The following is a 144179-nucleotide window of genomic DNA, read 5'->3' as shown; positions in this document are numbered from 1 at the left end:
CTTCTACATAACGATCATCAATTCTTTAATCTATGCTTTCAATTTGGGAAAAGGCTTGTTAAAGTCTAAAGTCCAGAGGATTTTAAAGACCATTTTGCAAATTTCTTCAAATGAGGCCCAAGATCACTTTAACATTAACGACTTTGCGGCATCACGTGACGATGTTAAAAACGTAGAGATTGTGAGCTTGAAAAATCTATTTCTAATGATGGAGCTAAAAGACTTACATTGAACCCGTTGTAAAAGTTCGTTCTGATTTTAAAAATATTGCTACTGCCTTTTTATAGAATGAAGCCATTTTATATCACAAATTGTGCAACTAATATTCAATTTCCGTAGTTTTGAGAATAAACCAGGCATGGGACATAACAACCATATTTCCTGTATTTATATTACGCAATAACTGTAATTTGAATTCATTCTTAATCAAAGTTACGTTCCTTTTAAAAAAAGATATCTAGATGCTTTCGAATTCTAAATGATTTTATTCTTATTTTTAGCTAATGTACGGTGGTATGTTTAGGACATGCATTTATTGTTTTTAAGATTAAATTATCTCGTGCGCACAACATCTTTTCTTGTTCGCACGACATCTTATCGGGCGTGCTCGGCATCTTATCTCGTGCGCAGGTCATCTTATCTCGTGAGCACAACATTTTATCTCGTGCGCACGACATATTTGCTATTTAGAGGGTGGCGAAGTATATGGGGCATCCGTGTCATATGACACAATTCTAGTGTTGTTATTGTTTTTTTTTTCACAAACAATGCATTCAACCATCAACTACTACTTGAAAAAAAAACAACCTGCAGGCAGTCGTACGCAATCGCATTGATATCATCATCTGTTCTGTAATCAGTATATATCCGGGCAACCGTACACAATTACCAGAAACTTCCACGTGTCTACTTTTAGTCGAGGATTGAAACAATTCAATGTTATATCTTTTTATTTTAGTGTACACGAGATAGATATATCATGACTGAGATTCTTTATATAGCAATTTGTATAGTTGCAAGTGCTGTAATTATTTAAGATATTACATTCCAGGATATTTTTGCCAAGTTGAAAGCATGTTATCAAGAAAACTTATAAATAAAGAACGATAATGCTATAATTACTGGTAAAAGTGCACTACAGGAAATCAATTAAGACGAAACATTAATCAATTTATTTATTTATTTTTCTGTTATTTTTTCTGAATTCATTAAAATATAAACAAAAATTGAAGTCAGAATATGTTGGTTAAAAATGATAAACGTTACAATAGCTCCGTCAGGGAGTTTTATTCAGCTCGAATGGATTTTGCCTTACTAGGATCACATGAGCTGCATAAACCTTGTAAATACAACAGTGTCATATATATCCCGAATAAAGCTAAAGTGATTATGACCTTTTAGTTATATAAAAGTTTTAATGTGGACCAAAAATGAATAATATCATATATTCTAATCCGAATTACTGAACTACTTCTTTACCGTGTCACGAATATTTCTATGTAAACTTTTAAGAATAGTTTATTGTATGGGGCAACACAAACAAGAAAACGAAAAACTTTAAGTATTGTATGGGGCAACACACACAAAAAAATGAAAAAGTTTGAAAACAACGCGCTCGCGTACTATGAAAAATGTACGTTTTGTATTGGGCAACACACCAAAAAATGAAAAACTTAAGTATTGTATGGGGCGAATAGCACTGGAAAACTTTTAAGTATTGTGTGGGGCAACACACCAAAAAAATTAGATAGTTTGAAAATAACGCTCATTCGTACCATGGAAAACTTTACGTTTTGTATTTGGCAACACACAAAATAATTTCGTATTGTTCTCGTTAAAACTGAATGAAAATGTTCATCATTTATTAACCCGTTTTGCTTAATATGTTTCCTAACTGCGAATGATCTCTGCTAACAGATTGAGTCTGCTGATTTTTGCTTCTAAAGGACATTTTATATCTAGATATTTTATCACACGTCTTTATTTAGAATTCAATTTGTATTAGCAGTATGTGTGTATATGGAATGACTAGGCGTATATAAAGCTTTAGTATACACTACCAAAAATAATTATTGCATTCAGTCTGTGACATTACATTGAAAACTTCAAATTTACCTACATAACTATGTACGTAACAGTAGAAGAAAAAAGATATTTTGCAGTCTAAAATTTAAAACAAAAAAAAAATTCGTATAATGAATGAGTATCCAAAAATAAAAAATAAATCATAATAGATAAGATATCGAATTTTATTGTAATTACATTGTTTGCATTTGATATAAAGGAATAAAATACAAATTTCACGCCAAATTACTTCGTCTATACAAATGTACTAATAGCTTATTAATTTACTTTATTTAAACAAATCTCATGGCTAAATACATGTACTGGTTTCATAACCACGTTTTGTACAGTTTATGGATTTCAGAATAAAGTAGGACAAGTGTTTGATTAAGTTTATATGATTCAAACTGTTCGCTTATTTCATAAATTTTTAATAATAAATTCGTTCAGCATGACTAGATGTAAGTGCATAAAGTCTTAAAAAGTATACATCATTGTCAACTATCTATGAATTACTGATCTTAACATGATAAAAGTTCAAACTCGGATGAATTGAATTGAATACCTCCAGACAAAAAGTATGTCAAAAAATCTTTATTTATTAACAATTCCTGGATGGAAAGTAAATTCACTGTAAGTAGCTTTTTTTAAATTTAAAGAAATATCATATATTTATATTTTATGAAAATGATGTTTTATATAGTTGCTTTTAAGACACCAAAATGTCATGAAGGCATAAAAGTTTAATACACGTAAAAACGGAATTTTAATTTATGCATAAGTTCGGCTCATTAATGCAACTGATATAGATATAAAGGTTGCAATACTTAGACAATATACTTATTCTGAAAAGTTTGGTCTACATTTATGAAAAACTAAAGCCTATGTGCTGTAAAACATTAAGCAAAAATCACCCGATGGGCAGTTTCAAAACACTTTACACGAACCTTAAGCAAATAGATGAAGTGAACTTTCAGCAGCGATTACTTTCACAAATACTACGTGACCATGACGTGACCAATACTTATTAAAGTAATTCTTTTTTTTTCTTACTTTCAGTTTCTGATTTCTTTATATCACCCTTCCCATCACCTGTATTGCCCGGTATTTCCTTTAAGTATTGTTGCCTGTGAAAGACACTCAATAAAAACTTTGATCCGTAAATCTTTGATTGCCCGGCATTTCCTAAAATGTTCCTCCAGATCGTCAGACCACAACAACAGCATTTAAAAAAAATAGATATCAGGAAATCATTGCTATACTTCTTAAGACGGATTTAAAACTAAGTTACTGACAGATTATGTTATGGCAACACATGAAAATTAGTCGTTTTTTCCAATTCTTTCATTCAAAATTGAAAAGCGCTTGAACGTTAAAACCGCCTTTTTATAAAGCCTTTAAGTTATATTTAACGGCCGTTAAGTACGTATTCCTCCGTTGCGTACTGGTCAAATCGCGGTAATTACATAGTGTTTGTTTTGGGAAATGTTAAACAATTAAAGATTTATTGCTTGATCAATTAATTTATTGAGTGTGTGTCACAGGCAACAAAATTTAGAAAAGCTTCAAAGCTTTAACACATGTGTAGGAAATACTGAACAATTAAAGATTTTCTGAACAATTGATTTAACTGAGTGTTTCACTGGCAACAAATATAGCTTTATATCAGTAACATATTCCACATTTGTAGGAAATGCTGGGCAATTAAATATGTAGCAGTTAAATGACACCATCCCGTGTCTCACATACAACAGACATAACTTCAAAGCTACAGTAAGTTTAGCAGGAAATGCCGGGTCATCAAAGATTCAGGTGGCTTTTCTTTGAAGACTTCCTTAAGGAATATCGGTGCATCTTTTACAGGAATGAACAGACAGACATAGTTCTGAATATTTAAAACAGTGGATGTTAAACTTTATTGACAACTTGCATGGATAGTTTCATACATGTGTGGTAATTGATATAACGGAGATTTGTTTCCATGCACCTTTAATTAATCTATAAGACATTGAGTGAAAACTTCGTAAATGGTAAGATATTTTAATGCAATTTTTTAAAAAGGTCAGTATCACCGCCACTGTTTATTATTTTTTTAAAACGTTTACGCTTATCAAAGTTTGTTTTTGAACTATTTGATTTTGATAACAAGTTAGCACAGCTAAAATGACACAAGCATAAAATGGAAAAAAAAAACTGAAAAATATATAAGATTTAGACAAGAAAATGTTCTCCGAATTTCGGATATTGCAAAAGTTGATATTATCATACAAATAACCTCTTAGATACCTAAATGAAAAAAAAAAATGTCTTAAGAATCTTATTTAGTTTTGTACTTTAAAAATATTTTCTGAGTCATTAAATGTAAATTAAATAAATTTCACACTCAAAATTTCTTTTCAGTAGGGCCTTCCTCATAAAATTCTTAGATTTTTAAAAAATATATATATAGATTATGAAGATTGAAACGTTATTTGAGGTGTTTTAATACAAAATGGCGGAATCTGTCATCACTCCTGCACTTGTGGTCATTCAGAAAATATCTGTATAATATCTGAAACCAAAACATGCATGTTTTATTTGAACTTTTTTATCAGATTATACATTTAATTTAGTGTAATAAAGGCAAGTCATCTACCTTTCCATTAACTTTTTAAATTTCTGAAAAGAAAATTAAGGACCATTTTCTTACAAAAATCCTTCGTACCCCTTTCCGGAGATATCTTAATATACTTCCACAGTATTTAAGAGTATCAATCAAAAACTACCAGTCGCATGTATGCCTGTAAATAAACTGGTGTGTTGCTTATACCGTTTAAGCTGTATTTCAAATTTTCCTTTTCCTTGAAATTTTCAGTGAAATACAATCTGTATAACAAATTCTTCCACGTAATTACAATTTAGGTTAATACAGGTGTGAGACAAGCAGTTTAATAATTTTCTTAAATCGAGGTTAATTGTAAAATCTTAGCTTGACTGAATAACTGATTTTACAACAGACATTAATCTGACTGACATCAATTTTTATTATGGTTGCTTCCATCAACATTACAGGTGTACTGAAATGAAAACCATATGTTTCTTAACAATCCGGTTGACAGTTCAATAAACCTGCTAACCTTTCAAACAAGCGTTCAGAAAACTATTAGTTGCAAAGACATTATGTGTTATGATCGTCAAGCATTTCGTGACAAACTCTCCGTTGCCAAGAAAAAGCAATGACAGCCAATTTAAATAATTTGTATTAGATCATTATGGCGCAATGCAACATCGAACGGCGGGATGATCAAAGACACCTTAACAAAACAAACACAAATCTCCATGCAACATAAGTTAACTATTTGTTTATTTAGACAATGGTTTCAAAACAAATGTTTCTTGTAAAACTTTGAACGTGCAAAATACAATTTCATTTACTTGATTATGTGTGTGACTGCCATATTACACAACTATCGGTGCAAAGGTTTTATGTCCTATTTGAATAGATTCTACATTGAAAATCCCATTATAATTGTGCAGGTAATACTGTGATATTATGTAAGTTATACAGCCTAGAATCTCGTATCTCTTATGCAAAAAACATAGATATAATGAGGAATACTCGACGGGTACGCTTTTGAATGGTTCAGTACCTATTTCTGAAATGTCCTCGTTCGTACTAAGCGTGTCCTGTTTAAAAACGTACCGGTGCTGCTCACTTTCATCAAATGTGGCCGTCAAACTTTTTTTCTAGTTGCCACTTTATGCAAAGAGTGTGGTTCGTACGATACAGTTATTAATGTATAAAAATCATTTTGTTTCGTGTCATCACATCTGCAGAATCCTTACCGATCCGTCAATACCCGAACTATTCTGACATTTTACGTACACTAGTTGATTCCTGATCGCTTTACAAACACACACATCTTTTCTTAGTCAATCATTTCGAATAAGTTTAGACTATTTTCTGTCATTTTTTTTTAAACATTGTACTATTACATAACGACATGTTTACAAGAAATCCGAACATCATGATTATAAAACATGTGTATATTGCAACTTCTGTTATGTATGCCTTCAATTTCGGGAAAAAAAACTACAAAAGAGGCCAGACTTTCTGACAGTTAAACGTCTTTAAAAACTCACCATTTTCAAAGAACTATTCCATATCTCCATTTAGATGATTTGCAAAAATGTGACAGTCCTGAAAGATCCCATAAATATGTTTGTATTTAATAGTTTTCAGCATTTGACTTTTATTTCTTTAAAAATGATAATTTTTACACATTAAGTGGACGGTAAAATTTTTGGTAGAAATGTTGCACCAGTGAGAAATTCACTGTTCATTCGCTTTTTGAATGAATGAATCACAGTCATATATTCAATTCTTTGTAATAAATGTTTCCATTCACAACGGCAATATGTCAAAAATTGCAAATGGTGGACTAATTGAAAAAATGAGAAAATCAACGAAACCCTTAGCTATTTGTTTTAATTTTAGGGCTCGGACATTATTTAAAACACATTCGAACTTCATTAACTCGAGCTCGTCGGGACCGACAGAATGTTTTCGAGTTATAGGTAGTTCGAATTATCGAACAATACAGGATACACAGGAATTTTGCCGGGACCTGACGATGAATTCGAGTGAAAGTAGGTTTGAATTATCCGAGTTCGAGCGAACGAAGTTTGACTGTACATAAAATTGTACACATTTTACAATTCTAAGACTATTGTATTTTTATTTTGAACTATTCAGAAGTGTAATCTTTGCCTTTCGAATATGTTTTATCTTTGAAGTTCGAATATGTTTAAAGGCAAAGTAAATGCAAATAGAGTGACAATTCCTTTGTAGTGTATTGAAATATATTTATTATAACAGTAGCTTGATCTAGGATGTTGTATTCAGCTCGAGTGTAGTTTGCAAAGCTTGATCATACCTTACGAATATTATTACAACAAAAATATAGCGATAATTGCATTCATAAGGAAGTAAACGGAGTGCAAATCATATTTAACTTTAAAAAAACGCATCTGTAACCATGACATACTCTTAACTACATAAGAATAACATCTCAATATTGTTAGATATTTGGAAAGTAGACATGTTATATTATATAGTTTTCCTATCATTGAAATGCTTGAAAGTACAGAAAATGATATTTGTATTCGAAAATGTGTTTAAAAATTCTATCTTAACACTATTTATTGACTCATTCATTTTTTTCGTATGAATTGCATCCCTAAAAATGTGATATGCTTAGTCGATATGGCCAGTACTTACTTCGTATTTACTGTGTATTGACATTATCTTTTATCTGACCTTATAGTTTATTTAACTTTACTTACTGTTTTGTTTACTTTGGGTTTAACGCCGTTTTTCAACAGTATTTCATTTATGTAACGGCGAGCAGTTAACCTAACAAGTCTCAAAGGTGACTGTCAAAGTACAAACCTAATCTCAGCAAGTAACTGCCAACTTCCCTACATGAATCAGAGGTGGAGGACGAATGATGTCAACTTACTTATTGAACAACATAAACAAATGTATATCAAATAATAATCAAAATATTGAAGAACTGATATCATGCTTTTTATACCCATTTTCGTAATATTAGCAAAGGATATCATGAATATATACATTTATACTTCAAAAACACCGAAAATAAGGACAGCTTCCAGTCGCTGCGTTACATCGCCTTAAAGAACTTAGCTCATATAGCCCATAGCTATGAAGAAAATGTACATGTTACCTTCTTTAATTTATTCTTACATGCATTTTTATTGAAAAAGACTACACTAAAGCAACCTTTGTCATAACTTCACACACGTTTTTATTATTATTATTATTATTATGATTATTATTATTATTATTATTTGTTTATCAATATTCAAATATTTATGTCGCTTGGATGGAAGCGCTCCTAGTTTGTTACTATAATATGGCTCAGTTTGTTTCGCAGTTAATAGACAAAGATGGAAATCAAACCTGTTTTTTTCTGCTATAAAGAACGAGAGACTCGCGGTCCGATGAGAGAGCGTTTTATGACGTCACTTATGACGTCATATATCTGTTCATTACTTCTCAAATAAGTAAAGTTAAGCATAATTGTTATGATTACATTTCAATGACCATTTTAGAATAAAAATTAACAAAGCTCTCTTTTTGTGCTCTCTGCGTTACCATGGTTCATCATTTAGACGTTTGGATATTTAACCACTTGGGATAACGCCTTCTGTGCATCTGAACTCTTAACCGTGCTAAATTAAACAATAAATCACCCGAATGTCTTGATTACTTAATAAGTAGCCTAAACAGATTGAAATACCGGTCTGTCTAGTATCATTTCCATCTGTAAATAGGTTTTACGTATTTTTATTCATTAGATATTCAATCTTCATGCAGTATTACAAATTGGATGAAGGTCAGATCAATATGTATTCAAAACGAATCATTTGTGATTAACGATTAATTCTATATTGACAACCTTACCTATAATTAACATGATTAAAGTTCTATATCAGATGAATTTAACAGATTTTATCACAGAAATAATGTAACCTATATCAAGATTGTACTTCATATCTGAAATATTTATGGACGGGAATTTAATTCAAGGTCTGTATATTTAAAATTTTACAAAGTACATATTCGATGCAAATTTCTGCAAAATACTTTCATATTACTAATAACATTAAACTTGTGGTTAGTTCAGACAGATTATTATAAGTTACAGTCATGCAGAATACAAATTTCAATACAAGTACGACTGTAACAGTTATAAACATCTTTATGATAGCTACATATTAAGACAGATTAAAGAACATATGCTAAATATCATATTTTATAATGGACAACAACAGATCGTTAACAAAACACTTTCCATGTCTTTTTTACCTGAACGACTTATTCATTGTTTACTAAAAGTAATATATTTTATTGATCATTTGGTGAAACTACTTTACACCCACTTTTGGTTGTTGTTGTAGTTTTTCATATCTATTATCTATTATGTAAGTCTTATGTTGTCAGCCATAAGCACCAAACTCTTGAGCTATTCAGCTAATTGACAAAAATGAACACAAAAAGTGTTTCTATTGAGGCCTATATGTAACAGAGTCTGTTCAGGAGACGGAATGAAATTTACAATGACACGAGCGGCAGCTTATTTGTTTGTTTGTTTTGTCGTTTTGTTTTTTGTTGTTGTTTTTTTATTTCGTTTTTTTTTTGGTTGGTTTTTGGCGTGGGGTGGGGGTGGTGGTTACGTTACACCGACACAGTTATGTCATATGGCGACTTTCCAGCTTTCCGTGGTGGAGGAAGACCCCAGGTGCCCCTCCAGATATTATTTCATCACTAGCACTAGCTTAAGCGCACTTCTATTGATCTGATAATGTGCAGAATGGATTTCACGATAACAAGTAGCCGCCACACGGCAATTAAAGACTGTTATTGTGACTGGTAAATTAAATCTTTAAGAAAATGAAACCAAGCAAAATAAAAGCCGACTTGATTTAACTGATTCTGTTCAAGTTAGGTAATGAGCTGAACGCCTATGATAATACTTACTGGAATAAAACCATATGGAAAATATAAGTGCATTTATATGCATATATGTCTAATGATTATGTTGCATAGACAATATAGGTAATCGTTTATGGATTTTTTAAAGTTCCATAATGCTTTTATTGTTATGTTAAAACAGATAATGCTGCTGTCCAAATAGAGACTACACATAAGTGAATAAGTTAAAAAGAAACGCTACTTTCCATATTACACATGAAATTATGAAGTCGATGTCATAAAAGGAGATAATCAAAACAGTGCATTTTATAGCACTTTATATCATGTTAGTCATATTGTCAAAAGTATGACAAGTACATGAGAAAACAATTTTCAAACATTGGTTTTAACAAGAAAATAGTATATTTATGTTCATAACAAAAACGGTGACAGCCACATTTTAATCAAAGGCATTATGGCCCTTTAAGTCGGACCCAAATCATGCTCACCACGTCCGACTTAAGTAGCTGATTGTTATTTTTATACGCCCGAAGGGACGTATTATGTTATGACGACGGTGTCCGTCTGTCCGTCTATCTGTCCGTCCGTTAGCAATTTTGTGTCCGCTCTGTAACTCCTGAACACCTTGAAGGATTTCAAAGAAACATTTGATACAAATGTTCACCACATCAAGACAACGTGCAAAGCCAAGTTTTGGATGGCTCGCTTCAAGGTCAGGGTCACACTTAGGCATCAAAGATCATATGACTTTGTTTCGTGTCCGCTCTGTAACTCTTGAGCTGATTGGAGGATTTTAAAGAAACTTGGCACAAATGTTCACCACATCGAGACGGCTTTCAGATCACATGTTTTGGATAGCTCGCTTCAAGGTCAAGGTCACACTTAGGGGCCAAATGCCATACCTTCTGGCGTATATTGCTCCGCATTGTGGTGTTCTTTTTCATATGTGTTATAATGCAATAAATGAAGATATAAACTTTTTAATTACATTTCTTTTTTAGACTCTTCTTATTAGGGTGGAATTGGCTTGAATTTAAATAGAAAATGCCCTGAAAAGTAAATCTTTCATAAAGCTTTGTACATTATCAAGTCATCTTGAAATGTTATTTTCAATTTTTTATTTTTTTTATTTATTTATTTTTATTTTATTTATTTATTTTTTTTAATTTTTTTTTGACTTCGCGGGAATGATATAAGGCATAAATTTTGTATTGTATTGAAAACGAACAAAACTCGACAGATTACTGGTTAACATGTTCTATAGAAGTCAATTGCACTTTTCTTGTTCTGTCCACTATAGAAAATAATGAATCGCATCACTGAGCTTGAACTGACGACATTTTGCCGTCTTATAAATTGACATAAAGAAATTAATAACCTGCAAATCAAGCATTTAATATAGGGTATATTTTGTAAAAGAAATGAAGTTAACTGGTGCTTACAAACGATATTTGCCGCCTTATGATTTTCCTGAAAGACATTAATAACATTTGCATGTCAGTCATTAAATATAGTGTACATTTTTGTAAAAGGGATGAAGTTAATAGGTACTTACCATACTCCTGCAAGATGTTCGTAAGCTCATTGAGTTGATCTCATTACAGGGTATTTATTTGTAGTTACCGTAACTAATTTACTCTTTCAAACGAGGCCATGTATTAGCACAATTACTGGCGTTTTCCATTTGTATGCAGGATATAAACAAATTGAATAATCCATTCAAAATATTACATTCTCTATTCGAAGTATGTTCCCTTATGATTCACAGTAATCGGGGACGGTATGAAATAGTTTTGCCTCGTTAAATGTTTATTGTTTTCCATTTATGATTGTGATTGTTAATAGATGTATGTTTCTTTTACTGTAACAAGTTTGTTGTTTTTTTTTTTGCTTACTACACTATTCCGTTTTGGTAGCTATTGGCTTACTACACTATTCCGTTTTGGTAGCTATTGACTTAAATATGACCTGTAACAGTTTCTAGGTTGAGAAATAATCATGTTCAACCAAGATAAACAAATACGTAACTGTCTCCCGTCCTTGGTCGCAGCGTAGTCATATTTTCTGATCGTAACGATTCATGAAGTCCGCTAATGTACTAGTATTTGAGTACCTAGACAAGTATTGTTACATTCTCTTATGCATTGGAATCATGCAGTGTCTTAAATCTTAAGCCGTTATTCCGGTATTAGCGGGTTTATGTGTTGTTGAACATTTCATCGCATCTAATGAACAAGACAGATCGAGTCTGCTACATTTTTTCTTGCTCGAATAGTTGCATACTATGTTTATAAAAGATCGTTTTATAGATTGAATTACAATAATTCAGTTAATATCTACATTGTATTTCTGTTTAGGTGTGGTGTGTGGGAAGGTTTACTAGAATTCTCATCACATGCCTTTAATTAGATTACTCATACATAAATGTTCTCCGTGACTATTTGATAAACGACATTGTGTCTGAAATCATTAGTCTTCCACCTCTGATTCATGTGGGGAAGTTGGCAGTTACTTGCGGAGAACAGGTTTGTACAGGTACAGAATTCAGGAACACTGGTTAGGTTAACTGCCCGCCGTTACATGACTGAAATACTGTTGAAAAACGGCGTTAAACCCAAAACAAACAAACAAACATACATAAATTTCAGTTTGTTCCTCTTTTTGAATGCTTTGCTTTAACAATTTTAAAACTACGGTCACTAATCTAGTATTATACAGTAAGCGTTATCTTTAAATATACATTTGGAGTCATGATCCGCTGTAGAAAATAAAGATAAGCGGTGAAGTTAATCAGATCTATTTCTAAATCATCTTATTAGAAAGGGATATTTTATTTCTCAAGTCATTTCCTATTTATGCGCTTAAGTTTTTTTTGTGAAATTTGTTTTGTCATCATATACTTTCAGACTCGATAAGCATATAACTGTGCATATAACTGTGATGTAATGAAGGCTCTTGTGGTCAAGTGGTTAAGGTCGCTGACTTTGAACCACTTGCCTCCCATCTGACTATGTTGGAAAACTCGATTCTTTCATTTGAAAACAGCTAGCTTACGAATGGTTTGAACTTTTACCCATGTGCCCGCTAATGCGTGAAATAATGCATGGATTGACATCCGGGTTCTTCCCTTCCAATTAAAAGCATGACCTGTATTTGTGTTCTCGATTAAGTTAAATCGCGGGATTAAAATGTAAACAATACCAAGGGTCAGCAAGCCGTTACTGTTTATAGTGTAAATATTTACTGCTTTCAAGTGAGAATTAAAGTTGCAAGGATTCAAAATCAGCATTTCTAATCAAAATACGTCTTAAGTGTGTATTATCATGCAAAGTATTTCAAATACCAATTAATACTGGTAAGGGTCTAATAAAATCTCAATGTATCTATATTAGTTCAATACTGAAATAATTTACATGTATTATGCATCGTAAATTATCCTGCCAAAAAATCGTTGCTTTTCAAATGAACAAAAATTATGTTTAATTCTAAATCATTCAAAATACGTCCAAGTACTATTTAAACCTTTTATGCTAAATGCATGCTTTGAATGACATATGGCTAATTTTGTAAGTTGAAACGAGTCAACTAAAGATTATGTCTGGGTTGTATTTTGGCCTATTGGAACTCTGAAACTTCATCTTTATTTTGCATAATTTATTCCAAACTGTTAAACTTATCCATACTGTTTTATTACAAAACTGTTTTGGCGCTTAAAAAATCTATTTATGTCAAACAAGCATGAAAAAAATCATATCGGATTAATTCATTTTTATTTGATAACATATTAAATTTCTTAAAATCCTTAGACGGAACAAAATTTCAGGGTATTTTAAGCTGATTTATATTTTTGATGGTATGCTTTAACATAATTTGCGACATATTTGTGGCTTCAACAAGATAATCTGAAAGATCACTACTTATATCAATGTTTGATTTACAATGTTTATGAAAGGTAGCCAGACTAATACTGGTCAAGTCACAATGACATGTCAAGTAAACAAAATATAATGAAATGGTTTATCTACTACAACATTAAATCTCGAATGACGGCAATAGACTTGCAAATATTTGGTAACTGTTTCTAGCCTTCAACTGAGCCAACATGAGGCAATGAGATATCAAAAAAAACAAGTATACGAACTGCGGAATAAACTTTAAAATATCCATTTATGCTAAGTTTGTAAAGCACCGACGCATATAAAATCAAAAGAAAGCTTTGGAAGTAAGTAAATTGTAATTTTCTCTATTATTTGATTTAATTACAAAAAAAGAGTTTTGTTTTATCAGATATTCGATTTTTACGCCACTTCTTTCCCGGGTGCAACTTATGAAGATACCTACGTATTCTTCTAAAGTTCTTACACAATCCTAATTCATTAACCTCAATTTAAATGTTTAAAACATATTTGATATGATCTTTGTATGTCATTTGAACAATAAAGTGCAGTAGTAAAACTTGATTCTGAGTCCTTAAAAATTCGTCATTTTAAATATTTAGTTAATTTTGTTACATTAAATGCGAGTTTAAATAACACAATGTTCATGTGTCATGTTAACCGATTGTTTATAATATACTTTATTTAAATGTTAACTTTCAACCAATTTGAACAATAAACAATACATAAAACAGTTATTGTTCAATTAAACGTCACATAAATGTCGAACATGTTTATCAAACATGATGGAGGATCAGTCAATACAATTTAGTATGCTCCCTAAATTTATTTTCGGGTAAGGTATGATAGTTATCGACCTTCCCGTTTCGAAGATTTTGTCTAAAGAATTTCCGCTACAGTTTTCAATGGATGTGGTGCAAAGGTATAGAATATGAAATGAACATGCGCCTAATGTCCAGTCATGAATGACGTATTTCCGTTTTTTTTTTTTTTTGTTGTTGTTTTTTTGTTTTGTTTTTTTTTTTGTTTTTGCCCATTGAAATATAATAGGTATTTTGCACAACCTTGTCCAGATAGCTCCACCTTCTATTTTCAAGGGATAACGTCCAAAAATCGCAATTTTATCATGTGAAGTGAACGTATTGATATTTTGAGGACACGAATGAGACATGCAACGTGAAGGAGTTATGGTCATCCACATTTTAACAGAATACTTTATTTTGGCCAATTCACATATAAATCTTATCCAGAAACTTCACTTTTTCGTTTGCAAGGGGTCTAGACTCGGTTTACAGATAAAAGGTATTATGAAGTGGACTTGCGCATATTGTCCGGGGTTGTACATGTATATATTGTGCTGTTAAGAAGTTATGGCACTTTCAGACTACAGTAGCAAATCAAAAGAATATCTAACAACTCTGTACAATAATTGCAAATGATAAATAAAAGGTGAAAATGTACAATTACTAAAAGAGAAAAATATAACTACACTATCACTACTAGAAATACTGTCCATACTCGACGAAGCACTAACAAATGTGACGTTAATACAAATGACACTATCACAAGACTGTCTAAGTACGGTACTTAAAATTCAAATCTGGACAGCTATGTTTCTGTTTTGGTTCCTGCTCGAACTGTTTCGTATCTCCTGAAAACAGAGCTCTGAGGATCTGGTCGCACTAAGTGTAAGAATCTCACAGTAGATAACCGGAATATGTAGATCCGGATGTTCCTCCAGGTTTAGAGTCTTATTGGAATTAAAGTCGTTGTTCCAGGTAAACGTCGCTTGTGCTCAAAAAATATATGCATCCAGGTATAAACACCGGGGGTGTGGTAAAAAAGCTAAAATAGATAGCAAATGGTCATCTATCATGACAAATAGAATATTACGGCATGTAAGATCACCCTTGGGTATGCCATTATACTACATATACAAATTCCAAAAAAAATGTGCGGCAAAATTAAGGCAAACAATAGTCCCCTTTAGTACACTACTGGATGCACATACCATTAAATATGGTTTAAAACCCTGTAAAATATCCATTGAAATAGGAAAAACCGTTAATTAACCCCATTAATTATTGCATCACTTTATTTAACAGGTTTCACAATATTAATGGGTTACATGTTAAAATACCATTAAAATGCCCATTTTTGACAATGAATCGTGCCATTAAAAATTAAGTTTGTAGCTAAAAAAGTTAATGGCTTTGAAAACATAGTGTATATTTTGAATTTAACAGGATCATTCATGGCCCTTAGATTTGATTTAATGCCCATTAAATGTTCAGGTTCTATACGATTTCATTTAAGAGTAAACGTAATGGCCCTTAACAGCAATGTGATGCCCATTAAATCCTACATTCTGTAAAATCTGGTTCGTATATTTTCTTTTTTTGGTTTTTGGCTTGCACTCCCATTGAATGCTTATAATTCCAGTCCCATATTGTTCTTAAATGGACTTTAATCACAATAAATACATACTACGCACATATCGTCTATAATATATCATGATGTTATATTTAGTTGCATTAAAGTTATTTCCCCTTGATGCAGTTACGCTATTTTTTTTTTCAATTGTTTGCCAAATTGTGTTCCTACAAAAAGTCGGATTTATTTCAATGAAAGTCGGATGAAAACATATTAATTTATCTGATAACATCAATCTACATTATTTTGGTAAGGGTAAATACGTATTGATGCATGCCACTTTTTCTGTTTTTTTTTGTTTCCCTGTCCAAATAATCAGCATTTGTATAAGAAAATGGGTGGGGTAAGGAATTTACATTATAAAATGTGTTCAGACCAGTTTAGATTTTCAAATTTTCCAATCCTTGATTAGAAACTAAGGTTTATAGAGAAGTGAACAGTACACATGATTGTGCAGATTTACAGTCTGATTTAAATTCATTTGGGCATGGGCAGATCAATCGCTTCTTCGTTCCAATGAATCAAAGAGTGTGGTATGCTTGATTGGGGAGTGGGGAAGCTACTTGTGATGCAATCCCTCAAATATTTGCTCTTAGCTGTTCAAGTGCATGCTGATGAGCACAAAGTACTGAAGTAGAGCTAAATTTTGACTGCCAATTGTGCACAGACATTGTCATCAACAGTCGCTTTTTGAATACACCTGATGCCTAATGTCTGTACCAATAAAAACTTGGTCAGAATGTTTGTCAATATTATAATGTTGAATAGTTAAAATTACCCACATGGTCACTTGATCTATCAAACCAGTACCTGTAAACCCTTCTCAGTACAACACAATACAATACAATATCCATTTATTTTCTCATTTCATATGAACATATGACAGAATAAGGATACAATATGACAAATGTTTGTACGAGGCTGTTACATGTGTTTACATTACAAAATAATGAGAGAAAAAAGAAGAAACAAATATTCTTAGCATTTTACAAAACAGTACATATGTACAGATACTATTACATGTGTAGTAATACGTAGTTTAAGTCAGTGTGGCAAATATAAATATGAAGTTGATTATCTTAAGATGTCTAATTCTGATGGCAAATTTTCATGGCCCTTAATTTGATATACCTTTAAAATATTACGAACCCATTAAATTGAATCTGACATATTTAATGAGACCATTAATCAGATTTTTTTAAATAATTAACGGCCATCAACAGAGTATAGTTCTTACTAATTAATGTGAAATTAAGGGGTACTTTTTTAACGGCACATTAATTTCATGACAGTTAAAACTTTTCATGGAGTTTTAAGGAGCCTGTTAACTTATTTTAATGGTTTATTTAAGCAGCTTTTCATGGCCATCAAAGTCATTTTAACAAGGTTTATTTTACCAGGGTTTTAATATACTTATTTCATGACTTTTTAATGTATGGCATTAAAACTATAGTCATGAAAATCCCATAAAATAGTAAAAAGTAATGGGCGAATTTTAATGGTGACCTGTTAAAACTCTGTTAAAAATGTTTGAAAAAAATAAGGCCAATTTCATGACCCTTTTAATGGCATGTGCATCCAGTAGTGGTACACCATACAATATGTAGGTTCTTCAAAACAATGTACGATAAAATACGAGAAATGGAACAGTCCATAAGTACACAAACAAATTAAAATTACAGCCAGTTCAATTCTCAAGCAAATAATTTTTCAATATAATAACATGGAAAAAATCAACTAGGAAGAAGTTTTACTAAATCGGACGTAAGAAAAACCCAACATTCTTTGTACTGGACCAATTTTGAACACATTTACATCGAAATGGAAACTTAAAAATTAAACACAATATACTATTCTCAAAATCAAAACCTGTCGTTTTTCTCAGTAAACAAAGCAAATGCCAAAGATGATCCAATTCTTTACTATATGTGTCTATATAAAAACTGAAGCGCGACAGTGTTACTTTGTTACCTTATCAAGATACGAATGTACTTTAGTATACTCTGTTATAAAAGTTATTCGAAGTTAACGTATTTTCATCTATTATTTTTACAAAAATGTTAACATTTTCTAGTCTATAAGGTGAACTTGTTTAGACTTAGTTTAAGTGTTCTCTTCTAATCAATGTATACATTTCTCTTTTACTAAAACCTTTTTTTTTTCGCGTATTGTCAGGACGTACTAAATTTACTAAAGAATACACAGTTTAAACACCGCCCCATACCCCCCCCCCCCTCCCCACCACATACCATCGACCCTCACCTCTTGTAATAAACGGACCCTACCATTATTTATCAAATCATTACACATAAAATGTAGTGATAAAAAGTATATAATTCTACCTAAGTCCATGATATATTCTTTGACTACTTGTTTTACGAGAGGAACTTCAGAATAAGTAGGTCGGTCTTATAATGATTTTTATGAAATTTACTATTGATCTCCGCAAATGCCTTCCATCCACCTAACCCCTACCCAGCAGCGGACAGCATGATCTCAAAAGACTAGAAATCAAAATAAATCGGATTTCAGTCCTAAAACTGTAACAGTTTAGACATTTTTAATGAACAAGAACGTTACAAATTATGGAAACTGTAGCTGACCGTATAAAAACATCATATTAATTATATTAAATTGCGACATTTTTCTATTTTTGTCACACTGATAGCTATTGTGGAGGTCAAATGTTTGACGCATGTGATGAAGTTTAATAAATAGTACAACAATACTATAGCTGACATATTGCATAAACAGTGTTACAATAGTGATATTTTCCCTCTGGGACTACCCTGTGAGCTATTAAAGTATCTGGTGTTAGCTAGGACTTATGCATCTATGTAGACATATATTATCAAAAAATAGATTATCTTCACACTGTCTGAAAATAGATTACGGCCGGTACAGGAACATTGAAAGGCAAAATAGACACTGTGAACTTTGTGACAAGCTTACAGTGGGACATTAGAGTGCGATGTATTCAAAGTAATACGAGCAGAATATATTTCAGCATATTATAGACAGAGACCAAATATGTTTTAGTATGTGGAACCTTTAAAATAAGATAATTAACAAAAGTTTATTGCATAAAGTGGCATTATACCTAACCAAAGCTTTCAAGAAAAGACAGGATTTATTAAATCGTGCATGAGAAACACTCTCGCATAATTATATTTGACTAATTGAGACATGTATGCGTTATTGAGCCAGTTTGTTAATACTATGCATGCTTTAATTTTTACTTTGTATTAGTAATGTCAATATGCGGTATCTGCATACGACTTGAATAAATATCTGTTATGTTCTATGTATGCTATGAAATTGCGAGTTACTTGTGTGCTATGGTAGTTAGTAACTTCTAGTAAATAATTCGAAATTATGAGGAAAAGACTAAGTAAATGAAAAGTTTGACATACATAACCACAAATTCCAAATTTCGAGTTACCTAAGTTATTTACTTAAGTTTTGAATTTCCATGTCCAAACTTATTTAATAAATAACACAAACTTGCACTTAATCTGTTCTTCCGTAAAAGCTTTTACAACTATGCAACTTATAATTATATTTAAACTATAAAACGATAAAATCATTCACCAATTTTTAAAGTATGGGTAGCATGTAAATACAAAGGTAAGATCATTTTTATTGATACCGCCCTTTTCATTATTACAATATTGACATATTTGTTTTGTCAATAAAACCAAATCACCGACTTTTCATTATAGTTCATGATCCTTGTACTTTCTTTCCATTCTAAATTGAAATGTAAATACGCAATACTCCAGTTTCCTTCACACATGCTTAATTCTTAAAGGTAAATTTGGTCTAAACATGGTAACAATTACTTCATATACTTCATATATTCACTACCTCTAAAAAATGACTGTTTTTATACACTCAATTTTGAATGTAACACTATAAGCAAATTTAATTCACATATTTAGTAAAGTTAAATACATTTGCTGAGGATTTCATGCAATGTATCTAAAGATAAAATATTTTAATGAAAGATGTTAAGACACTTCCAACAAATATACGATAATTAAAGTAGCCATTTGAACTAAATATATGATATTCAGGAAGACATTACTTATTGTAGATACTTGCATATAACTCAGTTGTTGGCATATGTGACTAGGTACTTTCATGAAGTGTTTCCGCTAGGCATGGAAAAACATGCATAACTCCTGAAAAATGTTGGATAGAGATTTAACTGGTTAGAAAGGAAAAAAATGTAAAGATCAAATCAAGAAATGCTACTGCGAATTCGTAACATTTTCTACAGTGAAGTTTTTAAAAAAAAAAGAATTATAAACGTTAAAACGCATGCTGTCGGGGTCATACATTTTTGTATAACATTCAACAAGGTTAATCAAATATTCAAACCTGTGACAAATATATATCAATAACGAAAAATTTGAAAATTGAGTTTATACATTTATGTTTATATCAGTAACCAAACTCATTATGGCCCTTTAAACTTATTAATTGGGTTACATATAGCTTAAATATGTTTGCAATATAATTTTTATTAGATACTTTTATAAAACTGTGATTGTAATAGAGTTCATTTTCTTAGATTATGTTTTTATTTTGACGACAAAATCGGTAAGATATACTGGCCAAACACAAACAATAAAGGGTGTATATTCAATCATTACATTTTGGAAGAGCAGTTTTTCTTCGTTTCGTTATAATATCACATCATAATGTAAAAATGCATACTTATTTTGTGTGTATAGTTAATATATTAAACCAGTATTTCTTATTGTCTCGATTCACAAAACAGTGAAACAATAAATGAGTAGTTGACGATTCTGCGCTTACTTACATTCTTTGCATAAATGCACGCTTTCTCTACATAATGCAGTGTTCAGTACTCGTAATATTGCGAACGACTGGTTAAATATCTTCGGTCCTTAGCCTTTCGAAAACTATTTCAACTGAAAAGAAATTTGAACGGTCGTTTTAATACTTATACAGAGGTAATGTTTGTGGCCTTGATTTCGTAAAACGGTCGCGTTTAGATGGTAATAATAAAATAGCTTGCTGATCAATAATTTCTCAATTAAACTGCAAAATGGTTTTAGCGTTTATACCGTTTTCACAATTTTAAAATCTATGTTGATAAAACCTTGGATACATGAGAGCATTGGTATGTATAAATTGTAAATAAGTTTTACAGCTAGAATTAATTTCAGTATAATGTTAGTTTTACGTATTCGTTTCATAAACAACGGCATATTTCAACAATCTTAACCAAAATTCAAATTTTGAAACTACTACAGATTAAAGGTTAAAAAGTCACTTAATGTTTAGTTTGTAAATCATCGAATGATAAATATTATTCGAGTAAATAAATCGTAGCTTTCTCTTTTCGTTGAATGTTTCTTCGCAAATTGCTGACATGGACATTGTAAAACAGCGGTCATTGTACGTATTATTTGAAGTAAATATTGCTATTTATATATATTATAACATTTGATTGTGACTGCCGTTTTATATATTAAAGTTGTTAGATTTTGTATCCTGATTAAATGGGATATTTGATTTCTTACGCAATACTTTACTCAAGTGCATTAGCGTTTTTGTATTATTTGCATTAGTCATGTTTAGGTATTTTAGTACTTTTAGATTCAATGTGTTACTATATCACGCAGATTTTCACACTGTGAATGGATATGTTCTGTATATAGATATCTTATTACAGCTAAAAAAAGTATAAGGCTATTAGGTCGATTCAAGAATGATTTAGTTGGACAATACACAATTGCATCATAGCCGCATTACCAGTATTCTAATTTTAGCCATATAACAATATTATCCGGTTATTATGATCCCTGAAAAATTTCATTGGGCATATAGCTGCGGTCCTTTCCTTCCCTGTGTCTCTTCGTCTGTTCGTCACGAACACATTGTCCAGATAACTCCTACAGTTTCATGGGATTCGCCAGTATCCGTATAAAGTAAACTTGTGCAGATTGCCCTAATTTTAAATGTACAAGTTATGATTCATTGAGAGTTTACAGAATGCTGCCTATTACGCAATACTGATATAGATATTGTCCGGATAACTTCTACTACAGTTCGCAAGGAATCCTGCAGAAACGTACAGAAATGTTTAACTGGGAAGTGAATTTGAGCATATAGCCACGACATACATGTACCGTTTGTTGTTTAAATGTGGTATCCTTTTGAAGTTTTACAAAAAAATGTACTGAAAGTTTTTTCCGGATAATTGCTTTCAACGTAAATGTACAAATGTGCATGTTTTAAAGGGATCTGGCACATACGTACAGAATGCATCAGTATATGAATCATGTCCGGTCAAACAGATATGTCCCTTTAAATTTTTGCAAATTTCCTCTACTTTGTTGTATGGATAACTCCAGTATTAGTTTTACGGGACCTAACCCAAACAACAAAAATACATGTCTATTAAGTGAATGGTAGATAATATCAGTAAACTCATGTACTACTATGTATTTCAGAATTAAGTCTCCAGCCTTCCACCAATCACTATACTCACCGCTCCTATTTGTCCTTTTTAGATAGTCGTTTTTAATATCCTGACAGTGTATGATCTTATTTTATGTATAATGCATGATTGTCTTATATTTTGTTAAGCAAACATTGTTTTTCTTATTTCATTTGAGCAAGTAACAAAATACTAGTTATATAAAGACTTTTTTTTCTTGCTTTTTTTTTTTTTTGTTTTTTGTTGCATTCATCTGCTTATTTTCTTTTAAAATGCCTAGAGTATATCATAAGGAATGGCTTCTAAAACCAAATATTAATTTCTAGCACGTTTCCACTTTATGACTTTGTATCTTACGACGTTAAGCTCAGAGAAAGAAGAGGATCTTTTATCCGTCTTTTGTCTGTAAAAGAACACTCTATCTACTTTAAAGGCATATAATTTGTAAAGATATTATCACTATTAGGATCAATATCTCACGATGATTTTTAGCTCACCTGAGCACAAAGTGCTCAGGGTGAGGTATTGTGATCGCTCACCGTCCGGCGTCCGTCCGTCCACACTTTCCTTTAAACAACATCTCCTCCTAAACCAACAGGCCAATTTTGATGAAACTTCACAGGGTTGTTCCTTGGATGGTCTTCTTTAAAAATTGTTCAAAGAATTGAATTCCATACAGAATTCTGGTTGCCATGGCAACCAAAAGGAAAAACTTTAAAAATCTGCTTCTCAAAAACCAGAAGCCCTAGAGCTTAGATATTTGGTGTGAAGTATTGCCTAGTGGACCTCTACCAAGTTTGTTCAAATCATGACCCCAGGGTCAAAATTGACCCCGCCCCAGGGGTCACTTGATTTTACATAGGAAAATCTTAAAAAATCTTCTTCTCAAAAACCAGAAGCCCTAGAGCTTAGATATTTGACATGTAGCATTGCCTAGTGGACCTCTACTAAAATTGTTCAAATCATGACCCCGGGGTCAAAATTGACCTTGCCCCAGGGGTCACTTGATTTTACATAGGAAAATCTTCAAAAAATTTCTAAAAATAAACCAGAAGGCCTAGAGCTTAGATATTTGACATGTAGCATTGCCTAGTAGACCTCTACAAAATTTGTCCAAATCATGACCCCTGGGGTCAAAATTGATCCCACCCCAGGGGTCACTTGATTTTACATAGGAAAATCTTCAAAAATTTTCTAAAAATAAACCAGAAGGCCTAGATCTTAGATATTTGATATGTAACATTGCCTAGTAGACTTTCTACAAAATTTGTTCAAATCATAACCCCCGGGGTCAAATTGACCCCGCCCCCTGGGATTACTTGATTGTACATAGAAAAATCTTCAAAATAAACCAGAAGGCCTAGAGCTTAGATATTTCATATGTAGCATTGCCTAGTGGACCTCTACAAAATTTATTCAAATCATGACCCCCGGGGTTAAAATTGACCCCACCCCAGGGGTCACTTGATTTTACATAGGACAATCTTCAAAAATTTTCTAAAAATAAACCAGAAGGCTTAGATCTTAGATATTTGACATGTAGCATTGCCTAGTAGACTTCTACAAAATTTGTTCAAATCATGACCTCCGGGGTCAAATTGACCCCACCTCATGGGGTTATTTGTTTAGCTTTAGCAAAGAATTTATTTCAAGAAAGCAATTAAACTCAGGTGAGCGATATAGGGCCATCATGGCCCTCTTGTTAATTTTGAAATTTGGAAAGTCTTTTCATACATTGAAATTATAATAACATTTTATGTAGCATGAAGGACGTTGAAAAGTATTCAACGCAAGTCTGTTGTAAAAAAATAATGTATAAATTGACTGCAGTATGGTCGCGATACTGAATGTAAAAGAAAATTATCGGCAATCAAAGTAAAATTCATTTATTATCAAGTATATTTACAGTTTGTGATTTTTAAATCAAATATTTAATTTCCTTTAACAAATATAAGAAATCACTTGCACATTAAAGTTGAATTCTAAAACAATTTGAATGAAAAAGAAATCGTTGTTGAAATATAATAGCCTATAGATCAATAACTTCTCTTACAACAAACAGCAAAATGAAATGCTATAACTTTTTCTGTAATATGTAAACCGTGGATAGACAAGCTCACTCGTATTGTTGCTGGTAAGTGATTTCTTCTAAAGAGATATATAACACGAGAATTTATGAAACGAGTTTAATTCTAATGAAGCGTAAATGCCACAGTTGCCTATATGTATATAGGGCAAAACATATCTACAGGCCTAATTTCTTTAAACTTTGTGTACTGACTGAAAATAAAGTTTAAAACGGAAATATGTATAAAAATTATAGGTATCCAGGCTTAAACTTGAATTGTTTGCCCTTGAAAGTAGATTTTTTTTTGTATTTTCCGACTTTCAAGGGCAGATAATTCATGACAAAGGCTGGGTTCCTATGGTTTGTTTTATTTCATATTTCTGTTTTTTATTTGATTCTCTATCAGTAAAAAGGGTCTTTTAGGAAGAAATTCTTTCTGTAAGAAAAATTGTCCCCATGTCAATTTAGAGACTGTTGCAAATGTCCATAACTATGAACATGACAAAATGATGATTTCCATGGACCGAATTTCTTTAAATTTTGTATACTGACTGAAAATGAAGTCTGAAACAGAATTTAAAATTAAAATGCACAGTTTTTTCGCCTTGATTTTGAATTATCTGGCCTTGAAAATTGGATTATTTAGTATTTTCTGATTTTCAAGGGCAGATAATTCAAGATCAAGCCTAGGTACCTATACTTTTTAATACATATTTCTGTTTTAAACTTGATTCTTTGTCAGTACACAAAGTTTAAAGAAATTCTGTCCGTAGGAAAAGTTTTCCCTATAAACATATAGGCAACTTTGGCACGTACCTTTAAATGCAAGGATTTTATTAAAAGAAATTAATCAATTCAATAATAAAAAAGCACAAACGTAATATTCTTTAATCACAGGTTAACTTTTCCTGACGAAACATTAAACCTGTTGTTTAAAAGCGGCATATCATATAATTTCTCTTTGTTTTCCAATGCAGTTAAATATAACAACTTTGTATTCTCCAGATTCAATTCATAGTCTAAATATAGATTTCAGATATGCACCTTTTAACGTAGAAACCAGTGTCTGAAAATTTAATCGTTGTTTGTTACATGTAAATTTGCAACATTTTAGTTAAAGTTAAGTTAAAATCGCAATATTTCTTATATTGACAAATCAGAATCGGATAAAATCTTCACTTACCAGTATCATTACAAATGTATCGGCGTCTGATCAGGTTCCAAGCTGTTTGCTACTCTGACAATATTTCTTCCAATATTGGATGTGCGTGAAATTAGCCAGAGCAGCCAGAGTAGCCAGAGTTCAGCCAGAGCTCGGCCAGAGTTCAGCCAGAGTAGCCAGAGTTCAGCCAGAGTTCAGCCAGAGTTTAGCCAGAGTAGTCAGAGAAGTCAAAACTCTTGTTACTCTGGCTAGCCAGAGTAGCCAGAGTTCAGCCAGAGAAGTCATAACTCTGGTTACTCTGGCTGGCCAGAGTAGCCAGAGTTCAGCCAGAGAAGTCATAACTCTGGTTACTCTGGCTGGCCAGAGTAGCCAAAGTTCAGCCAGAGAAGTCATAACTCAGGTTACTCTGGCTGGCCAGAGTAGTCAGAGTTCAGTCAGAGTAGCCATAATTCTGGTTACTCTGGCTAGGAGTAGCCAGAACTCTGGTTAGTTACTCTAGCTGGCCAGAGTAGCCAGAGTTAAGCAAGAGTAGCCAAAGTCCATCCAGTATCTAGAACTCTGGTTACTCTGGCTGGCCAGAGTAGCCATAATTCAACGAGAGTAGGCAGAGTTTCTAGATTTTTAACATGTTCTGGTTACTCTGTTCAGCCAAAGTAGCAACAGTAGCCCGAGTCACCAGGATATCATTTGCTCTGGTCACTCTGGCTGTTTCTAACAGAGTAGCCAGAGTTCAGCCAGGCGACTCGGGCTATTCTGGATACTCTGGCCAGACTAACCAAAGCAAATAAAAATCCAGGCGACTCGGGCTGTTCTGGATACTATGGCTGACCAGAGTAGCCATAACATTTTAACATCCTACAAACTCTGGCTTTTCTTGCTGAACTCTGGCTACTCTGGCCAGCCAGAGTAACTAGAGTTCTGGCTACTCTGGCTGAACTCTGGCTACTCTGGCCAGCCAGAGTAACTAGAGTTATGGCTGAACTCTGGCTGAACTCTGGCTACCCTGGCCAGCCAGAGTAACAAGAGTTATGACTTCTCTGGCTAAACTCTGGCTACTCTGGTTACTCTTGCTAGCCAGAGTAACCAGAGTTTTGACTTCTCTGGCTACTCTGGCTGAACTCTGGCTACTCTGGCTAAACTCTGGCTGAACTCTGGCTGAACTCTGGCCGAACTCTGGCTGAACTCTGGCTACTCTGGCTACTCTGGATGCTCTGGCTAATTTCACGCACATCAATATTGGAGCAAATTGAATGAACTTTACAATTTTAGCAGACGACATTTCCAGCAGACGACAATTTATCTAGCATGCTAAAGGTTAAAAATGTCATGTGTGCTTATTCAATTAACAAACAAGATCCTTCATTTATCAGTACCCGTACACGTGCCTATTAAAATAAGAACAATAATATGCTGCACATACCAGAGTCCGTACATGTGGGTATTGAAATAAGAAAAAGATGCTTCACTTTCCAGAACCCGCATATGTGCTTATTGAAATAAAAAAGAAATATGCACATACCAGAGTCCGTACATGTGGGTATTGAAATAAAAAAGAAATCCTTCACTTACCCGTATCTGTACATGTATGAACTATAAACTAGAAGAGTTATTTTCAGACTCTAAATTTTTTTAAGCGTGACTTTAAATGTATATGTTATATAGGAAATACGAGTTTTTAATAATTTTAGTAACTTGTCAAAGTGATCCTACTAACCTAACGCATCTGTTCTGAAATAGATGAGCAAGTATAAACACAAAGTAAGTTCTAGTTGCTTGACATTGTAACGTTTACGAATTTATAATTATACTGCGTACCATAATTGTTTTTGCTGAAGGTCAACATGAAATGTATCTTGCAGCATTGAGCACACAATACACATCTAGCAATGCATGCCGAAAACCGAGCCACCTAAAACCTTAAAATCAGCAGTTTCTGCTATATCAGCTGACAAGATAACGGCATCTTGGCATAAGTATGAATTTTAATAAATATATTTTGCCTAAGGAATGATATGAATATAAGTACTATAGTATTAAATTTTTCAACGATTTGCATCGACCAGTTATGTATATATTGCCAAAATTCAACACGCTGTTTTAAAACTTGCCTTTTTGTTTAAGTTATTTGAAATATGCAAATATTAAAGTAGAAACTGTATTGAAATCAAAAGAAATAGTCCACTTTTAAATAATTTTACAATAAAGGGAGGCTATTGCAACTGTGATTAACCACCTTTTAGTAAAGGATACAAAGTAACAGTTCGACAGATTCTTTTAATAATCAAATAATGCAACATTTTATATCAAAAGACGAACCATCTTTTTCAGAAAATGCACTTTTTCTTATTTTACATTAAACATTGATTTAAACAATTAATATTTGTCTCACTAAATTTGGACAAAAGAAAATAGTTTACATACACCGGCACTTTAGAGTGAGTCACAGTGCTATGGCATTACATGCTACATTAACGCTGGCAGATTGGGAAAGACAGCAATAATGTGTTAGCAAGTTTTGGTGTCTGCACAACATTGGTTTGGTCGCTCTGATGTCTGCACAACATTGGTTTGGTCGCTCTGATGTCTGCACAACATTGGTTTGGTCGCTCTGATGTCTGCACAACATTGGTTTGGTCGCTTTGATGTCTGCACAACATTGGTTTGAATCATTAATTTGTCTTGATGTCTGCACAACATTGGTTTGAATCATTAATTTGTCTTGATGTCTGCACAACATTGGTTTGAATCATTAATTTGTCTTGATGTCTGCACAACATTGGTTTGGTCGCTTTGATGTCTGCACAACATTGGTTTGGTCGCTTTGATGTCTGCACAACATTGGTTTGAATCATTAATTTGTCTTGATGTCTGCACAACATTGGTTTGAATCATTAATTTGTCTTGATGTCTGCACAACATTGGTTTGAATCATTAATTTGTCTTGATGTCTGCACAACATTGGTTTGGTCGGTTTGATGTCTGCACAACATTGGTTTGAATCATTAATTTGTCTTGATGTCTGCACAACTTTGGTTTGAATCAATAATTTGTCTTGATGTTTGCACAATATTGGTTTGGATCATTAATATGTTTTAATGTCTTGGATCATTAATTTGTCTTGATGTCTGCACAACATTGGTATGGATCATAAATTTGTCTCGATGTCTGCACAACATTGGTTTGAATCATTAATTTGTCTTGATGTCTGCACATCATTGCTTTGAATCATTAATTTGTCTTGATGTCTGCACAACATTGGTTTGAATCATTAATTTGTCTTGATGTTTGCACAACATTGGTATGGATCATTAATTTGTTTCGATGTCTGCTAGCTGTAGTATGGATCATTAATTTGTTTCGATGTCTGCTAGCTGTAATTGTTAATATTTCAATAAACATTAATCGAAAGCGCTCCCTGAAATAACTCGGAGTTTTGTTTTATTACAAATGGCTGATAAATACGACAACTATAATAGTAATGCAACATAGGTTACGTGTATGTATTTGTGATTTGTTCAAAAACGTTTATTTTAATACTGTATAAAATAAAAGCTGAAATTTGTTTTGGAAGAATGCACATGTTAATGCATACAAAATTTCGCTCGCAAGCAACAGCTTTTATTTTAAGTACTTTGGAAACACATGTCAAGAAAACGTTACATAGCAAACGGGTTTATACTTTATAAAAACACACGTGGACTGAAACATTTAATATCAAGGCGGTAGACTAACAAATATTTTGTTACTGTTTCTAGCTTCGTAATTGATTTCTTATATTCAACAAAGGTAAGACAAAGGTAACATTTCATTATCATTTTATTTTCTTCAGACTTTACAAAAATAGTGTTTTATTTCAAATTATAAGGGATATTTGAATTCTTCGCCATTTTTTACTTAATTGCGTCAGTATGTTTTAACCACAGTAATACGTAATAATGTTCTGATTTTATCTTATAGAGGTACTTATATGGACGGATATTTTGTGTATATAAGTCTACTCCAATAGATGTCACATTCTTAAAGTCCTATATTTAATCATATTTAATCACTTTATCAACACACATGTTAATTTGTTGTGAAACTCAAAATGCAAATGACAGATAATCTATACTGCATGAAACGAACTGATTATCTCACTGGCTCGATGGCAAGACAAACACACGGATAGAAACTTAAACACCTAAATAATGTTGGCATACTGTGAAATAATTTAATTTCTGGGCACTAACTTTCGTGTTCTCGAGGAGAACGACTATCACTACTGGATGCACATGCCATTAAACGGGTCATGAAATTGGCCTTAATTTTTTCAAAGGTTTTTAACAGAGTTTTAACAGGTCACCATTAAAATTCACCCATTACTTCTTACAATTTAATGGGATTTTCATGACCATAGTTTTAATGCCATACATTAAAAATGACTTTGATGGCCATGAAAAGCTGCTTAAAATAAACCATTAAAATAAGTTAACAGGCTCCTTAAAACTCCATGAAATTTTTTAATTGGCATGAAATTAATGTGCCATTAAAAATTACCCCTTAATTCCCCATTCATTAGTAAAAACTAATGGGGCCATTAATTTTTTAATACTCTGTTAATGGCCTTTAATTATTAAAAAAATAATTAATGGTCTCATTAAATATGTCAGATTCAATTTTAATGGGTTTATTATTTTTTAATTGTGTATCAAATTAAGGGCCGTGAAAATTTGCCTTCAGAATTAGACATCTTAAGATAATCAACTTCATATTAATATTTGCTATATTGATTTAAACTACGTATTACTACACATGTAATAGTATCTATACATATGTACTGTTTTGTAAAATGCTAGAAGAATATAGGTTTCTTCTTTTTTCTCTTATTATTTTGTAATATAAACACATGTAACAGCCTCATACAAGCATTTGTTATACTGTATCCTTATTCTGTCATATGTTCATATGAAAGGAGAAAATAAATGGATATTGTATTGTACTGAGTTGTACTGAGAAGGGTTTACAGGTACCGGTTAAATAGATCAAGTGACCATATGGGTAGTTTTAACTATTCAACATTATAATATTGACAAACATTCTGACCAAGTTTTTATTGGCACAGACATTAGGCATCAGGTGTATTCAAAAAGCAACTGTTGATGACAATGTCAGCGCACAATGGGCAATCACAATTTAGCTCTACTTCAGTATTTTGTGCTCACATGCATGCACTGTACAGCTAAGAGCAAATGTTTGAGGGATTGCATCACAAGTAGCTTCCTATCTCCAATTAAGCGTACCACACTCTTTGATTCGTTGAAACAAAAAAGCGATTGATCTGCCCATGCCCCAAATGCATTTAAATCAGACTGTAAATCTTCACAATTATGTGTACTGTTCACTTCTCTATAAACCTTAGTTTCTACTCAAGAATTTGAAAATCTAAACTAGTCTGAACACATTTATTATGTAAATCCCTTACCCCACCCATTTTCTTATACAAATGCTGATTATTTGGACAAGAAAAACAAAGAACAGAAAAAGTGGCATGCAACAATACGTATTTACCCTTACCAAAATATTGTAGATTGATGTTATCAAATAAATTAATACGTTTCCATCCGACTTTCATTTAAATAAATCTGATTTTTGTAGGAACACAATTTGCCAAACATTTGAAAAAAAATGGCGTAACTGCATCAAGGGGAAATAACTTCAATGCAACTAAATATAACATCATGCTATATTATAGATGATGTGTGCGTAGTAAGTATTTATTGTGATTAAAGTCCATTTTAGAACAATATGAGACTGGAATTATAAGCATTCAATAGGAGAGCAAGCCAAAAACCAAAAAGAAAATATATACGAATCACATTTTACAGAATTTAGGATTTAATGGGCATTACATTGCTGTTAAGGGCCATTAAGTTTACTCTTAAATGAAATCGTACACAACCTGAACATTTAATGGGTATTAAATCAAATTTAAGGGCCATGAATAATCCTGTTAAATTAAAAAAATACATAATTTTACTTTTTTTTCAAAGCCATTAACTATTTAGCTACCAAACTAAATTTTTAATGGCATGATTCATGGTTAAAAATGGGTGTTTTAATGATATTTTAACATGTAGCCCATTAATATTGTGAAACCTTTTAAATAAAGTGATGCAAAAATTAATGGGGTTAATTAATGGTTTTTCCTATTTTAATGGATATTTTACATGGTTTTAAACCATGTTTAATGGTATGTGCATCCAGTAGTGTATTTCGTTGTGAAGTGAGTTCGCGTATTTCAAGTTTAGAACATAAAATGAATTATAATTTCACTTATTTGTTGGCATTAAACTTTGTTGATTGACTCATCCGGGAAATCCACTAAAATTAGTCCCGTTTGAATAGTAGTGATTTCCTTAAAATCCACATTTTACGTTGTAAACCCGACACTAGAGCTATATTAAACTTCCTTGTTATTATCACAGTAAATTAATAAATACCAGAAATGACAATGCCGGAAAAATTAAATTCTGCAGTAACATGGGACTAATTAGATTAGAAAATATTCGGTCTTATGACAGTTGTAACATATAACGTAAGGCAGTCTTCCGTTCTAGAAATCGGTTTGGAAAGCTATTTCGTGAATTAATTCATTCGTTTTATCTTTTCGGTTATCCTTAAGACACTTACCGTACAAACACGTAAAAGTTCTACCAGTAAGAAACTTGATGTTTTACTAGTTTTCACCTACATATTGCTACAAAGAACAAATCTAAAGGGTATTTTTCCTATTTATTAATATATGACGATTGTTAGAAAAGCAGACAAATTGAGCTGGTATCATTTTTCATTTTGCTATAATTATGTAAGGTATAAAATCAATTTATTTTTTTAAATAAAGTTTATTATACTCTTTTCAAATATTTATCCATTTCAGTTGCAATTTATCATTTGAAAATAATTAATTCAAATTTATTTTCGTTGAAATTTTTCTTTAAGTTAAACGTTAATTGGTTTTCATTTCAAAAGGAGTTATAAATGCGCAATAAGTTTTACTATTCTATGCACGTAATTGAATACATTATAGTGTGTTATTGTTAACGATATGAAAGTAGTTTCTATTTGCAATGATATTAGGTTGAAGCACTTGTTCAAATATTGCTGTGCTCTTAGTGATTCTTATAAATGCGACTTGACTTTATTGGCTGATTTTGCTATGGTCACAATGAAAATATAGGAAAGCAGCAAAAATAGCATTCATCAAAGATTTTATATTGTTTGTTATTCTGAAAACCAGCGATAGCTTCAACAAAGAAAACGAAAATAATATAATTGAGCCACGCCATGGGAAAACCAACATAGTGGGTTTGCGACCAGCCTGCGCATCAGGATCCATGCTGTTCGCTCTCAGATCCTATTGCAATTAGAGAAACTGTTAGCGAACAGCAAGGATCCTGACCAGACTGCGCGGATGCGCAGGCTGGTCTGGATCCATGCTGGTCGCAAACCCACTATGTTGTTTTTCTCATGGCACGGCTCATATATAATGCAACTTAAACACTTATGGAGGATAAAAACAAACGTACCTTTATCTGAGTGTGTGAATTTAGTTTTCTAAGCTCAATGTTGTTGTTTTTAATATATTGTTGATTTGGACATTGTAAAATAACGCCTATAGTATATATTATTTGAGGCAGATATTGATATATACTTTTTTCATTACAGTTGACACTTCCTTTTATAAGATGTCACAGATAAGTGCATTTTATCTGTTTAAAGGGGATATTAGATTTCTTATGCAATTTCTTGCTCAAGTGCGCGTCATTTGTCATGTAGATAGTCATAATATTGACAAATAAGTTTTACATATTAGTCTTATAATACTAATACTTGTAATTATCTAATAGTCCGATCAAATACGACCGATATGTTTATGGCGTGTTAAATGACCACTTTTAAGAATTCTGCTTATACATGTAGAAATTAAGGAATTTGAAATCAGAAATTCTAATTTAAGTTTATTACAAGAATTATTTCGGCGGGAAAATTTGCCCTCCACACTCTCTAAGGTCTTCTTTAATCCTAGTTTGTATTGCTCAGACTAAAGGATTTAGCGTTATTCGTAAACACTCTTGTTAAAAATATCGTTGTATTTCAAATGCGCAAATAAATGCACAAGAAGTAACTTGATTCTTATTCATTCAAAAACGTCCTTGTACAGTGAACAGTTAACTTATGGTTTAAATGACACTAGGGTGAATTTTACAAGTTAAAACTAAATAACTCTAAAATAACTATGACGGGTGTTTATTTTGACACGGGACAACTTGAAACGCTTTATTACCTTTATTTGCATAACATTAAGTTTTAACAATAATGCATTTCAAACATTTATCAGTTTAACCAACATGAATAATAAACAAGTTTGTATTTCCAATGAAATGATACATAGATGATGTATATCGAAAATGATGACGGATAAATCAGTATAGTGTATTACAAATGTACAAAGTCGCTGTGCCACCCAAAAAGTGTATTTAATTTTCAATAAGCACGATGAAAGTTCTATATCGGATTACTTGAACTGAAGAAAACTTTCATTTAACGAAAAAAAGGATATTTTGTTTTAAATAGAAAGATCTCATTCGCAACGTAAGTTCAAGGTAGGTTGACTTTTGAATGTACATTATGTGTGCGCCGTTTTGCGATAACTAACGTAAAGGTTTTGCTCCCATTATAGATTCAGATCGGCATGCGCATCCGTAAAGTCTAACCTAGGTCCAAACTGTTCTTTTATCAGTTACAAACAAGAGAGAAAATTGAAAAATGAGAAGTATGAAATTGGGGATAAACAAGCAGTATGGCACTGATCTGGATCCTTGCTTGCTGCAAAGCTGACTATTGGTTTTCGCACAGTGGCTTTTTGGAGAGGTCATCAGACCTCTCCATTGTGCTTACGATGAAAGCAAGACTGTGTTTCAAACCAATATTACGATAGTATCGTTTTAGCATAAATAACAGTAATACAGTCTAAAATTGCCTGGATGCGTACACAATTGAAATTCAATTATGAACCATTGTTAAAATCTTGTGTATAAAAGAGAACTGCAATAATTACGCATATAATGACATGAAATGATATGAACATATAGTCTTCATATGCACAAATGCAAAAGAATTTTTTTTTATGCTACTGCACAGGTATTTAACAGCTTTGAAAAAAATGTCGTCCACAGCAACAGTGGCAATTCTTTTGTACATGGTCAGTTCGGGAAATTCAGGATGCAAAAAGAAACTGTGTGAGAAGCTCAGACTCACACATTGTGCAAAGCGGCTGACCTCTCCTTGGCTTTTTTCTTTAAAGAAGCCACTTGTCTTTTTCATGACTGAAGATGAACTGTTATCTTTAGCTGAAAGTACCGGACAATGATTGAAGCATAAAAACCTAGAGGTCATTGAAAATAACTTAAAATTGCCGTATAGTTCAGATGCTGTGTCAGACAATTCAAGAATTTTGATGTATTAACTTAAAGGTAGTTCTACAGGTTTTGATAAAACAAATTTACAATGTATGATTTGAAATAACCCTGCATTTTAAATGGAGGGGTCTAAATGTTGAACACAACAAATTATCTGGTAATGGTAAATGCTTTTGCTCAGTTATATGAATGATATAACTGGACAACAAAACAACATACAACTACATGCTAAGACCATAAATGTGTCCATACATGTAGGACACCTATGCATAAAGTTTTATCCTTTCAAATGTACACGGTTTGGTCCTTTAGGTACAAAAGTTTTCCCTTTAAAAAGTATAACGTTTGGTCCTTTAAAATCATGAAGCTTATTTTTAAACAAATGTGATGAAGGTAACCATTTTAATGGGAACAAATAATTAAATAATCTTGTAAAAATATTTTAAGGAAATAACAACTACAATGATTATAAGTTTAGATAAAATTCTTTCATATCTGCATTTTAATATTTATTGGCATATCAATTACATTTGCATTCTCAAAACGAAAGGTATATAAAACTTCCTTCTTATTCTTTTTTATGGTAATTATAATCACAACGTCAGCCATATGAAACTATTTCACCACTACTATACTTTTAAAAAAGTAAACAAGATAATCTTATTTCATAGCTGCACAATTATTAGTCAAATAAGTATTAACCAAAACACTTCTTTTCTTTAAATAAGTAAATTGTATTTAACTATTTTCAAATATTTATCTGACTGAATTGCAAATAATAATTTGCAAATCAACAATTTGTTTTCTTTCATGCTGTACTTTAATTGGTTTTCATTTTGAAAAGAGCTGCAAATTAATGCGCAATACCTTTTACCACTTTGTGCAACTACTTGCATGTTTCAAGAGATTGTTAAAGATATTATGAAAGTAGTTTATTTTTGCATTATTATCACGTTTTCTCACATGCACACTACGATGGGTGGTCGGAAAATATCCGGACTTTTTGAATTTTCTCAAAAACTGTTCAATATTTTTCAAAAAATATTTTTGTTCTTTTTCAAAGTATTATCCCCCACCCCTCTTCGTCTAATATACATTTGCCATCTTCATTGGAGCTTTTTTATTCCCTCTGCAAACCATAAAGTAGACCTACTGCTGAGGTACCGATTTACAGCTTAAGTCAAAGCCGCCCTGGTCTCATATTCAATTCCAGCGAGCCTTTTTCCAGTTCTAGAAACAAATGCCGCAGGGGGCAAGGTCTGGTCTGTACGATTAGGGGGACATCAAATGACACAGTAGGTCTACTGTATAAGAGGTAGTACTAGGTGGGGTGTTGTCATGCAAAAGAAGGACAATTTTCTTGCTAGCCTGAGACGAAACTTTTTTTTTCTTCAAAATTACTCCTGAAAAGTATCTAGCAGTCACAGTTTGATCTTTTGGCATGAAATGAGCCAGATGATACTATGTGAATCCCAAAAAGCAACTGCCAGCAGAGGGAGACTGCTTAAACTTCTTAGAAGGCGGGGAACCAGTTCGTTTCCACTGCTTAGACTAAGCTTTTGTTTCAGATTCAGCATAATGAACTTACATTTCATTCACATTGACAATACAGTCCAAATACATATTTTCATTACGGTTAAAAAGCCCAAAATATTCTTTTGCTAACGTCACTCTGATTGCCTTTTGGTCATTAGTCAGCTGTTTCGGTACCAACCTAGCAATAACCTTGCTGTTACCCAATTTTGCGTGTAAAATCTGATGTGCCGACGCATTACCGTTCCTAAAATGATAAGCTACCTACTGCGATGTCACTATGCGATCTTGGCCGACAAAAAAACTCAACATTTGCCACCGTTGTAGGGTCACTGCCTCAGCGGACCTCACTGGCTTAGGCTTGTTCGTCACGCTTGTCCTGTCCTCCCTAAACTGTGAAACCAAGCTATAGAAGGCTGAACGGGATATGCAGACTTTAGAAAAACTTTTCTGCAACCTTTGTCGCAAGGGTTTTCACCCTCTATTACATCTTATACAGAGCTTAGAGTGTGGTGAGCATGGTAGAACACCTACCTTGTTTAAATGCTCAAAAATTTGTGTATAACCACTTCTTATTAAAAAAAACTGGACGATTTATAGGCGATAATATAGTTTTCGCTCATGTTGGTAGCTGCACGTGGAAAGACAGGAGCTATTTTCCGACCGCCTGTCATATATTACTGTGTTCCTTGCGAGTCTTACAAATGCGAGTTGGTTGAATGTATTGATTAATAATCAATAGTTATTCATTATATCATCCATAAACCATAATTTACTACTCCTTGTTATGAAGCAATTAGTACAATAAAAATTCAACATACATAATAAAAGAGTAGGAGGCTGAATATAAAATCGTAAGTAATATTTAGTCTGTTCAATCGTTATCAGTCTTTGTCTATAGTAGAAAAGCAGACCTACTCGCAAAGACAGAGAATTATAGGCATTATTACATGACTCCTTACATAAATCGCCGGTCAATAGTTCGTGCTATTGACCGAAGTATAGTTCAACACTAAATTTTGCTGGTCTAAAGTCCAAACTTTACGAAAAAGTATGAAAATTAATTTCTGATGGCCTGTAATAAAATACATACTTAATGGCCTGCCGGTCAATAGTCAAAAATATTGCCTTTTGAACCTCGAATAATAGTTCTCGCTATTAACCGATATGCCATTCCATAAACGTAGAATATTCAATGTGATAACTATAACAGTATAATGACACTTATGTCAGTTCAGTCCTTTGATCATTAATCTTTAACATCATTAGTGTTCCTTGCTAGCATTGAATTTATCAATTAGTATTCACTCTGTAAAGGGAATGTAAAGAAATGGCTGGATCAAAGGCAACTTTATTAATAAAATATAGGCTGTTTGTTTTATGTTCAAAATCAAGATACCGGAAACTATCTGAAATACTACTTATCGAAGAATGTATGTAGAATTTGTAATTCTAAATCAGCTACCTACCTTCAACAAAACAGAAGAAAACAAATCGTGCAAATTTTTAATGTAATAACTTCAAATGTTTGTTACATTACCAAACTACAGTTGTAATATTGTTACAGTAGACCTTGATTTCGCTATTGATATATAATAGCCTTAAAACCAATAATTTCTCAATAAAAAAGCAAACGACCTTTAAGTTAGTGTTCTTATCATTTTCACTAAATTAAAATTAGCTTGCTGGCGGCAACTGATGTTGCCTTTACAACCAGTGCAGACCAAAATCAGGCTGGTCATGGTCTGCACTGTTCGCTATTCGGTCAGTAAATGTTCACTGAACACCCCCTCGAATAATAAATGATATTGCCCAAATTGAATGATGGACCAGTTCATTTAAGAAATTTAACAGACTAAGGATTAAAATATATTTTATATAAAAAAAAACAGCGGGTAAACCAATACATCAGTATCTTTAGCTGGTGAGTGATAAATACCCAATCGTACTCTTCGTTTAAATGGGTCAGCAGTGTTGTTGTACTTATAAAATAGACTGGCCCGGTTTATAGGTTGGTCAGGGCTACGGATATGCGATATGTATTGTATTTTGTCATCATTATTGAGCACGGATCCTCTTCAGTTTGGAACCATCCATGTTTACAAACACGTTTGTTTATTTTATGAGGAGTATGTAAAAGTGCAGAGTGCATGCACGTTTCGTAGCTTAAAGTGTACAGTGACAAATGTGGCCGTGTATCTTTTTAAAGATACTTCTTGTTTTGTTTTAGCTGTGCAACTTGTGAAAATATTGCAATTAATGACCACTCGAAGAATGCATGAAAATACTATCTATAACTATACTAATACTATACCATGTTTTGTTATGGTTTCTACCAAATATATCAGTTAAATAACCGCATAGCACCAATAACGCAAAATCATTACTTCGCGAGGATTATATTTGGAAACAGATAAACTATTCAATAGGAATTTTAGATATTTCTTTTAATACGTTATAGCACATTATCTCTGCTTCTGTTTTGAAAATAGTTTCAAAATATTCAGAGTTCAAATTATTTCGCATTCAGGTGTAGTTCTGTAACAGCGAAACTTCTAAAATAAAACGCCCAGTTTAAAATACTGAAAAATTAAAATACAATTTAGAGTTACTCCAATAAAATTCTGGAAAAAAAAAACATGAAAGAAAAAGCTTTTTTCTGTCAGACTCTCCTAGATGCGCTACATTTTGTATTTTCAGCTTCTTGATCAAATGAAAGGGCTTTTATTGAAAAAGCTGTTCAGGATTTAACAAACAATCTTTATAAATAACTAATTTAATGGCATTGAGTTGATGAATATGGTGTGTATCGTCTTCGCAATATTTACAGAAAAACTAAATGCTAGTCACTTTGCAAAAATAACTTAAAATTGTTTTTCAGTGAAGAATTTTTAACTTATATAAAAACACCACTTTTCTTAAAGTTTTCCGTTATCAAACATGTATTGTATTGTATCCTGATGCGGGTTCATCATTTGTCAGAATTGCACGGGATTTGAATGATAAACTTTAAGCAAACGTAATAACATGAATAGTGTTGAAGAACAAAACACTCAGATGTTTTTATATTATTGGCAAATTAGCCATGATTCGCTAACGCAATTCGTGGATTGCCGATCATATTAATATGTTATTAAATTTGCATGAACTCCGGTAAAATAATTTCATTTCTAATTGTTGATGGTTGATAAAACAGCTATCTACATCCTGTATTTAAGGCGCAGTAAATAAACAATATGTTCTCTCTAGTACAATTATGGTTATTCTTTTCTGATTTAATTTGGACGGAAACAAATAATTCATATGCACCTACACTTCCAACTGAAATAGATACTTCATTAACGGCACCTGTCATAGCTGACCCTATCATTATGTGTTTCATTATCACTGTCAGACTGGGAAAGACTTAATAATGTGTTAGCAATTGTTTTGTATTGTAACCATGGGAAATATGTTTCGACTGCATAGCAGTGGTTTGGTTGATTAATTTTGTATTGATACTGTCTAGCTAAAACTGTTTTCATTTCAATAACTATTGCATATAATTGTACAAGATAACCGAACAACCTGCGTGTAATTAATCACTACAGTGACATTCTTTTGAAGGTTGCTTAATTATAAAATTATTAAAACGTTTAAAATATTGATAAAATATTATGTTACGTAAATAACAAGTTGAAATCTGATTTTTAAGAATTACCATTAACATGATGTGTGTTGCATGCAGAATCGTGACTGCATGCGGCAGCGGTAAATCATTATACATTTTTTTGCGTATTGACATAACAACTCGAAACTGTTAGGAATATTTATACAGTACCGTGTTAATTTAAAGGTTGAATTATTAATTTCAGTATTGTTTTGTCCTATTTCATATAAACATTTAATGATGATGAAATTTACTTATGTGTATTAATGTTCTTGTTTAGTCATGCCAGTGTTGAACTTAATTTCCTTTTCAAAGGCTTTTTTATGTGATTTTCTATTGCAGAAAAAGCAAAACGTCCAGTTCCTTTGAAAAAGTAAATGAAAATGGATAAATATCGCAATATTCTATGACCTATTGCCACACGGCTTTTGGAGTTTTTGAATTGATTGTCAGCATTCATACTGTCCAGAGTCATTTACAGACTTTATTGTCAACGAATGGAGTATGGCTTATGGAAAAGGATTGCTATTTTCGTCTTGGATCTTCATGTGTGTGTGCATTCCGATTTTTGGAGAAACTTACAATAAAACAATGTGAGTAAAATATTAAGATGTTATTCAAAATATGCCTTCTTTTTCTTATCACCTTCGTCTATCTTTAGTTTGCATACACAAATAGTGGCACCAAAGCAATGAGCAGAATGATTAGATCTTTCTTCAAGCTTCTGAAGCTTGTTACAGACATATTTTTATGGACCTGCTCCCTTGCTATGGTCTATAGTTGGTGCGAAAATGAATTATAGTGTGTCGCTATTGTCTAACTAAACAATCAAAGAACAGTTTATACACATTTGTTACGTTTAAGAAAAATAATAACATACGCTGATGCTAAAAAGCAGTCACAAAACAGTTTGTTAACATTATTTCAAGAAAAAACATCTTACGCTGTTGCTATAAAGCAATCACAAAACGCTGTTGTTATAAAGCAATCACAAAACAGTTTGTTAACATTATTTTAAGAAAATAACATCATACGCTGTTGGTATAAAGCAATCACAAAACGCTGTTGTTATAAAGCAATCACAAAACAGTTCGGAAACATTATTTCAAGAAAATAACATCATACGCTGTTGCTATAAAGCAATCACAAAATAATTTTTTAACAAAGAAAATAACAGCATACGTTGTTGGTATAAAGCAATCACAAAACAGTTTGTTAACATTATTTTAAGAAAATAACAGAATACGCTGTTGCTGTAAAGCAATCACAAAACAGTTTTTTAACAAAGAAAATAACAGAATACGCTGTTGTTATAAAACAATCACAAAACAGTTCGTTAACATTATTTTAAGAAAATAACAGCATACGCTGTTGCTATAAAGCAATCACAAAACAGTTTGTAAACATTATTGAACATTTAAAAAAAAATAGTAACATACGATGTTGCTGTAAAGCAATCACAGAACAATTGTAGACGCTATAGAGCTTTTAAGAAATATCATAATAATATACAAGGCAGCTATGATTTTTGTCTTTTTGTGTTTGCTTGTTTAGGTCTACCATCCTAAGTGATATATTTATGGGCTATGACAAGAAACTCCCTCCCAAGCACGACAGGGGTAAGGTTTGATTATTACACTACTAACAGAAATCCTTTGTATATTGCTTCATTTTCTGTTCTAATATTATCGTTCTTGTTATTGCTGTTTGTTATTAACTATTTTGTACCATCGTTTATTGATGTACTTTCTCAAGTTAATTTTATAGAGCAAAAACTGATCAGATGGTATTTAAAACAGATTTCAGTTTAGTCCAATAATTAAAGTAGTAAACATGTCAACACCAATTTGATTTAAGATTTCACTTTATTAAAGTAGCTTGCAAGTTAAACTATATTTATTTAGAATCTAAATTTGTATCATGTGAGACATTTCCGTATTGCTGTTTTATTAGTCCCCTACTGGTTAAAAACCAGTTTCGGGGACTATAGGAATGCGCTTTTCCGTCATTCCGTCATTCTGTCATTCCGTCCGTCCGCAATTTCGTGTCCGGTCCATAACTCTTTTATCCATGAAGGGATTTTATTATTACTTGGCACAAATGTTCCCCATGATGAGACGACGTGTCATGTGCAAAACCCGGACCCCTACCTTAAAGGTCAATGTCACAATTGGAGGTCAAAGGTCAACAGGGCTTTTTTCCTGTCCGGTCCATAACTCTCCCATCCATGAAGGGATTTTAATATCACTTGGCACAATTGTACCTCATAATAAGGTGATGTGTCATGCACAACTTTCAGACCCCTGGCTCAAAGGTCAAGGTCACACTTAGTAGTCAAATGTTAACATGGCATGAACAGGGTCTGTTTCGTGTCCGGTCCATAACTCTTTCATCCATGAAGGGATGTTAATATTACTTGACACAAATGTTTCCCATGATGTGATGACGTGTCATGCGCAAAACCCGCACCCCTAACGCAAAGGTCAAGGTCACAATTGGAGGTCAAAGGTCAACAGGGCTTTTTTCCTGTCCGGTCCATTACTCTCTCATCCATGAAGGGATTTTAATATCAATTGGTAAAATTTTACGTTATAATATGACGATGTGTCATGCACAACTTTCAGACCCCTAGCTTAAAGGTCAAGGTCACACTTAGTAGTCAAATGTTAACATGGCATGAACAGGGTCTGTTTCGTGTCCGGTCCATAACTCTGTCATTCATTAAGGGATTTCAATATTACTTGGCGCAGATGTTCTCTATGATGAGACGACGTGTCATGCACAAATCCCGGAGCCCTTGCTCAAAGGTCAAGGTCATACTTAGAGGTCAAAGTTCTAATTCAAGAATGACTTTGTCTGGAGCATTTCTTCTTTATGCATGGAATGATTTTAATGTAACTTGGCACAAATGTTTACCACCATGAGACAAATTGTCTTGCGCAAGAACCAGGTCGCTAGGTCTAAGGTCAAGGTCATACTTAGAGGTCAAAGGTCAAATTCAAGAATGACTTTGTCCGGAGCATTTCTTCTTCATGCATGGAGAAATTTTGATGTAACGTGGCACAAATGTTCACCACCATGAGGCACACTTTTTTAGAATTACTTCCCTTTGTTGTTACTATAAATAGATTACATTGTAACTTTTTATTACTGGCCGTAGGGAAAAATCGATACCACTTTTCTGTGGTACAACATGCATGTTACATCCAATATTTAGGTGTATTTTGATCTATCTCTACCTAGTAAAGATTTTCTTGTGGACTTACATTTTATATATATATATATATATATATATATATATATATATATATATTTCACTTTGTTGTTACTATAAATAACTTTTATGATAACTTTTTGTATACTGGCCAAAAAAATTCCAAAATGAAAACAACTGTACGTTTTTATATATGCAAATTTTAATCCAAGTGCTTTGTTATATTATATTGTATATATAGTACAATATTGTTTATACATCATTGACAGATATCAGTTCATTATGTTATACTGCAGTAGAGAAAATTAGTAGCCTTCCAGTAGGGGACTTTGTATTGCATGGCAATACTTCATTTACTTGTTTAATTGGGTTTACCTCGTTTTCAGTTGGCAATGATAGACAGGTCAGGGTCACTGTGAATATATTCGTCAATTCTATGTTCTCTATCAGCGAAGCAAATATGGTACACCCTTTTTTGTCCTCAGTAGATATAGTTTCAAAACACTCACGTTAAAATGAAAATAATGTTAACATTATTACAATACTTATTCTAACTTATGCAGAATGTTCTAACTATGCAGAATGTAAAGCCTATATAAAATTTAGTGATTTCTAAATGGTATTTCAAACGAAATGCGATGATTTTTATTTTGTGTACTATTATTAAATTATATTCATGTCAACCGATTCCTGAGACCAGCCTCAGCAACCAGCATAAGTATGCCAAATTTCATGATCATTTTATAGAATTATTGGATAATATGTCTTACTTTTTAGATCGTTCTCGATATTCAGTTATCCTCTGACCAAGAAACCTGTAATTTGGAAGCCGATATTCCTGTTTAATGCATGTACTAATTTCCTTTTGTTCCTCAAGGACTATTCAATGAGTCTGTTCTTACGGGAACGTTGGTTAGATGAAAGGCTGAAGTATGAGGACACCATTAACATAACAAGATTGGAGCTTGATAAATCCCTATTCGAAGACGTTTGGATGCCTGATATGTATATACTGAACGAGAAGGCTTCCGATTTTCACGAGGTGACAATACCAAATAAATTGATACATGTATATCCGGACGGGGCAGTCCAGTACAGTGCAAGGTAAACCCAAAATGTGTTCTTAAATGGCACCTTTAATGTATATTAGTGGTTATTCACGGACAGTGTAACATCAAAAATGTTTTGCAAGGGATTCATTTCGATTTATTCAATAATTATCCGTGTTCGCGAAAGGAAATACCCGTGAAAGTAGTATTAATTATTGTTATAAATGACCTACTCGATACGAAATAACTTTAAGCCTATTTTACAGTATATATATTGGAACATGTTTTGTACTGTGTATTTATTACCAAAAAAGAAGTGTTAAGAAATGTGTTTATATATTTGAGTTCCCTCACGAATAAAAACTCATTCAATATGACATGTACGTTAATATCAATTTTTAATTGACTGAAGAAATAATTGGTAGATTTTTTTAAACTATTTGCTAGATGTTGGTATCAAACACGTGGATGTCTTAAAGCTAATAAAAATATGTATTATTGACGAACAAGTGGTACTTTTATTAATGAATGCTCTGGAATTATGACTAATTCCTGCCTCCTTACAGCTTCTTGGTCATTCATTTGTTGCAAAATATTTGTTCTGCGTAATTGAAATATGTTCAAATGGTTCAAACCTTGTCTTCTTGTGCAGTAATTCTATGTCACATAAATGGCGCTTTACTTTTTTCTTCATTACAATGTACATTAAACTATTTACAGGGTAACCGGATCATTTTCATGTTTGATGCACCTACAAAAATATCCGTTTGATAAGCAGGCTTGCCATTTCGAAGTAGAAAGCTGTGAGTTGAGTTGTTTAGATCTCCTCCGAAAGTGTTATCTTTCTTTTGTGTGTTTTATTTTTCATTAAGCTGATAAGGATGATTAGTGCTGAATGATCAATAACCTGGAACTGGAAAAAATAGTGTCATTTTGTTTCGCATTTTCTGTCATAAAAGAGCTGACATATATATCTAGAAATGTTTTAGTACATTATCCGTTTGAGGAAACTTTTTAAAAAGTCAGTTAGTAAAATAAACGTGGTTCTTCTACGACAGATCTATTCTAAAATCTAGTATTAAACCCGTTATAAATTTTATCTCCATAAAAGATGCTTAATCTTTCTTACGTGTTTCAAAAGCATATGTGCATGTTTAACCGGAAAGGTTATTTCAGATGGTCACAGTACAGAGACGATGAAGTTTGTTTGGAGTGATGGTGCGGTGTCAATGGCTGAAAATATTGAATTTCCTCAATTTACTATTGCGGAAATAAAGCCATATTCATGTGAAAAAAATTATTACGGAAGTAAGTTTGTACCTTCCTTATTTGCTCTTTTCCTTTAAATATCAACTCGTTCATTAGCAGAATAAGATGTAATAGTAATATAACTTTTTGCTTTTTGAAAATGTAGAAACTGGCTATATTTTTACAGAAGCCAACCAGCTGGCTTACCTAAGGTTGGTATTTTTATCTTGGAGCGAACCTATTGCCTGAAACAATTCTCGGAGGGGCCTCTTTATTCTTTCTCCACCATAAAATGCTAGAAAAGTCGCAATGTGATATATACTGTGTCGATAGGACTCCAAACCACAAACATATTTGTACACTTAGATATAATTTATTACAGTTTTGAATGTTCTATAATAATAGTTCTTGTATTGGAAGAGTTTTATTCTTTACTTGATGCCTGTGAATAATTCAAGTTAAAAAAAATCTGTGAGACTATATAGTAAACAATAAGAAAACCTCCTCAAAGCAATTCATATCTCATTCTTCATTGTTACCTTAGGTGACTGTTGGTGATTTCAATCAGAAAGTCAAAATAACATTATTGTTGAAATAAATTGATAGATAACAGTATTGTTAACTGAAATTGAAATCTTCAATACATGCCGCATACAATACCTCATTTCAATGGAAAAGATAATAAGAAAAACATACTGTATTGATGCTATCCATAGCTTATCCCTTTATTACAAAGAAATATATAACAGCAATATACTATAATGTGAAAGTTTTATATTGTCTTTTTGTCTTTCTTCTTTCAGTTGTGTATCCCTGTATTGGAGTAAAGTTTATTTTGGAAAGAAATTACGCCTACTACTTGATACAAATATACGTGCCAAGTATTCTTATTGTGATATTATCCTTTGTGAACTTCTGGTTGGACTGTACGTCAGTTCCCGCTCGAATCTCACTCGGTCTCTTGACTGTGCTCACTATGACTACACAGAGTGCTGGTGCAAGAGCCAACCTGCCACGTGTGTCATACGTAAAGGTAAGGTATTAGAGAGACTGGTATGATAAGTTCAAGATTTAAACAACTTTATGGCAATGGAAAATGAAATAAGTGGAGCAAGCTATTGGTTGCGCTGCATTTCAGCGGCCAGCCCAAACCAAAAAAACCTCAAATCATAGCAATTAAATATCTGGCTGTAAAACAGTTATTTGTTTGTTTTTTTTTTCTTGTTTTTTTTGCATTTAGCGCATATTCTAGAAGTTTATATGTTTGTTTGCCTAAAATCTTTATGTAACATTTCTGTTGGTACTTTTTGGAGACCTAATATAGTGAAACCTATGGAAGCCCTGGAGGGACAATTGATTTCCGTACTTCCCACTTCTGACTTTTAACTTTTGCACTTCTCACTTCCAACTTCTTGACTTCCTACTTCCTACTTCCTACTTCTAACTTCCACACTTCTGACTTCTAACTTCCACACTTCTGACTTCCAACTTCCTGACTTTCGACTTCTGGTTTCCAACTTCAACACTTCCGACTTCTTGCCTTCTTACTTCCTTCTTCTAACTTCTGACTTCTAACTTCCTTACTTCTAACTTCCAACTTCTTGACTTTTGACATCTGATTTCCAACTTCAACACTTTTTACTTCAGACTTTTTTACTTCTTACTTCCATCTTCTAACTTCCGCACTTCTGACTTCTAACTTCCGCACTTCTAACTTCCTGACTTTCGACTTCTGATTTCCAACTTCCACACTTCTTACTTCCGACTTCTTGACTTCTTACTTCCCTTTTCTAACTTACGCACTTCTGACTTCTAAATTCCACACTTCTGACTTCTAACTTCCACACTTCTGACTTCCAACTTCCTGACTTTAGACTTCTGATTTCCAACTTCAACACTTCCGACTTCTTTCCTTCTTACTTCCTTCTTCTAACTTCCGCACTTCTGACTTCTAACTTCCTTACTTCTAACTTCCAACTTCCTGACTTTTGACATCTGATTTCTATCTTCAACACTTTTTACTTCCGACTTTTTTACTTCTTACTTCCATCTTCTAACTTCCGCACTTCTGACTTCTAATTTCTGCCTTTCTAACTTCTAACTTCCTGACTTTCAACTTCTGATTTCCAACTTCCACACGTCTTGCTTCCGACTTCTTGACCTCTTACTTCCCTTTTCTAACTTCCGCACTTCTGACTTCCACACTTCTGACTTCTAACTTCTTGACTTCCGACTTCCAACTTCCGCACTTGTCTTCTGACTTCCAATTTTCCCTCTTTGGAAGTCGGAAGTAAGAAGTGTGGAAGTCAGAATTGCGGAAATTAGAAGTCAAAAGTGCGAAAGTTAGAAGAAGGAAGTAAGAAGTCAAGAAGTGGGAAGTAAGACGTAAGGAAGTTGGAAATCAGAAGTTGGTAGTCAGAAGTGCGGAAGTTAGAAGTCAGAAGTTTGGAAGTTAGAAGTAGGAAATAGGAAGTCAAGAAGTTGGAAGTGAGAAGTGCAAAAGTTAGAATTCAGAAGTGGGAATTACGGAAATTAATTGTCCCTCCAGGGATTCCATAGAAACCGAAATGACAACCTAAAGTTTTCTTTCGATTTACATATTCTCAGTAAGCTGCATTTTCGTCCACAAATTTCCTGAACAACCGTCAAAAATATGTAATTGCATGGTAATAACCCATTGCCATTAAGAGAAGTAAAGGTGATCAGTGTGCTTCATTGACCAATATTCTACTGTTGTTTTACAGGCAATAGATGTTTATATGGCAACTTGCCTTGCCTTTGTATTCCTTGCATTGCTAGAGTTCGCATACGTTAATGTATTAACTCGAGCTGAAAACAGAAAACCATCAGAAAAGGAACACAGAGGCAATAAAGATGAGGACGATACAGCAGAAACGAAGTTGTCCAATGGTTCTTGTGAGCAGAGCGGTAAACCAATTCAAACGGCTGATGTAAGGGAAACGATGTTTTTTTTATTCTGGCCGCAATTAACATTATAAAATCGAATTTTCTAAAGCTAACGTAATACACCATGTTAGCATGCTTAGTACTGATAATTCCGATAGAAACCTTAGATCTGAACGTTAAAACAGCTCAATTTCCCTTAGCAATCAAGGACTCCAAACTTACAATATCGATAAGCCATACCAAGTAGGGCATGTATGTTGTATTCGTAATTAGTCTAGTCCAACACCATTGGTAACAAAGCATTATAAAAAATGAAAACGACCCCCCCCCCCCCCCCCCCCCCCCCCCCACCCAGCCCCCCTCCGCCTTTGAGGTTCTTCATTAGTATTCACACATGTTCCCAACTGCTTCAAAATCAATTACTTGAACAAACAAACTGTTTTTTTCTATATCTTATATAATTGTCTATTAAAGTTGGGGATTCTATTAGGGGCATACTTTCTATACCTGGGAGCTTTTAATAACTGAAAGTTTTCGTAATCGTTTTATGCCAGTTGCTCTAGGTTTTTCATGAATCTGATTATGTAATTTATCACATTTGCTGAAAAACATGGAATGAAATTTATGATGGAAAATAATAAATGACAAAATAAATGTTACCATATTGAAATCAAATAATTTATGGTTACAAAATGCAAAAACTCGTTAATATAAATCTCGATAATCTCATAAGGTTCAGGTAAAATTTACTAATCTATGTTGCGATGTATTTTACACTTATCAAAGACAATAGAGTACGTGAACATTTGGTTAGTTAATGGTCTAGTACAAGCTTATGCAAAAAAGACACTTCTCACTTTTATTGAGATTATTAGGAGCTTAACAAAACGATCCCTCTTTCAGTAAACATTTAACAATAGTGGTGTTTGTCTGTTGATGGAAGAGCAAGTCTAGAGGACAATTTTTCAGGTGTTTATTTAATTTATTTTATGTTTTAGGTATCTGTTTCAATAACCAGCAAAGGAAAGAGATGTTCATGCTTCCAGCGATTGTCGGGTGTGGGAAGAGCGCGTCTGGTGGACAAGGTGTCTCGTGTCCTTTTTCCGGCCGTGTTCACTGTTTTCAACATTATATACTGGATTTATTATTTCACGTGGAATCCAGAATTTGAAAATTTTGACATATAAGAAATGTTATTCTTGCATACCAGACAGGATTTTACTGGGTTTTTTTGCCGGTGATGGAACAAATCGCCCTACACCCGGACTTTAAGACGACTCGCATGTTTTAAATCATGAATAATTAAGGATATTCATACGCTTTTATAATAAGATAGTGCTGGAAAGAAAAGCATTTGTTTTCTTTTAATTCTTTATATTAAGTGAAGAAAACGGTATGCAATTAAAAGAATCTACCCCTAGCTGAAGGTACGGATGGAAATGTCTGTTGAACTTCGTTACCGCCTAAACATTTACCCTCGAGCCAGATATTTTCATCCACACCTTCAACCAGTGGATTCAAAGTGTTTCAGCTTGAATTTACGGCACATTGAAATCTTTGTCAAATTGCCAGATAGTTTTATTTTCATTGCATCTAAACAATTTAAATGATATTCATGATAAATAAAGCTCTCTGAATGCCACAATATTTGAGTAATTAATCATTGTTTATACATTTCTATAGATTTAATTCATTGTGAGGCGTCTGCTTTGATGCACTTTATCAAAAGCCTTTTTTTAATCCACCTGTGTTTCAATGCATATCCTTCACATACAGTACGATTAACGTTGTGTGTTTTGTAAGTAAATTTCGGAATCGACGTTCTTGCTTGTCTGCTATGCCATCACTTACGTTCACAACAAATTTCAGTTTTATGTTAATGCGAGTAATAAAATTGTTGTAACCAGTTGTTTAAGAAATAACATTTATTTTATGCTAACTAATGAAATATTGTATTCTGTCAGTTAAATATTTCATATCTCATCACTCACACTGTGAAAATAAGAAATCTATATTTTCACACTGTGAGAGATATAGCTCCGCCCCCTCATACATTGTGTATGAATTTTTAATTATTTGCTTAAAACAGGGTGAAAATTGTAGTCGCACTTTGTTCTTTATAGTATATTTCTCGATTCAAATCATTTTACTTAATAAGAATTTCATAACGTAATGCAGCAAAAATAAAATAAAATGGAACTTTATTACTACTTCGATTTTAACTGCATATAAAGATTTATTTCTACATCCTGGCGTTATCCCCTCGATATGTGTCTGTTGAGTTTGGTTTCTTTTCCAGCGCACCTCTAAGGCGTTTAACCATATGACGTAATAATTTAAGAGTATAAAAAGTGGTTATTGCGTTATAACATCATAATTCCTATATTCTTTTCTTACTATGCAAATCAGTCGGGGTCGTGTTAGAATAATGTGTAATGTGCCATATCTTACACGTTTGATAATTATATCAGTGCAATATAATACATTTATAATTATGTTTCTATCAAAGTTCAGAAAGAAAACATACAAATCAGGGGGAACTCTATACTGGTTTTGAATTCCATGACGTAATTTCTTACTTCTTGGTATCCTGTTACATTTTTATATAATGTTTTAAAATGGTCACTTATCTCTGATAAACCTATTTTACTATATATGTATGATATATTTTTATAGAAATAAAAGTTTAAAAGGTTAGATTTGCTTTTAATTATTGGTATTATGTTTGTTTGTTTCTTTCTTTGTTTGATATCTAGCGCAGTTTTTCAGCGGTATTTAAATGGAAAGACAAGGTTGCTGTTATGTTAAGGCCATCTGCTAAGATTTCTTAAATCATTCAAAGAAATGAAAAAATTTTCAAAATCTGTTTAAAATGAGGAAGTTATGAGCGTTTAAATATCTCATCAAAAATGGCAGCCATTTTGTTTCCATAACAACAAAAAATGGCGAATATATTAAATTTCTACACACATATTTTAACTTTATTTACTTATGTAATTGTGTCGGTGCGACGTTATACCCAACAAAATAAATAAATAAATTATTTCTGTAAAATAGTTTCTCAAATTTTCCAGCTATAATGAAAGAAATTAAAATGTTTATTAAAAGGTCTTTTTTGCTAAATTACGAATTCAGCAGTGTCTTAATGACGTCACAAACACACTGAAAGATAAATGACTGCAAAATAAGTGTCTTTATCAGTTGTTGCGGAGAACATACGTCTCGGCCTTAAATTATTATATGGACAGAAAATATGACAGATATATCTGGCCTTGCTGTGACCTTTGTCGCCAGACCCCATATACTCCTTCTTACATCGTCTCATTGCCACCTAACTATATACATGTACCAAGATCGAAGTCAATACCTTTGATGGTTAGTAAGTCATGCACCGGACACAAAATATGAATGACATATTTGACCTTTGTGACATTGACCTTGGACCTATCAATCTGGTTCAGGTGTTCTGCACATTGTCTTGTCACCAGCTACTACTTTTACAACTTTAAAGTCAATATCTTGAATATTTAATAAATAATGCTCCGGGCACGTAAAAATGAGGGTCAAAATTGACCTTTGAGCTTTATTTGTGACCTTGACCTTTAGTTTATTTTAGGTCGATTGTGAAGGAAGTTCTACAACTTATATTAATCACTCTCGACACCTCATTCCTGATGAAATCCATCGCCACGAGGGTAAGAGAGAAGAGGCCAGTTTCCCCTTTTTGATGCCTAGCGCCAAGCAAGGGAGCTCTGGTACCATTTTCCACGTCTTTAGTATGATCGAACACACGACCTCCAGCACTCGAAGCGGACGCTCTACCACTAGGCTATCGAGTCAGTATTGACCTTGACCTTTGACCTAGCCACCTGATTTATGTCCTCTGCACATTGCCTCATCGCAATCTATCAATGTGCCAACTTTAAAATCAATAACTTGAATAGTTACAAAGTTATATTCCGTGCATGACATATAACGGACGGACAGACACACGCGCCATCTCACGAAAAACGTCCGCTTTTTTCCAAAAAGGTCGTATAATGATAACTTTTACACTCGATGGCCTGTACTGTTATTTACTTAAGTCTAAAAACAAAATACAATTGAATATCGTTACCTCGATATCGGTTAGTTCGATACTCCGGTTAGCACGATGTTTTTGGCCGGTCCCGACTTTTCTTTATATTGACTCGATGGACGGTAGAGTAATTTACTTTAGGAACAAATGGTATCGAATGGAGTATAATTATAAAGAGTTTACTTTTTTCTTCTGACAAAAACAAAAACGAGCATAAAAAGGTACATTTTTTTATTATAAAATGATTTCAGTTCATTAAAACAATTACATTACAGCCTATAATCAAAATTTAAAAATTCATAATATTTCAGGCGATTGAATCAAAAGAGATCGTTATAATATGTCAGATTTCTTTCTTTACGATTGACTAAACGTGGGCGCATGTTTCTTACATTAAAAGCTTGACGACTGCCTGAGCAGATGGGAAATAAATGTTGATTGAATACTGTTATTTTCAGTTCATCAAAGACGATTTTTTCGCATATCATCAGTCGAATTCTCTGAACCGGAAAGCGTGATATCAGAACGGTTTTGCAAGAGTTTTTTTCAAAACATACGTGCGATTTAGAAATATGGGGAAAACATTGGATTTTCCACAAAAAAATAAAACACAATATTTCATGCTAGCAGCCTAAAACTAATATATTCATAAATACTGGGAACTCAATTAACTTTGTTGGCATGAAATTTCGTGGTTATGGTCAAAACGACGTTTTTGTGTGGATATGAACTCGTGGATTTCAATTTCTGAAGATAACATGAATGGGAAAACTTGTTCTTTCGGATTTGTTTCGTGGACTGTCTGACCATGTAATCCACGACAATTAACTCGCCATGAATAATAATGATTTTTCAGTAAGCTATAACTAGAAAGTCGAAAGAAATATCAGTTTGAAACTGGAGTATGAGTGTGTCGAAAATGAAATATGCGTTAGCATTACAGATTAAAGGCGAATGGGTCATTCTTCAAGCCATGCATGCAGTTACTTAGAGATATAGATATATTATAATTACTTCGATCTATGACGAGACAGTTGTGTTTTAAGTGTTTTGATGTTATCTCCAATTTCTCCACCTAGTAAATATTAGAATGTGCAAAATATAGTTGGTGACGACCGAAATCGGCAAATTTACTAGCAACATTTTTTAATTTATCAAGATGCATTTTATCGGTTGACTGTGGATTCTTATTTTAGGTAGCAACTGAACATGTATCTGTAATCGACTATATACTATACAATATCACAGCATTCTTACAAATCAATAAATATAACAGATTGCCTCATTGACTTGCAATATAGCTGGTTAACTTGTTACTTTCAGACCAGCATTCTACTATACTTCCTGTTTCATTGTATTAAAACATTTGTCTTAAATACATAGAGATTATCTAGTACTTGCTATAATAATTTATAATCTAAAACGTATTTGTAGATTACTTCCACTGGAATGTCTTTGCTGTTCAATTGTATGTGAATGTTTGCGTTTTGAAATTGTGAGTATATGAATCGAAGTCGGTGAAATTCTTTGATGTGAAGCAATGTCATTAAATGATACACTTGAAATGTTACAAATTTTGTGGCGAATCATCGCATCTGTTTAAACATCGATAATTCTATTGTGTGTTTACCTTGAGACGAAATAAACTTTGAATACAAACATGTAAATCAGATTCAGATTTCTTTTGGACAAAAATATAAATTTCTTTTAATACGATAACACCCTGTTAAACGACCTTTCCTGACAGTTGTTCCCGCATTAAAGGTTCGATAAAACTATGCCTACGACATAAAGTTAATAGTGGAAAACTGGACCACAAAGTATTTGTAAGATGATAGTTGGAGGCATAAGAACATCCCCCCCCCACCTCCCCGCAACCCCCAATAAAAAAATCGGACTCTGTTTAACGCAGTATGTTCATGAGAGTTGATGAAAAGAGCAGCACTCTGCACGGTCTCTAGAACCGACTTGTTACACTAAAAACGAATCGATTCCTCATCGACTGCCTTTTTGCAATCGAATTAAAGATTGTGAGACGCCAAATATAGGGGCTTTTGGGGGGGATTTTTTTTGTTTGTTTCGTTTATTTATTGTATTTTATCTCTTTTTTTTAGGAATGGTGGAGGGTGGTTTACAGCTTTTTTCGTAAGATGTTAAGGAAATATAAGTAAATGTTATTATTTACAAAAAAAAACAAAAAACAAATACAATGATATTCATTCTAACATGTTAGTAAATAAGGGTAATTTTATTATACGTTCAAAGCTTAAAATAAGGCAGACGCGATTGGTTCCTCTTGATTTTAAAGAAAAAACTAAAAACTTATATTGTAATTCATTTTAGAGAAAAAAAAGTTAAATATTAATCAGGAAAGCAAATGCGTGAATTTTTAGAATCTGTTTACATCGTAAATCATTTTTGCTGATATAAATCAAACACAAAACTTACAGCTCACCTGTAACTAGGAACAAATTCAACTGTTGCGAAATTCACTTAGCAATCATAGAATCTATTCGATATAACATAATCCACTGCAAGATACCTCATCAATCAAAAAAACAATATTGCTATAAAGTTTGCATGACGTCTCATTAAATTGACGCAAAATAGACGTATTTTCAAACTGACTCCAATAACATTTGTGTTTGTCTTACTTTTAGGCAGTTAAACATACAATTTAATGAAAATGATGTAATACACATTTCTACCTAGTTGCCTTTCAAAGGTAGTAACATGTGGTCTGATGTAATACAGTTTCATCTGGGCCGAACTATGTGAAAATTATAACACTATTTCATATCTAGGCGTATGTTTAACTGGGGCTTATTTTTGCACTATCGGAAGGTCAGACAATGATATATTGTAATATCTTGAGTGACTTGCCGACTGCCAGAGAGCGGATGTGAAATTAATGTTATTTTCAGTTCGTCATTGACGATTTTTATGTATATCACCAGTCGTTTTATCTGAACCGCAGAGCATACTTAGTCTGTCAGAACGTTTTAGCAGGTTTGAACTAAAAAAGTGTGCGAAAAGAAAAATGTTGTTTGTTTTTTTTTCAGAGATAGAGCGCTCTTATGATAATCGAAACTGGTAACATCGCATAAACTAGATATTAATGTTAACAGCTGATTACTTTCATCTGTATTTTTATTCACGACGAAGATGTAATGCGCCTGTGCAATAACTTCAGACACAGATCATTTGGCGATTTTCAAACTTTGATGGGCGCTTCTCCGGCCATTATTTCAGGGACTGTCTAAAATCAAGTTGTATAGTCTATAGGGGTATAAGGTTGGTTTGCCCTCTTTACTTATATCAGACTATTTACAACTTACATGTTTGAAAAACAGTTATTTATACAAGGGCTGTTAAAAATAACGTAGACTTTGTCTTTGTCTTTGGCTTTTATAAACTTTAATGAAGCAAAAAAAAAAATACACCATCATAAATCGCAATTTTCTATTAACTTCACTGCAAACTTGACATGACTATGATTATACAATCAGGACTAACGTCTCTTCGAAAACAGTCATTTAAACTAACCCGGCGCACGGCAGTCATATTTCAACGACGTTAACGACGTCGTGACTTCATAGAGAGGCTTTCATTAAGTTTACATTAATTTATATTTGCATAATACTTTTATCAATTATAATAAATATTACCTGAGTCATAAGAAGTTGTTTGGTTCGAATACTGAAAACAGTATGAACATTTATCCCAAGCATCTCAGTTAAGATTGGCAATATGAGCGGTCTTTTATCCAAAGCGTCATAGATTGATGTTTACGTCGAATCACGTTTTTCTTTGTTGTTGTGGTTTGTTTCTTTTTTTATTCTCTGTGTCTGTGTATGTGTGTGTGTTTTCTCTCTTGACCTTCGCAGTCTTTAAGCAATTCTTTGCCATTTCCGAATCGTTCGTACTATTGAAGACCGAGGCACAGATGAACGAACATTGTTCTGGCGTCTGTTTAGTTAGTTTCTATTTCAGTTGGTGTTTGCCAAAATCTCTATATAACTAAGCAAATGTCTGATTATCTATACGAGCCGATGACGATTTTAGGTGCGTTATCAACAGCAATACTCACTTAGTTCAAACGTTGTTCATTTCCGCATCCCACGTCCGAATGACGCCATTATTGCGGTGTATGTCGCCTTGACATTGTGCTGCACTTTGGCATATTTTCAGGATAACATGTGGACTATCAGTGCGAACATTAATGGTACAATTCAAATCATCACAGAAGAAAAAGCGACATGTCAACAAAAATGTAATAAAAATATGTATGACTGAATTACACAAAGATTGCGAATTACAATCATATATCTCACATGGCACTATACACAAAAGGCGGCTTTTGACAGTAAAAGTGTACGTTATTTTCTAACAGCCAACGTACTCATTTCCATGAATCTTGTAACCCTAAAGGCACGGAAAATTCAATAATACTCATTAAAATATAACATGTGATGGTTTCTTTAAATATATCAAATGCCTATCTTTCAGTAAAATATTTGTTTCTATATATGTACATCAAATGTAGAAAATCTACATCAAATGTATTTAACTTTACAAAATATATGACTTAATGGTGTATGTAGAGCTTCATTTATGACTAAATATCATGCTGTAAGAGTCATTTGTTTAAAAAAACCTGCATTATATAAGTGGTACACATTCATAATGTGTTTAGTTATCATATATGTATTAACTGAGTTCTGTTCTAAACATAATGCATAATATTGCTAATTACACTGAATCTTTAAAGTTCATGTTTTCATAAACCTTATGTTATATTTTTTAATATGTTCAATATGAAATTAGGGTCGAGTATACCTTTAAAAGTCTAACTCATATCAGACGCAAAAAAAACCCATTGATCAGGAGATAAATACTTTCAATTTGATTTTTGTGTATAAGTGAACATTTTCTCGAAAACATTCATCTGTTTAAAGAATGTCATGAAATAACATTTTCATTTTATCCGTGATTATTGTGATATTAATTCATTATATCCAACAATACAAACTAAACCTAAATTTAGATTAATGGAATTCTACGAAATAAGAAAAACAGCGTCGTTCCTTTTCACAGGGGATAGGGGAAGCGCCACGGTAAAAAGACGACGACCCTTCTCCCATTTTTTCTTTCAGGAAGCGATATTGATTTAAATTTTGTACGCTCGTTCAAATATACTTAAAAAAATACTGTCCGGCTGTTTCTTAAATATAGGCGTTTTAACGCGAAATTTCGGGGGAAATGTTACGTCAGTTTTACGTGTTTTGCCTTCATAAATCGTTTGCCTCCGATATGACGTCGAAATAAAATTGACAAAGGAGAGATAATTTTTACACAGACTTGAAGATAAAGAATATTTGCCGTTTGTTTGTTTGTTTGTTTATTTGTTTATTTTTTTGTTGTTGTTGTTTTTTTTTGTGCTTTTTTGTTGTATATAAAAACGCTGCTTAAAAAATGTCAAGTACGTCATTTTGTGCTCTGCTGAAAAACAACGTTAGTGGTCATGTTTGAAGATATACAGCAGGAAAATGGATTGAAAAAATACCAGTCTGTCGGAAATATCGTTAAATTTGTGAAAATTTCATAACCGTCTGTTGAAAAATAGTAGGTGGGGCATTCTACTCTAAAATAAGACGTAAGCGACTGCTTCCCTTTTGTATTAGGCTAAAAAGGCACAGATGAATTATTTGAAAAAAGAAATTTAAATATTTATCAGGAAAATCTGCTAACATCGCAAATCATTATTGCCGATATAATCAATATAAACGATATAGATCAAGCACACAATTCACTGCTCACCTGTAAGTACTGTTGCGAAATACACTTAGTATAGATCTAGTTAGATAGTAATAACAGACACAATTCACCGCAAGAAATATCATCAATCAAAAAAATATTGTTATAAAGTTTGCATGACGCCCTATTAAATTGATGCAAAATAGATGTAATGTAAAACTGACTTGAATTACATTTGTTTAGTTTTTGCTTGTAAATAGTTAAATATACTATTAAATGAAAATAATATAATACACTTTTCTTCATTACGGGATATTTAATTGCCTTCCACTTATTTTTTTTCAAAGGTAGAAACATATGGTTTGATGTAATACAGTTTCATCCAGACCGAAATATGCGATATTGATAACATTATTTCATATTTAGGCTTACGTTTAAATGGGGCTATTTTTACACTGTCGAAAGGTGTGATATTGTACGGTACAGAATATGCTGATGAGTGACTTGCCAATTGCCCTGAGAGGGGATGTGAAATGAATGTTTATCATTTAATGTTAATTTCAGTTCATCAAAGACTTTTTTTACGTATATATTACCAGTCATTTTCTCTGAACCGTAGAGCATACACAGTCTGTCAGAACGTTTTGCAGTTTTGAACATTTCAATCATTTCTAGAAAAAGACGTGCGATATAAAAAGATGGTTAGCCGGAGAAAGAACGCTCAGGTGATAATTAATACTGGCTATATCGCAAGATGCTTACTTTCAATCAATGTACCTCATTTATTTTCAGAGTAAAAATATCAAATATATTTTCACAAGTAAGAAACTATAAAATAGATAAATTTACACAACATATGAAATAAAATGAAACTTTGTTTGTTTTACATGTAGCATCATAACATCTTTCACTCATGAACACCGTATATTGCATTTTCACTGTTGGCTATGCCATTCTTGAAATATTGCATGTGGTGTTCACTCCTGAAAGATATTTCAATCTTATACTACAACAAACAAATAGCATCTATATACTGTATTTAGCTATATATGTATATTAACACATAAACTTCTTTTTAGTTTTATTTCACATCAACTATATGTGGTAATTGTTTATATTTTAAAAGATGAAAATTAGGTCTAGTACACCTTAAAGAACGCGAAGTCTAATTCATATTGGAAGCAAAAAACACATATATTGATCAGAAGATAAATCTTTTCAATTTGACTTCCGTGTAAAACGTTAATCATTGCTCCTAACCGGGTTTTCAAGTGCGATTTAAGCAATTTGAAGTCACATTTCACAGTTCACATATAATAAGGAACAAATTCAACTTTAGTAAAAATACACTAAACAGATTCTATTCCATATAATGTTTTCACTGTAAGACGTCTCGTTGATCAATAAAGTCTGCATGATGCGCTATTAAAGTGATGCAAAAGAGCTGTAAACTATCGGAAGTTAAGTTGAGAACATTTTGAGTTATGTAATGCGATACTACGTTAAAATATTTGATCGCGATATTTGATAAGTGTACATAAACAGAACACAGTGTTATTTATGCTGTACATTTCAACAAATCTTACAATTTTGATCGTTAACAATATATCAGATCACCAAAATATTTTCTGAATATGGACATAGTGGTCAAGCTTATATTATTGACTTGTTTTGCATTGAGAGCATGTTGTGTGGAAGGGACATCTTCAAACATTACAATGTAAGTAAACTTCTTTTGATTTTTGTTTTCATTTCTTTACAACTACATACTCATCGCAATATTTGTTGAAAAACTTGAAATATTGTGTCAAAGGGGTAAATTCAATACAAAGTCTATAATTTATCAATGAAAATAACAATCATGATAAAATTAAGATCAACAATACAATACTTGCATACAGAGTAATTCGAGCGTTATGTAAGGAAACAAATATATAATTACAAAATTAGCTCTATTTTCATTGCACCTCATCAATTGAAATAAGGTTCATTGTAAATAAAGCTCTCTAAATGCCAAAATATTGTATTCTGAGTTGTTAAATGATTGTTTTATAAATTTCTATAGATTTTATGCATTGAAAGGCGTCTGCTTTGATGCAAGTTTATTAATAACTTCGGCCTTTTCAACACACGTGTGTTTCAATTCAGTATATTAGCTAGCAACATTTTGTCTCAAATAAATATATTTTTATCGATTGTCTATGCACTTTCATATGGTAAAATCTATATTTGAGCCGTGCCATGGGAAAACCAACATAGTGGTTTTGCGACCAGCATGGATCCAGACCAGCCTGCGCATCCGCGCAGTCTGGTCAGGATCCATGCTGTCCGCTAACAGTTTCTCTAATTGCAGTAGGCTTTAAAAGCGAACAGCATGGATCCTGACCAGACTGCGCGAAAGCGCAGGCTAGTCTGGATCCATGCTGGTCGCAAACCCACTATGTTGGTTTTCTCATGGCGCGGCTCATTTGTTATTAACTATATTCTATACAATATCCCAGTAATCTTACTAATCAATAAACTTAGCAGGTTGTCTCATTAACTAGCAAAATTGCTGACTAACATGTTACTTTTAGAACAGCATTTTGGTATACTTCCTGTTTCATACTATATAAAACATTTGTCTTAAATACACACAGATTATGATGTGCTTGCTATGATAATATATAATCTAAAACATATTTATAGATTACTATCACTGGTATGTTTTCGATGTTCAATTATTTGTGAATGTTTGCGTCTTGAAATTGTACCATCAGAGGTGAAATAGGTGAAATTCATTGATGTGAAGCAGAGTCATTTGAAATGTTACAATTTTTGTGACGTATCAATGCATCTGTTTAAGCATCGATTGGAAGGCCAAGAGAATTATATTGCCTGTGTTTACCGTTATGAGTTTTTGGAGAAACAAACTTGGAATAAATCCATATAAATCGGATTTCTTTTGAACCACAATGTAAATTTCTTTCAATACGAGAATACTCTCTTTAGAAAGGCGGCTTGTCCTGGCAGTTGTTTCCCGATTAAAAGTATGTCTACGACACAATAAGAGAAACTTACGTTTTCAACATCCATTACTAGTATTTAGTGGAAATCTGGACAAGTAAAACTCTTATTAAAAAGATAGTTTGGGAGCATAAAACATAGCCCTGAAAAGTAATGGCAGATTGGGTTTAAGTGAGTATGATCATGCAGGTTTTGAAAAGAGCCTACGGCACCAACAGATAAAAATAATCTTTTCAATATCCAGTATTTAGTAGGAATCTTGACCACTAAAAACTATAAGAAGATAGTCTGGAAGCATAAGATCATAGCCCTGAAAAATTGTAGCAGACCGGGATTAGCTATGTTAATTAGAGTTGATGAAATGAGCAGCATTCCGCACGTTCTCTGGCACCGACTTGGTACACTAAAATAGAGTCGGCGGCACCTTATCGACTGCATTGTTGCAATGAAAGAAAGACACATAATATAGATTGCTTTTCAACTTTATTTGTTACATTCTTTGATCTCTTTATCTATTTTAAGAGATGGTTAATGAGTGGAAACTCGAAAGACAGAACATACCTCTTGTTAAGTCTTGTTTAGAAAATACTGGTTAATGTTATGTACAAAAACAAACAAAATACAATGATGTTCATTCCAACATGTTAGTCAATTTAAGGGTAATTTTATGATGCTTTCAAAAGGCTTTAGAAAAAGCCATAAGCGACTTCTCCCTTTTTGCTTTTAAAAAAGTTCATGAATTATTGGAATTCATTTTAGAGTTGATACAAATGCGTGATTTTTAGCATCGTATATCATTGTTGCCGATATAATCAAACCGCACAATTCAAAGCTCACCTGTAACAAGGATCAAATTCAACTGTTACGAAATTCACTTGGTACTAATAGATTTGAAGACATTATTCACTGCAAGATACCTCATCAATCAAAAAAATATTGCTATAAAGTTTGCATGAGGCCCAACCAAACTGATGCAAAATAGATGTAATTTAAAACGGACTTTAATAACATTTTGTTTTTTTTTTGTGTAAACAGATAATTTTAATGTTAAAAAAAGTAACATAACACATTTTTTTCATTACAAGATATTTGCCTTTCACTCATTACTTTTCAAGTTATTTTCAAAGGTAGTAACATATGGCCATGGTCATATAATAATGTTTCATCTGGACCGAAATATGCGATATTTATATCACTATTTCATACTTAGGATTATATTTAATTCTAGCGTGTTTTTGCACTGCCTGAAGGTCAGTCAATGATATTGTACGTTACAGAATATATTGAGTGACTTGCCGACTGTCTGAGATGGCATTTGAAACGAATGTTTATGTAGTAAAGTTACTTCCAGTTCATCAAAGACGATTTTTGTATATAACATCAGTCTTTTTATCTGAACCGTAGAGAATGCATAGTCTGTCAGAACGTTTATGCATTTCGATACAAGAAGATGGTTAACTAGAAAAAGTACGCTCACATCATACATCGTATAAGCTAGGTATTTATGTTAATAGCTGAAAACGTTTGTATCTTATGTTTAGAAAATAATGTACAACAGAATTATTTTTTAACGTTTCCTTGCTAAAGTTCTGTCCATCTTTCAATTTGGATAATACTATTAACTGTTAAAAAGGGTGCTTACCAAAAAGATACTGACTGAATGGCGAACAGTGCAGATCTTGATTAGACTGCACGGATGGACAGGCTGATCAAGAGCTACACTGGCCGAAAAGGCAGGATCATTTGTGTCCAGCATGATAAAGGTTAACTTTTTTTTAAGTCCGACAAGTAGGTTATGGGCCTGTGGAATACATGTACACAGTTATATAATTAAGGTCCTTTTGCTATTTTCCAACTTTAATGGAAGAAACATCTTAGTTCCCCCCTCCAGACATCATGTCAGGATTGGATGGCCTGAAAGGAAGTTGTATAGGAGCATGACACTGGGCACTATACTTATCTTAATATATTTATAGGTAATCATTATCAAAGATGTTGCTATATACAGTTACATTGTAATGCATACTAAATCTCTTGAACTCCAGATGTCATAACGCTTGACTGTTCACGACATACATTGCATCATGTTAAAACATGCATTTTCTTCTAAGTTGTGACAGATAAGCCTGCATTTGTATGCAAAAGTAGAGCATTTCCAATTCCAATAACCACTGTTAGCGAAACATTTTATCATATCAGTGATTTATTTCTTTAAAAGGATTCCAAAAGGAGTCAATTACATCAGTGTGAAAAAAAAACAGAACTGTACAAGCAAGGAAAGACTATTTTTCCGGTTTACATATCTTTTTTCATACGTGGTGTATCTCTGTAGATACCGGTATTGTAGATATAATCCTTTGGGTACGAAATTAGCAGTGCTGAAATATATTGTAGCAATAAGAGCATTTTGCATTTGTAAGTTTAATGGTTTTATGATTAAATTATAAATGGATGATATTTTTACTTGTTCAAAGTTAGTGCTTACCTTACCTTTATAAATTTTTGGAGACGAAATAAACTTCGAAATCGAATTTCTTTTGAATTAATACGAGAATACACTGTTAAGATAAGCGACTTGACCTAACAGTTGTATCCCTATTAAGGATAACATGGTGTAATAGCCACATTTCATATCTTGTAACTGGATGGTAATATTTAAATGAAATTTGGTCACTTTAAAGACATTCAATATTAAAAACTTTTCACCGAGAGATTTTTCAAATTTTGTCATTTTTGGGGGAGATAATTGGTATTGAAGTTATCATTGATGCCTATGGGAAATATATAATTTCTTTGATTATGAGAATCTGAACTTGAGTTTCAAGAAAATTTTGCGGTAGAAAGCTGCATTATATGATTCTGATACAAATATCAAAAAGAAATCTAAAATTCCCCGTAGGGAAAAGGAGAAAATCATTTTTTTCTAGTTTTCAGGGGAGATAACTCATGAAAAACCAAAATTATCAGGGAGGTAATCTAAAGGAAGTTTTTAAGAACTTCTGTCCCTATATAACTTGTCAATATGCACCTTATTTCTATCCTTTGACATTTTTAAAGCTTAAATTATCAAGTTGTTTGTACGCTTTTGGTGAAATTGAGGCTATTACACCATGTTATCCTTAAAAGTATGCATACGACACCAACAGTAAAACTAATGTTTTCAAAATCCAGTATTTAGTGGAAATCTGGACCATTTAAAACTATAGGACGATAGTTTGAAAGCATAAGAGCATAGCCCTGAACAATTGTAACAGACCGAGTTGAACTATGTTAATGAGAGGTGATGAAATGAGCAGCACTCCGCATGCTAACTAGCACCGACTTGGTACACTAAAACAGAGTCGGCTCGTTATCGATTGCATTTTACAATGGAATAAAGACGCAAAATATAGATTGTTTTTTATAGTTTATTTGTTACATTATTTGATCTCTTTATCTACTTTGAGGGACGGTGAAGGAGTGGAATTTTATTTCTAAAGACAGAACATACCTCTTGTTAAGGAAATACAAGTTAATGTTATGTACAAAAACAAACAAAATAGAATGATGTTCATTCCAACATGTTAGTCAATGTAAGGGTAATTTTTATGATGCTTTCAAATAACGTTAAAGTAGACATAAGCGACTGCTTCCTTTCTATATTTAAAACTTCATAAATTATTGTAATTCACTTTAGAGAAACAAAATCAACATTGATACAAATGCGTGTTTTTAGCATCGTAAATCTTTGCTGCCGATATAATCAAACCACACAATTTACAATTCACCTGTAACAATGACCAAATATAACTGTTACGAAATTCACAGGTATCTAAAGTACATCATTCACTGAATGATATTTCATCAATCAAAAAAAAATATTGCTATACAGTTTTCATGATGCCCCATTAAATTGACGCAACACAAATGTAATTTAAAACGGACTTGAATACCATTTGTTTATTTTTTGCTTGTAATCAGTTAAATATATTTATTTGGGTTTGACGGCGCAGTATAGGTTATATGGCGCCAAACAGGACTACAAATTTTGGTTCCACATCTCATTTGCATCGAAATAAAAACATGAGGTATGGAATCAAAATTTGCATACCTGCTGGAATCACAGAGTTACTGCAAAACCAAGTGTTAAGACCCTATTAGTCGCCTCTTACGATCATGCAAGGGTAAGGCAGTGGTTCCAATTCTTTTCATAGTATTACACAGATCGTCCCAGAAACTAATGGGGCCAATTAAATATAATGTTAAATGAATATAATATAACACATTTCTTTATTACGAGATATTTCTGTTTCACTCATTAATTTTCAAGTAATTTTCAAAGGAAGTTGCATGTGGACTGATGTAATACAGTTTCATCCGATATTTATAACGCTACTATCCTATCTTTAACTGCATCGTATTTTTGCAATGCCGGAAGGTGAGTCGATGATAGTGTACCGTACAGAATATAATGAGTGACTCGCCGACTTCTGAGAGGGGATATGAGTTTTATGTTTATAACATCAGTCATTTTATTTGAACCATAGAGAATACTGAGCCTGTTAGAACGTTTTTTTGCATGCATTTAAAGATGTTTAACGGAAGAACGAAGGTATTTATAATAAGAGCGTAAAACGTTTGTATCTCATTTTAAGAAAAGGAATATACAGTATAATTATGTTTTAACGGTTCTTAACACTTACCTTGCTAAATTTCTATAATGAAATTGTCCATCTTTCAATTTGGACAGAATACTATTAACTGTTAAAAGGGGTGCTTACCCAAAAGATACTGACTGATCAGCAAACAGTGCAAATCATGATCAGACTCCACGGATGTATATATGTCTTGCAAGCCCGAGACAGTCTGAGCAGTGGGGTACCGGTTCCCTTCCAGGAGCCACCTGACCGGGGTTTCCGAGGCGACGGCCTTGTGGGATGGACGACAGGACAGGCGATTCCGGTTTAAAGTACATATATATAACCCTGTTTCAGAAACCTGTTAATTACATGTAAACATTTATCAATTATCTGTTTACTTCAACTTTATGAATTAATAGTTCATATTTTCAAAGATGAAAATTGAGTCTAGTATACCTTTTAGAGCGCGAAGCCTCATTCATATCAGAAGTCAAAACGCATAATAATTATATTGATCAGAAGATAAATCCTTTCAATTTGATTTCCGTGTAAAACGTTAATCATTGCTATTAACTGGGTTTTCAAGTGCGATTCAAGCAATTTAAAGTCACATTTCACAGTCCACATATAATAAGGAACAGATTGTACATTAGTGAAAATACACTAAATAGAGTTTATTCAATATAATGTTTTCACTCCAAGACGTCTCTTTGATCAATAACGATTGCATGATGCCCTATTAAATTGATACAAAAGCTGTAAATCTGGTACTGATTTAAAAAAAATCGTTTGTTGATAAGTTGAGTTTTGATAATCTAACGTGGATAAACATGATATAATAATATGGTACCTCTTTACGGACTTTTTCCCGTCTTAAATAAATATTGCATAGGTGGAATATCTTTGAAGATATTATAGATATAGATATGAGGGTACGGAACCAATAGGGCTGAAATACATAATAGTATTAACGCTGTTTGGCGTATTAGGATTAAATTATTAAATGGATTATATTTCTTCTTGTCCGAAGTCAGTGCAGTGCATTATTACTAGTCTATCGAAAGTTAAGTTGAAAATATTTTGACTGTCGGAAGTTATGTAATGCGGAACTACATTAAAATATTTGATCGCGATGTTTGAGAAGTGCACATAAACAGAACACAGTGTTATTTACGCTATACATTTCAACAAATCTTACAATTTTAATCGTTAACAATATATCAGATCACCAAATATTATTTTCTGAATATGGACATAATGGTAAAGCTTATATTATTGACTTGTTTTGCATTGAGAGCATGTTGTGTGGAAGGGACGTCCTCAAACATAACAATGTAAGTATACTTAATTTGATTTTTGTTTTCATTTCTTTACAACTACATACTCATCGTTTATTTGTTGAAAAGCTTGAAATATTGTGTCAAAGGGATAAATTCAATACAAAATCTATCAAAGGTCATTTAATGTATCAATGACAATTTCAGTTATGACAAAATTAAGATCAACAATACAATCATTGCATACAGTGTAATTCGGGCGTTGTGTAAGGAAACAAATATGATTACAGTATTAAGTCTAATTTCATTGCATCTCACCAATTGAAATGACATTCGTTGTAAATAAAGCACTCTAAGTGCCAAAATACTGTATTCTAAGTAATAAAATGATTGTTTTATACATTTATATAGATGTTATGCATTGAATGGCCTTTCATTTGATGCACTTCGATAATAGCTTCGGCCTTTTTAGCACACTTTAATTTCAATTCAGTAAATTTACTAGCAACATGTTATCCTGTATAAAGATATTTTAATCGATTGTGCATTTCTTAAAGGTATCAACTAAATCTTTAACCGCTATTAATTGTATTCTATTCAATATCCTAATATTCTTACAAACCAATAAACTTTGCAGGTTGTCTCATTAACTAACAAAATTTCTGACTAACATGTTACAAAATGTACTTTTAGAACAGCATTTTTGTATACTTCCTGTTTCATACTATATAAAACATTTGTCTTAAATACATACAGATTATGATGTGCTTGCTATGATAATATATAGTCTAAAACATATTTATAGATTACTGTCACTGGTATGTTTTCGATGTTCAATTATATGTGAATGTTTGCGTCTTGAAATTGTACCATTGGAGGTGAAATCGGTGAAATTCATTGATTTGAAGCAGTCATTTGAAATGTTACAATTTTCGTGACGTACCACCGCATCTGTTTAAGTATCGATTGGATAGCCAAGGGAATTATATTGCCTGTGTTTACCGTTATGAGTTTTTGGAGAAACAAACTTGGAATAAATCCATATAAATCGGATTTCTTTTGAACCACAATGTAAATTTCTTTCAATACGAGAATACTCTCTTTAGAAAGTTGACTTGTCCTGGCAGTTGTTTTCCAATTAAAAGTATGTCTATGACACCATAAGAGAAACTTACGTTTTCAACATCCATTACTAGTATTTAGTGGAAATCAGGACAAGTAAAACTTTTATTAAGAAGATAGTTTAGAAGCATAAAACATAGCCCTGAAAAGTAATAGCAGATTGGGTTTAAGTGAGTATGATCATGCAGGTTTTGAAAAGAGCCTACGGCACCAACAGAAAAAATAATGTTTTCAATATCCAGTATTTAGTAGGAATCTTGACCACTAAAAACTATAAGAAGATAGTCTGGGAGCATAAGATCATAGCTCTGAAAAATTGTAGCAGACCGGGATTAGCTATGTTAATGAGAGTTGATGAAATGAGCAGCACTCCGCACGTTCTCTGGCACAGACTTGGTACACTAAAAGAGAGTCGGCGGCTCCTTATCGACTGCATTATTGCAAGGAAAGAAAGACACATAATATAGATTGCTTTTCAACTTTATTTGTTACATTCTTTGATCTCTTTATCTATTTTAAGAGATGGTTAATAGTCTTGTTTAGAAAATACAGGTTAAGGTTATCTACAAAAACAAACAAAATACAATGATGTTCATTCCAACATGTTAGTCAATTTAAGGGTAATTTTATGATGCTTTTTAAAAGCTTTAAAAAAGCCATAAGCGACTACTCCCTTTTTGTATTTAAAAAAGTTCATAAATTATTGTAATTCATCTCAGAGTTGATACAAATGCGTGATTTTTAGCATCGTAAATCATTGTTGCCGATATAATCAAACCGCACAATTACAATTCAAAGCTCACCTGTATCAAGGATCAAATTCAACTGTTACGAAATTCACTTAGTACTAATAGATTTGAGGACATTATTCACTGCAAGATACTTCATCAATCAAAAAAAAATATTGCTATAAAGTTTGCATGATGCCCTATCAAACTGATGCAAAATAGATGTAATTTAAAACGGACTTGAATAACATTTGTTTATTTTTGTGTGTGTGTAAACAGATAATTTTAATGTTAAATGAAAGTAACATAACACTTTTTTTTTTCATTACAAGATATTTGCCTTTCACTCATTACTTTTCAAGTTATTTTCAAAGGTAGTAACATATGGCAATGGTCTGATATAATAAAGTTTCATCTGGACCGAAGTATGCGTTATTTATAGCACTATTTCATACTTAGGATTATATTTAATTCGAGCGTATTTTTGCACTGCCTGAAGGTGAGTCAATGATATTGTACGTAACAGAATATATTGAGTGACATGCCGACTGTCTGAGATGGCATTTGAAACAAATGTTTATCTAGTAATGTTACTTCCAGTTCATCAAAGACGATTTTTATATATAACATCAGTCTTTTTATCTGAACCGTAGAGAATACATAGTCTGTCAGAACGTTTATGCAGGCATTTCGATACAAGAAGATGGTTAATTGGAAAAAGTACGCTCACATCATACATCGTATAAGCTAGGTATTTATGTTAATAGCTGAAAACGTTTGTATCTTATGTTTAGGAAATGATGTACAACAGAATTATGTTTTAACGTTTTAAACCCTTTCCTTGCTAAATTTCTGTCCATCTTTCAATTTGGATAGTAAAGGTTAAAAAGGGTGCTTACCAAAAAGATACTGACTGAATGGCGAACAGAGCAGATCTTGATAAGACTGCACGGATGTGCAGGTTGATCAAGATATACACTGGCCGAAAAGGCAGGATCAATTGTGTCCAGCATGATAAAGGTTAACTTTAAAAAAAGTCCGACAAGTAGGTTATGGGCCTGTGGAATACATGTACACAGTTATATAATTAAGGTCCTTTTGCTATTTTCCAACTTTAATGGAAGAAACATCTTAGTTCACCCCCCTTCCCCCCCCCCCCCCCCCCCCCACTTTCCAGACATGTCAGGACTGGATGGCCTGAAAGGAAGTTGTATAGGAGCATCACACTGGGCACTATACTTATCTTAATATATTTATAGGTAATCATTATCAACGATGAAGCTATATACAGTTACATTGTAATGCATATAAATCCCTTGAACTCCAGATGTCATAACGCTTGACTGTTCACGACATACATTGCATCATGTTAAAACATGCATTTTCTTCTAAGTTGTGAAAGATAAGCATGCATTTTTATGCAAAAGTGAGCATTTCCCATTCCAACAACCACTGTTACCGAAACATTTTATCATATCAGTGATTTACTACTTTAAAAAGATTCCAAAAGGAGTCAAATACATCAGTGTGAAAAAAAAGATATTAAGATTGTTCTTGGACTTGCAGAAGTGAAACTGTAATAACATCACTGCTATGGTCTTGATATTCTATTTTGGATGCAGAATTTTAGGAAGAATCTTGTGGGCTTGTGGAAGGTCAGCAGTTCTACCTCTGTGTCTGAAATTATGCACAAAGGGTCTTTCTCAACCATGAAAAACTGGAAAGTCACCAATGACCTATAAATATGTGGGTGTGATGTTCAAAACACAGTTGTTGATGAAATGGCAATATCTTTTATCTTATCGCAGAAAAGACTTGCTTCAGTCGGCGATCGACGTAAATCTGTGCATTCTATAGCTTTCTGTCCAATTCGTAAAATGTATTGTAAATATTTCATGCTTTTCGGAATAAAAATATGTTTAAAACTAATCTGTGCATTCCCTAGTGAGCTAGACGGGCGGGCTGTTTCTGACTGATTTTGTGTCAACAATAAACATGTTACTAAAGTTGAAACTAAAATGGAAAAACTATATTTAATAGAACAAAAAGGGCAAAAATTCCATTTGAATAATACTAATATAAACTTTTTACAATAATATTGTAAACACATATTTTGGATTTTATACAATGTTCATACAAAAGAGTCTTACTTTTTGTTTTGGTAAGCCTGACCTAGAAAGTCAACACACCTCGTCACACCTCGTTGTGTTGTCAGCTATATTAAAATTTAAAGTTCTTATTTTGTACATTAATAAATAGCCATATTCGCCGAAAATGCAAAATTATTATTAGTCACATTTCACAGTTTACATATAATATTGAAAGGGGTAATTTCAATACAAAATCTAGCATACGGTTTTAGGTTTTATTGTTTATCAATCTGACTAAAGTACATATCCTATTACGCTACGCATAGGATCTGAAAACGACCTATTCATTGCCTCGTTCTGACGGCTCTTTCGCTAGCCAATCAGAGCCTAGCTTACAACATCTTGCAAATCTACATGTAGCATTGACTTTTGATATTTACAATTCTTATGTCGTAATGTATCAGATAGCCGGTTAGCTCAGTCGGTAGGCCACTTGCTTTGTAAGCGAGGGGTCCCGGGTTCGAGTCCTGGAATAACCGCATATTTTTCTTATCCTTTGACAATCGAACAAGTCGTCCGATTGGATAACATAAAAATAGCAATAATGGAAATCCAAAATATACAGAAGACGAATGTAAATAGGTCGTTCTCAGATCTTCGTTTAGAAGATCAAGTACTTTAGTCAGATTGATTGTTTATTTACGTCTCATTCATTTACAAAAATATGGATTTACACACAGCATAAAACAATTGTAAATGACCGTTCTAACTAGAACTACAAGAGATAATATACATATTCAAATGTGTTTTTATATAACGCAGATGAATAAAATCTCTGTTCAAGATGAAACTAGCCAAAAGCTGAGAGTTGCAAATCAAGTGAGTAAATTGAGAGAGTACAGGAATGTATGATTGTTGAGTAACTGATTGAGTACATAATATATGTACTGCTGTTGAGTGAGTACATGAATTAACTGATCAAGTGAGTACATGAATACATGTACGGATGTTGAGTGAGTACATAAATGCACGAAGTTGAGTAACTGACCGATTGAGTACATGAACGTACGGATGTTGAGTAAGTGACCGAGTGGGTACAGGAGTGAACAGATGTTAAGTAAGTGACCGAGTAATTACATAATACATGTACGTGTGTTGAGTGAGTACATGAATGCACGAATGTTGAGTAACTGAGCGAGTGAGTACATGAATACATGTACGGGTGTTGCATGAATGTTGAGTAACTGACCAAGTAAGTACATGAATATAAGGATGTTGAGTAAATGACCGAACGAGTACATGAATGTATGGATGTTGAGGAAGTGACCAAGTAAGTACATAATACATGTACAGATGTTGAGTGAGTACATAGATTTACGAATGTTGAGTAACTGACCAAGTGAGTACATGAATGTACGGATGTCGAGTAAGTGACCGAATGAGTACATGAGTGTACGGATGTTTGAGTAAGTGACCAAGTGAGTACATAATACATGTACGGATATTGAATACATGGGTGTACAAATGTTGCGTAACTGACCAAGTGAACACATGAATGTACGGATGTCGAGTAAGTGACCGAGGGAGTACATGAGTGTACGGATGTTGAGTAAGTGACCAGGTGAATACATAATACATGTACGGATGTTGAATACATGGGAGTACAAATGTTGAGTAACTGACCAAGTGAACACATGAATGTACGGATGTCGAGTAAGTGACCGAGGGAGTACATGAGTGTACGGATGTTGAGTAAGAGACCTAGTGATTACATGAATGTACGTATGTTAAGTAAGTGACCGAGTGAGTACATGAATAAATGTACATATATATACTCTATTTACTTCTCATTTTAGCATACAATTCACATTTATTTTAAAATATAAAGAAACATAAAGTCATATACAAAATTATGGGAGACTGAAACAGCTACTATATTTACCACAGTATTCTATTAACTTATTATTACTTTATACACATGTATTAAGATATATATTTAAAAAAAGTATATGTAAAAACACGAGAAGCTGGCATTAATCTGGGCTTTTTAAGTTAAGCAGAGCTATTTAATGATACACATGAATTGTTACATTTTTTTTGTGACGTATCACTGCATCTATTTAAACATTGATTGAAATTCCAAGAGAATTCTATTGTTTGTGTTTACCTTTATGAGTATTTTGATGACAAAATAAACTTTGAATACAACGGATTTGTTTTGAACACAAGTGTAAATTTCTTTTAATACGAGAATACACTGTTTAGAAAAGCGACTCGTCCTGGCAGTTGAAAATAGAAAAACTAATGTTTACAGCATCGAGTATTTAAGGGAAGCATAACAATAAATAAATAAAAAAACAATAATAGTAAACTGGGTTTAACTGAATATGATCATGGCTGGTGATAAAAAGAGCAACAATCCGCACGCTCTCTTGCACCGACTTGGTACACTAAAAGAGAGCCGGCTCCTTATTAACTGCAAATTTACAATTAAAATAAAATATAGATTTAGTTGTTACATTCTTTGATCTCTTTATCTATTTTGAGGGATGGTGAGGGAGGGAAAAGCTTTTTCTCGAAAAACATAACATACCTCTTGTTAAGGAAATATAAATAATTATTTATAAAAACAAAGAAATACAATGATATTTATTCCAACATGTTAAGGTAGTTTAATGCTTTCAAAAAACTTAAAATAAGAAATAAGCGACTGCTTCCTTTTTTGTGTGTGTATTTAAAAATGTTCATATTGTAGAAAAAAGTTTAATATAAATCAGGAAAGCAAATGTGTGTTTTTTAGCATCGATAGGAATCAAACAACACAATTCACAACTCGCCTGTAACAAGGACCATATTCAACTGTTACGAAACTCACTTAGTAATAATAGATTCAGAGGACACAATTCGCTGCAAGATACCTCATCAATCAAAACAATATTGCTATTAAGTTTGCATGATGCCCTATTAAATTGATGCAAAAAAGATGTAATTTAAAACTGATTTGAATAACATTTGTTTATTGTTGGCTTGTAAACAGATAAATATATTAATGTTTAAGGAAAATAATATAACACATTTCTTCATTACGAGATATTTGCCTTTCGCACATTAATTTTCATGTACTGTCGTACAGTGAGACGATGATACTGAACGGTACAGGATATATTGAGTGACTTGCTGACTGTCCTGTCTGAGAGGGGATTTGAAACGAATGTTTATCTATCAATGTTATTTTTAGTTCATCAGACACGTTTGTTTTATTGACCATCAGTCATTTTATCCGAACCGTAGATAATACTCAGTCTGTCAGAACGTTTTTGCAGGCATTTCCAATAAAGAATAAAGACGTGCGATATAGAAAAAAAATGGTTAACTGGAAAAAGAACGCTCACGTGATACATCGTATAAGCTAGGTATTTATGTTAATAGCTGAAAAAAGTTTGTATTTTATGTTAAGGAAAAAGTGTGCAGCAGAATTATGTGTTGGTGTTGTTTTTTTTTTAAGTTCGACAAGTAGGTTTCTGACCAGCGGAATACACAGATATATAATTAAGGTCATTATGCTATTTTCCAACTTAAATGATAGAAACATCCGAGTTCCCCCTCTGGACATCATTTCCGGAATGGATGGCCTGACCGTAATGTCATATAGGAGCGTAACTCTGGGTACCAGACTTGGGTAATGGGCGTGTGGAATACATGTAAACAGTTATATAAATAAGGTCCTTTTGCTGTTTTCCAACTTAAATGGAAACATCCTAGTTTCCCCTCCGGACATCATTTCAGGAATGGATGGTCTGACAGTAAGTCATATAGGAGCACAACACTGCACACCAGACTTATCTTAATATATCTATAGGTAAAATCATTATCTTAGGTGTAGGTATATACAGTTAATGCATACTAAATCCCTTGTACTCCAGAGGTCATAACGCTCGACTGTTGACGACATACATTACATCATGTAAAACATGCATTTTCTCCGAAGTGTCCAAATATAAGCTTACTATTTAAACAACCACTGTTAGCGTAAACTTTCATCATATCAGAGGTTTAGTACCTTAAAAGGATTCCAAAAGGAGTCAAATACATCAATGTGAAAAAAAAGAGAGAGAAAACAGAACTGTACAAACATAGAAACACTTGCGGTCATGTTATTTGATCGCGGAGTTTGACAATTTTATCGAAAAAATTTGTTCCATAGTTTTACTGTCCGTTTTGTTTTCTGTTAACCACAGTTTTTCAGCAGTATTTCAGTTACGTAACGGCGGGCTGTTTGCCGTATAAACTCTTCACGTAAATCACAGGTTGTGGATGAAATGGCAATGTCTTTTATCAAATCATAGATAAGATGCGCTTCAGTGGGCGATCGACATACATCTGTGCATTCCCTGGTGAGCTAAGCGGACGATGTGGGTCTGACTGAATTTGTGTCTAAAGTAAACATGTTGCTAAAGTTGAAACTAAAATGGAAAAAAAAAACTATATATTAACGAAAAGGGCAAAACATCCGACTTGTATAATACTTATACAAACTTTTTACAGAAATATTGTATACAAATAATTTGGATTAATATACAGTGTTAATGGAAAGGTATCTTATCTTTTGCTTGAGTTTTTGATAAGCCGGATCTAGAAGGTTAACACACATTGTTTTACCAGCAATATTAAAATCTAATGTTCTCATTTTGTATAGAAATAAATAGCCATATTCTCTGAAAATGCAACAATACTCATAACAATAAGCATGTATGTTTTTTAAAGATATCAAATGCTCATCTGTCACTAAAGCATTTATCTTCAAATACAGAAAATCCCCATCAAATGTGTTTAACTTTAACCGAATATTTAAAGTTACTCTGCATGTAGAGTTACATTCATAATTAACTAAACTCAGAAACAGTGATTAATTAAAAAAATACTTCCATTATATTTAGTAGCAGTAAACATACATATATGTCCGAACTATTATTTCAAACATTTTTCAGAAATGTGTTAATTACATATAAACTTTTATCAGTTATCTGTTTACATAAACTGTATGTAGTAATTGTTTATATTTACGAAGATGAAAATTTGGTCTAGTATACCTTTAAGAGAGCGAAGTCTAATTCATATCAGAAGCAAAAACGCATAATTATATTGATTAAAAGATAATCCTTTCAATTTGACTTCCGTGTAAAACGCTAGCCGGATATCGAGTGCGATTCAAGCAATTTTAAAATTGTCACATTTCACAGTTCACATAATAGCAGTAAGGAACAAATTCAACTGTGATGAAAATACACTAAATATAATCTATTTAATATAATGTTTTTCGCTCCAAGACGTTCTCGTTGATCAATAAAGATTGCATGATGTCCTATTAAATTGATGCAAAATAGCTGTAAATTTGACACTGATATAAATAACATTTGTTTATATTTTGCTTTTAGACAGTTTTGCATGGCAAAACAAGATCTAATAAATGCTTTGCTCTCTCATCTAATAGGTGGTATATCTCTGTAGATATTATAGATACGGAAATCAGTCCGAAGTAGGTTCAGTATATTTTTACTGTCGGAAGTTAAGTTGAGAGCATTTTAAATGTCGGAAGTTATGTCATGCGATACTGCGTTAAATATTTGATCGCGAGTTTTGATAAGTGCTTATAAACAAAATACAGTGTTATTTTAGCTTTACACTTCAACAAATCTTATAATTTTAATCGTTAACACTAGTCTATATCAGGTCACTAAATATAATCTTTAGAATATGGACGTAGTGGTCAAGCATATTGAATTGGCTTGGTTCGCATCGAGAGCATGTTGCGTAGTAGGGACATCCTCAAACATAACAATGTAAGTATTTTTCTTTTCTTTCTTTTTTCATTTCTTTATTATTTCATACTCATCAAAATATTTGTTGAAAATTTTTGAAATATTGTGTCAAAGGGGTACATTCAATACAAAATCCGGCGTAGGTTAACTTAATTTATTAGCCGTGTATAAAATCCTAAACATATAACATATCAACATTCATGCTAAGATAAAAAAAAAATAAACAATACAATCATAGCACAAAGAATAATCCGAGCTCTGTGCAAGAAAAATACAAAATACAATTATTAACAATTATATTATCAATATTATAATCCTTACCACAGCGTCTGATAAGTAAATTCAATTACTAGACAGAAGAAGGAGAAAGAGTTTGTCTTTAAATTAGATTAACTTGTTATATTTGTGATAGTTCAAAATTATTCTGACAGCCGAAGAAATTTTGGCAGTGCCACAAAAGAGATTTAAAAGGGACCAGTGTATCTCTCGCTTTTTCATACGAAAATGACTGGACACGACAAGAGTTCGCTCCAATAAAACATTGATATGAAGTTAAAAAGCTTTGAAATCCATGTACATGTCCAAAGATTTCTAAAATTAAATTTATTTATAACAGTCATTATAAACGTGCAGAGTAATGAGCAGTTCATATTTTTGTTGTTTTACCATGGGTTCGAATTAAGTTCACACCATACTATTTAGTTTGCTTAACATTATCTTATGTAAATTCCATTACCAAAATCAGAGTTCGTAAAGAAGTCTTAGTAAGACCTTTGCATAATTGCCGCTGTTTTGGCGACACCCTTATTTTGCCAGGGAAAACATTCCATAAATGACGCGGCAGTCATTGAATAATCCAAAAATTGATTCTATGTCAAATAAAATAGGATTATTATAACAGTTACTTGATCCAGGATGAATTATTCGGCTCGAGATGATTTTGTCCTACCTGGATCACCCGAAGCGTGAAAGCAACGAGTGTGGTTCGGTCTGATAAAATCTACGAGGGCCGAATATAACAGTTCAGAGCATATTACTGTTTATAATAAACCTTTCACCCTTTCATTACATACTTTCTTCTGCTAAAAAAATTATGAACGAAAACATAACGTAACGTTGCAGATGATATATAAATTTTGAACTATTTCATTCCTTTTTTTTATCGGAAAGCGTAATAAATTTTTAGAACGAATAAGGAAGTAGCAGCGTATTTTTTTTCCCGACCATCTGTTGTTCATTTCAATCAATAGTCACTCCGAAACAAATTCATTTATTTCTTGATAATAAGTGAAATCTTTTACTTTGATACTGGTTCACATTTGATAGTTTACCACTGTGTATATCTACAGAATATTAGGTTAAATGTATTACGAAAGTTGAAGAAAATAAAGTTGAGGCATAACTTTTCTGTTTCAGGTCAACTAATCTGGATGAGATATTCGAGAATTATGTCAAGAAGTTATCACATGTTGTTGTCAGGTCCACAATTCTGACAGAGATATTTGAGAATTATACCGAATTATGAAAATACATTACCACCTTTTGTTGTCTGTTTCAGGTCCACAATTCTGAAAATTCTGAATGAGATATTTGAGAATTATGACAAGAAGTTACCATCATGTGTTGTCTGTTTCAGGTCCATAAATCTGGATGAGATATTTGAGAATTGTGACAACAAGTTACTACCTTTTGTTGTCTGTTTCAGGTCCACAATTATGGATGAGATATTTGAGAATTGTGACAACAAGTTACTACCTTTTGTTGTCTGTTTCAGGTCCATAAATCTGGATGAGATATTTGAGAGTTGTAACAAGAAGTTACCACCTTTTGATGTCAGTTTAAGGGCCACATATCTGAATGGGATACATGTATTTGAGAATTGTGACAAGAAGTTACTACCTTTTGTTGTCTGTTTCAGGTCCACAATTCTGAATGAGATATTTGAGAGTTGTAACAAGAAGTTATCACCTTTTGATGTCAGTTTCAGGGCCACATATCTGGATGAGATACATGTATTTGAGAATTTTGACAAGAAGTTACTACCTTTTGTTGTCTGTTTCAGGTCCACAATTCTGAATGAGATATTTGAGAGTTGAAACAAGAAGTTACCACCTTTTGATGTCAGTTTCAGGGCCACATATCTGAATGAGATACATGTATTTGAGAATTTTGACAAGAAGTTACTACCTTTTGTTGTCTGTTTCAGGTCCACAATTCTGAATGAGATATTTGTGAGTCGTAGCAAGACGTTATCACCTTTTGTTGTCAGTTTCAAAGCCACGTATCTGAATGAGATACATGTATTTGAGAATTGTGACAAAAGGTTACTACCTTTTGTTGTTTGTTTCAGGTCCACAATTCTGAATGAGATATTCGAGATTATGACAAGAAATTACCATCTGTTGTTGTCAGTTTCAAGGCCACATATCTGAAAGAGATATTTGAGAATTGTGACAAGAAGTTACCACCTTTTGTTGTTTGTTTCAGGTCCGCAATTCGGATAAGATATTTGAGAGTTGTAACAAGAAGTTACAACCGTTTGATGTCTGTTTCAGGTTCACAATTTTGAATAAGATATTTGAGAATTGTGACAAGAAGTTACAACCTTTTTCTGTCTGTTTCAGGTCCACACATCTGAATGAGACATTTGAAAATTATGACAATTATGTCTTTTTCAGGTTCACGTATCTTGATGAGATATCTGACAAGAAGTTACCATCTTTCATTGTCTGTTTCAGGTCAAATAATCTGAATAAGATATTTGAGAATTGTGACAAAAGGTTTCCACCTTTTTCTGTCTTTTTCAGGTCAACTAATCTGGATGATATATTTGATGATTATTACAACAAGTTACTACCTTTTGTTATCTGTTTCAGGTTCACAATTATGGATGAGATATTCGAGAATTATGACAAGACGTTACCACCTTTTGTTGTCTGTTTCAGGTCCACAATTCTGGATGAGATATTTGAGAATTATGACAAGAAGTTGCCACCTAAATTTGACAGAGGTAATGTTTATCCTCTAGACATTTTTAGATTAAATTTTAAAATAACTTTACCAAAAAATATATGAAAGATTACAATACTGGTAAACACAATTAATACGCACGTAGAACACCTTCATACCTTATTTGAGTGCACATTGGTTAGCAGTTTGTACCATTTATTGCCAGACTTTCCCGCCCCCGGTCACGTTTTACGACTGATTTCTCAACTAGTTTTCAGAGCTAAGCGATTACTTAATTTTGCAATGTTTCTAGTAGTGAACATGTTGGTGGGAATTCAAATATTACACATGTTGTGATCTTGGCTGGAAACAAGCTGTTCCATCAAATACAGGACTACCTAGAGTTAGACAATTTTTTACCTTTACTTATTTCAATGTTTATTTTCTCTTTCTACTCTTATGAATTTTCTTTGGATCCTTGAATATCAGAACAACATGTAATACTAAGACTTATTTTGACAAATATAAAAACGTGTCTTCGCAGCGGGAAAAGTTGTCTCACATGTATATACAATATACATTTGCTAGATGACATTTAAGTCTTTAAATGTTTAAATCAAACATGTTTTTGGGGATGAGGGTCAGTAGGAATCCTTTTATCACGTTATCAAATACCAGAAATTAGACAAAATATGTCCGTCATGAATGTTAACTTGATGAAACTGGATTGAAACGGTTGAAGTACAATGCACAAGAGTAATAACTCTGTCATTATTGTACATACAATTATCTTCCGTTTCAGTATATTTTTCACTCTAATACTTTCTTTAACATAAACAAACTAGAAATATATTCAAGTGAAAAATATTATGTGATTTTTTACCCATTTCAGAACATTCGGACAGACAGGTTGAAGTGGTTGTCAGTATATATGTTATATCCATGTACTCTATCAGTGAGGCGAATATGGTAAGGTTAGATATGTTTTCATTTCATAGCCTTATTTGAATCTCTTTGGTTTCAGTGACAGAGGTGTTTGGCAGCGTTATGAAAACACTACATTTATTTTCACCTCGACCATTCAAAGTATAAGGAGGCTCCTTGTAGTAACCCTTGCAACGATGTTGCTTTTCTGAGTTGAAGGTTGTGCAGCTCAAAGTTTCGTGGTATCTTCGTAGCTGTTGCCCCTATAAGCATTAAACTTTACACGAGGATAAGACTTGACAAAGGACAGGCATAATTTGGTTTGGAATCAGTACCACACAATTATCAGATTTTGCGTTGGTTAGAATTTTATACCATGGTTTTCAAGTTAACTTTTTCTTTTTAACAATCTTAAACCTTACATAAAGACTGGTCTTAATGAGATGAAAAAATGGCTGAAATTACCTCCCTTACATTGTTCAACCTCAAAGTCGAAAATCATTTTTGAGAATCTTCCACTTACAATTTTCTTAATGTATATTAGTGTTTATACTGTTACTTGACATTATGTCCAGTTGAATCCCCTATACACACCAAACCCCTGCATCCATCCTGCCGATATACCCTACAAGAGTTATAAATATTTCTTTTAGAACCTTCTTATGTTACTCTATATTGTTTCTTGGTATAAGCAACACATATTTTACCGCCTTGGTAGCCTAGTGGTAGAGCGTCCACTTCGGATGCGGGAGGTCGTGGGTTCGATCCCCGGCCGCGTCATACCAAAAACGTAAAAAATGGTACTAGCAGCTTCCTCGCTTGGCGCTCAGCATTAAGGGGATAGTGCTAGGACTGGTCAGCCCGGTGTCAGTATAATGTGACTGGGTGGGGTATCATGCCACGTGTCTACGGCGTGATATTCCAGTGAGGCAGCACTATAAAGTTGGGCATTGTGCTCACTGCTGCAAGTAGACACCGTCGTTTATATGACTGAAAAATTATTGAAAAAGACGTTAAACCCGAACACACACACACCAACACATATTTTAATCTGTAATTAATTTCTTATTTTAAGGATCAACAAAGACAATTCAAGTTAGTTTATCTAAGTCAAACTCTTTCAGTACCTGAAATACACATACCTTTAAAACTGTAAACAGTGTCATTCATGACGAACGCTATACATTTCACTCAGCGTTACAAAAAGACACAGAGTGAAAAAAGAACACTTTCATCCAAGACAGTCACTGTTAATACATAAATCTTTCATATAGATTTGCGAACTTAGTCACGAGGTGGAGGTCATTATATGTCATAAATACTAGCTTAATACGGTTGCGCCGAAAAATGATTTAACAAATCAGCGTTAACAAATCATATGTATTTGTAGTCAATTCAAAATCGTGTTCTTAGCATTTTGAGGCATAAACGTGCATGCTCATATTGACATGCAAACGTACGAGGTATATACGCACAATCATTATTACGTTTGCGCGTGTTAAAATTGTACACGTGTGCTTATACTTGCGCGTGCATGTGTAAATATTTAGGTGCACATGTATATTTTGTAAGTGCACATCATTGTATGAATGATTTTATATACTTATTTGTGCATGATTGTGTAAACATAAAAACTTGCTTTTTATATTTACGCGTTCTCGTATACGTTGAAATGTGCGCGTAAGTTATTATAATTATTATTATTATACCAGATTTCTATAGCGGCCTTTTCATGATCAATTTCACGTTCAAAGGCGCTTTACATAGATCAAATAAACAGAGTAGACTTTTATCCCAAATGGCACACCATAGTTTTGGTCTAAACAGTTGCTGTTTTCGTATCTGATAAGTTGCTGACAAGTAACTCTTTAGCCACTGTCGATTATATTCTGATAATTATTATCAAGATCTGTTGGTTTTTTTTGTTGTTGTTTTTTTTGGTTTATTTTTTTTCATCTTAATCTTGACGAGTTGAGGGATTTAGCCTGTGTATCATTTTTACATCTTGCTTTTTCTATGTTTTGGAAACTTTCTGAAGTATGAGATCAAACAATGTTTGGCGGATAAAGTAGGGTTTTATTGCTATTTGCTATAATACATAAAAGCATGTTCAAGAAAAACAAACTATAAACTATTTTAAGAACGAAATTAAGCGTCTATTATGCTAATATAATAAAATCGAAAGTGGTATTTTTGAAGATATCTTTCATAATTCTGAAAGCAGAATTATCAAATTTCTTGCACATTCAGATAAAGGTTGGTAATAGCGCATTGAAATTTCAACAAAATCAAATTGTGCGAAGATACCAGTTCAGTCATTCTACAGCCTCTACCCATTTCAAAAGGTCACAATAATACACAAAAAAAGAAGTGTTCTTTTTTTAAACGAGCAAATATCACAGAAGTATAGATATATATATTTTACACTGATTTATAGTCAAATATTATAAACACTTTTCAAATCCGCTCATTTAATTGGTCAAAAGGGATGCACGCGCGGGTCCGCAAAAAGCCATATTGACCCGCAATTATGATAATGATTCTGTGATATCACTTTTCCTTATATGTATGAAATAGGGTAAGTCAAATGAGTGCATTTGAGAAGGGCATATAATATAACAATTATAGACCTATGTTTCGGTCAATATGTGTTTTACGAACCTTTAAAAATGATATTGACCGGACTGCGTCCTCGGTCAATATCATTTTTACAGGTCCGTAAAAACGAATATTGACCTCAACATAAGTCAAAAACTCTATAATATCAAACCAAATTTAAATTAATCCAAAAATATGGCATGATAAAGTTATAGTTCTGTCAAAATGTTCTTGCCTATAACGTTCGCTCATTTATAAGTCATAAAAATTTATGGTTTTTTTTTTGTTTTTTTTTTACTTTTTTAACTGGGCTGAGGCGCTAAAATAGATTAAAGGATAGCATAGCAATACTCGAATTTCTTTAAATTTTCGAATGTCTTTATAAATATATATTTCTAAATATGTGGCAGGGGCCGCCGTGGCCGAGCGGTTAAGGTCGCTGACTTCAAATCACTTGCCCCTCATCGATGTGGGTTCGAGCCTCACTCTGGGCGTTGAATTCTTCATGTGAGGAAGCCATCTAGCTGGCTTACGGAAGGTTGGTGGTTCTACCAAGGTGCCCGCTCGTGATGAAATAATGCACGGAGGGGCAGCTGGGGTCTTCCTCCACCATTAAAGCTGGAAAGTCGCCATATGACCTATCATGTGTCGGTGCGACGTTAAATCCAAAAAAAAAAATAAAAAATATGTGGCAATTTTCATAAAATATTATATGAAAAATATTGATAAAGATATTGAGTTGGCGTTCGAAGTCTCGTATAAAAAGAAGATAAATATTTTATAAAAACGATGCATTACCTGTCGTATTTTGTAATTAATGATATTTGAATTACTTTATACAATATGAATGAAGAACATACAGTAGAATTTTATGTGATTTTCGCCAAAGTTTTCGTCAACATTCTATACCTCCCATTTTTTTTGTATAATAAATGATATGCAGTATGAATAAATATTAAATTCCCGACGCGTTTATGTTTTTGTTGGCTAACTACGATACAATTACTACTTTATCATCAGAGATATTATTGTATTATAATAATGTGTCGTATCATACACGTTTTTCAGATATCATATTTCAGGATATAAAGTATTCTTTCTGACGTACCCTAAAAAGCAAAAAAAAAAAAAACAAACCCCGTTTACAAAGTTATCGTGTTAGATCAACGCAATTATATTATACACTGCTTTTAAGGGTACATCATTATGGCTTTTTGCTTTTTTAGGCCTTTTGACAGACAGCGTTCAGGACTGTCTGTAATTGCGTTTTATTTATGAAATCATAAAAAAAAATGTTATACGAACTGTAAATACAGTTATATTGCATAGTAATATACAGACATTATTATTTTGAGGCATGTTTTATATTTTTTATTGGCGGTGTACGGCTAAGACCCAGTGTCTGTTTGGGTCTTAACATTTGTAGCTTTCATATTTCCACTGATAAATACCGAAAATCAACAGTTGGTCCGCTCTTGATTGTTTTAAATATAGAGACCTAATTTCCTTTGCTATCAGTAACTGCTTTATGAAATGGGTGAATTGTTTGTGTAGCATTCCTACATTTTGTAAAATTGAGGTTTTTATGCTTTGGAAAGGCTATAAAGACGCAGATGAAACAATGCATGAAGATTATAACTTTGATTTTGTATTATTTAGCACTAATAAAACATCTGTTAGAATGTTAAATAGTCCTATTTAAAGGTGGCTGGCACAATTATTCTCTCGTAGAATAAATATTACTGTTGAATGTTTTAATCGAAAACATATGCCGTCGAATTCCACTTAATTGATGCTCATATGCACTAATATAATGCAAGTATCATGAATGACGTTAATGTTTATATTTATTAAATTTTATGTATGAATTACAATTAAATGTTTTATAAAAAAAAACACATTTCAACAACAAACCTATCAGTTATTCAAATAATTTTGGTCCGATTCAACTAGGTCTTTGCTCGATTGATATTTTCAATTCATTGCCGGAGTTGTACGTTTTTATAAAATAATTATCAGTTCTAATATTTATTTCATGAATAAATTATTAAGTATAATTTTATTATTGTTACTGCAATTTTCGGTAAAATTCTATACTCCTGTGTATTGAAATAAATGACAGGATAAAAAATGGCATAAGTTATCAACGAAATTGAAGAGGTTTTTGTGATTTTTGTCACAAATTTTGTTAACATTTTAAAACATCCCGTTTATTATAATAAACTATATGCAAATTTATGCAGCATTAAGAACAGAACAGAACAGAACAGAAGTTTATTTACAGAAAGACTTGAACATTAAACGTTCATCGTCATATATATACATTACAAACATGCATGATTATAGCGGAAGGTTAAAATATATATTTTATGGAAATAATATGAACACAAATATACACATACAATAAATCTGAATACTAATATGTTTTATGTAATTTATTCATTTACTGATATTTTGTTAATTAATTCTATTAATTAAGATGGTTTTTGTATAATTTCGTGTAACAGTTCATTCTTAAAAAATTACTTATAATTTAACTCAACATATAATAGGATCTGTTAATAAAAACATGAGAGGTGAAAAATCATTCTTAAATCCTATATGATGAGATTAGTCATACATAGTGACTTCAATTTTATTTTATCTTTGTCAAGCAATCACCGGTGCATAACACATATCAGCAATGAGATTTTCCATAATACATTATTATAGGTCGATATCTTTCAACTTGCTCACCCCCTTGACCCTGAATTTTCATTTGATTAGTTCAGACCTATCGATAGGTAATTTTTTAACGGTAATTTTAATGCACGTGCTTTTCCTGAAATTAAGCAGCATAAAATATGAGATTTTCAGCATAATTATACTTTAATACGTTAAGTATGAAGAAATTTTGATCAACGCGTCTTTTCAAAATAACTGAAAAGTAGTTTGAAAATGTTCAACATATCAAAAATTCCCTTTTATCAAAATAGGACGGTCCGTATAACACAGGTCAACGGGGTCAAGTGCACAAGTTGAAAGTAACCTGCCCATACATTACTAGGTTAAACAATAAATGCATACTTAAGCGCTGAAAGGACGCAAAAATCGACAAGATGGTGCGTTGTTCTCTTTTTGATTTCATATTTATTTTATATATGGACAATATGTTGGTTGCTCTGATTTCATTTTTCATATTCGCCTTACCAGAGTTGAAATGCAATTATAAATGACTTAATGCAGTTAAATAGTAACTGTAATCATAATTTCAGTAATGAGAGGCTTGAGTAATTCTTACCGAAATGAAAGAGCAAGAATTACTACCGACCATCAACATGGAGACACGTAAAATAAACTCCCACATATAACAAACCTTACCGAAACGAAATTCAAGGTTTGTCATAGGCTTAAGTATTAACATATTTAGCTAGTTACGTGTCCAGATCATATTTGTATACTATCAGGCTGTATTTGTATACTGTCAGGCTGTAGAGAATTTGTCTCTTACTAATATTATTTAAATACTGCGACTCTTTAATGTCGATTTTTGCGTCTGCTTGCACTCAACACAATATAGGCGTAAAATATTGGTTACATTCCAAAAGGTTGCTAGGCATCCAACTGCAAATGGTTGGAAGTTGGCTAAAAATTATAACTACCTGTCTGTGTGACTGTCTGTGTGCGTCTGTGTGTCTGTCTGTGTGCCTCTGAGTGACTGTCTGTGTGCTACCTGTTTGTGATTCTGTCTGTGTATGTGTGTGTCTGTCTGTCTGTATGTGAGTCTGTCTGTGTGTGTGTGTGTTTGTCTGTCTGTGTGTCTGTATTTCTGTGTGTCTGTCTGTGTGTCTATCTATTTGTCTGTCTGTGTGCCGGTCTGGCTGGCTGGCTCTGTCTGTCCGTCCGTCCGTCCGTCCGTCATTTCGACTCATTTGTCCGTCTGTGTGTATGTTTGTCATTTCATATTGATTATACTATGCCAGTACATCTATGTTATGGTTCACATTATCCCAATTGTCGGATGCCTACCAATCGATTGTATGATTATAAGTCAGCTAAGTAATTCAAGTAATCATGTCTTTGCTTGAATGCTTTAATGCTGTAAACTGCTATTTTATTCAACAATTTCACACTTGTAACATTCATTAATTCTATGAACTTTAACATATTAGGTCGTTTATAATAATACCTTGGAATATAATATTTTCTTAATTGATTATACACAGGACATATCAGAATAAAATGAAACTCATCTTCTATATCATTTTTTTCACAGAGAATACATTTGCGTTCATTTCTTGGAATATTGCGGTGTCTTCCAGTCTCTATATTTAGTTGGTGTGATGATAAACGCAGTTGAGCAATGGCATTTCTATGCTTTACATTCTGAATCTTTATTATATACTCTGACAATTCAAAATTTGTTTTAAGCTCTCTATAAAGTGTTAAAGATGTTTTTAATGAAATGTCTTGCCTCCAGTCGTTTATGTACATGTCAAACAATCTACATCGAAATAATGGTAAAAATACCTTAGCATTTACAGAATTTGGAAACAACCATACATCGTAAAAACCTGTCTTTTGTAATAGAGCCCTAACTTTTGAGGCCCAATTTATAACTTGCAAATTATTTTCAGCTTCTATTCTAATATCATTTAACATAGTTGATAGCAAACAATTACTACTTTTGTCTAAATGTAATCTAAGATAATATTTTACAATTCTAAGCTGCCTTATCACATATAACGGGAATCTACCAAGTTCTCCATATAATGCTGAATTACTTGTGGAGGTTTTAACATTGAGCAAAAATTTCAAGTATTTTCTGTGAACACGCTCTATGTTTTCAGCCTTTAAAAAACCCCACACTTCACATGAATAATTTAATATTGAGGCTACGAAAGAGTCAAACAAACTTAACATAATGTTTATGGGTATTTCTAAAGTCCTGGTACCCGAAAACAGAGCACCCATCGCCCTCAGAGCTTTACCCGCAAGCGTTTTCGTAGCATTCATAAAAGATCCCCCACTTGTAAAGACTAAGCCAAGATAATTAAAACTATTCACTACTTCTATTTCATCAGACCCGTATTTAAAATATTCACTGTTTCTTGGTCTTCTTCCTTTACTAAATATTACAATTTTTGTTTTTTGTGCATTCACATTGAGTTTCCATTTCTTACAATATATTTCAAAATTATTCATTGATTGTTGTAGCCCTTCTGCCGATTCTGAGAAAATAACTGCATCGTCGGCAAATAGTAATAAATATATAGATAACTGGTCCAGCGTTAAACCTGCAGAGGGGTTATTCTGCATAAATAATTCTACATCATTTATTAAGGAAGAATTATTTGCAAAGGTTTTTATGATTTTGTTTGCTTAAGCAAACTGTAGGATTGAAAACTGGCAGGCTTTATTTTGACAACTTTTTATAATGTTTCAAGGTATAAAGAAGTTTTTTCTTATATACACAAAATAGCAATAAAAGTGTCATCGTTTATAATTTACGGTGTTGCTGTGCCATATGTTAATGATTAGATCTATCGCATTATATCATACGATGTCATCATATATTTATTTATTTATTTTTGTTATATATAATATTACATTATTACACTAATATGATGCAATTTAAGAAAACATTTAGGGAAAACCCGTGTTTTAACATTATTAATGCACGGAAAGAGGTCATACATCCGCGGAATAATTTCACGATTTTGAGTGTATCAATTTAGGTCAGTCACGATTTTAATATACATTATTTCGATTCTAACATACCCTTAATCTAAAACAGTGGATAAAATATCCCGCAACAACCACCTTGACGTGATCGCACGTTAACGTGACGTCCTTTATCAGAGTGTGTTTTAACAGAAAGAAGCAGAATATTTCTTTTTCAACACACAGTGTTTAGGACTGTCTAAATACTAAAAACGAAATTAATGTCGGATATTAACGAAATCATTAAACACGTTTTTGAAAATGTGGTAGATTTTGATACGTGCTCGTGCACGTGTAGTTTATCCAGCTTATTAGTACGTAAACTGTGTCTAACAAAAAAAAAACATCGAATTGCTCGCAACTGCAAAATTATGTTTTGCGCGCGGATTTTTTTTTTTTTAACGTATGCGTGTAATTAAAAGATTTGATTTTTACATCACAGACTGCTACTAAAATAAATTACAAAGTCCATCACGCACGCATTCTTGCGGAGGCCTATAGGCTGAGTGGTAGTTTAAACTAAATGTATGATCCATCTTCATCGTTCGGCCTACTTTCTTCAACTTTCTTAAACTAAATGACAAAAATAATTCTAACGGTGTAATATCAGAACGTACTAAAGTAATCAATTGAGGTAGATCTACTCGTAGTGTTTTAAAATTTTACTGATTCTTTTTAAATGTTGCTTGTTTTTTTTTTTTTTTCTTTTTTTTTTTTTTTTTTTTACTTTTTTTCCCCCACTCATGTGCCTTTAATCAGCCCATTACATTTCAGGATTATTCAATGAGTATGCATCTGCGAGAACGCTGGGTTGATGAGCGTCTACGATACACGGATGTTTTGAACCTTACTAGACTGGAACTTGATACGTCATTGTTTGAGAAAGTATGGGTTCCAGACATGTACATACTAAATGAGAAGTCATCAAATTATCATGAAGTTACGGTCCTGAATAAAATGATGCACGTGTATCCTGATGGTACCGTGCAGCTAAGTGCAAGGTAAGCCCTGTGCTGTAGGCCATACTATCAAACTGTAGTTTTATTTTAGGGTCACTATAAAATTTAGTAGAACATGTGAAAGTAATATTGACAGAGGACGTAGTCTGGTCTATGTTACATTCAGGTAGATGAAAAAACTTCATATTGATTGCAACAAAAATATGTTATTGTTACATTGTATAGACGACATTGTCTCGAGTTATTATCTGCGTGTGCACCGCTGTCATACCATCAAATAATTGTACTAGTATTCTTTTATTGAATGGCTTGCAGTTCAGTAGTTAAAACTGTTTGCCAGAAGTGTGAAGGTAAGTAACTGATAAGACTAAGTGTGACTACTGACCGGCTAGTCACTTAATAAGTCAATTACAGCACTGTTTATTTGTGATAAAATAAGTTATGTTACCGTTCGTTTTCATAGACATTTTAAGTAGAGAAATTTTGGTTTGAAAATGACCTAGTAATCGAATTGTACATTTTTCATATCAGTGTTTACTAGTATGCAATATTTATATAATATACCTTAGTCTTTGGCGCCTACTCGCCTTCTTGTGTCTTCAATTCAGTTTAGGAATAGATCTTTATGTTGTTGTATCTGTTCTATTACATAAAATTTATATTCGTACGCGGATATATGCTCTGTGCAAAAAATAAACATTTTCAGTTTGCCGTTTACACATTTTAAAGATCATAAATATAATATGTTAAATAATTCTACATCAGCAATTTCGACACCCCCACCCTTTTCTCCCTCAAACATGAGCAAAAAAAAAATATCAAGAAAAACACGGAAATTTCTGAACTCAAACCTGCAAGGCTCTTTATGATCATTCACCAGCATAGTTGTACAAACGGTTCTAACTGTCGGAGCTATGCTCACAATCGCTCATAGACTACAATTTTCTTTCTCCCCATCAAGATCAAATATTCCAATACACTGGCTATCGTAAATCATTTCTTTATAGAACAATTATCAAATAGCCCAACCAATCTTTTCTAGTAAAAGCAGTGCTTTATCATAAAAGTTATCTAAATCTGTAATTTGTATTTGTAGTTCATACCAGTAGCAGTATTTAATTGTGCTTACAAATTCTGTAAATACATTTGAGCATGATGTTAACATAAATTTAACATAAAATTAATAAAAGTTACCACTGAAAAACATAATTCTGAGTACGCTGTTGTTTTACAGAGTAACGGGCTTATTTTCATGTTCCATGAATCTACAGAAATATCCATTCGACACTCAGACCTGCTTTCTGGAATTAGAAAGTTGTAAGTAACTTTTGTTTAGTGATATCAGAAAATCAAAAAATTATATACTTTGAAAGCTGAGCGGACGCTGCAGCTGACAAATATTTCGAGTTGGTCGGATACACGGAGAAATTAGACTCAGTGCTTCAACATAATAATTATGGTGTCGAGTCTGCGTGAACGCCAATGCACCAGAAATGACAAATAAGATATTTTATTTCTTGCGGGGTGTCAGCGGGTCTTTCTATAAATGTAAGAAACATATTGCATCGCAAGCAACAAGAGCTATGTACAGTCTATTGAGAAATTCAAATCGTTTACAACTGCCAATAGATATGCAAATTGAACTATTCCAAAAAACAATCAAGCCAGTTCTACTGTATGGTTCTGAAATTTGGGGATTTGGGAACATAGATGTTATAGAAAGGGTTCAGTTAAAATTTTTGAAACACATTCTTAAAATGAAACAGTCAACTCCGAGTTATATGGTCTATGGTGAAACTGGATGCCCCCCGTTACGTTTAGATATTGAAGAACGAATAATTACTTTTTGGGCGCGAATATGTAACAGTGACAACAATAACCCAATGTCCAAGTTATCTTCAAAAGTATACCAAGGTATTATATCAACATCAAAAACACTAAATGATGACAATTTCAAAAAACAATACCCATGGTTATATAATATTAAGCAAATCTTTATAAAGTGTGGTACATTTAATATATGGAACGATCACACATTCCCGAACATTAAATGGCTTAAATTGACAATAAGACAAAAGCTTAAAGATCTTTTTATAAACGAATGGCACTCCAGCATTGAAAATTCATCCAAAAGTTCATTTTATAGAATATTCAAGACAGAATTTGGATTTGAAAAGTACCTAGCAAAATACTCAATTTCTTCATGTTTAACCTTTGCAAAGTTTAGAACTAGGAACCACCGAATGCCAATAGAAACAGGTAACTGGGCAAGAATTCCCTTAAGTGACAGAAAGTGTATATCATGTGATAAAATAGGAGATGAATTTCATTATTTGCTAGAATGTCAAGATCTTAGACAAGAACGAATTAGATATATTAAACCTTACTATTACAGAAGACCAAATACTCTTAAACTGTCCCAACTAATGACATCTGAAAACAAATCTGAACAAACGAAACTGAGTAAGTTTATGAAATGCATCCTTCCTAAGTTTGTACGTTGATTAAATTATATCTTCTATGTAAGTTATAGACTATACTTTTACTTGTTTTTGTCCATTAATTTAATGAATTGCATTTGATTCAGTCTTCTGTTTCGTTTCGTGGGCTTTTAAATAATGATCTATCTGAAATTCCACTTTATTTCCCAATTTCAATCCGAATCATATTACAAATAGTTTGACCACACATGCCACCTATATCAATTAATTTGACTTACCTATACCATACTGTCAAACTTAACAGACTATCAAATGCTGACAGATGTTTTGTTTGTTTATTTTTCTGTGTGGCCCTCCACAATTATATTATATTTTACTATTTTATTTAAAAAAAAAAATGATATCAAGGTATTTCATCATGCCTGATATAAATTATACTTCGATAAAATAGATCGTTGGAAACCAATTTATAGATGTAGATTTTGTTAGTGAGTATAATCATTGTTGTAGTGAATATTTTCTTTACTTAAATACACATAAATATAACTGTTTATATAAAGAGCCTCGATTATAAAATGTTATATGTTTTACCTCATGTTTTCATGTATGCCATGAATTGAGAGAATAAAAGAGTTTGAGTTTGAGTTTGAGTACAACAAGTGAATACCTTTTTGTTCTTGTGTGTTGGCGCATCACAAACGTGTCACGCGCCAATTCGAATAGTCAAGTTACAAAGTAACAAATTCATCCCCCTGTATCAATGCTTTACATTGGGCACGTGAAAGAACCAAACGAACTGCTTAAATTCATTTGTATCTCAAACTTTCTTCACTGAAATTTAACGAACGCGAGTGAAATGTTGGGCGGACCGAAATGTTTACGCAATATTTTGTTCCTGCTCTTTAAAGAATAAAAGATGCCGCATATACGTACAAAATATTCCTTTTAGGACTTGCCTTGTGACAACATAATGCCTAAAGTTATCATACTATTCTGTTTAAAATTTCACACCAATATGCTGACGAAAACATTTTTACAGTGAAGTTTATATTGGGTGTAGTCAAAAGTTTTGTTGACAGAAGTTAATCCAATGCATTGATTTAAAAGTTTTGCTCCGGCCTAGCATAGCGAAGTCAGACAAAACAGAGGGGCAGACTGAAGGACCGACGGTACCATCAAGAAAAAATACCAAAGACATTTCGACCAGCTGAATTGTTGCATTATTATAATTCGTCTTATTTTTAGTGTGTTGTATTTTATTCTGACTTTCATATTTCAGATGGCCATAGTACGGAAAATATGCGGTTTGTATGGAAGGCCGATGCGGTATCAGTGGCTGAAGATATAAAGTTTCCTCAGTTTTCGTTGGCAGAAATCAAGCCATACAGCTGTGAAAAGAATTATTACGGGAGTAAGGCGTGATTTATGTACCTTGTACCTGCATGATATTTTCCTGTCTGGCATCGCAGCAAAAGATACACAAATGTTGTGACATGATACTGTTAAATGCATCCTTGCTCAGTGCAATTCAGCATTTGTTTTTGTTCGGATAGGCAAAATGTTGCTTTACCAGGTTATAATGATGACATATGACCCCAGCTGGAGCCATCAACCTTCCTTGGTCAATTTCGACGGCTTCCTCACGAAAGAATTTTACATCCATTGCGCGCTATCAAATCCAAAATGGCGAGGGGCTAATGGTTCGAAGTCAGTGACTTTAACCATTCGACCATTGAAACCCATAAACACCTGGTTTCCATTTTCAGTTGTCCATTATATTGTAACTTTCAGAATGAGTCTGATATTTATTTCAATTCTTAAATTAATGTGGTTGTTTTTCCAAATCGTATAGTTGAATTATATCACCTATTGTAACGTGACTTTGACTTAAAAGCCCGTACGTAATACAATGTATAATTAGAGTAATACTGTGATTAATTTTGAGAAAAATGAATGTTCAATGTATGACTGATGTATGATTAATTTTTGAAGAAAAAATATATCAGTGTATGATTAATGCACAGATTTCTATTGTCTTACAGTTCTCTTCCCTTGTATTGGAGTAAAGTTTATCTTGGGGAGGAACTATGCCTATCATATCGTGCAGATTTATATACCAAGTATCCTAATTGTAATCCTATCCTGGGTAAGCTTCTGGCTGGACTGTACATCTGTACCGGCACGAGTTTCACTCAGCCTACTGACTGTCCTTACAATAACGACACAGAGTTCCGGTGCTAGAGCTAATCTTCCACGTGTTTCATATATTAAAGTGAGTATCCGTATATTGTATTTGTCAAACTTTAAGGTCTAGAGCAAAAATGAAAATATGTAATTTTGGAATATTTGCTATAACGAGATGATAATTACCCTTTTGCATTATGAAAACGCATGTGCATGACGACAACAAGCGTGTTATTGACAGCGCTACCCCGTTTTGAAGCCAGGTCCTTAATGCTAGTCGCGCTGGACACACAGCATTCACTTTTTGACCAGTTTGAATCAGTAGTCTCTAAGAGATATATATATATTTAGTTGATACAAATGTATATAAGCTCACATTTGTAGTAGCCGTGGTTTAAACCGATTGCTAAGAATACTGATAGCAAACACAACCTCAGACACTCGCTCAATTACTATATTCTATCATTATTTCAAGCAGATTTTCCATGAAATTTAATCCTAACGGATAAATATGATCTTAGTTAACTTTATCATCAAATTATTTTCAATCTACGATTTCATGTCAACCGGAAATAGCCGTTTAGACCAAAGCCGAATCTTGTACATTATGCAGGCTTATTGCTACTGGTATTTAATCACAGCGTTAACTTTTTGGCTATTTTTAATAAACGTTTTTATCGGATTCTTCCAGGCAATAGACATTTACATGGCAACTTGTCTCGCATTTGTTTTTCTCGGACTGTTGGAGTTTGCTTACGTCAATGTTTTGACTCGGAAAGAGACGAAGCCTTCAAAAGATGCGCAAAGATCACAAAACACGTCTGTCAGTTCAAAACAAAATAACGGACAGAAACCTGTAAGTGCTTTCTCCATAGATCCCTCATTTTCAATTTTCAAACGATATTTTTCCATCTCATACTTTAACATGTTCACAGAGCTGTAATTCTACATGTTTATACAGCTGTTCTTCAACCTTTTCACAGAACTTTTGCTACTTCTTATTGAAAATAATTCAACTTGTTCACTATTCAAAGAAAACTGGTCATTGAGTAATATACTTATTCAGCTTTGTAAGTAAGTATAAATGACAATTCTTTACTGAGATGTGTTAAACTGGCTGAAATATCATCACCAGTAGGAAAATGAGAATGTAAAACATTGAAACCAAAACATCTGAATTGCGACCAAATTATATGATTCGGTTATCTTTCTATAAAAAAAGAATGGAACCTTTTTCGTGGATTTTATTTTTGCTTGTACGGGTATATGCAGTTTTCAGAGCAGATGTCTCAGTGTGTCAGTTAGAAATTCCATGTAACAAGGTATTCTCTGTAAGCAATGCAGTATTCGTTTTATGTATATACAGCTCAGTGCGCACTTGGCTTTCCATAAAAAGCGGAGCATCCAAAAACCTTATACGGAGAATACGCGATGTCCTGATGTGCGTGTCGGATTCACTACCTTACCAAAGGGACCAGTGATCTATCCAGGATGTGATACAAAATGTAAACTACCAGAACTAATTTAATATTAATTTTGCATTTTTAGAAATATTATTTTCTTTCAACAGGAATTGGAAGATTACACGACGAAAGACAATCATTGTGGACTATTATGTTTTAGACGACTGTCCAACTTAGGAAGAGCACGTCTTGTGGACAAAATATCTCGATTTGTGTTCCCTACAACCTTTTTTGTGTTCAATCTAGTCTATTGGTTAGTCTACTTCATTAGAGATCCTCAGCTTGAAAACTGACATTAACATTCAGGAATAAATACATAATAAGTATTATATTAACCCTTAGCCTGCTGCAGGCGAATTTAACAGCCTTTGCAAACAGCTTGGAACCAGATCAGACGCCGATTAAATCGGCGTCTGATCAGGTTCCAAGCTGTTTGCTACTCTGACAATATTTCTTCCAATTTTGGAGCAAATTGAATGAACTTAACAATTTTAGCAGACGACATTTCCAGCAGACGACAATTTACCTAGCATGCTAAAGGTTAATGAATGTTGGGAAGACCATAATATCATAAGTTACCGAACGGTAACCACTCTGAACGCAGAAATGTCGGGCACACGGTCACGAGAGATACAAATTTAATATGTTATTTTAAAATAACAAACGCATGTATGTTAGTTTAAGGTACTAAGGTATAACTTATTGTAATGAGTATTTCTTTCGCATACAAAAAGCTGTAAGTTCAACCGGATCATCACAGTTACTTATCACTACAATATTTTAGAAATATAAGAATCACATGATCAAAATAATCCAAAATAAATTTATGAATACTATGGGATGATATTGAAGCAACTTTTGCTGTAAATCTAAAATAAAGCTTATTATTTGGCAACATAGATGTATCCGCAAACTACATAGATTTCAATCACAATCACCTTCTGATTATCTGGAACACTTCAAAAAACCGAGACTTCTTATTTCCCTTAGTATTTGTAATTACAGGATATCTATCATTATTGTCAATTACATAATAATTTAACAATTTTCATTAGTCATATGTTAGGATATGTTTAAATTTCATATTTTATCATGGTAGGCAATTTATTCATGTTCTTCAAAAAATAACTTTGGTTTAGAGATTATTTTGATCATGTGATTCCCCACAGTGGCTTTGACGTTTGATGCTATGGCATAAGAATTATAAATTACAAAAAAAGGAATTTTGTTGCATAATTTCATTAGAGTTTCTGACTTTTCTGTGCCTTTGTGGACCTGAAAAGTGCCATTGATATAATATGCCGGAGAGCACGTCTCTTGGGGGAAAATATTTGCCTGTAATAATAATGGAAAAAATTAAAAGTGGTGAAAAGTATTTACGCCAATGCAAAGTCCCGTATTAATGTTAATGAGGAAAATCGAGTTTTTTTTCTCTTGCTCAATTGGCGGTCGTCAAGGTGAAAATTTGTCGCCTTTGCTCTTTTCTTTGTTTTTGAATGATTTGCATAATTTTATTTTGTAAATAAAGGTATAGCTGAAGGTATTGACTATGTCAAACCAACTTTAAGACATGCCAGTTGAAACTGGAAGCTGGAATGCAGTTGATTATAATTTGAGAATATGTAATTTATGTAGCACCAGTGTCGGATATGAGTTCCATTATTTATTTGAATGCCAGTATTTTATGTTTAAAAAAAAGAAGTTTTCTTATATCGGAATATTATACACGACCATTTGTAAACAATATCAACAGTTGAATGGATATTGCAATAATAGATGTGCCTGAATATAGATTATGCTACTTACAAGATAGACTTATTAAGTAAAAATGTTGTTCTCTCCCGATAATCAGATATCAATCATGTTTTTTATCATCTACTGTTGTATACGATAACGATTATTTGTGTCTATGCCTTTTTGATGCCTCATTTGTTTAATCAATATTATGTTATACCTCATGTTGTCATGTATTGTGACCTGAGAGAAATTAAATAAATTGAAATTGAAATTGTTTAGAATCTAAACAAGTCAGATCGCTTTAGCATTGTTTTGGGGAAAAAAAACAAACATCGTCTTTTCCATATCAGAACTCCTAACACCATTAAGTTGATACTTAAGAACACATGACAGCTTGACTCCTCCTTACCCCACAATCATGAGTACAATCAATTGCGGTCCTTACGCAGTGTAGAAGAAATGTAGTAGAGACAATTTCTACAAATACGAGTTAGTTTATAGAATACCGCTTAAACCCAAATGAGTCCTACAAATATATGAACCTTCTCTCTAAATTGTGCAAAATTGACATAAAATTTTGGTATGTTTAATGACCATTGGATATTACATTTTTTTCCATATATAACGGCGGAGCCTTGAAATCAACTTGCTATAATCGATAATGTTCTTATGGGCATGACTATCGTAAGGTATGGTTTTACAGGTCGGGGCTTATTTTGCTTACTGGGTTGTAAACGTTGTGAACATAAACCAGAATAAAATACGGCCAGGTTTGAGTTTTTGTTTGTTTTGGGTTTAATGCCATTTTTCAACAGTATTTCAGTTATGTAACGGCGGGCAGCTAACTTAACCGGTGTTCCTGGATTTTGTACCAGTACAAACCTGTTCTGCGCAAGTAACTGCCAACTTCCCAACTTGAATCAGAGGTGGAGGACGAATGAATTCAGACACAATGTCTTTTATCAAATCGTCACGGAGAACACACGCCCTGCCCGGGGATCGAACTCACGACCCCGCGATTCGTAGACTGGTGCTCTCCCTACTGAGCTAAGCGGGCGGGCCGGCGAGGTTTGAACTTTGAGCATGAGCCTAAATTTGGGACACGGTAAATTGTATTTTTCTAGGTGTTAAACTTCACGAAAGTTGTCGTTGTATATGCATAATTATAGAAACAATACGCACTAATGAAAGGATAAAATAATTGTTACCTAATTTTAATACTTTATTTTCTACTTAGACTTGAAATAATTTTGTCATACTTCTGTATGATGAAAAATATCAAAACATTAACAAAAGAATATTGTAAAGGCTATGCAAAATAAAGAGTTCTGAATTCTCTAATGACGTTTATCCATAAATTGCCGGACATGTTTTTGAAAACTCGCTTTACGAATGCTGTCCTGTACCTCAACTACTGCCCGCACCCTTTCTTCATTGCTGTCACATGACCTACCAATACGTGACGCACGCCCTTCTCTTTCCTGTAGTTGCCTGCGCATCCTGTCCAAGTTCCGGTCCTCTCGTCTCTGTCTGCTCTCCTCCACCTCATTTCTCATTTTATCGGCAAAATTTCCACCTTGAAAAATAGTTTGTTAACGATTAATAAGCGCTTCGATACAATACATAAGTTTTTTGTTCTGGGAACGAAAACAATTACCGTAAATTTGACTTGTGAGCGCCAACACGTCTATGCGCCAGAACGATGAATAAGTGTTCCGATATTGTAAAGGTGTTTGTTGTATTTGTGCGCTTATTAGTCGTTCTGGCGCTAGCGAGTTGGAGCTCTTCAAACGCAGCAAAACGCCAGAACAAGATTGCCGAAATCAGCCACCATACAAGTACTGATCAAAAGAGTAATCCGCAAATATATATAGTGATATCATTATTGATGAAATAACAACCGCACATGTTCAGCTTTGTACTAGATATTTCGTTGTGTTGTCTTATTGCCTTTTTTTATTATTATTATAAACAATACAAATTTAACTAAAGTTAGTTTAGGAGAGATTACGCAAGGTACGTGCATTATGTCTTGTAATGGAACGAAAATAATGTAAGACATGATAATGATTAGTCAACAGGACTGGTTATTATTTCAGTATTATAATCGTACAATTTCTATAGAATTATGCTCAACACGAACCGCTTACGCTTTTACAACAACTCAAAGAGACGATGCACCTAGCCTGGGAATCCAGTCTGACAATTTCTAACTTTTTTCTACCTGCAAATTGACAATATGAGAAACTCGATGAATGCCAATTAACACTAATTAGCTCAAATTAAGTCGGATCAATGCATAGATATTATGTATTATTTCTTCTGACAAAGCACAAATATTATCAACGGCTTCCCAGGCTACGATGCACCTACATTTCTTACTTATAGAATGAAAAGAAAAAAAAAACATGTTCATTACATGAGCCGCGCCATGAGAAAACCAACACAGTGGGTTTGCGACCAGCATGGATCCAGACCAGCCTGCGCATCCGCACTGTCTGGTCAGGATCCATGCTGTTCGCTAACAGTTTCTCTAATTGCAATATACTTTGAAAGCGAACAGCATGGATCCTGACCAGACTGTGCGGATGCGCAGGCTGGTCTGGATCCATGCTGGTCGCAAACACACTATGTTGGTTTTCTCATGGTGCGGCTCACTTCAGTTTTATTTCAAGCATTTTATTGTTACTTTAGATGTAAGCAAATTTCTAAACCTAGAGGAATTTATTTACCATCGAAAAAGGAGAATATGTCATAGACTGATTTGTAAAGGTCAAGGCATAAAAAATACCTATTTTTCTATTTTTATCTAACTTATAAAGGCGACATAGACAAAGATACCGTTATAACTTTAAGCTGTGAATTTTTGTCCTTCCAGCTGACGTTTTTTTTTGGGTTTTTTTGTGAAATATGCGGTTGATACAATTTGATTCAGTTGTTCAGTTTTTGATGTTATGAGTATCGTGCTAAGATCATCAAACAGCAAGATTAATAAACGTACACTTAGATCCTACATCTTCCTTTTTGGGTCTTTAATACACAAGAAGGGAATTAATCTATGTATCAACTATGTAATATCACCGTGCGAGTGAAATTCTTCGCACATAGCGCTGATCTTATTTCGAGAAACCTTACCGCTTCTGTTTACTTCGGGAGATTTGATCGGTACAAATGATGCGTAATGGTTCACTCTTGGCTGAATGCGTCTTTCTATCTGTCCGTCCGACAACAGCCGGGGCAAGCGATATGGTCTGCCAACAAACTGAGTGAATGCAATTCCACTTCTTGTTTTCCGTATACATTCTACGTCATACATATCTTGGTCCACCAGCTGGTCCTCGGGTCTAAGTGATAGTTATAAAAGGTTTAAATTATATATACAGTTTGACGCCTGTGTTGATATTCTATATCAGGAGTTGTTACACATAACATGAAATTGTAACAATTAAAAAAAAAATATAGTGTATACATTTTAGGATTATTTGTACAAATTTAATGGAGTGTTTCTACCAAAACAGAAGCTTTATTTTTATAGAAATATTAAATTGTTATATTCAACATATTTTCAAACGTCTGACAAATTTTATAACTGTACAATGCATGAAAGGTACTATCAAAATAATGAAAGGTACGGAAGCATGGAGGGGACATCGGATTTTTTTAAATTTATCTCGTTGCCACGAGATATAACTAAGAAAAAAACAAAAAACAAAAAGTGTTATCTCGTGGCCACGAGATATAACTAAGATAAATTATATTTCGTGGCCACGAATTAAGAAATTGTGTTGTTTTTTTTTTTATTATTTTATTTCTTAGTGATATCTTGTGGCCACGAGATAATATTTTTTGTTTTTCGTTTTTTTCTTAGTTATATCTCGCGGCAACGACATAAATTAAAATAAAACTTTGCGATGTCCTCTCCATGCTTTCGTAGAAAGGATGGGGAAATCTTTGGAAGTTTTATTAAGTATGTATACTTTTTGTATAAAAAAGATCATAGAATTTAATGAAATATTACCAGTTGTTGAAACCTGATTGTAATTAAAAGATACTATGAGAGATGGGAAGTGTGACACACAAAAAAAGTCATAAAAATGCATTTTTTGTAAGTGATATATATATAGTGATGTATTTTAAATTTATTTTTGGCAGACATACCCTCATAATAGCTCAAACGACTAGCTATTACGTAAGATATTTTCATCATCAGTGTACGTCCCGGCTTAGACAAATACAGCTGTACTCGGTATTTAACAACATTAACTATGAAAAGCTGCTGGCTTACTCAAAAAGATTTTTAAGAATCATATTCACCAGCCTAACATCAAGCAGCTAGTGAGACGTTATTAAAAAAATCTAGCTCATATATGTTTTACATGTTTTGTGTGATTAGCATCTGATTCGGAATATAATAATAATAATATAATAATAATAATAATAACTTTATTTAAAGAAGGTAACACATAAAGATATATAACAGTGTCAGAACATATTAAACATCTTAAATTTCAATGTGGCCTTCTGTAATATTAATAAAAACAGTTCAACACACAAAAATAGATTAAAACCGATTATCTAATTATAATATAAGACAGAATTAGAATGATAAACATTTAAATACAGCATTCACTCTTGACAAACACTCCATTTAATTAGAAAAAAAAATATGTATACAATCATAAAAAGTAAAATCACTCAGATATGCATTCACCCATTAAAAGAAAATAAATAAATAGCAATTGCAGAAAAAAAAAAAAGTTGTAGCTTATTCAGGTCCTAATAAGTATCTTTTGTACTTGCGTTTGAAAGAAGTAAGTGAATCCACACAACGAATATTTTGTGGAATGATATTCCATACTTTAGCACTATTATAGCCAAATGATCTTTTCATATAATTCGTGCGACATTTAGGTATTAAAATATCATTATGTACAACTGATCTAAGGCCATAAATTTCATTGCTGGAAAATGTTACAATATCAGATATGTAAGATGGTACCAGACTTTTTATAGTTTTAAATATCATTACTCCAGTATGGTATTTGCACCGATCAGAAAATTTCATCCATCCGAGTTCTTTTAACATTTCAGATTTATTTGTCTGCAGTTCTTTATTTAAAACAATCCTAGCAACTCTTCCTTGAAGTGCAAAAATCTTATTTAATGAGCCTTTACTGCATGTAGACCAAATTGTACAGCAGTAATCTAAAACAGACAAAATATATGCATTGTAGAATAATTTTTTCATATCCTCTGTTAAAAAATATACAATCCTCTTCAATAGTGCTATTTTTGAATTAACTTTCAAACATATTTTATCTATTTGTATATTCCACGAAAGTGTATTGTCGATATAGATTCCTAAAACTTTTGAACTATTACATTTTCTATGATAGATCCACCAATAGTTAAGTTCAAATTGCTGCAGTTGCGCTTCTTGTGTTTTGTACTTATAAGCATACATTTTGTTTTTGATGGGTGTAACAGCATGTTGTTTGAAAACACCATTTTTCGATTTTATCTAAATTTTCTTGGAGTTTACTTTCAACAATTTTCATATCATAATCAGATTCATATATTGTCGAGTCATCAGCGTATAGATCAATATTACCTTCGTTTGTTGATAATGCTATGTCATTGATATAAAGTAAAAATAACAGGGGACCAAGAATTGACCCTTGTGGAACGCCGGAACTAACTGTCATTTGTTCGGATCTGAAGTTACCAACTTTAATCAACTGTTTCCTGTTGGATAAATACGACTGGAATAATTTAATTGTACTATCTGTAAATTTATATAATCTTAGTTTATGTAGTAAAATAGAGTGATCAACAAGATCAAATGCTTTCCTTAAGTCAAGAAATACAGCACCTACGTATTTTCCAGAATCAACATCTTTTAACCAGGCATCTATTAATCGCGTAAGAGCTGTATGGCATGAATGATTAGGTCTAAATCCTGACTGAGTTTCGTGAATGATGTTAAATGTTTTGAAAAAAGATTGCATTTGAATCGCTATATGTCTTTCAAATATTTTAGATATTGTCGGTAAAATTGAGATAGGGCGATAGTTGTTTGGATCTTCTTTGTTTCCTTGTTTAAATACTGGAACAACAAATGCATCTTTTAAAGAATCTGGAAACGTACATGTGTCGATACTTGTATATACAATGATGACGAAAAAAAGGTTATATAATATCGTAGTAGTTCGGGCTTGGGGGAGGGGGAGACCTAACATGTTACACCCAAAATGTCCGTGCAAAATAACGCAACCATTGTATCCGTAAAAAAGTGTTGTGTTTTTTTTTTTCTCGTATTTATTTGTTTACTACAACTGGTCATTTTATTTGAGAGATGTAAAATCTTAAACAATAAATGAAATATTGTCAATAAAATGGAATACTTATTCGCAATGTAGTAATAAAAATTTACCTCTTCATTCTGTTCATTATATGGCCGTTAATATCAGGCAGAAAATGCTCGTTTTTATCCGACTTTTCCGACGGGGTACTAACTCTGATTCCTAAATGGGATTCGGCGCCTATTCTCGGGAGTGGAGTGTTAAGTCTGCTCCCCATAATTGTACGAAAGTCTGCCCTCGTAATAGCACAGCCCTCAGGAAATCCATCTTCACTTTCATCGCTTGGTTTCAAATATTTAGGCGCGCGAGAGTGTGCAAGCGCAATATAACTTCTGCTGCCTGATACGCTTACATCACTTCCGTTTTCCATGATATCCTGCCTCCCTTTCTTCCTTGTCTTGACCCTCTGGCCATTTCTTGCCTTTTTAGTCATTTTCTTTCAGAATATATCCTCGTATCTATTGTTTAATATCAACAATTTTCTTCTGCAAAACTCAAGGCGACTGGAGTAACGTCAAACAAACGACGTCGTCATGGAGCGTATGCATGGCGCGTCACTGACGTCAGATTGTATTGTTGAATATATAAAGAATTATTTCTAACGGAAATTATCACATATATGACGTTGCGGGAGTGTAATAAAGCCATTACATAAAAATGATGAATGTCATCAGTTTTATTTAACGAGTCTTATAATTCCAATGTAGAAGTTCACAAATATAAGAATAGATACATTATATTATATTATATCATGTTATATTATTATTACTATTATATTATTATTATTATTATTATTATTATTATTATTATTATTATCTTGTCTCTTACAAGTTTCTTGCATTTCTATTGGTCAATAGACGTCACGTGGAGACAGGATATATTCCATACCCTCCAAGTATATTTCAGATATGAATTTGATTAAGATAAAATGGCTGCCGCATCGCTGGCGTAATTGAATTAAGCCAGATTATTAATTAGCTCCAGCGATAGTATCGTTTCCGAGAGTAAATTTAGTGTTTACTTGCCGTTTTCATTCTACTGTACTTAGTTTAGGCTCGTGAAGTTTGACAAAAGTTAGCCGTAAAAGCGAAATAACTCTGTATGGGAAACACTTCGGACGTTGAAATTTTGTTTTAAGTTAAAAAAAATCGTAAAATAAAGGAACTGACATATTTGTTACTCAGCCGTTTGTTGTAGGATCATTTAATCTACGTGCAAGATAAATGATTTAACAGGAAACGGGATGAAAATTGAAGTTTCAAGACATTTGTGACATCGTAAAATCTGGAGATTTTCTAAAGGACGGAACATGAAGCTTCTTTTGTGTTTCTGATCTAAACCACTTCGCTCTCGCCTGATATGGATTTCCTCGACAACGTATATCCCGTATCCTGTCACCAATAAGCAGTATAACTAATAATGTCAGCTGTTTTCTACTGAAACATCAAATTATCATATTTCTTTAGCTCTTATCAATTCAACCAACGCCTGATGTCCAAAAGAAAACATAAAAAGAATTTTCATGCACACATTTCACAAAATAATTGAGAAACTATTTAAAAAAAATCAGCTACTTCAAGATTAAAAAAGATACTGCACCGTTCTCTATTTTTATTTTATTAAAAGCTTCAAAATCATAACCACCCGATATCTCTGACAGTAGTTTAAACTGCTTACGGGTTGGGAAAAAAGACCAACAGAAATAAATAAAGACGGTATTTTCAAAAGAACTAATGTTTAGTTTAAACATATTTTATTGCAAACGAAACAATACATGTTTATAATACAATTAAACACATGCGTTATTTTAACATAAACTAATGAGAAATAGAAAAGCATGTTAAGTAATATATACATTGAATTCAGAAGCAAAAGGGTTGGGCCACAAGTTTTCCCAACATTAGCGACGGCCCTTCCCCAAGGGTAAGTTAAGGTAACAGATGGATCTGGAATCTAGTATAAACATATATCCTGTCACTTGCAATATTTTCGACCCGATATCAGGGTGCCGTATATCTTTCATGAAGATACTCGAGTTGAACATGAGACCAGATATATACGTCATGTTGATCATGTGACTTATGATCGTATTGTTGTCATAAGAAATTTTGCAACGAAACCATCATCATTGTGTTGGAAATGTCCGAACTAAGAAAATGAGTGGTCAAATAATGAGTTTTTATTCAAAAACGAAGAAGTTATTGCGATTTTGCCGGTAATCACGTCATTATATAAGTGACGTCATTACGAATATGACGTCATTAAAGCGGTTGTCGCACACTTATTTTTGTAAAATAAATTGCCAAATATCGGAAAATGAAGTAATGACAAGATAAATAGAATAATAGGTTAGTGCCTAAGATGGAGAAAGTTTCTCTGGCTCGGCTCCGGACGTTATCAGGTTCGCCTTCGGCTCACCCGATAACCTCCTCCACCTCGCCAGATAAACTTTCTCATCTACGGCACTAACCTATTATTCTCTATATATCGTTATACAGAGAATGATTCTACAAAAACACAACATAAAAGTCTAATTCAATAAAGAAAGACAAAAAGCTCAAGAAAGAAAGAAAAAGAAAACAAATGAAGAACTAATCAGAATAATTATGTAACATTAAGTCTGTATATTGGACTTTTACATTGGCAATGGAAATGAGGTACATGTATAATAAAAGAATTGTTACTTTATGTTTTGTTGTCGTTTTTGAGTATTCGTTACTGTTATTAAATTGCCGTCTTGTCCGTCCCAGTACCCTTGAGGACGCATTAGCCGAGAGGGCTATGACGCTTTCATACAAAGGTGAAGGCCCCGGGTTCGATTTTTGGCAACTCCCAATGCGGTGGGCCCTTAGACAGTGCATTTTATCATGATTGCCCCAGTCGGCCGAGCTATTAATGGATACCAGCAAATTGCTGGGGGTAACGTATAATTGGTTTTAACTGTTCTTAAAATACAATGTAGGATCGCTCAGAAGCTCTACACAGCTTATGTTCATTATTGCACATTGCGATGGTAAAATGAAATTTTACCTTTACCTAATTCAAAATAACTCTATGTAACTCTAACTATAAGCTTCTGAAAACCTCTAAAAATATAGAAATGACGCCATAAAATAAGTGTTTAAGTTTGCGAATTAAAATAGATATTATTATTATTATTATTATTATTATTATTATTATCCCGATTTAATGGTATACAACCTTGAGAAAATGGAATATTGTAGTATTAATTAAACAGGGAAAACAATTAAATTATGGGTATATGTTGCCTTTATGCATAAAAATCAAAGGCCCATAACTCAGTAAACATCATTCATGTAACTTGTTGTTCGTACAGTATAATTTCATTCAAATCCAACCAACTTATTCGATAATTACATTTAAGGGGATAAATCACACGAGCAAAACGCATCTGAGCTTTATGACAGTTACATTGAAATCTGGACAGCGGTTTTGAAGAAGACGCGGGAACAAGAATCTTTAAATAGACTATAATATATGTAATAATCAAAGGGAATTAACTAAAATGATATAGGCGTGGCGCAATAATGACTGGTACTAAACATTTCTACTTAATTTTATTGAAATCCAGCTAATAGTTTGGAAGAATTTTAAAAAATACATTTATAAGGCAATATTTCCGCAAAATAATCCGAATGGCACGTGCCAACGATATATATAACTACATTTCATTCGTTCAATTCTATTCAGTTCAATTGAAGTCAGGCCATGTTTTTTTAGAAGTAACGCGGACAAGCTAATGCGGACGAACGGACAGACAGACAGACGGCGATGACATGAAAAGTTTGTCCACCAAGCAACTTGAAAAACGATGACATTTAAATTTAGAGGATGAATGAATAAAATCGCTGCCTGTTTTTCATTGTAAAATACAGGGGTTTTTTGTTTAAAAAATTATACTGAATGTTATAAAGAATAGAAGATCAAGGCACCAAAAAAACCTTCATTAGTTAACCTGTGCAAGGGAAGTGACTGTATCGAGCATGTTCATTCTTATACTGACAAGAGTTATACTGCCTCGGGATAAAGCTACACTTTCATATTCACATATATTTTATACTGCTCAAAGTAAAAGAGAGCACTAGCTACGTTTATGTACGGTGAAAGTAGTACAGAGATTTAGCACTTCAATTGCAATGTAGCGGGGTTTTTTCCAAATTTTAAAGCACCTCCGAGATACCCAAAGATTTCCTTTTTTATTCAATGTTGCTACCACATCTGGTAATTTAAAAAAATTACAATAATTTATTTTCGTAAACTGATTTCTCTAATACTTGTCAAAGGTATGAATATTGATGAACATATTAGACAGTGTTATTGCATTCGTTGTTTTTTATTACCTCCCTTTAAGTCACACTACCCTAAATAGTATTCCCTGTATATTCTATATAAAATTGACCTTTTTTAAAAAAAACTGCCACACTTAGCTGATGTAAAATAATTGTGACAAAACTGACATAAAACGAAGAGAAAAGTAGGTGTCATTTAGTGTTTTCTTGAACATGAAAATTTCATCAAAGTCACACTGTTGTGACCCGGTAGTACTACTCATACTAAACTTTACTTTCACTTCACCGAAAAACTACCTTCTTTCGCATTTTTTTCTACCAAACTTCATTCACAAAGAATTTAAACAAACCACCTTGTGGCCATGCAAATGGAAAAAAAAATATTGTTGAAAAACAGGTCCGACGTTACGCAAAAAGACGCTATAAGCAATCCTTTTACGTCTAATTTACCATGTGAGACCCCGCCGTTTTTGTTCTCAAATCTCAACTTTTGGCCCCCCGCCCCCGCTGATAAGCGTCTTTTCGTCCCGCGCGAGTTTTCGTCATTTAAAGTTTTTTTTTTTTTTTGTTTTTTTCAATCGTATTTTTCTTGGCGGGGCCGCGGTGCAAAAAGACGAAATGGCACAATCAACTACTGTGAAATCATTTTTATTCGCGTAGGACGAATTTTCGCGTATTTCGCGCTAGGACCGAATTTAAGACCGCGCTATTATTATTTTTTGATTATATTTTTCCTTTCTAAAATTGAAAATGCGCGAATTTAAGCCCGCGCGAAACAGTCCTTCTTCACGTTTGCGCGAAATTTCATGCCAGCGAATTTAAATGATTTCACAGTACCATAAAACGATAAAAAGGAGATATTCCTTCTTACAAACGAAAACAATCAAATCATGTTGATACGTTTACATTTATTGATCTGACTACAGAAAACACGGGAAAATCACGGTTGCAATGAAAAAGTATATAATCCGTGCAGATTTACCAACTGACAACTAAGAGATATCATGGCAATTATGAAAAACGAATATTCCGTGCGCATTAAAGTAGAAAAGAAAACTCCGTGCGCTCTGAAAAAGACCCGAGAAAATCATGGCAATTTTGAGAAAGCAGATATTTCGTGACCTTCCAACAAAAAAGCAATGAAGCAATTTAAAGCCATTTCAGACAACCAAAAGAATCAAAACTAATAACTGTGGATTTTGTGACAGAAGTGACGAGTAAAGATGTTTGGAAGACAACACAAAGTCCCATAAATCCATTCTATTACAAAAATATAGTCCTGAGGATTTTAAATGAACGAAATTATTAAAATAAACAAGAAGAAATGCATTAACGAAAATTGTAGCTTGTATGAATATGTGGTATGCTGATGTTCCTTTTGATGTACTCGCATATTTGCTTGCACATGCCAGCGGCATCTTATTTACTGAAGTGTACGTATACTATCATTTTGAATGCATCATGCATTTTACATATAAAACAACAAATGTTTTGTTTGTGTTGATAAGAATGTCAGGTTTATAAATGGAATAAATGTAAATAAGTAATGTTGTATTACTGCTCATAACATTCTTTCTGCGTTACTAACACAGTGAAAAAATCAGTTCTACATAATGTATTTCCCTATTACATAGAACAAAATATTGTGTATTTAAGAAATGAAATGATTTTTTTCGGTGTTCATGCGAAATGAACGACAGAATAGAATCGGCAAATCCATGAATCGCGCTAGAGATTCATGATTAATTTGCCGATCCTATTCTGTCGTTCATTTCGCATGAACACCGAAAAAAAATAGTTTCATTTCTTATATTTACATTATATTTCCTTTCCATTTGTAAACAAGATAATATTATAAATTGCACATATTTTGTGACATATAACATTAAAATCAGCTTCCCGGCCATTCTGTGCACCAAATGGAACAACTGCGACGTCATCTAAGGAACGTTCTCCCTGACTATACGCGGACGTCGTCAGAACAGCAGCCGGATACCACTAAGCAGTGATGACGAACTTTCTCGCCTTTCCTTTTGCTGTTCATATGAAAGCCTTTCATTTTGCTGTTCATATGAAATGAACGTCATAATTTGCAATGGAAAAGAATAGGGCGAATATAAATATGTAAACCTACTAAAACAGATATGTTTCCATATTATTTATGACCAATTACCGAAATGAAAATAAAATGATTTTCAGTATTCGCGCCATTCGCCACTTGAGCCATTTGCTACAAGTTCAAGAAAGTGGCTCAATTGTTTTTCACATGGCTCATGTAATGAGATTATTAAGCCTATTTTCTTACCTACAATTCAAAATACGTTACTTTACGCTGTATGTGGCTCAAGACAGTTTTGGACCCTGGCTTTCTATTTCAAAACAAAATGATGCAAACCTGAAGATATATAATTCAGATTGCCTTTAAGTTGCTGCACTGGGTCTAATCAAATTTCTCAGAAATCATTCTTGCGCTTTTATAAGTGCAGTAGAATTTTCAAGATTTATGCACAATGCCTCATCAGCAAAATGTTTTGCATTCTTAAAGTAAGTATGTTACCATTACCGCTAAATTCCTGTCTGATGAAAACTAATGCAGAAAACATTCGTGAAGTTACTTTTCAAGTGGTTTACAGGTAACATCTTAATTTCATTTGAATCTCCCTATTGTTATGTTTAGTTTTTGTTTTGTTTTCTAATTCTTCATTTTTGTTTTTGTTTAGAATTCAAGTATTGACATTCAGCCAATAAGGCGGGACTTATGTTACTTTTCTTTGAAGTTTTTTTTTCTGTCGATGAAATACATTTATAAGAAAACAGATTATATCATTGTACGTTTTAATAAACGCAAAAATTTCTTTTCCCCAAGTTTGAGAACTATTAACTCTAGTGCACTTTTACACTCTATGCTATCCCGCCCGCTTAGCTCAATATAGGGAGAGCGCTGATCTACGGCCGGCCGGTCGTGAGTTCGAGTCCCTGGCGATGCGTATGTTCTTGACGACTTCATTAAAGACAAATGCGTTTGAAATTAATCGTCCTCTGATTCATGCTGAGAAGTGGGCCGTTACTTGCGAAGAACAAGTTAGTACTGGTTCAGAATCCTGGAATATTGGTTAGACTTACTGTCCGCCGCAATATAACTGAAATACTGTTGAAAAACGCCACTAAACCCGGAACATACAAAAACAAAAATACGAAATTCCACGGAAATTTACGATTGTCATTCGGGGCTCCGCGACGTTAACCGGCTGTCTCCAACGGTAGAAATCTGGGGAAAGGGGGTGGGGGGCATTTTTTACCAAACTGTATAAAATTTATAAAAATGACTTACATTAACTTACAGTTTTAAAAACAACATCGCCTTTCGCTAAAAGGATAATAAAACATTTTACCACTCATGACAATATTTTATCTGGAGTTAACTCGGTGAAAAATGTTAAGACCATAAAACACACGAGTACAAATAACTTGGTTGAGGGAGGTGGCAAATTGCCACAATGATACAAACAATAATAAATAGTTACTTAAACATTCTTTTTGTTTTATAAAACAATAAAAAGCGTATACATAATTGAATATCGCAGATACATTTATGGCGTCTAAACTAATATCACACTGCATTATTGTGCAATCTACTGCAAGTTTACGACACGCGCAAAAAAGTGTTATGCATCTATTGAAAACACTGTGCATAAATTACATTCCATAAATATTATGAAGAGAACGAAATTCACACGTATTTGTCTATCTTTTCTTTCCATACTAAATAACCCAAATTCAAAAATATACGCATTGCCAACGTCCTTTAAAATCATGCAGAAGTGCTCACTTACATGCATATATGTCCATGTATAACTGTGAACTCTTTATCACATCTTATATTTGTATGTAAGAATACAAGTCCCATAAATGATATACATGTACATCTTAAAAGCTTTTTTGTCCACTTTAATATAAAGTGTCTTTTTGAACTTGCTGCAGCCAACAATAATATGATTCGTTACAACAGAATCTGTCTGGTGAACAGATCTATCAATTTTGAATTATAAATGTATTAAGCATGAAGGTCACAATCACAGAATCAGGCAATGTGCACATACATTTGTGTACATATAGTTCAAGTTGTTACCGTAGTTTTGATATGTGATATTCACGTATAATGATTATTGCATAACTTATGAGATGAAACATTGTTCATTATTTCAAACATTCAATTAATCTACTTCTTCTACTTTAGGTCCGGACCCTGAAGAAGAGGACCCATGGGCACCGCCACCGTGAAGTTTGGTCATAATCGGAGAACATGCCTGTTGCAGATCTTTCAGATGATGCTCGAACTCGTCTTTTTCGGCCAGAGAGTTTTGATCCAACCATTTAAGCGCTTCGTCACACTTACTAATTACAGTCTGTTTGTCGGAATCCGGCAGCTTGTCGCCGGCATCATTTGCAGCTTGTTTAGCCGAGAAAATATAGCTCTCTAGTTGATTCCGCGCAGTTACACGCTCTCGCTGTGAATCGTCCTCGGCTTTGTATTTTTCCGCATCATTTACCATTCTATCAATTTCAGATTTCGATAGTCTTCCTTTGTCGTTTGTTATGGTTATTTTATTTGATCTTCCCGTGCTTTTATCCTCAGCAGAAACATTTAGAATACCGTTGGCGTCAATGTCAAATGTGACTTCAATCTGCGGAACGCCGCGGGGTGCAGGCGGTATGCCTGTCAACTCAAACTTGCCCAGCAAATGGTTGTCTTTAGTCATGGCCCGTTCGCCTTCATAAACTTGGATCGACACACCAGGTTGATTATCAGCGTAGGTTGTAAAAGTTTTTGAAAATTTAGCTGGAATTCGGCTATTTCTGTCAATCAAATTTGTCATTACCCCACCCGCTGTTTCTATGCCCAAGGACAACGGCGCGACGTCAACCAACAGAACGTCCTTGATAGCCTCGCTGGTGTCGCCGGATAGAACAGCAGCTTGGATTGCAGCGCCGTATGCTACAGCCTCATCCGGGTTAATTGATTTGTTAAGTTCTCTTCCACTCATGAAGTCCTGCAGCAGCTTCTGGATTTTCGGGATACGCGTGGATCCGCCGACCAGTACAATGTCATTGATTTTACTCTTGTCCATTTTTGCGTCATTCAAGGCCTTTTCAACGGGTTCTAGAGTTCCTCGGAATAAATCTGAACAAAGCTCCTCAAATCTTGCTCTCGTAATTTTAGTGTAAAAGTCGATACCGTCGAAGAGAGAATCGATTTCTATGCTGGCTTCCGTGCTACTGGAAAGTGTTCGCTTCGCTCGTTCACATGCCGTTTGTAATCTTCGAATGGCTCGATTGTTCTTGCTTAGATCTTTATGGTGCTTTCTCTGAAATTCTTTAACAAAGTGGCTCACGAGACGACTGTCGAAATCTTCACCGCCGAGATGTGTGTCGCCGGCGGTTGACCTCACTTCAAACATTGAACCTTCGTCAATTGTCAAAATAGACACATCGAAAGTTCCACCACCGAGATCGTAAATCAGTACATTCTTCTCTCCAGAGAGACTTTTGTCGAGCCCATACGCAAGTGCAGCGGCGGTAGGTTCGTTGATAATTCTAAGTACATTCAGCCCAGCAATTTGGCCGGCGTCTTTCGTCGCCTGACGCTGGGAGTCGTTGAAATACGCAGGAACTGTGACAACGGCGTCTTTTAGTTTCTTCCCGAGATAAGCCTCCGCTGTTTCCTTCATTTTCGTCAACACCATGGAGCTTATCTCTTCAGCCGAAAATTGTTTATTCTCTCCCTTATATTCAACTTGGATAAGTGGTTTGCCTCCCTTGTTCACCAGTTTGAAAGGCCAGTGTTTCATGTCGTTTTGAACGGAAGTATCGTCAAATTTTCTTCCAATCAAACGCTTAGCGTCGAAAATTGTGTTCACGGCGTTCATAGCCGCTTGATTTTTGGCAGCGTCACCTGAAAATATAGAAAAAAATGGATTTTAATCAATGTTTTCCATGTTTGTGTATCGACACGTTAAAGAACCAGACAGTCATTTTACAAAACGCTATGCTTAGTTAGCCGGAGATGCCTGTATCTACAAATTCTTTCTACATATTCGAGAATATTGTCTCGTTCTGTTCCACCGGTCAAATCGTTCCGTATCTGCGCTGGCAGAGCATGGTTTTCCAGCCCATGAGTGGATGCGTTTGTCTACGAATGCATGTAAAGCACGTTTGAACGTGTTTATCATAAAAAGGTACCATATAAACTTGGTATGATCGTAATAATTTTGACCGATGTCTTATAACTAATATAATTATATCAAGGCTGCTTCTCGGCTAGTAATACTTCACTTTGAGCTTGTATATAAGTAATCAATGTGTACAATCTAACAGGTAATAACTTACAAAATTTGTAGCAGTCTGTACTGAACTGGAATGCAGCCGAAAAGCAAATCAGACTGCATCACAATAAATGCCAATGTGATTACAGACTAAATGATTTAATTGCAATGTAAGCTACATTAAATTATCAACATTGTCTGTTGAGATATTACATATGCGTAAGCTTAAACGCAAACGAAGCATTTCTGATGTAATAAAATTTACAAGTCGTATTAAAATTGTTAAAGAATTTGGAAAAAGTAAAGCTATCCAAACAAATCATTGACTAAAATAGTATCATTTTATAAATACTTTGTTCCTATTAAAACTGATAAATTCACATTTTTTCATATTCTGCCCCGATTCAAATAGCTATCAACAAAGAATGGCAACTCTTCCAGAATGAAGTGGAGGCAATTCCGCTGGACGGATCATTTCCAGATCCCTGTATTTAGTTGTTGCTTGCTTATTTCAGCCAGATTGTGAAAAAAAGTAAAGCTGATGTGGATCATTCCGGAGGTATAGTGTTTGTCACAACCATACATTCTCATGTGACACCAGTACTGTGTTTTTCTTCAAGGAAGCTTAAAATAAGCGTCAAGCTACATCACAATCGAGTTAAAAGGAATACGTAAAAACTAAACTAATCATCTCCGGGATAACCACGCAGGTCACGTGTATAGGGCGATCTTACCGTGATAACTGTCGGTGTTCGAACCCATTAAGTCCTAATAAATATACCATCCTACCTCAATTCAGTTCAAAGCTCCGAATATTAATCTGATTGAACGATACAAATTGCCACAGAAAACCCCATGACTGTTGGCAAGGCAGGGCAGTATCGTATTAGATCTTATCTGTCATACGCTTCCTTTGTATAAATTAATAAACATACCTATCAATCGCTCTGTATCCGTGAAAGCAACATAACTAGGGGTGGTCCGGTTGCCCTGGTCATTGGCAATAATTTCAACTTTTCCGTGCTGGAAGACACCCACGCACGAGTAAGTTGTGCCAAGATCTATCCCGATCGCTACCATGTTTCTCTCAGTGGCTCAATATTGAAAAACGAAACTACAAGTTTCTGAAAGAAAGAAGGACACATCTGCTTAGATTTCTTCGTAAATTGATAAATAGTTGAACTTGCATAACCGCTGTTTAGGTTAAACTTTATCATGCAAATGAGACATTTCCACATCAAATTCAATGTAAAATTGAGCATGTTTTTCTAGTTTCATCTTTATTTAAAACAATTAAATGTGCTAAAAACTGACATCATTTATTAAAAAGAAAACAGCCGACCATACGAATTGTGAGCCATTGCGTTAAAATGGGTCATTTAGTGCAAATTTTATGTGAAGACTCTTCGTGTATATTTAAAATATATATAGTATTGAATTGTGCATTAAAACGTGAAGATTTTGTTCATCTCTGAAAATTATAACGTCATTTTCCAGCAAATGAGATCCTTTTTACGTGACTGCGCTCATAACTGAACTGTTTACGTATCTTATTATACTTGTGCACCGATCTAGTCAACATTGATCGTGATTTAAGACAAGATCAGTTTAAACGTTTTACGTGTTTAGATATTTTCAAGGTCTTTCGGCTATGTTTGTTTACATATGTCCCTGTATTGAAAAAGGTAGTTATAAACATTATACTGAGAGGTTAAAAAATGTAAGTGCTTATTTATTCATATGTACATAGATCATTTTCACTCCCCGATGCGTGTTTTATGCTATCTTCTAAATTGCAATGAACTGTTTCTACCAATAGATATGTTTGGTTAAATAAAAATTCTATTCAAATCGGTTTGAACTGTATTTAAATGAGCAAACAATATAATAAATGAAGAATATACCTCATTAATTTAATGACCGTTTTATTTTCTTCTAAAGATGAAAAGAAACAACATACTTAACGATGTTATCAGAGAAAAAAGATAGTTAAATTAATTAGCTAATAAAATGTCCTTACATATTTATCGACACTGCGACAAAAAACGACCTGAATAAAAATTCTACATGCATCTTTCTTTTTAAAAAAATTCTCATCGGAAAAGATTTATCACATACCCTTTTGAAAAGCTTTAAGTTAGTCCAAGAAAAAAAATTATTCTTCAACGTAAGTTCCAAAAATATATATCCTACAATGACTTGAACTTACAATGTAATTATCCGAGTATAACCGAAATATCGTTTTTCGATTTTTGCAATTCCTTTACCTATCAAATGATCGGCAGGCATATTAATGCATTTTACACCGATACTACAAAAAAGATCCACAATTACTTTTTAAAAGCTTTCTTATTCACATTAAGTAAATTGTATTTTCTCTTCTCTTCATATTTTTGCAATTCCAAAGCGAAACTGTATACGATACAAAATTACTGAATTTACCTGTTGAATATGAAGAAAACGAAAACAAAAAGTAAGATATAAATACCTGCGTTTTGAGATTGTTGTAAGTCAAATACAAGTTTTGCTTCGAGCAGCGTATAATTAATCCCCGCTACTGAAGTCACTGTATATTAAGCCATACACGTTTCTAGAAGCTGGACTGGGTCCAATAGAATGAGTAATCTTCTATTTTGTAATTAGACTGGTTTCGATACGTAACTTCACCTTGACATTTCATATTATGCGGGGGAGAGACTCATAAGACATATGAATAGTCTAGAACATTCAAATTAACCGAATAAAAAAAAATACTGATTTAAGATCTTATTTATATTTTCAGGAATGTTGCCGTATGTTTGAGGAATTTTTAAATTTTGTGTTGTTCATCTGAGAGTATGCCGCTTAAAGCCCTCGGTACGAGTTTAGCACATTATATCTTAATAATAAAAATGTGCATTGCATAACTATTTTCAAATCCAGCCTTAAATCTTGTTCTCTAATGAGTTAAGTCAATATCAGTATTTCAAACAGTACTGATTTTTATCTTGACCATGACCCGATACAAAGACGCACGCGCTCTACAGTATGTATAATTTAACTATTTTCACTAGTGAACCATGTTAAGGATTTTAAATAATTTGAAAGACGATATCATGGCAATTCCTAATAACTATATTTGGCATAAATACCTATTGATCGTGAAGAGTATTCAACAAGTGAAATAATAGCCACGATTTGCAATGAGTATGGCACGCCGGCACTGTCTAATTTGTTATTATTTGTGATTTTTTTGTTTTTTTTTTATTTATGTATCATGTTGGGCAAACTTTAGTTTGTATAAAACGATGGCATGATTACTCGACAAATACAGAAAATGTTCTGTCGTGCTAGGGCACCAGTACGGCATTTTAATTTACACCAACACGAAAACTCGACAAAATATTTTTCGAGCTTAAATCTGTCGAACTGTTGTATTGTCGTGTGTTCGCCCCCTTTAACACGAAATAGTTTTTGTATTTGTAAAGTTCATTTTGTAGCAAAGCTCCTAATGTTGAAGGTCACAGCTAGTTCATATTAATCAAGGATACTAGCAAAGAAAAGTTCATGAAATAAATGTAACTAAGTGTTGAATAAGTTTTGAAAACTTCATGCATTCATAATAATTTCTTTTCAACATTCAGTGTTTTTCTGGACCATTTTTTTACCAGAAATTCGGTCACATTCTCTCTCCCAGAGGTATGTTTTTCCACGGATCATTTTCCGACAAGGGAGAAAAAAAACAATTCATTTTCTTTCAAATTTACCAACCTCTGTAAAACAAGATTCACAGCTCATTGTTTCATATGTGAAAAACTTGTGCATCGATACAACTAAGGTTACATGGAATAACAACTATTAAACTTACATGGAAAGGAATTTCCTTATTACATTATTCAGTTCATACCCCAGTCACACTTACGGCGCGGATAGCTACGTCTAGCCACGGATAGAAACGTAGTAATCCGTATCGATCCGTACCTGAGTCTTACCTTAAAGTAGTAATCCGTATCAGTCCGTACCAATCCGTACGACTCAGGTACGGATCGATACGGATTACTACGTTTCTATCCGTAGCTAGACGTAGCTATCCGCGCCGTATGTGTGACTGGGGTATTAGAAAAGGTTTACGGATGATTTATGTAGTTACTCTAACTTCAGTATCTAAGGTGTTTCATTCATTACAAAATAATGATGCCTATTCCAGTTATTGGAGGGGAGATAACAGCGTTGTTATGATCTCCACTGGTTATCTTCCTTTTATAGCAATAGTAAAACATAGCGTGTAATTATCACATATTCGCCACATTGCATAATTCATATCGAAATTCACTGTATCACGATACACAAGTCGTATTGTTAGACTAGCGTATCGTTACACCCCTACAGATAGTCTGTGTTCAGACTAGGACTGCGACGATTACTCGGTTAATCGGATCGGATTCGATTGCTAAGTAAAACCGGTTTCAATTTTGCAAAACCGCTAATCGCTCTCAAACAGTAAGCATCAAAAATTGTACTTTATACATTTCTTTGACTGGGACATACTATATGATAGACTCACAGTATATTTCCGCTAAAACACATCAACTTGAACATAATCCACAGTCTCGTATTTGCCGTGATATATCTAAAATAAAATACACCAACATATCACTTATTAATTACCACACTGCTTGCAAACGATAAAGTCCATAAGTTCCTGATGAAGTCAGCTGCTGGAAGTACTTTGATACGGCCGTCAGGAAAGAAAACAGCATTTTAAATATGGCGGCCGATTAACCGGTTCGATTCGATTTCATGCAAATGATTAACCGGTTTCAAAATTTTGAAATCGTCCAAGCCCTAGTTCAAACCCCTTTGTTTTGTTCACAGGAGATAACTCCTGAGGCTATACACTTTTGCATCATTATGTCCCTTTTCTTCTCAAAACATGCGTAGATAATCAGAGCCAAGACTGATGAAGTTAGAATATATAAAAGATTCTTTTTTTTTTCTAAAAAAAAGATTATCTAGTCCGTAGCCAGGCTACCCTACAGACAGAACGGGTGAGAAAATTTGAAATTAAAAATAATCAATTTTGTTGTTGTTTTTTTTTTTCATCGAGGGACACCGGCGGAGTTAAGAGAAAATATTAGAGTGTTTAAATACATACCTGTACGAAATTTTACAGCTGTAAAAGACCTGTATTTTTGTTCAAAATAACAGTCATGCTTATTCCAAATTTACACCTGTAGATTTTATATAACAATATTGGTTTTACAGATGTAGATTTCACTTTACAGCTGTCAAACGACTGTAAAACAGTTCGAAATATGCAAATGAGCTTCACCTGTAAAAAAAAGTCACAGCTGTAAAAATGAAAAAAAGTTACAGCTGTAAAAATGCCCAAACGTTACAGCTGTAGAAATATTATAGGTGTTGAAAAAGAGGGCATTATTTTAAGGGACGAAAGTAGAGGTGCAAAAAGTTTTAGGATGAATTGCAAGTCTCTGGATAAGGTAGCAATTACTATGAAAATGGCAAAATAAATGATCTAGTACGTAAAGTATATGTAGCATGATTACAGTATAGCAACAGCAAAATTCAAGAGTAGGATACAAAGTAGAACATATGCAGATCTTGTTTATAAAACTTTCTTTGTCAGTCATGAAAACATATGACAATCTTGTAATTATTTCTTTTAAACTTATCGGCTTCCAGTATAGAGTAAATAGTTAATGTATGTACTTATACATGTCCTTTTACGACTATAATAGATAATTAAACATCTGTACTTACACGAGATCTATTATAACGGCTTTAAATTGCAAAATTTTACAAGATGTGATGTCTGTATGAATTTCAGTTATATCCCGCCAAAATGCATTAAAGATGGCTGACAATACTCATGTTTCCCTCCAAAAATGTTACAGCTGTAATTTTGAGACATGACCATTTTACAGCTGTAACTCTCAACAGTAAAATATTTACAGTTGTAAATTGAGACCTTCATATTTACACCTGAAAATTCCAACTGTATTTCTGATCATTTTTCCACTTACAGGTCTTTTACAGTTGTAATTTCAAAATACAGGTCTTTTACAGACGTTTTACAGCTGTAAAACAGGTCCTTTTTTCGTACAGGTAATCAAAACATATTGTATAACAAATGAATTTCGCTGGATTGTTAAACAAACATGGAAAATCAGCCGATCTCCTTACCGCAGGAATCTGAATGCCACGCATGCCAAGTTTTTAAAAATGTAATGAAATCTTCGGGTTCATCAAATAGTTCTAGATATATGTAACTAGTATTTTACTTTCAGATCCATGCTTTCTATTTGTAGCTGCAAATGGCTGATAATGGTATCTGACGTCACAATCACGTGGGTGTAAAGGGAAACTATTTGTTATAGATTTAACATAAGGTAACATTATAGTCCTGTTCAATAAGGGTTGTTATCTCCCCTGATTTATTACTCCCCTTGCGAACTCTTCAGTGCCAAAAGATAAGATCAGCATACATCCAAAATATTGGGGAGCAAACATGACAGACGGAAATAGTGCTAAATCTGATAAAAAAAACTGTAAAATCACGGAGTTCTAATAGACATTATTGTTGTGTGTGTAGCAATTACAGAGGGAAAACTGTTGATAATAAAACTGTTACCTTACATCGGTTTCCAGCTAACAAAATACTTCAGAATGCGTGGTTAAAACGTATCAGGACTGTGAGTGCAAAGTTTGTATTCAATGAACGTAATGATCGTTTATGTTCTGCTCACTTCAAGGATGGAATATACGATAGAAAACTGGTAGAAAACAATGTACCATCCGTTTTCATTCTACAGGATGGCAGAGTAAAACAATTTAAAGTTATTTCGGTGAGTCATTGTTTTTTTTTTTTTTCATTAATGAAAAACGAAAATAAATCACCATTTTAGAAAATAAAATGTAAGCTAAAGCCTATCTCACAGTTTTTTTCTAACATGGTGATTTATTTCTGTCTGTAGAGTTTATGTTTCGTAATTGATAGATCTTTTCTGTTTATAAGATATGTTCACTTGCAAAATAATTTATAACATTTAAAGATGAAACTGGTCATGGTAGAGCTAGTAAGTATGTTGGATTTTAAAGGAGCCAATGAAAAAGAAAGTTTCACAAAGTTTTATGCTAGGATAGAATAAGTAAAACAACAATTTAAAGTAGTTGTATTCGATATATTTCAGATCTGTAATAAAGACACACAGAACGCTGATCAAAACCCAGCATTTGAGGACACTGCGCAAGAGGACGAGGACTTCTTGAACTCACCACTGTTTTCCGCTCATGTTTTGGAGTATGTTTCTGTTAAATTACATGACTATCATGGAAACGTTAACGAGGACACATTTTCTGTTCATTTGAATAAAGAAACTCAAACTGTATCTTGTCAAGTGAATTGTTCGATTCAAACCGAGGTTGAAACCGATATACAGAAACCAAAGTCTACACGATCATTTGGTACGCAGACAGATTTCAGTGTGAAAATGTGTAATATAGGTGTTCAAACAAGGCGACCGGACATAACTATCGAAGATGTGAAAGGAAGTGAAATGTGTATGTTTTACACCGGTTTACCGAATGTTTCAACATTCAATTTACTATTTGACGAATTAGTTGATGCTGAAATCAACACCTGTCGAGCTGGTAATGGTGAAAATCAAGGACGCCCAAGATCTCTCAGGCTAATTGATGAATTCTTTCTGGTTTTGATACGGTTAATTAAGGCTAGGGCTTTTGCTGGAGGATTTCCAAGTCAACATGCAGCAACATAACTAGTAGATGGATTACATATTTGTCAATTAAACTTTCATCCCTAGTACCATGGCCATCAAAAGCCACTATTTTAGAAACCATGCCCAAAAAATTTAAAATAGTACATGAGCCATAGGGTTGATTGGTACCATCTTGGGGGATTAATTCTTATAGTGATTTTTGGAAAGGCACACATCCCTGGAGTAAGATAATATGTGATAGCAATGTATCGATGGTAGCTTTTGTGTGATATCTTGATATATGCCTACACTTAGATACAAGTTCATGTGAGCTAAAATTTATCAAATGTAGACATACGAATTATGGAACATATGCTTTTCAGTTTGAATAATTGTTGTATTTGTAACAAGTATTTAAAAACAAACAAAATATTTCCTTAATTTTCGACATTTTTTGGGTTTGCTTCTTTGAATAAATGTTAATTAAAATAATGATTATGAAGAACATCTTAATAGCATGGACAACTAGTTAGCATAACTATAGCTCATAATTACATTTTCTTCCGATAGGTGTTAAACCTTGAGGTACCATTTCCCCCTGTCTTCCCTAAGGAATCAAGGAATATTCAACATTATGACTTTCGGAAAGTACATACCGAATGCTTTTTATTCCTACATGAATGCCGTTTAAACGATATGGCTTTTGTAACTTGCGTGACATTTAATAGATTTCCTAAAAACATTTAAGACGATGAAATAGTGCTACATAATGATTAAGAAAAAGTGCAGTCTGTAGTTTATTAACAACCTTATACATGTATAACAATGAATTGAATGTGCTTTAAAACAATATCTTTCACGTTTTTTTAACATCTTAATTAGTGTAATTTACGTAACACTGATTTTATTTCCAACATTATAGATATTTTACTTGTACTAATAACCCAATGACCAAGATGTTTATGATTCTTGAATATAATTGAAAGTACAGACTGAATAATGTTTCTTACAACTATTTTTATGCAGTGGTAGGAACTTTTCCATGATGTAATCTCCGTATAAGTTTTATGTTACCAAAATGTACAAAACTGAAATTTCTGAAGTGAAGAAAATGCCCTGCACAGTTCGGGAAAAAATTACAACATTTTATAATAATTATACATAATGTGTGCTGTTGAACTATATATTTACTAGAATGCAGTGAATCACCATCTCATTTCAATAGTTGTGCGAATTTTACGTGACAATAATATGTGTTACCAAAATTAGTACAAATCAATTATAAATGTTCAAGAACATAATTATACATGTATATATACTGAAATACATTTTAGAAATGGGCCTTAAACAAGTAGAAAGCAAATAGATACTCATTGGAACACCATGGCTTCATGGGGACAGAATCATTCTTAGTTTATTTGTTAGAAATCTCCTGACACTTACCTATTAACAGAAGACACATATATGCAACCTTAATTATTTGACCTTCAACCGATGTTTATATAAACAAGTAAAGGAACTTGCTGATAATTCAAGCCTTGAAATCTGTTGAAAGTCAAACAGCGTTCAAAGAGTACTTTCAAAAGTACAAACACTTCCAAAGTGTCAGAGAGAGACATCACGGAAACGGGCACACTTCTGTATATACTTTATTGATATTATTCATGATATACTGGCATTAATACAGGCCACAAATGTCAACGACCTAGATGAGCAAATAGGAGTCTGGCACAAGTTGTGCCCACTATTATTTGCGTCCAATCATATGAACGATGCAATGTATCTACCTGCTTATCCGTTAGTTTATACTAATTTGTTTTAGCTCGATTGTGATGAAAGCTTCAAGCCTATTGGTATCACTCTCGAGTCCGCTTCCTGGAAAACTGGAAAACCAGTACTGGTGTCATTAGAAAAGACATGGTTGTGATCCCAGAGGGGCTGTCGAACCTACGATTCCTGGATTGAGCCGACACCTTATCCACTAGACTATCGCTCCCCTATCTGCTCCTAATGATGAATCTCTAAGTAACCCACCCTTGTGCAGAAAAGCTTTTGTGGGTTTGTGGCTTCAGTGTGTCTAGATCAGCCGCAACAGCATCACAGAATGTGTAAATTACTATAGAACAGACTATCAACCTTCATGCCAAGAAAAGGGGAAGCATCATAAGCTTCAGCAGACAACATTCTTCATACTACAGGTGTTGTTTGACACATCACATGTGAGCTAAATATGTTGAAGCTACACAACCGAAAACAGACATGACTTCAGAAGACAAATCCGCACACAAAGAAGTGGAACCTGCGCAGATCAAAGCCGATTATGCGGATGTAAAAAGTGATGACAGATGTAGAAAAATGCATGTATCCATTCAAAGCAGAAATTGGCAATAGCGGCCTTTACTTTAAAAAATCAAAGAAAGTGACCAGCTCGCAGAATAGAATGGCTCAGATAAGGGCTGAAAGAAATGTGTTTTGGGCTATTTGTGATATTAGTTGTTGAAGACGCATGATGTAGTCATAGAATTTCCTGTGTCATTTGCAACATCCTACGGAATGCCAACAGAGACGGAAAAACCCAAACTATTTTACTACGTTGAAGGAAGTATCGAGCTGCAACAAGCCATTCTATGGTGGCATATTTCTGCATACGAGAAGCATCAAGTGTTCATGAACATTTTATGAACTTTCCCGAAAAAAAAACAATACTTTTCGCGAAAAATTGAATAAACTTTCGTGAAAGTAGGAGAAAGTTTTCGTGATAATATTATCTTGTTAACGAGACAATGTGTCAAAATAGTGAACTGAACTGCATAAAGATAACCTAATAGTCCCCTCTACGGAATGGAGCGTGTTATATCAACCTCAGCCCCCAACCACCACCCCTAAGAGTGTCTAAAACGTATAGATATTTTATTATAACATTCATATGGGTTACAAAATTAACGTATTTTTTAACTCCCTTTATTATTTCTGTTAATTCGGTATCTGTTATCGTATGCAGTAGTTCGCATATCGTGAATTTTTTCCACTTAGATTAAGAAAGATTTTTGAAAGTTTATAAATTTTCACGTAAACTGTTTGCGAAAACTATCTGCTTAAGTGAATGCAGAAATATGCCACCATACCATTCTACTGAAAGCGTATCTTACATCATTGATGGTGATGCTTTGATAGTAGATTTTATTGCAGATACATACTTTTCAAAACGAATCTAGTCTGTCCAAAGAAAACGACGTGGAACTGCACTAACACTTCTGTTTTCTGGCAGATAAATGTTGGGACGTCAACATGTGTGCTCCGACGACGTTTTGGAGACAGAGAGTTATTTATATTTGCAGTATATTGGTCGCCCAAAATATCGGAACATCAACAAGGTTAGATACGAAATGTTTGTCAACAAGAATGGCAACCAAGACGGCGTCCTTAATAGTTCTGACGGCATAGACATGACCCTGATGCCACCATATCTGTCCAGTCAACTACCAGTTACTTATTCATTTATTTATATTAATCTACAAAAATTTTAATACACATATCTGCGTAGCTGTTGTAAAAATAATAGGAAAACTTTATCATAATATACTCAAATTTGATCAAATCTCTTCATGTTTTTCTATATTAAATCAATAATTTTGTAGTTTTACTCTTATTCATATCAAAATCAAACAACCTTGATCTTTTCTTAAAGGTGTATATTTGATTACATGCCCATGAGAACAGCCTTTATCTTCCTGATGTTGTTAAAAATTGCTGGGGCTTTGATGACGAACAACAGTTAGACAAAAAGATCGTTCCTGATGAACTTGTTGACAAAAACGAAACCAGTAAAACTGATGGAGATTATTCGCGTACCAATATTGACGATATCTTATAAGATTCAGACAGTGATGAAGAGTCATAACTAAGAATGTTCTAGTATGTTGAATACATAGAAAATGTGGTTTATTAAAAACAAAGAATAACCTTGACATGATATAGAAAGACAATGACTGAAAATAATAACGGCAGCATATTACCTATTATGGTAACATATTGTAACGTAAATTACACTTTTACATTCAATTAATTAACATGGCATATGATATCTAACCGAAGAATGATTTTATTGATTAGTTAAAATATTTCTTTTCTAAACATAATACATGTACTAAATAACAACGGCTTTAACATGTTTATATGAAATATTATGAAAATCTTGATTTTATGGTAACGTATTTTACTGTATAAAAGTACCATTTGGTATTATTCAGCATAAAAATGTTTACTGTTTAAGCATAAGAACATTGATACAGAAGTAGGCATGAATATGCACCTTTAAGACAGATCAGATAGTAAAACATCATGTTTAAACAACATATTTTGTGTTTTTCGTCTACACGTGTATTGTCACGTAAATTACAATAACAACAAGGTGGCTTTGATATTAAAAACTATTGGTCTGCGAATAACTGTCTAATTGTTAATATAACATATCGAAACTAGTTCAGAAATTGCTTTGATTTAACGATATTCATACTTTTCTATTCCATATCATGTATAGAAGTATTAATTAATTTCAAACAAATAGGTAACGCACATTAATATGCCGTAAATTACAAGCGCCCAAACAGCCAATGGCAGACAACTTGGTTTTGTGATATGTAGAATTGTACTACCTTAAACTCTATGTATTTAAACATGTCATATTAGTTCTTGAATGAACAAAATACCTTTCTAACTGCATATTATGAAACAATATTTGTGTTCTTTAATTATGTTTAAGCACTGGTCTATGTTTGCCTGAAATTGCAATCACTAAACGCTAAAGAGGCAATATTTTAATAACAGTTCTATTAAATCCATAAAATACATAAACTGATGTGTTTGTCTATCAATTTCCAAGTAAATATATTCCAAAATAAGAGAGAACCATTAGTTTGGCTCATGGACTAAAAAGAAATATCCGAACTGCCGTGTCATTATTGATTGTACTGAATTTTATACAGAAACTCCACAATCTTTAGCTAATAAATCCCTCATGACATGGAAAGCGTTGTTGGGTATTAGCCCTTCTGGAATAATAACATTTGTCTCGGATTTGTGGACAGGTAGCATATGTGACAAACAGTTGACAATGAAGTGTGGTTTACTAGATTTGTGTGAAGCTGGGGATGCTATTATGGCAGATAAGGGATTTTTAATATCTGACTTAACAACACCCAGAGGCATGCGTCTCATCATACCGCCTTTAAAAATGCAACGTTTTAATCGCAGACAGGTTGAAGAAACCCGAAGGATTGCCAATTTAAGAATTGATGTAGAACGTGCTATGGAAAGAGTAAAAAACTTTCGAATTCTGCAAGGTGTGATGCCAGTTACCCTTTCACAGCAGGCATCTAAAATTTTAAAGGTCTGTGTTGGACTGTCAAACATGTTACCCACTCTGGTGCATGATGGTGATGATTAAATGTATTTGCATATGTTACAAATTGCTGATTACAATCTGTTGACAGAAGTTGAATATTTATCATGTTTATATGAGCCGTGCCATGAGAAAATCAACATTGTGGGTTTGCGACCAGCATGGATCCAGACCAGCCTGCGCATCCGCGCAGTCTGGTCAGGATCCATGCTGTTCGCTAATGGTTTCTCTAATTGCAGTAGGCTTTAAAAGCGAACAGCATGGAGCCTGACCAGACTGCTCGGATGCGCAGGCTGGTCTGGATCCATGCTGGTCGCACACCCACTATGTTGGTTTTCTCATGGCACGGCTCAATTATGATTGATAAGAATGTTAACAGCATGTCATCTGGTCTGATCTTGCATTATCAATTGTGTGAGAAATTCTGTTACTTTGATTGCAATATCAAATAATTGAAATCATGAGTGTCTTGAAATCCTAGTTTTATGATGAATCTGAAATGAAATTCTAAGAATTACTGATTTTATTCTTTTTGAACTTTTTTTGAAGTATTCCAGACACTGCTGCTTGATCTAATAGATTATTTCAGAATGACAACAAAATTTCAATAAATACATGTATAGCTGATATTGAGAAAGACCCTTTTAAAAGAAGTTGAAAAAATGCCAAACATTGTTTAAAATTGATTTCTTCTTAAATATTTTTAAAGTATTACAGACTTACAGAGAGGATGCATGATTGTTTCAGTTTAAAATTGAAATATATTACACAGAGTTAAAAATGATATGTAATATTTCTACCACAAGAGAGTAACTATGTAAATTATGGTGTTCACAAATGAAATATTTACATATCTTATACTGAAACAAACAAATTTTCTTTTTATTGTATATAGTGTCAATTGTCTTTATTAAATTATATATCTATTTACCCGTGCAATCATGTCATGTGCAATGTGTCACGACATCACAATGTTGTGACATCACGATTACTTTGTCAAACAAAGTTTTAAAAAGTTTCCATGTTTCAGTTACATTTGATTATGAGGGAGTGTAGATCTTTATATTCATGCCGGTATTTGCATGTTGACAATTGAAAGTATTTTTACGTAGAATTTCCTATGGCTATTAAAAGTTTTAATTCATATTCTTTTGTGTACCATTGAAAAATTAGTATTTTCATTTTTTTGTAACAGTGAAAATATCTATTTCATCTCATTGATGTATTCTAGTTGTTTCACTGAAAAGCATTAAATAACAACTGTTTGCTCCCTTCGGCACATTTTTTCTTGGAAAATTCTAATTTAGCTTTGACTCATTTCGCAGTATTCACATTCAAAAGATTTTTCAAGTAAAAGTATGAATGAGTGGCTTTGACAAAATTGGAAATTATCAGAAATAATCAAAGGTACAAAAGTTTTCATGTGTATATAAATAATATGTGTAAATAATTTGTTGATACACTTAATAAATACTGTTCATTTTAAAATTTAGTATGTTTGTTATTAAAGGTTTTTTGCATACAGGTAGTATAATTGACAACAAGGTACTGACTGAATGGCGAACAGTGCAGATCATGATCAGACTGCACTGGTGGCAGAGGCAGAATCAGTCATGTCCAACATCCTTAGGGTTTAACCAGCCATGTGTATCACTATGACCTAAAGACATATCAAGTTACTAGTCCAAATACTAGTATAGTAAAATATTAAACTGGTCACAACCCTGAACCTCTATTAAACATTTAACTTGTCGCTCAGAACAGGATTTAGTCCTGCTGGCCAGACAGTTTAAACTGAAACATTTTAACTGGTAGGTAGCAGGAGGGGAAACAAAGTTTTATTTCAGTGGCTGAAACATTAATTTCAGTGTTTGGATAAATGTCATATTTGGTTCGGCGAAATATTTTAACCTTTACCCAGCTAAATTTCTATAACGGACTTGTCCATCTTTCAATTTGGACAGTACCACTGATTGTTAAAAGGGATGTTTACCAAAATAATATTGACTGAATGGCAAACATTGCAGATTATGAACAGACTGCATGGATGTGCAGACTGATCATAATCAGCACTTGTCGCAAGGCGGACTCAGTCGTGTTTAGCATGATAACGGTTGACTATTTGAGAGACGGAATAGCTCTTCTTGACCAGTATGTAGGCAAGTTCCGTTTTAGGATGAAGAAAATGCTAAAATAAACTAAAATTATCCACTACTTTATGACATTTAATTATTTACATAGAAACAGTACAAAATTTATACAGTAAAGAATTTAGTAACAAATCAACAAGCCAGAGGTTGTGAGAGTACCTGCCTATAAGCTCTATTTCATTTTGTAGCTTTTAGTTAATCTAAATAAGCTATTAGCGATTTTTGTGGGCCTAAAAAGGCCTAACACAAAGAAATTCTGTAAAGATGTAATGGGAAATTTCATACATCTACGATAAGACAGACAGATGAAAAACAAAAACATGTCTGACGCTCATGAAATTTTCGTGAAATGATCGTCTGCCGTACGATACTGACGTCATACACGTAAAACAAAATAACATCAGAAACGCGTCAGACACACTTTAAAAGTTCAGACATGGATGTGTAGAGATTCAGTAGAAATAGGACTTATGGATTTAAGAAAAGGTCTTAATACTTAACTCGTTTTTTCTTTTTTAACAAAAAAATCTATAATATTTCACACAGAAAATATTATTTTGGTACTTATTTATTTCAATGTCAGAAATGTACATATAAATTTTTCATATCTAGTACAAATGTCCCACGCTACTTGTAAAGAGTATAACTGAAACAAACTTAAAGTTCCAACTTGGTTTAATTTACAGGTAACAAATTTGCGTTGTTTTTGTAAACAGAATTAAAATATTATTTTTTCCAGATATTGAAAGCTGTATGTTTTAAAAAAATCATTCAATGTATCACAAAGTTATTACGTTTTTTCCGCGTCCAAGTAAAATGTCCCATAGCGTACGTTTGTTCACGCTGACGCTACGATAGTTTCTTTAAAGGCGCTGTTGACACACCGACTCTTTTAAATTATTTTGCGAAAGGGCAGAATTCTGTCGAAATCCCTTTACGTTAATAGGAAATCACATAAATACAACTTATAAGATATATTCCAGATACATGTTAATGAATATATGAGTCGTGCAATGAGAAAACCAACATAGTGGCTTTGCGACCAGCATGGATCCAGACCAGCCTGCACATCCGCGCAGTCTGGTCAGGATCCATGCTGTTTGCTTTCAAAGCCTATTGCAATTATAGAAACTGTTAGCGAACAACATGGATCCTGACCAGACTGCACGGATGCGCAGGCTGGTCTGGATCCAGGCTGGTCGCAAAGCCACTATGTTGGTTTTCTCATGGCGCGGCTCATATTAAGTTCATGAAATGCCAGAATGCCAAGAAGACCGGATCCTAAGTGTTAGGAAATGACGAAACAGACGCTTGATGAGCAAACTTTAATGTTATCAAGGGCAAATACTATGTATATGTTGTTTTGAAAGTATTTGTACTCGTTGACATACAAACACTTAGGAACAATTCAAGCTCGGAGGTCAAACTCTTGAAACGCAGCGTACTTACGCGCCACACGTTGCCGTTCATGACGATATAAATTTTAATCCTGCGAGATGTATATCGGTTAAGTTACATAAATTTCTGTTTGTAGGAGGAAAACTGAGCGTGCGCCGAATAGCACTGACTGTCGTCAATAATTATAAAAATACACAAATAATATAACCGATATTTAATTTTAAACTCAATAGTCCTGTCTGTCATGTAGGTTACAATATTAAAAGTGGTGTGTAGGACTTGCATAAGAAAATTAACCCAAAATTTCGGAAATGTTAATGTTAATAACAGCCAGTCAAATAACATTGGTATCTAATAAAGAAAGGAACCCTTTGTCACAAACATGTCGAAAGAACGTTGGGAACTGATATTTTTAATAGTAAATAAAAAAATAAAGACCACCGTTTTTATTTGCAGATGGTCTTCGTACACTACATGTGTTTATATGAAACATATTGTCTTTAAAGACAGGTAGCCTCTGTTCAAACGTGATATTAGCACAGATTTGACTGTTATCTTAATTGTGGAATACACCAGGGAGGTTGTCATCAAATATAATGAGGACTCTTTTTCTCAGTTTCACCTTCACATCATCTGAAATATTTTCACCACATTCTTCAGTTTAGGGTCAATATGAAGTGCATTGTTACTCAAAAACAGTTTGTTTGTTTGACAGCAGAATGAAACAGAATACGGTTTTTGAACATGTTTATTCTGCTGTAGAATTTCCTTGATTTTCTTGCATGCTGGTGAAATCATGTGAATGCCACCACTTCTATTCCAGTTACATACAAGCACTGTACCATCTGGTGTCACTGTGAGTCCTCTAACAGCTTGCAGTGTCTTGTCATTGTATGTTGCTAGTATTTTGCCATCAAAGTCAAATTTATAAATTGCTGCTGGTTTTCCTGTGGCGATACCGGTATCATTACAGACATAGAATCCTAAGGAATCATGAGAAAATGCTGTACCCATCTATCAGTGTTACATCTGTTGAAGATATTGTTTTCACAACATTACCATTCATTTTCAGAATTTCAATTTTGTCAGTATACGCAATGATTAGTTTATCATTTTGACAAGTAATTTTGCGAACGCTTCCATTCACATTTATGTCGTGACTTTCTGTAAGTGTGTTTTTCTGTGTAATAGACAGAAACTGTATTTTCTGTTTACCTGGAAGCGTAGCTGCTATAAGGTTCTTGGATACAACTGCCACGTCAACTGGTTCAGTAAACAGTTCATGCCTTGTGGATAGTTTCCTCTGTTCGATATCAGCCATTTTCAAACATTTGTTTGCATTGTCTGCAAGTACTATTTGACTTGGTGAAATAAGAGCAGATGCTACAATGAAGCAGTATGATTTATCTTCAGGTGTCTTTATGTTGATCTCTCCATCAAACTGTGGCTCCATATCAACTAAATTTAACTTTCTTTGGGGGTTTATTTGTAAGATTTGTCCTGTCAGATTCCCAAGTGGAACCTTAGAAGAAACAATTTGTTTTATGTCAGAAGATGGTTTAAACATATATGGTTGTGTCTGGCACTTTTGGAACATCTGCTTAATGCTGACATCAATCTCGGCCATCCTGTCTTTCATTTGTTTGGCTGCCACAAACAGTTCATTCGCCTTATTGGATTGCAGCTTCAATTTTTCACTTAATTCTTTGATTTCATTTTGCACTGAATTTTTATCTGTTTCCAGTTGTGAAATTTTCTTTCCATTTTCCGCATTCCTGTTGTTCACTTCAGCCATAATCTCGCCCTCAGCTTTATCTAGATAAATATTCACTTCTTTCCTAAATGCCCTTATGTCAGCTAAAGCCTTCGTATATGTTGCCTTCATATCTTCCTCAGCCATTTGTTTGCATGCCCCTAAATCTTCCAGATTCTGAAGGAATTTTTCCACTGTTTCAACTAGCCGTGTGTGTTCCTGACCATTGAAATAGCTACCTGAGATGTCTTGGATTCGTTCTACTTTACAAGCTTTATGTTCTAAGACCATACAATCACCGCATCCTATTGTATCATGAGAGGAGCAGTAGAATTTCACTATTTCATTGGTATGCTTTGCACATACCTCTGAGCAAGGTTCTACGTCTACTTCCGGTACCAGGAATTTCGGCATACTTCTGCCTTCTAAAATAACATGATTTCTGCTCACAGATTGTTTTCGATGAAGCTTTAGGCAAGCAAAGCAGAAGTATTCATTACAGTTCTGACAGTATCCCATGGCAACCACCCAATCACCGTCACTGCTACACGGCTGACAGAATATTTCAGCATCTTCAGCAGACGGTTGCCCTCCAGACGCACCATTAGTCCTACGACCAGATACTTCCATTTTCGTACGGCAGCTCAGTATTTGAACTGAAAACAAAATGATAATATGATAACTTGACCTGGTTAGAAATTGTGTATCAGATAACAATTTATTTATAGCAATATCATATGACAAAATTAAATCAAGTTGTAACAGGTCTCTAAATATTTCTGAGTGCGATTTATATTTTAATTTAACTAAAATCAAATACGTGACCAGGATTAAATACACAAAACAAAGACTTAACATTTATTTTAAAAACAACAAATACAACCTTAACATCTGGTGGTTTTAACTTGGATAGACTTTCATTTTTAGATATCACATGACAAAATTTTATAGGTCTTTCATTGTTCAGATTAATTTTTTCAACTCTCTACTGGTAAGAAAATAACCTTAGAAAATATTTTTTATAAACCAAATAACAGCAAATATGTGTTATTAAACCAAATAACAGCAACTTACTATTTCGGATAAGATAATTTTAACATTCTTTCATTTTCACAATCCAAGTGTGTATTCACAAAAAAAAATATGTTCTAAATTTAACTTCCTTGTCTAAATCTGGGCTATGTTAAATTTATTTACACTGAATAAGATTTTGTTGTCATCATAAATGCCGATATTGTATATCGGCGTACTTGTAGTAGACATTTACGAATTAAGTCTACGTGGACTGTGAACACCTAAGACGATCAATTTTTCAAGGGGACCGTCTCAACATGATACTTTTAATTTATGTATGGTAGGAAAACATTCCAGTAATGATTGTAAGGTCTGGCTTATTATGCTACCGCACAGGATAAGATTTGGATTTGTCTGTCCGTCTGTCTGTCCGCCAGAGAGGTGTTTTGTTATGCATATCGCAAAAAGTATTTGATCTAGCGTAATAACACTTTCCCGAAAGGCTCTTCAATATTATAAGTTGCGCATCTGCGACAAAGTTGAAAAGGTGAACTAATCTGTTCGCAATGTATCCGTATTCCATCGTTGTCGTCGTTCGAAATGAAAATAAATCTTAACAGGGTTAGCTGGGATCAAAATGTAGGTCAGCAGGTAAAACATTGTGAAAACTGTAGAAAACGTAATTTCTTGCGTCTCCATTCCTTTGTTGTTATTATACGCCCAAAGAAACGTATTTTGGTGTTCGTCTGACCATGTCTGTCTGTGTGTCGGTCTTAGGGGTCAAAGGTCATATGACTTTGTTTCGAGTGCGATGTGTAACTCTTAAACTGCTTGAAGGATTAAAAAAAACTTGGCACAAATGTTCACCACATTGAGACGACGTGCAGAGCACATAGCTCGCTTCAAGATAAAGGTCACACTTAGAGGTTAAAGGTCACATGACTTTGTTTTGTGTTTATGTTGCTTTGCATTGCGGTGCACTTGTTTTTATTTGGCAGATTCCCTTTTTTGTTCACTTACAATATTTTTTATTGGATTGCTTCCCTTTTATGTTAATTAGAAATAGGTTATTTTGTAACTTTTTTATTATTACCCGTAGGTAAAAACCGAGACCACTTTTCTTTGGTACAACATGGATGGTACCTGCAAAGTTAAGGTGTATTTTGACACATCTGTACCTGTTAATAATTTCAGTGGACTAAGTGTTTTTCAGGGAATTTCTTCCCTTTGTTGTCATTTTCCTTAGGACTTCAACAGTAAAGTTCTTTAAATTTTGCTCCCATCCTCTGATATTTGACTTTATCAAAACCTTTGGGGGCCTCCGCGGCCGAGTGGTTAAGGTTGCTGACTTCAAATCACTTGCCCCTCATCGATTAGGGTTCGAGCCTCACTCGGGGCGTTGAATTCTTCATGTGAGGAAGCCATCCAGCTGGCTTACAGAAGGTCGGTGGTTCTACCCAGGTGCCCGCTTGTGATGAAATAATGCACGGAGGTGCACCTGGGGTCTTCCTCCACCATTAAAGCTGGAAAGTCGCCATATGACCTATCATGTGTCGGTTCGACGTTAAATAAAAAAAAAAATAAAAAAAAAAATATATCAAAAACTTTTACCAAAAATTCTAAGTTAAAAAGGGACATAACTCTGTCAAAATTCAAATCACAGTTATGAGGATTGTTTTTCCTGGTGTAGTCTTCGATAGTAAATAACTATTTTAAGTTTAAAGTCAATAGCTTTGATAGTAACAGAGACATTTGACTTTATCAAAAACTTTAACCAAAAATTGTAATATAAAAGGGGGCATTATTCTGTCAAAATTGAAATCAGAGTTATAGGGATTGTTTCTCCCGGTGTAGACTTTGATAGTAAATAAGTATTTTAAGTTTCAGGTCAATAGCTTTGGTAGTAACAGATATATTTGACTTTATAAAGAACTTTAACCAAAAATCCTAAGTTAAAAAGGGGCATAATTCTGTCAAATTCAAATCAGAGTTATAGGCATTATTTTTCCTGGTGTAAACGTTTATAGTAAATAAGTGTTTTAAGTTGCAAGTCAATAGCTTTGATAGTAACAGAGATATTTGACTTTATCAAAAATTGTAACCAAAAATTCTAAGTTAAAAAGGGGCATAATTATATCAAAATACAAATCAGAGTAACGCAGATTGTTTTTCCTGGTGTGGACTTCGATAGTAAATAATTATTTTAAGTTTCAAGTCAATAGCTTTGATAGTAACAGAGATATTTGACTTTATCAAAACCTTTAACCATAAATTCTAAGTTAAAAGGGGCATAATTCTATCAAAATTCAATCAGAGTTATGGGGATTATTTTTCCTCGATAGTAAATAACTATTATAAGTTTCAAGTCAATAGCTTTGATAGTAACAGAGATATTTAACTTTATCAAAAACTATAACCAAAAATGCTAAATTAGAAAGGGGCATAAGTCTGTAAAAATCAATCAGAGTTATGGGGATTGTTCTTCCTTGTGTAGACTTTGATAGTAAATAATTATTTTAAGTTTCAAGTCAATAGCTTTGACAGTAACAGAGATATTTGACTTTATCAAAAATTTTAACCAACGGAGACACCGACGCCGACGCCGGAGTGAATGCAATAGCTCTACTTTTTCTTCGAAAAATCGAGCTAAAAACAGGCACATCCAAATTTTATATCACCTACCGCATAGTGATGATATAATAACTCAAAACCTATTGCCGTTATACTCTTTTTCATATCGCGCATAATATAATAAAACTATGTTGAGACGGTCCCCTTGAAAAATCTATCGCCTTAGGTGTCCAAAGTCCACGTAGACTTAATCCGTAAATGTCTAATAGGTTTAGACACTGTGACGAAGTAGGGGCTTGGTGGGCTGATCTAACTTGAAATGTCCAAAGTCGAGCATGTCTGATAACATAAATATTTCGTTCTGGTATTTACCAAACTCAATAAGTCCCCGGAGTTTAGTTTTTCTGGCGACGTCGGGGACGAAGTAGGGGGTCGGGGGCTTATTTCATCAGAAATGTCCGAAGTCGAGCATATCTGATAATGTAAATATTTCGTTCTGGGGTTGACCATACTTAATAAGCCCCCGGCTCTTAGTTTTTCTGGCGACGTCGGGTGTTGCTCTAGTTCTCTAGTAACGAGAACCCTGCGGTCCCAAGCGGTAGCGAGCGACCTACTGTCACATATCCAACGAGTAAATCATGGACGCAGTCTAACAGTTTAATGAAGTTTTGTTTATAAATCACCATGAATTTATATGAAAGTGAATCTGTGAGACCTCAATTTTAAAATGTCAAAGCACTTTCATACAAAACACTGGTTAGATCACAATTAGAATACGCATCATCTGTATGACCCTCCTCCCCCCCCCCCCCCCCCCCCCCCACCCTCACACACACACAGGTTAACATACATAGGCTGGAAATGGGGTTAAAAACGATTATTCACGATACACAAGCGTAACGGACCTACAGAACACCTTAGGCTGGAGAACACTTGAAAGAGACGTCTAGACTCCAAACTGGTCATGTTTTACAAGATTTATCACCATCTTGTAGCCATCCCGTTTCCAACTTACTTAGAAGTCCCAACCAGGTTAACCAGACACATGCACCCCCTCAGTCCCCGCAAAATTCACGTCAACTCGGACTTCTTTAAATTCTCCTTCTTCCCTCACACCTCAGTCCTATATTGCGACTCTGCTTGATCTTGAATCCTTCAAGCAGGCTGTGGCTCTGTTCCAGTATTAAATACAGCAGTTGGTTTCAACCTTCTTTTACTACTGCTTGGTTTGTTTGTTTGTTTGTTTGTTTTCTTTCTGTTTTGTTTTTTACATTTTAACAATCATGCTATGTCGCATAGTCGTAATATGTCTGGAAGACTTCTTCCAATAATGGCGAGAGACGTGAGGCAGTAAAGATAGATACTATAGATAGATCGACAGCGGCTGGTCTCTAAGAAACTGAACTGAAGCGCGTTCAACCAAGAATGATCCATTGACTAAACAGAGCTTGCGAGACGACAATGTAACAATCCGTGAGTCGTAAATTTACAAACGACCCGAAAATTATACAATGCGCGTTGCCCGAAAGAAACAAAACAGAAACAGTCATTGGCGATACTTTGCAACATGAAAGGAAAGTATACTTGAAGGTAAAAGAAAGTGACGTGAAACTAACTGCATAAAAAGCTAATCAAATTTAGTCATCGCATTTATACAAATGTAAAAGTAATGCAACCACAAAGTTTTAGAGTGACTTTCTTAAATACTCGAAGATGTGAACAGTCAAAATTATAACAACAACATTGCCAATATGTTAAACGATTAAAACGATTAAAACGATTAAATTCTAATTATTAACATTTATATTATTTTAATAACGCATGTAAAGGTTACATGCTAAACTGATACATAGTCGCCGTATAATACATAAGCAATTTGCTCAATAATGAATAACAAAATTGTGTGTACAGTACAACCTTTTCAGAGCGACCCTGCAAAAACCTCTCTATAACACCATCATCAAAATTTCCCTAAGCCGAAAAATACTATCAAATTTACCTCTCCAGAACAACAACCTCTACACACAGTCAATATGTGTATCTCCCAAAGGGTGTTGTTCTACGGAGGTTGCACTGTATTTAAGCTTATATATAGTCGCCACCGGTAACCCGTACGGGCGGCTCCTCCAGAAGGTTGTTAGTAATAATAACTTGTCCGAGGATAGTGCAACATAATTCTAAACGCTTCCCTGGTTCTAAAGCGTGCCTGGTGTAAAACACCCATGCACGGGACTCTTATCCCAGCGTTAGTCATTTTTAGTTGGAGGAGCGGGGGCTCGAACTCACGACCCCTGGTTTCCTAGTCAGACAGTGTTACCACAGGACCACTGCGTCCGCTCCTATGAATTAAAATTGAAATATGAAGGTAATATAAAGCCATTGGTTCAAAAACCTTAGTGACCTCCAAACATAATGCAGTTTTAGTTGTCACTTTATTATTTCAAATGAACTAACTTTCAAGTCTGTAAAGAGCCTTTTGAAAGAAAAAAAGGTGTTCACAGGTGGTCTATCTACATAAATTTTCATATTTAAGCTGCGCCATGAGAAAACCAATATAGTGCGTTTGCGACCTGCATGGATCCTGACCAACCTACGCATACGCACAGTCTTGTCAGGATCCATGATGTTCGCTACCGGTTGCCCTAATTGCAATAGACTTTGAAAGCGAACAGCATAATGGATCCCGATCAGACTGCGCGGATTCATCGAGAAAGTAGTGACCTTTATAAACAGGTTTTAAGTTGTTGTCTATATATTAAGGTGGACTTTAGCGATCGTTGGTCTTTACTTGTAGTAATATAATTATAGGTTACGAAATATTTTTACGAGATCCTAGACGACAGGTCAACATAGCAAAGTGAGGATAATCATTTTTTTTCTTTAATTTTTCCGATGAATTTAGTTTTTATTTCCATCGAATGGTATGAAAGTAGGAGCGGCGTAAAAAAGAATTTTCTATTTATTTAAATGATTGAAAAGGGTTGTTTACATTTAGAACTAGCGACCCTTTCCGCACAGCAGATATTCAGTTTCAGATACGGGTTTTAATGAAGAAATTATCAGAATCACATTGTCAATGGACAGATTGCTTTGTGTTTATTGATTCGTTCAACGTTCAACTGTCGTCCGAATGCTTAAAATTATCCAAGGCTTACTGCCATAGGTTAACCGTTTCGGGAACAATATAAATCATGGTACCAAACTTATCAGAATTAATCAGTAACGGTTTCTAAGTAAAAGCTGTGGGAAGGAATGGCTGGTTAGCAACAAGTGATGTGTACTGAATAATCCGCGTAACTTATCTTATTGGTCAATATAATAGATTACAATTAGTTTGATTGACAGCCCGGATCCATCCATGGCAATAGGCTTTGAAAGCGAGAAGCATGGATCATATCAGACTGCTCGGATGCGCAGGCTGGTCTGGATCCATGCTGTTCGCAAATGCACTATGTTGGTTTTCTCATGGTGTGGCTCATTTATAGATAAATACATCGAGAAAGTAGTGACCTTTCAGTCGTATATTCGTAACGAATGAAAACGTTATCATTGTACACAACTCGCAATTCGAGAGTGGTAACATGTGACATTTTGTTAGCCTAAGATGCGAACTGGCCGAGACAAAACCTTCAAATAAAGGTATATGTCAAAATTGAATGCCCTGATTTTCTTTAAAATGATATTAAATACGGATTTTATGATGTTCTATAATGGTCATTTTTAAAACTTCTGCATAACAAGCTTCCAGATGACCTTTGCAGAATTTGTCTTCTGAAGCCGCTCAAATGTTACCTTCAAATGTCGGCTGCTAGCTCTACGCACAAATGTCATGTATATGCCTTATTCAGCAGTTAATACTGAAAAAAAGTAATCTGTTGTTAAGACAATATGCTTGTCAGTATACACTGTCACCGTGCATTATTTGACATTAACTTTTCCCAAATCTTTGCCATCAGACGGATAATGTCGATTATCATGGATAATTTGCTCGTGTTTCCGCATTCTCGCATACCAGAGGTCTACCGTGGTTCCCCGGATGAACGTCTCGAGATTTTGACGAACCTCTGAACGTAGACCGAGGTGGCCACACTATTTGCGATATGGACTACAGACTCTTATAAAAAAAAATCGCAATATTGTTCATGTTAATTATGGATCTTACAAAACTGACGAATGCATGTTTCATACGTGTAAAACAGAGAAATATGTAAACGTATATAAATAAATATTGTCTCTTCAGATTATATTACTGTCCATGAATACTTAATACTAAAACATATTTATTTCCCTGCAGTGGAAATTTGCAATAAAAATACGCATTATATTCCATAAATTCTCAATGTTTCATTAGAAAGTATTTGATTTAAAAACTAAAATTCATCATGAAACAATATATATATATATATACATTGGCCCTAAACTTTGGTTAGTATTTAACTGTAACTGTTTTGATAAGACCAGCAAACGGTTTTGAAGATATGCCTCCAAAAAGAAATAATTGATGGATGGACATACCGGCAGGCATCCGGACAAACGGACATGTGTGACTCCAATATAACCCACATATACTTTGTGTGTGTGTGGGGGGGGGGGGGGGGGGTGTATAATAAATCCAAATCTAAGGCATCACGTTACAAAATGTATCTAAATAATGATTTGGTCATTTACTTGTATAAACAATACTTTTATCAGGACTCTTTTTGCGTTACACATGCAACATGTCCGCATCCATCATATTCTTATAAGTGCACCCATTATAATAAGTGCATGGATATAAGCGTGCGCTGACATAATTTAGCTTGCACGTATAAAAATATATCGAGAAATATACTATAAGGAACGAAGTGAAACTATTAAAGTATCTGATTCTATTTCGTATTTTACATAAGCAATATATAATCAGTGCATGAGTCGTTAGTTGTCATTAACAGCACGGGAGTCATATGGCATGGAGGTGCCAGACGGGGTTTGTCGGCATTGGTTAAATCACCGGAAACGCTGTGTACATGGACAATAATTGATGCAAATCTGTTTTTCATAATCTACAAATTTACAACACTGTTCAAACAATGATTGAAAGCGAACAGTATGGATCCTGACCTGACTGGATGCGCAGGCTGGTCTGGATCCATGCTGGTGGCAAATGCATTGTGTCGGTTTTCTCAAGGTGAGGCTCATATAACTAATTCGATATTATGTCAGACCTTTTTCAATATGTATATTTTGGTCAGTGGCGCAGTGGTTAGCAGGTTATACTACAACGTCAGAGATCCGGGTTCGATTCCCGGTCGCGGCGGATATCCCGATTACAGTTCAGTTCTGGCTGGTTTGCTTAAATTGGTACTTATCCAGCAGTGTTGACCTGGACTGGACGCTGGGGAGGTAAATATGACACCTGCCGTGGGCTCGACTATAAATAATTTGTTTCATCCATTCCAGGTTGAGACTTTCGTCGACTACCCACTTTACCTTTACTTTTTTACTTTGCTGCATGTAAATTTAAAAATGCGGGTCAGATTCGTGAAGACAATGTTAATGAGTGCACTTGAGAAAGTCCAACACTTGAACGCGAAAGTGTATAAAATGAAAATTAGAAAAAACATATACCCTTTGTAACTTTAAGATATAAAAGTTAAGATAAACTTACCTGAATTTCTGAATTTGTAATCAGTTTGAGTGAGCAAGACAAATATTGGCTTTCTCAAAATGTTTTTAATTCTAATAGCAAAACTTTGATTGACGATAGACTTATGCCGTCATTTGGCCCAAAGAAAAATTAATAATACTACACTTACTGTAGGACATTTTTAGAATTTTATTGACAATGTTATCTTAGTAGAAAAAAAATTGACAATTGCATTGACATAATGTAGCAATAATCCTTGTATTACGCTGATCCACTTTTAATATTGACATATCTTTTCTGCGCTGATCCACTGCATTGATATAATAAAGCAGTTATCCATTTTATCCACGGTATTGATATAATGATACATGTACAGATATTAATATTTTGTGCTGATCCACTGCAATGACATAATAATATAGTTATTCCCTTTTTGTTCTTACCCACTGCTTTGACACAATGATACATTAATCGACATTTTGTGCTAATCCACTGCATTGACATAATGATAACGTTATCCACTTTTTGTACTTACCCACTGCTTTGACATAATGAAACATATTATCCAATTTTTGTGCTGATCCACTGCATTTGTATAATAAAGCAGTTATCCACTTTTTGCGCTTAATCATGATATTGATATAATGATACAGTTATTCATATTTTGTGCTTATCCACTGACATGCATTGACATGATGAAGCAATTATCCACTTTATGCGTTGATCCACTGCATTGATATAGTTATTTACTTTTTGTGCTTACCCACTGCTTTGACAAAAAGATACAGTTATCCACTTTTTGTGCTGATCCACTGAATTGACATAATGATACTGTTATCCAATTTTTGTGTTGATCCACAGCATTGACATAATAATACAGTTATCATTATTTTCCCATTTCTGCAATGATCTGCTGCATTGAAAATATAATAATTATCGATATCATGAAACAGCTATTCATTTTTTCCCGCTCAGAGGCAACGATGTCTGGGTCTTTTTATTTATAAAATGTTCATAATGTTTTTGCTGTTTGTTTCTGATATTCAATAAACATGTTTTTGTTTTTTCAATTGAGAACCAACGATTTGTTATTTGTATCTAAAATTTTCTCCAAAATTAGCTAAGAGTATACTGGTTAATGACATTTCATTCGTTAAAATGTCGATATACTTATTATTTGTAATTAGAAAGTAAATATATACTGATACATGGGTGGACGGATAGCTCAGTGGTTTGCACACTGGCCTTCCAATCCTGAGGTCAGGGGTTCGATCCCCGGCAGCTACTAGGGAATTTTCAGAAACGCTTTTCAGTGTTTCCCACCCAACTAGAGGTGTACTGGTCAGGAACCCAGGCAATCCTTGCGTGTATCAGTGCTATACACTGGGCACGTTAAAGAACCAGGCTGTCTATTCGCAAAGAGCTAGGCTAAGTTAGCCGGA

At 33.5% G+C, this 144179-nt stretch overlaps 6 protein-coding genes across 13 annotated transcripts; 3 read left to right on the top strand and 3 right to left on the bottom strand.

The window, feature by feature from the left end:
- The first annotated feature begins 20912 nt into the window (after window positions 1–20912).
- Window positions 20913–51354, top strand: LOC123557652 (glycine receptor subunit alpha-2-like). Of its 2 annotated transcripts, none has more exons than XM_045349262.2 (10): window positions 20913–21046; window positions 40582–40832; window positions 41794–41858; window positions 43840–43916; window positions 44331–44557; window positions 45223–45305; window positions 45679–45810; window positions 46554–46783; window positions 48495–48701; window positions 49656–51354. In XM_045349262.2, the coding sequence occupies exons 2-10, from the start codon at window positions 40744–40746 to the stop codon at window positions 49842–49844; spliced, it is 1299 nt and encodes a 432-aa protein (XP_045205197.2). In that variant the 5' UTR covers window positions 20913–21046; window positions 40582–40743; the 3' UTR covers window positions 49845–51354. The 2 variants fall into 2 exon arrangements, with proteins under 2 accessions (XP_045205197.2, XP_045205196.2); XM_045349261.2 differs by lacking the exon at window positions 20913–21046 and adding an exon at window positions 33834–34241.
- Window positions 51355–59874: 8520 nt separating this feature from the next.
- Window positions 59875–98405, top strand: LOC123557650 (glycine receptor subunit alpha-2-like). 5 transcript variants are annotated; one of them, XM_053544009.1, is made up of 10 exons: window positions 76892–77174; window positions 80099–80163; window positions 80995–81071; window positions 90102–90328; window positions 91521–91603; window positions 94007–94138; window positions 94770–94999; window positions 95603–95767; window positions 96482–96709; window positions 96920–98405. In XM_053544009.1, the coding sequence occupies exons 1-9, from the start codon at window positions 77089–77091 to the stop codon at window positions 96665–96667; spliced, it is 1251 nt and encodes a 416-aa protein (XP_053399984.1). In that variant the 5' UTR covers window positions 76892–77088; the 3' UTR covers window positions 96668–96709; window positions 96920–98405. The 5 variants fall into 5 exon arrangements, with proteins under 5 accessions (XP_045205194.2, XP_045205193.2, XP_053399985.1 ...); XM_045349259.2 differs by lacking the exon at window positions 76892–77174 and adding an exon at window positions 59875–60212 and having other exon boundaries at window positions 96482–98405; XM_045349258.2 differs by lacking the exon at window positions 76892–77174 and adding an exon at window positions 67188–67451 and having other exon boundaries at window positions 96482–98405.
- A 915-nt stretch (window positions 98406–99320) lies between these two features.
- On the bottom strand, window positions 99321–105013 carry LOC123557649 (uncharacterized). Its single transcript, XM_045349253.2, has 3 exons — window positions 104545–105013; window positions 101247–101455; window positions 99321–99687 (listed from the first exon to the last, which is right to left on the bottom strand). The coding sequence occupies exons 1-3, from the start codon at window positions 104904–104906 to the stop codon at window positions 99449–99451; spliced, it is 810 nt and encodes a 269-aa protein (XP_045205188.1). The 5' UTR covers window positions 104907–105013; the 3' UTR covers window positions 99321–99448.
- A 7285-nt stretch (window positions 105014–112298) lies between these two features.
- Window positions 112299–117752, bottom strand: LOC123557647 (heat shock protein 70 B2-like). Of its 3 annotated transcripts, none has more exons than XM_053544006.1 (3): window positions 117595–117752; window positions 116042–116230; window positions 112299–114736 (listed from the first exon to the last, which is right to left on the bottom strand). In XM_053544006.1, the coding sequence occupies exons 2-3, from the start codon at window positions 116184–116186 to the stop codon at window positions 112998–113000; spliced, it is 1884 nt and encodes a 627-aa protein (XP_053399981.1). In that variant the 5' UTR covers window positions 116187–116230; window positions 117595–117752; the 3' UTR covers window positions 112299–112997. The 3 variants fall into 3 exon arrangements, with proteins under 3 accessions (XP_053399981.1, XP_053399983.1, XP_053399982.1); XM_053544008.1 differs by lacking the exon at window positions 117595–117752 and adding an exon at window positions 117316–117463; XM_053544007.1 differs by lacking the exon at window positions 117595–117752 and adding an exon at window positions 117225–117372.
- Window positions 117753–121264: 3512 nt separating this feature from the next.
- On the top strand, window positions 121265–124702 carry LOC128557371 (uncharacterized). The gene is made up of 3 exons (XM_053544689.1): window positions 121265–121330; window positions 121622–121951; window positions 122297–124702. The coding sequence occupies exons 1-3, from the start codon at window positions 121265–121267 to the stop codon at window positions 122882–122884; spliced, it is 984 nt and encodes a 327-aa protein (XP_053400664.1). The 3' UTR covers window positions 122885–124702.
- A 6223-nt stretch (window positions 124703–130925) lies between these two features.
- Window positions 130926–134740, bottom strand: LOC123559820 (transcription intermediary factor 1-alpha-like). Its single transcript, XM_053544005.1, has 2 exons — window positions 134601–134740; window positions 130926–134182 (listed from the first exon to the last, which is right to left on the bottom strand). The coding sequence occupies exon 2, from the start codon at window positions 134154–134156 to the stop codon at window positions 132765–132767; it is 1392 nt and encodes a 463-aa protein (XP_053399980.1). The 5' UTR covers window positions 134157–134182; window positions 134601–134740; the 3' UTR covers window positions 130926–132764.
- Between the last annotated feature and the right edge of the window lie 9439 nt (window positions 134741–144179).

The sequence above is a fragment of the Mercenaria mercenaria genome, chromosome 5 (assembly GCF_021730395.1).
Source record: "Mercenaria mercenaria strain notata chromosome 5, MADL_Memer_1, whole genome shotgun sequence".
NCBI classification, from domain to species: Eukaryota; Metazoa; Mollusca; class Bivalvia; order Venerida; family Veneridae; genus Mercenaria; species Mercenaria mercenaria.
Note: the sequence above shows the minus strand (reverse complement) of the source record. Positions and strands in the feature narration are given on the sequence as shown.

Excerpts from the sequence above, each read along its gene's own strand:
- LOC123557652 (XM_045349262.2), top strand. The coding sequence starts at position 40,744 with ATGGCTTATGGAAAAGGATTGCTATTTTCGTCTTGGATCTTCATGTGT. Across the intron at positions 41,859-43,839 it reads CCCTCCCAAGCACGACAGGG|TTGGCAATGATAGACAGGTC; the intron begins GTAAGGTTTGAT and ends CCTCGTTTTCAG. Across the intron at positions 44,558-45,222 it reads GCAGTCCAGTACAGTGCAAG|GGTAACCGGATCATTTTCAT; the intron begins GTAAACCCAAAA and ends AACTATTTACAG.
- LOC123557650 (XM_045349259.2), top strand. The coding sequence starts at position 60,127 with ATGGACATAGTGGTCAAGCTTATATTATTGACTTGTTTTGCATTGAGA. Across the intron at positions 95,000-95,602 it reads CACGTGTTTCATATATTAAA|GCAATAGACATTTACATGGC; the intron begins GTGAGTATCCGT and ends GGATTCTTCCAG. Across the intron at positions 95,768-96,481 it reads AAAATAACGGACAGAAACCT|GAATTGGAAGATTACACGAC; the intron begins GTAAGTGCTTTC and ends TTCTTTCAACAG.
- LOC123557649 (XM_045349253.2), bottom strand. The coding sequence starts at position 104,906 with ATGACTAAAAAGGCAAGAAATGGCCAGAGGGTCAAGACAAGGAAGAAA. Across the intron at positions 101,456-104,544 it reads ATAATGAACAGAATGAAGAG|ACCCGAGGACCAGCTGGTGG; the intron begins GTAAATTTTTAT and ends ACTATCACTTAG. Across the intron at positions 99,688-101,246 it reads TCCCGAAGTAAACAGAAGCG|GTGGAAATTTTGCCGATAAA; the intron begins GTAAGGTTTCTC and ends CTATTTTTCAAG.
- LOC123557647 (XM_053544006.1), bottom strand. The coding sequence starts at position 116,186 with ATGGTAGCGATCGGGATAGATCTTGGCACAACTTACTCGTGCGTGGGT. Across the intron at positions 114,737-116,041 it reads GGATACAGAGCGATTGATAG|GTGACGCTGCCAAAAATCAA; the intron begins GTATGTTTATTA and ends CTATATTTTCAG.
- LOC128557371 (XM_053544689.1), top strand. The coding sequence starts at position 121,265 with ATGGAAAATCAGCCGATCTCCTTACCGCAGGAATCTGAATGCCACGCA. Across the intron at positions 121,331-121,621 it reads CATGCCAAGTTTTTAAAAAT|ACGGAAATAGTGCTAAATCT; the intron begins GTAATGAAATCT and ends CAAACATGACAG. Across the intron at positions 121,952-122,296 it reads AACAATTTAAAGTTATTTCG|ATCTGTAATAAAGACACACA; the intron begins GTGAGTCATTGT and ends GATATATTTCAG.
- LOC123559820 (XM_053544005.1), bottom strand. The coding sequence starts at position 134,156 with ATGGAAGTATCTGGTCGTAGGACTAATGGTGCGTCTGGAGGGCAACCG.